At 39.6% G+C, this 143,505-nt stretch overlaps 11 protein-coding genes and 1 non-coding gene across 14 annotated transcripts in view; 6 read left to right on the top strand and 6 right to left on the bottom strand.

The window, feature by feature from the left end:
* LOC122638576 overlaps positions 1 to 6,058 on the top strand; it is an 18,558-nt gene extending 12,500 nt beyond the window's left edge. The window contains exon 2 of the mRNA XM_043831439.1: positions 5,682 to 6,058. Within this exon, the coding sequence (XP_043687374.1) occupies positions 5,682 to 5,870 (189 nt within the window). The 3' untranslated portion in view covers positions 5,871 to 6,058. The remainder of the gene's footprint in view (positions 1 to 5,681) is intronic.
* Positions 6,059 to 7,946: 1,888 nt separating this feature from the next.
* Positions 7,947 to 48,473, top strand: LOC122640960 (DDB1- and CUL4-associated factor 4). The gene is made up of 12 exons (XM_043834259.1): positions 7,947 to 8,271; positions 8,395 to 8,522; positions 15,635 to 15,787; positions 25,402 to 25,532; positions 25,924 to 26,133; positions 31,959 to 32,131; positions 38,952 to 39,052; positions 44,560 to 44,733; positions 45,228 to 45,283; positions 45,409 to 45,466; positions 47,854 to 47,974; positions 48,043 to 48,473. Exons 1-12 carry the CDS (start codon positions 8,262 to 8,264, stop codon positions 48,237 to 48,239), a joined length of 1,512 nt encoding a protein of 503 aa, XP_043690194.1. The 5' UTR covers positions 7,947 to 8,261; the 3' UTR covers positions 48,240 to 48,473.
* Positions 48,474 to 64,370: 15,897 nt separating this feature from the next.
* Positions 64,371 to 80,174, bottom strand: LOC122639264 (E3 ubiquitin-protein ligase RGLG4-like). Its single transcript, XM_043832081.1, has 15 exons — positions 80,036 to 80,174; positions 79,773 to 79,870; positions 79,236 to 79,448; positions 74,971 to 75,080; positions 74,799 to 74,877; positions 69,947 to 70,031; positions 69,109 to 69,249; positions 68,865 to 68,978; positions 68,279 to 68,376; positions 68,116 to 68,195; positions 65,214 to 65,319; positions 64,969 to 65,096; positions 64,746 to 64,869; positions 64,600 to 64,656; positions 64,371 to 64,486 (listed from the first exon to the last, which is right to left on the bottom strand). Exons 1-15 carry the CDS (start codon positions 80,172 to 80,174, stop codon positions 64,400 to 64,402), a joined length of 1,659 nt encoding a protein of 552 aa, XP_043688016.1. The 3' UTR covers positions 64,371 to 64,399.
* Positions 80,175 to 87,189: 7,015 nt separating this feature from the next.
* LOC122639948 (metacaspase-4-like) lies at positions 87,190 to 88,882 on the bottom strand. The gene is made up of 2 exons (XM_043833003.1): positions 88,497 to 88,882; positions 87,190 to 88,143 (listed from the first exon to the last, which is right to left on the bottom strand). Exons 1-2 carry the CDS (start codon positions 88,840 to 88,842, stop codon positions 87,218 to 87,220), a joined length of 1,272 nt encoding a protein of 423 aa, XP_043688938.1. The 5' UTR covers positions 88,843 to 88,882; the 3' UTR covers positions 87,190 to 87,217.
* A 7,705-nt stretch (positions 88,883 to 96,587) lies between these two features.
* LOC122639947 (metacaspase-4-like) lies at positions 96,588 to 98,282 on the bottom strand. The gene is made up of 2 exons (XM_043833002.1): positions 97,869 to 98,282; positions 96,588 to 97,523 (listed from the first exon to the last, which is right to left on the bottom strand). The coding sequence occupies exons 1-2, from the start codon at positions 98,212 to 98,214 to the stop codon at positions 96,589 to 96,591; spliced, it is 1,281 nt and encodes a 426-aa protein (XP_043688937.1). The 5' UTR covers positions 98,215 to 98,282; the 3' UTR covers position 96,588.
* A 112-nt stretch (positions 98,283 to 98,394) lies between these two features.
* On the top strand, positions 98,395 to 101,864 carry LOC122639263 (oxygen-evolving enhancer protein 1, chloroplastic-like). The gene is made up of 4 exons (XM_043832079.1): positions 98,395 to 98,530; positions 99,010 to 99,287; positions 99,438 to 99,761; positions 101,805 to 101,864. The coding sequence occupies exons 1-4, from the start codon at positions 98,395 to 98,397 to the stop codon at positions 101,862 to 101,864; spliced, it is 798 nt and encodes a 265-aa protein (XP_043688014.1).
* A 226-nt stretch (positions 101,865 to 102,090) lies between these two features.
* Positions 102,091 to 103,413, bottom strand: LOC122639262 (peroxidase 7-like). The gene is made up of 3 exons (XM_043832078.1): positions 103,246 to 103,413; positions 102,800 to 103,142; positions 102,091 to 102,536 (listed from the first exon to the last, which is right to left on the bottom strand). Exons 1-3 carry the CDS (start codon positions 103,405 to 103,407, stop codon positions 102,091 to 102,093), a joined length of 951 nt encoding a protein of 316 aa, XP_043688013.1. The 5' UTR covers positions 103,408 to 103,413.
* Positions 103,414 to 107,226: 3,813 nt separating this feature from the next.
* On the top strand, positions 107,227 to 108,372 carry LOC122639261. The gene is made up of 2 exons (XM_043832077.1): positions 107,227 to 107,350; positions 107,549 to 108,372. The coding sequence occupies exons 1-2, from the start codon at positions 107,227 to 107,229 to the stop codon at positions 108,370 to 108,372; spliced, it is 948 nt and encodes a 315-aa protein (XP_043688012.1).
* Positions 108,373 to 108,542: 170 nt separating this feature from the next.
* TRNAN-GUU lies at positions 108,543 to 108,616 on the bottom strand. Its single transcript has one exon. It is a non-coding gene; the product is annotated as a tRNA-Asn (tRNA).
* A 5,963-nt stretch (positions 108,617 to 114,579) lies between these two features.
* On the top strand, positions 114,580 to 118,537 carry LOC122639259 (LRR receptor-like serine/threonine-protein kinase GSO1). The gene is made up of 2 exons (XM_043832076.1): positions 114,580 to 118,003; positions 118,167 to 118,537. The coding sequence occupies exons 1-2, from the start codon at positions 114,580 to 114,582 to the stop codon at positions 118,535 to 118,537; spliced, it is 3,795 nt and encodes a 1,264-aa protein (XP_043688011.1).
* A 743-nt stretch (positions 118,538 to 119,280) lies between these two features.
* LOC122639923 lies at positions 119,281 to 142,876 on the bottom strand. 3 transcript variants are annotated; one of them, XM_043832965.1, is made up of 4 exons: positions 142,855 to 142,876; positions 132,202 to 132,314; positions 131,952 to 132,089; positions 119,281 to 119,516 (listed from the first exon to the last, which is right to left on the bottom strand). In XM_043832965.1, exons 2-4 carry the CDS (start codon positions 132,290 to 132,292, stop codon positions 119,500 to 119,502), a joined length of 246 nt encoding a protein of 81 aa, XP_043688900.1. In that variant the 5' UTR covers positions 132,293 to 132,314; positions 142,855 to 142,876; the 3' UTR covers positions 119,281 to 119,499. The 3 variants fall into 3 exon arrangements, with proteins under 3 accessions (XP_043688900.1, XP_043688901.1, XP_043688902.1); XM_043832966.1 differs by having other exon boundaries at positions 142,859 to 142,875; XM_043832967.1 differs by lacking the exon at positions 142,855 to 142,876 and adding an exon at positions 141,777 to 141,797.
* Positions 132,730 to 133,514, top strand: LOC122639922 (ylmG homolog protein 1-2, chloroplastic-like). The gene has a single exon (XM_043832963.1). The coding sequence runs from the start codon at positions 132,745 to 132,747 to the stop codon at positions 133,498 to 133,500; it is 756 nt and encodes a 251-aa protein (XP_043688898.1). The 5' UTR covers positions 132,730 to 132,744; the 3' UTR covers positions 133,501 to 133,514.
* Positions 142,877 to 143,505: the final 629 nt, after the last annotated feature.

Below are 143,505 nucleotides of genomic sequence, written 5' to 3'. Positions count from 1 at the left end.
GGCTGCGGTTGAGCACGGCGCGTGTAGACCTTTATTGCGGTGGAACCAGGATGTACAACTAATGGGACAGGAGGAGGGACAGGTTCAGCAATAATACCATCAACACCACCATTATCAACACTCAGATCAACATCAATGGAAGAACCAGCAAAATAAGGAGAGTTTTCGAAGAATGTAACATCAGCGGAAACAAATTGCTGGCGAGAGATGGGATCAAAACACATATTACCCTTCTGGATACGAGAATAGCCAAGAAACAAACACTTGACAGCCCTAGGAGATAGTTTATCAAGGCTAGGACGAAGCACATGAACAAAACATTGACAACCAAAGACACGAGGGGGAAGAGAGAAAACAGGCCGATCAGGAAAAACAATATTAAATGGGATTTGATTATTAAGAACAGTAGAAGGCATACGGTTAATCAAGAAACAAGCAGTTAATAGTGCATCAGCCCAATAAACCTTAGGGACATTCATATGAAACATCAATGACCTAGTAATATCTAACAAATGGCGATTTTTGCGCTCTGCCACACCATTTTGCTGTGGTGTGTAAGAGCAACTAGTTTGGTGAAGGATGCCATTGTCAGAACAAAAAGAAGAAACCTCACGTTGTATCATCTCTAGGGCATTGTCAGTACGCAGAATTTTTAAAGGAATACCAAATTGAACACGAATTTCATTATAAAATTGCTTGAAAATAGAAACAAATTCAGATCGATCCTTTAAGAGGTACAACCATGTCATACGAGAATGATCATCAATAAAACTAACAAAATAAGAAAAACCTAACCGACTCTTGACTCGACAAGGGCCCCAAATATCAGAATGAACTAACTGAAACAAAGAAGTACTCCTAGACTCTGGACTCAAAGGAAAAACAGTACGATGATGCTTGCCAAGCTCACAAGCTTCACACTCAATGCAGGAGACAGATTTGCAGCTAGGAACAAGATGGTGCAGCTTGGATAAGGAAGGATGTCCAAAACGATAGTGCCAATGTAACAGGGACATGCTAGTAGAGGTAGTAGCCGCTGCCGTAGTAGTAGATGCCAAATCAAAATAGTAGAGGCCACCCTTCTCATACCCGCCACCAACTGTCGTCTTTGTTGCAAGATCCTGTATGACACAATGAGAAGGATGAAAGGTTATAGAACAATTCAAAGTCTTAGTTAATTGACTAATAGAAAGAAGATTTAAAGGAAGCTTAGGTACATGAAGGACATTAGTCAAAGAAAAATCAGAAGTTAAGGGGATGTCCCCATGACCAATAACGGGTATAGAAGAGCCATCGGCAATAGAAATCCGAGATGGAACAGCGGACTGCGTAAAGGATGTAAATAAATTGGGCTTACCAGTCATGTGAGAAGAGGCACCGGAGTCAATGACCCACGGTGAAGATGAGGAGGCGAACCATGCAGTAGATGTACCTGAGTGGGCAAGGACAGCTGTAGACGAAGAGGATGATGTCTCAAGTTGCTGAACTCGTTGTAATAACTGAGAAACCAGGTCATTAGAGGAACTACCACCATCAGTAGAAGAACTATGAGTAGTGTCAGGAGGATGCATAGGATCAGCCACTCCATCAGAAACTGCAGTGTTTATAAATTGCTCTCGTGCCCATTGTGGTTTGCCATGTTTCAGCCAACATTTGTCAATAGTATGGTTAGGGCGACCACAATGAGAACACCACCGAGAGGCACCATCACCAGAAGATGAACCAGTAGAGTTGGAAACAGCCTCACGAGCACCAGAACCAGCCCCACGACTACGGCCAGATCCAGAACCACGACCTTGAGAAGAGGTACCACCACCACGACCACGTCCTCCAGTAGAAACAAAGAGAGCAGAATTATCCTTGGAGACAGGCGCTGGATCAGACTTCACCACTGAAGGAGAAACCACTCTTTGGATTCGATAATATGCTTCATTCATAGACAGGATCTTCTCACCAGCCAATAATTGGCCTTTGACGGATTGAAGATCAGGATCCAATCCAGAGAGAAACTTCGCAACCAAAAATTATGAACGTTGGGATTTGATCACAGAGGCATCAGTAGATATAGGCTGGTAGACATTGAGTTCTTCCCACATCCCCTTCAAAGCACTGTAATATTCGCCAAGAGACTTTCCTTCTTGCTTGAAAGAGAAAAACCTCTCATACAGGTCATAAATTCGAGATAAATTGGTGTCTTGAGAATAGCTCTCCTTGAGTTCTTCCCAAACTCCCTTGGCAGTTTTATGAAACATAACATTAGAGGCTATGGAAGGTTCCATGCTATTCCAAAGCCAACAAAGAAGAGTTGCATTTTCTGCCTTCCAATCATCATATTTGTCATCTGTAGAATCTGGTGGTGTCATGGTAAGATAAGTTATCTTCCGGTGAGCAGTAACGTAAACTTCAAAAGCTTGAGACCAAAGGAGGTAGTTGGAGGCACCATTCAGTTTGATGGTGGTAATCTGTACATTGAAGTTATCCGTAGGGGGCTTAGAATCAGCCATAAGATCAAATAAAAAATTGCCAAAGAACCCCTTGGATATAGATAGAGTAGAGGCAGCCAAAACCAGCAGATCAGGCAGAGATCGATTTCAGCCCAAAACCTTGACAAGGGCAAAATCGATGAAGTTGAGATGAAGGAGGCTGGACAGTCCAAACAGTAAATATTGAGGAATAAAAAAAACCCGAAACCAACAGTCGATGTTGAGAAGAAATCCCAAGAGCAAAAGGGAAAAAAAATCGATTTCACAGGGTATTGGAAAATCGATTTTTCAGATGCAAGCAGGCCTCACTTTGATCAGCAGAAAACTCTCAAGCAGCATCAGGCATAGGCACACATAAAAAATATCTTCAGCATATCAGGGAATCTTAGTCTTTCATTAGGATACGACTAAGATTCAGAACAAGAAGTACAGCATCTGGTTGCTGTGAACCACGATAAAGGAGCAAGGGGAAGGAGAGACCTTCAAAACAGCAATCAAAGGACAAACAATCGATCAGAATTAGTGCTCTGATACCATGTAACAGATTAGAGCCCTAAGTCTGATCAGCAGCAAAAGAATAACAGAGAAGAAGAAGAAGAAGAAGTAGAGAAGAGAAGAGAAGAGAAGAGAAGAAAAAGAGAGATCGATTGAGAGGGTCAAATCTCTCACGATTTGGTTAGAGGCAAATCGTGAGAGAGCAATCTTATTTATAAACACAGCACTTAAGTGATTACAAGTGAACTCCCCAAAATACCCTCACAATAGAATAAACCCAGAAAGAATAAACCAGAAATATAAATAAGACAAAAATACCCCCACAGCAACTAGTAAATATAAAACGACTACTCTTAACAAATCCATTGATCACATAACACTCTGGATACACCTCTCTACTTCATCCATTCTACTTTAATCCTCTGTGAGACATCCTCTTCTATATCACCTTCCTTACTGATGATTGATCCTAGATACCTAAAATGGTCACTTTGCGGAATCTCCATTTCTTCAACTTTCACCCCCTCATTATCATCTTGCCACTGCATGTAGATCAAACAGTGGTCATCTGTAGTGAAATAATATGTAGATAGATGATGGTTGAGAACAATCAATAATTATCTGTCCAGGTTCATTCCCATCAACCCAGCATATTTGGGAGATTTTTTTTTCTTCAGATTTAATGGGACCCATGCCAGCTTGAAATAGAAGAAAAATGCTTCCAAGAAGCCATATTGGGTGGGGATTACTCTAGAAGGCTGGAGTGTTGCGTGAGAGATCTTCTTGTGGGGACTGCTGCTTAGAGATGTGGTAGTTTCCCATAATCTAGGACCTTAGTTGTATTTCTTATCTAGTCCTTGCGTGGGGGACTTAGTAGCTTAAAGATAGTTTCTATTTTGGAGGGATTTCTTTCTTGTAATGGTAGTTACTGGTTTTAGGACTCTTTCTAGTTTGTTAATTAACTAGATTTACTTGTATTTAGTTTCTATTGGGATAATGACCAGGATCCCTTTCCATGCAAGGAAGAAACTCAGTTTGCTTTATTTAGTTGTTATTATAAATAAAACAGGGGTTATATTCAGCCTGCAAGGATTTGAATAAAAAAGTTGTTTATGCTGGTTTCAACCAAAAGCCTGTGTGATGCAGTTAGGTGAGATGCCTGGAGGTGGGATGGTTATGTGAGGGGAGAGACCTTGAGGTGAGATGCCTAGGAGAGAGTGAGAGGCCTTTCTATCTTCTTATCCTATTTCCTAAATCGATTCTCTGTTCTCAACTGCTATTCTGAGATTGCTTCTACCCAATTGAAGACCATTTGAAGGTACTGGGATGCTGTTAGAATCAGTATTTGGTGGTTACGAGGCTGATTGAGGCTTACTTCCACAGTTGCTGATTGAAGGATCCAAAACACCCCCTTGCGGTTCTGTTTTCCAAGAAGTTTTGCTGGAATGCTCAATTCCGTTTGATCTGTCTATCCAACTAACAGATACTGCTGATATTGTGAAGATTTGGTCAACTAATCATTCCCTTTATTCAATGGTGATTTAGTGTTAACTCAACATAATTTTAGTGGTTGACCTGCTGATTTGTGAGAAAATTAATCCTCTTGTAGAGTTCGGTTCTTAGTTGAATCCTTTCAACATTATAATAAGGGTTTCTATACATCAGCGGTGGAATACCCATCAAAATCCTTTAATGCAATTAACTCTAGCATAGGCTGCTCAGCAGTGGTTCGCACCAAGCAAGCAACATAGAGTTGAGTTATGAATATGAATTGTTTTTCCTTCCCCCCCCCCCCCCTCCTTTTTAGGGAAGGAAGAATTTAAAAAATAAAAAATAAAAAAAAATCCTTTAATCATTGTCAAATTGATTTTATGTTTTTCTGACCCTCCCCCGACCCTGCAGTGGCGGGAGCCTCATGCACTGGGTACGCACTTTATTTTACACTAAAACATGTAATTGAATCATTCTTTCTCGAGCCGTACGAGAAGAAAACCTTGATCTATATTAACTTTCCCTTTTAAAATGGCTAAGTACAGCATGAAGCTGTGGCGGCAATTGAATCTCTAAAACCATGAATGTCTCAGACCTGTTCCTTGATTGTCCCAGTGTTTTGTCCGAGGAGCTAATGTATACATGAAACTTGGTGTTTGTTTACATTCCTTTTTGGAAAAGATCTTAGTCCATTAGAAAGCAATTGATGACAGTTCAGGTTCTGTGGATTTATAATATCCAGTTATTTACCTCACATTTTATTGCAAACGCAATGAAATTATTTCCATAGATTATAAATATATTTCTGAATATTTTCCTCGGATGGTCTTGATATACATAGATTAATGGATAAAAGCATTGTGTGCTAGCTGTGAGTTATGTTAACAATTACAATTATTTTGTTGTAGTCAAGCAGAGCTTACAGTCTATACTATATATGAAAGCCTCTGTATTTTTTTTATTATTATTAAACGAGTCATCTAATATTATTTTATAAAATTTTAGTCATAAGATATTAAAATAAAAAGGAATATTTGGAAAAGTATCTGCCATCGTAACAGCCTTCATACCATTGTAACATTGAATAGCAGCCAAAGTTCCGGAACTGCTGTTCCCAATTATTATCATCATGTGAAACCTTGTTTTGAAGATGCACTTTCCTCTTACAAAGTACTAAAGCTTGTGGTTATTTTCTTGTGGCTCGTGAATCAGATGATGGGGCAAGTTAACAAGGAGAGGCTGGCTGAATTCCTTGGGGAGCTGCAGCGGAAAGAGGACACAAACGACCGATATGTAGCTGCTCTAAGAGGAGAGACATTGACTAGAAACCCTTATGTGAGGATTCAACCGATACCAAAGCCAAGCAGCACTGAAGCTGATAAAGATTCGAAGTCGAAGTAGTTGAACATGGTTGGAATGTGTCTTGGAAGTGTTTATCTATGTGACACCAGACTTTGAAGTTCGCTTTTGATACTAAATGTTATGCAACGAATTTGTTGGATTTAGGCTGTTGGAATTGTTCACAGTAGTTCTATAAACACTCTCATTTTTGTCTGGCAAGTTGAGCTTGCTTCATTGGGTTTCCTGTTTACAGAATGGATCGGAGTGACTCGGATATATAATTTTTTTCCTTTCAAAAACATTCTATTCATGTTGTCAATCATAAAACAATTATAGTAACACAATTATTTTACCACTGCATTGCAATTTGTAATCCTACTAAGTACTAATCCGAGTGCACTTAGAGGTATTTGAAGTACTTGGTGTAATGTCAATTAGATATTGTTGTTGTCCTTCAATCAGATATCTCATTTCTTCATTTTTATTCTTCATTCCTCTTACCTTACTTTCACTTTGTGAAGATCTCAGTTTTCCCTACTTTGGTTTTTAATGGATCCATAGTCGACCCCATTTAGTTGGGATAAGGTTGAGTTGTTGTTGTTGTCCTTCCTTGTTCACCCCTGCAGCCCTGCCCTTCTTGTTCTTTCATTGTAATGTTTATGTTTTTACCATTAGAGGCTAAAGGTGTTCAAGCCCTGGCCCATCTAGGAATTATGTTGGGTTGGCTGTATCAAAGGTCTGCTTGGTTGGCAAACCGGGTTGGTTTGATTTCTTTTTATGAAAATAGTTAATTTTTGTATTAAACTATTGAGTGCAACTTCTTGTCACCAAAGTGGTGAACTAAGAAGTTAGTAATATTTTTTAGTTGTCTCGTCTTATTCTCAAAAGTTTTATTAATATAATATTCAATGCAGGGTGAAAAACGAGCGTTTAAAAAATAAAAATTACATGCCTCATAAGGGTACATACTCTGGTAGCTACATCCTGGTTAGAGTTTCAGATTATTAGGATTGCCAAGTACCCAAACAATAGCAGTTTCACTTGTTGCTTTTCAAAAGGCTCCATCGCAGGCTATAATCTGGATAATTCGTAATCCTTCTCTGTTGAAATGAGTTTGAATCATTTAATTTGATTTGCATCTTGGTACTGATTATAGAAGGGGATGATCTAGAGTTGGATTGAGGGAGGGTTCCATTTGAGGAATTAAATGAAGTGATGCAAATAATATGGTTTGATTTGGAATGGTTTTATGAAAGATAAACATATATTTTCTTGTGGTCTGGATGAAAAAACCTAGCTTTTTCAAATTTAATGAAATTTTTGTTTGACCATAGACTAAAAATAAAGGAAGGAAGAGAAGTCCCATTGGATTGAGTTACCCCAATACCAAGAAAAGTAGAAAACTAGCCACCCGAAGTCTTTTGGTCCAATCACATAAATAGAACAGACACTCAGGTGTTTTGGTGTGTATTGCAAAACACATATGAGGTTGTCAGTTGTCACTATAAAATAAGGGTTGGAGCAGGCCAGAGAATTTGGAATTTCTTATATCCATAGTTGATGGAGGTGATTTTGTAGTTTTTCTTGCTGATTTTAATAATTTTCTACCCCCACCTTAGAAAAAAAAAAATTTCAGAAGTCAACAATTTATTTATTTTTTATGGGATGATATCACAAAAGAACTTCCACAAGAAATTACGTGATATAGAGGAGATATCAGATAAGTATTTGAGCCAGTTGAACTAGCGGAAGTCCATTAGGAGTGGTCGAAGGTATAAGGGCGAAATGGGACGAATTATTTATCAAATCGAAGATCTCGACGAGCTCTTCAAATAACTACTCATGTATGCGTTTTTTGGTCATTTGGGTGCATTTCGAAGGCAAAAAAGCCTGTCAGAAGTTTTGAAATTTAAATTTTAACGATATTTTTTTTTTTGAATTTCAAATTGTATTTGATCTATTATATACGGTCTCTTTCGAGATTTGTAATCTTCAGCTTAAAATCTATTGAAATTAATATTTGGCCCATAATGCATTTTTGTCCGAACTCCGGTTTTAAACAAGTTGCACATAATCTGGTCCACGAGGACACCCGGCCGTCGCGTGGGAAGTGCAAAATGTACAATTGAGACAAATTGTGTCGGGTTAATGATATATCGGCCGTTACAGAATACAGACGGATCCTGCGTCCCCTTAAAGCATCTTTTGTCGGCTGCCGCCGAGCGCGAAACTATAAACGCAGGTCGAGTTTTGACTGTAAGAAGGCACGCTGCGAGCGATGTTGACTATCTCTGTTTCGGGCACATCTGCGTGTTTAGGATTTTTCTGTCAAACCTGCATTTCTTTCCGTACCCTCTGTGTTTGTTTTGTGTGCTAAAGTTGCTGTTCGGCCCTCGCCTAAGTGACCTGCAAACTTAGAAAGGTTCTTTGGTTCTCATTACTCCTTGAAACATGCCACAAGGTTCTCTCTCTCTCTCTCTCTCTATTGAAACTGAGTCAATTTTTCTCAATCTGATTTTGGAAGAGTTTTATTTTGGGTTATCGGCTTAATTTGCTTCGTATAATCGATTTTGTTAATCTGCAGAGCTTCCGGGCTACTATTATGATCCGGAGAAGAACAGGTACTTTCTTCTCAAAGGTCCAATACCCGGCTCTACTCGTAATTCATCTGCTGCTACTGCCTCTTCATCAAATATTGATAAACCCAATCAGGTAAAACTCGCCTATTCTACTTCTTAATCCCTTTTAATCGCATATTTGATAAACAGAAAAAAAATAAGAATTATGTCGTTCTGTTCGTCTTGAAATTCCTGAGAAAAAGAATTAGTTGGGTTAGTTCTTGCAACTAGGTTTGAACAGATTGTGTATTGCTTATAGTTCAGGTTGGTGCTGCAACAGCTGCTTAATGTTCTATTCTATTGAAGAAGGAATAGTGATACGTTGATGAGAGTTTTCATGAGAAACTCATTTTAGTTGTTGCATTCGAGGACTTGAGATGCTAGATATGTTGGTCTTCCTGGTTGGTGTTCTAGTATTAGGAATATATATGATGTGATGCTAAGTATTGTAAGGCCCAGAATCTGTTTTGGGAATTCTATTCCCCTGTGATCTGTTTTCAATAGTTCAAATGTATTTGACTTTGCATCTTTGTTGGTGATTACTTAATCAGGGTTATCTCTAGGTATCTTATTTATCCAAGAATAAGAAAATGATGGGATTCTAGTGGCGCAAAGAAAAGGATGACCATATCTATATTAAGATTAAGAGTATACTCAACTCAGGTAAAACATTGTCCAGTTGTCCCAGCTACTTGGGTTCAGCCTCATGAATTTTTTCTTGTTCTTCTTTTGAGGGACAGGTATAAAGCAACAAACTTCATTTAAGATAATTTTAGAGGTTACAAAAGTTGACAAAAAAAGGTTAGTACATCATATACTGAATCCAAGATTGGAAAAAATTAAATTCAAGTCTCCTATATTACTGTGTATGCAGCTGTCTAATCCTGAGAAAACCATCAATCTTGAATACAACTTTGGAACATCTCATTCTCTTCCACTGATGCAGATAAATCAGCAGAGGTGGGCTTATTTTAATGGAAATAGGCGCTGGGTTGGGTCTTAATATTCGATTCGGTTTTTGTTATAGGCCACTTTAATAGGTCTAAAATATGGGTTGGAGCCAGGAGGAATGAACACAGGATTTACTTTATTAGTTAATCTAGTTAGAGTTCTATTTCTTTATTTTATTTGTTATTAAGTGTTTTAGTTAGGCTGAAATAGGTCTCTAAGAGTTCAGCTTTATATCAATCTCTTTACTTTATTATTTCAGTTTCCTAGATGGTTAAGTTTCTTTATTAGATAAGAATTGGTTTAGGCTTTTCCTTTTTGAGTTTGAGTCTTCTATATAAGTATATAAGGGGCTACAGCCTTGTACACAAATTTGAGCAATGAAAATCGGGTTTTTTTGCCTTTGGTTCTATGGTGATTCAGAATGTTCCCTGCTGTGGTAATTCTAGGAACTCTTGGAGGTGATTCCAAGGTTGGGGTACTGGTGATGATTCCAGTCCTACAGATTAGGAGGTGATTTCTGATTATATCTTTTCTTGTATTTTTTGTTTCAATTCTGTTCATCTCTATTAAACGTGATTTCAGATTTTGTTTTGAAAATCCTATCCTTCCAATCGAATTGTAGTTTTCCTATTTCAACTTGGATTTCTCCAAATCTCTTGTTTTGGAAATTGAAATTGATCTCTGAATTCTGATATCAGTTCTCTATTCTGCTATTAGTTCTGAATCTTGTGACGGTTTCAAATCTGAATTTTCCAATTTATACTGGAAACCCTGTTGCAACTAGGATTTTTTAAATCTCCAGTTTTCTGAATCTGTTTTGCTTGTTCTGTTCCTACTTTCCATTACTAGTTATTCAATTGTTAGAGTCATAACTGATCGCTGGTTTGAACCCCATTCTATCTTTGGATTCTACAAAACTTGAACTATCCTACTCCCCGAAGGATTGTGTCATGTCTGTCCGTCAGATTCAGACCAAACTTGACAGGATTACTTATCCAGTTAAGAACAGCTTTCAACCAGAATTTAAGCATAACCAGACTAGTCCTCTTTGAATTATTTAAATTTAGCCTAATGTTTTGTACTTTTTTTCCTGTGTTCCCATCACAAGCTGATTTTCCACTGGATCTCACTAGTTTGGGATTAGCACTGAATTAATACCATAGTAAATCTCTATTTCTTTCACCCTGAAATCTGAATAATATTGCATGAAGTATCATTCTCTGTAGATTACAATATCTACTCTTGAAAGCTATTTCTGCCAACATCCTGGTGTCCCTTGAAGTAAATCTGGCGGCACTGAACAAACGGGCTAAGAAGGATCATGCCACTCTTGGTACATCACCTAAGAGAATACTTTAAATAAAAGATCCACTGTTATAACTGTATCCAATACCACCACTCTAGAGTGTATTCTTTGGTGAGAGCTTCTGAACTTTGTATTGTCTATAGACTGCATTATTGTATTCAATGACACAGTTCAACTACAAAGACTCAGCAGCATCTAACAACAACTCAGCCTTATCCCAACTAAATGGGGTCGGCTAAATGGATCCTTACAAAACAAAGTAGGGAAAACAGAGTTCCTCACAAAGAGTAATAAAGTAAGAGGAATGAAGAATAAAAATGAAGAAATGAGATAAGAAAAGTGATAAATGGAAAAAATGAAAAATGAGAGTAAGAGGAAAGAGGCAAGCCCAAGAAATCAGGAAAGTTTTAGTTACCTGGTGTCGACAACGTGGATCCTTGCCCTCCAATAGGCTCTATGTAAGGTCATACTTGGCACAAGACCCAAACTCTGCATGTCATTCTTCACAACCTCACCTATGATCATTTTAGGCCTGCCTCCTAGTTCTTTTAGCTCCCTCAATCAGAATCAGGTCACTCCTCCTTACTGGGGTGTCCCCAGGCCTCCGTTGCACATGGCCAAACCATCTCAGACTACATTCTTTGAGCTTGTCACTGATCAGGGCAACTCCCACATCGGCTCTAATACTTTCGTTCCTCACTTTATCCTTCCTAGTTTTTCCGCACATCCATCTTAACATCCTCATCTCTGCAACACATAGCTTCGCCATATGGCACTTCTTAACTGCCCAACATTCTGCCCTATACATCATAGCAGGTCGGACCACAGTCCTGCAAAACTTTCCTTTAAGCTTTAAAGGAATGTGTCTGTCACACAGTACTCCGGTCGCCCCTCTCCACTTCATCCATCCCACTTTAATTCTTTGTGAAACATCATCATCTATATCACCTTCTTTGTGTATGATAGACCCTAGATATCTGAAATAGTCACTTGGTGGTAACTCTCTCTCCTCAATTTTCACCATGTCATCATCCATCATAGTGTGGCTAAAGTTACACATATATACTCCGTCTTCTCAGAATGCCCCATTTTCCCATTGAGTAAACAAGTGCCTAGCGCACTTGGTAGCTTGTGGTGCGTAAAGCCCATTACTAGCAGGAGGTCTTGGGTTCAAGCCTTCTGGTTCACATCTTCCCTCCTCCCCTACCTATAAAAATAAAAAAATCTTAAAGCCACTTGGATGTTCTTGGTTAATTTAGCCATGATAAGCGCAAACAAATAAGGGCTTAGGGTTGATCCGTGATGTAACCTAACCGTAATTGGGAATTCGTTGCCTTGGCCTCCCATAGATCTCACACTAGTCACCACACCCTCATACATATCTTTAATTACCTCTATATACCTACTCGACACCCCTCTGTTCATAAGAACATGCCGGATTAAATCTCTAGGTACTCTGTTATAGGCTTTCTCCAAGTCTATAAAGACCATATGGAGATCCTTCCTGCTAGCTCCACATCTTTCCATGAGCCTCCTTAGTAGGTAGATAGCTTTTGTCATGGATCTACCTGGCATAAAACCAAATTGATTCTTTGAAATATGAGTTTCTCTTGTCAAACGGGCTTCAATAAACTTGTCCCAAAGTTTCATAGTATGACTCATCAGTTTTATGCTTCTATTGTTATTGCTAGGGGTGAAACAGGGCCGGGTTTTTTAAAACCCTAGCCCAACCCTGAGTCCTCTTAGCTCAACCCAAATCCAACCCGACTTTAGGGGCGTGCTGAGATATCTTAGCCTAGGCCCAACTCTGCCGGGCTCAGCCCAGCCCAACCTGACATTGATTGACCCTGATCTAGTCGGGTTGGGCCGGTTGGCCCTGATTGACCCTGATTTTTGCTAGGACCTGGTTGGTCTTGACTTGCCCTGCTTTATGTGATTGGATATTGGTTTGTTTCATACTCAAGTGACTATTAGACTTTTCTTGGGTTAAAAACTTAGTCCAATCTTAAAATTGTTAATATTTTTCGTTCAATAGATAATTAACCCTTTTTTTTTGGTAAACCAATAGATAATTAGATACTAAACAAAAATTGTAAAATGTAAACAATAAATTGTAAAGCATAACTTAACATAAGGCCGGGCTGGGCTTAGCCCAAAGCCTCAACCCTAGCCCAGCTTGATCTTGACCTAGGGCCTGAAAATTTAAACCCCAACTTGTTCTCACGGTTGAAAAATCCAGCCCAGGCCCTGTTCGGGCTCAAGGCGGGCTCAGGCCGACAGGGCCAAACTTACACCCCTAGTTATTGTAGCTTTGGACATCACCTTTATTTTTGTAGACCGGAACTACAATGCTTCTCCTCCAATCATCTGGCATTTTCCTTGTGATCATAATCTTGTTAAATAACTTGGTTAACCAACATACCCCACATACTCCTAGTAATGTAATTCTAGATGGCTGGAATACCAACTAGAACCAATAACCAGGATCTGCTAAGGGTCGTGGGAATCAGCTAGGTCAGAATAGGTGAAATTCTGAAATTAGGGTTAGGGTTGTATGGGATCTAGGGTTTGAAGATAGGGTTAGGTTAAGTCGATAAAGGTAAGTCTTCCAGTGAAGGTCCTGTGATGTTTTATGGAGGTTGGATGTGTAAACAAGGATGATTATTAAATTAGGGTTTGGGTTTCTGGGTTTTGGGAAAATGGAATGTAGGAGGTTCTAGGGTTTAGAGTGATCACCTAAGGCTGGAACCAGAATCGAGTTTCCCTTAGGGTGTGGGAAGATCATCGAATCTGGAAAGATGGGATTTTGATGAGTGGTTTGGGCTGGGCAGGTTTTACCGTTTAGGTAATGAAGTTCGAATATGGTGGAATGCTAGGGTTAGGTTTGGAAGATTAGGAGAAGAGTTTGGGGTTTGGGATGTTTACTTACTTGTTAGGAGAAGGATCCTGGTACTTGCAACAAATTCCAGTAGCTATGCTTGAAGTCTTCAATACTCGGCTGTAGCAGAACTTGAACAAACTTGAGTGTATTCGAAGAAGAGAGACAGTGAAGGCTATCTCAGCCTCACCTTCACAGCCTATCTCAGGACAGTGGATGCATAAAAGCAATTTTCTTATTCATAAATCGTGGGAGGCTCTCAAGAGCTCTTACAAATATATAGCCTTATTATGGCTGGACAGAACTCAAACTCTAACTATGAATCAAAACTTAATTAGGACTCATAACTGAAATAGGAATACTAACTAGGACTTCTAACTAGGATTCAAATTTGCACTAGGAATCCTAATTAGAATTACAATTCAAATAAAGACTGACTTCAAAAATAACAAAATAAAATTCCTAACTCAGCCCACGATTATAACTGCTGGTGGAGGGATTCCCCTACACCTACCCGATGGCTACTCATGCTGGTGTAAGGAAGAATCACTACACCTGCGTCTGGTTCCCCCCTCTTACGCTTCTGTGCACTTAGGTACATGTCCAATACCACCAGTCTATGTTGGGTGGCTAGACTTCTACAGGAATAACCTTGCAATCTTTACACAACATTCTGTCTACCCTTCTGGTTAGGAAGAAATCTATTTGACTGGTATGAATGCCACTTTTGTAGGTAACCAAGTGTTCCTCTCTTTTTTCGAAGAGAGTGTTCACAATGGATAGATCATAAGCTACCGCAAAGTCTAGGATTGAGGCCCCCTCCTCATTCCTCTATCCTACTCCGAAGCCTCCATGGACACCATCATAGCCTCTACAGTCGCTCCCAACATGGCCGTTCAGGTCACCTCCAATATTAATCGTTTCTTCTTGGCCAAAACCTTGCACTAACTCACCCAAGTGGTCCCAAAATTGGCTCTTACTACTTTCAAAACAAATGAATTTTTTACCGCACTTTTGCTTTTTAGCAATGTTTTGCCATATTAAGATTTATGGAATTTTTTGATTTGAGAAAAACCCCAGCATTTAAAAGTTGAAAATTGCACCTACCATCGAAAATCCAGCTTTTGTTCTTGAATTAGGGGTTTACTTTTTATCCTTTTGGAATTTGATTTTTTAACTATTTTTATTGGATTCAAATAGGGGGTATTTGCTTATTTATGAATAATATCTTAAGTAAATGTTTAAAAACATTTACTTAAATGTTATTAGGCATAAATAAGTGCCTGTCCTGCTTTCTGGCATAAGTAAGTGTCTAACCTGCTTTTGGCATAAATAAGTGTCTATTTATCAAGGTTTCCCACCGAGATGACCGAGACCATCGAGATCTCGGCTGAGACACTGTACTTCTCCATTTCGCCTTCAATCTCGTCTTGGTTTTAAAAAAAACCGAGACATTACCTAGATCTCGGCGAGTTATTGAACTATGAGAATCACACCAAAAAAAAAAAAAAAAAACAGATTTCTCCAACTGGTAAACAACAGAAAGGGCAGGTAAACAACAAAAAGGTCAGACAATCTTTATTTTTTGGGTCGAGGATTGGGATCTTCTGGTCAAATAAACAGCATGAAAGCAATTTCTTTTTGTGGATCCAACCGATCATTTCGTTTAATAGTTTCTTTCTCTCAATCTCTAGCCAACCAAACACAGCCCAAGTGTCTGAGCTCTTCCCATTATTGCTATATTTCCTTCAAAACCAACCAAACAAAAGTACTCTCGTGGCTTCTTCCATTTTTCTACTTATAAAGCAAGTTTATTGGTAATTATGGGAGAATAATAGTACAGTCGACCAAATGGGGGATGCCCTTCTTATGTTTTGTGGAGATATTGTTATTGTAATAATGTTTGCTTAGAAAAATACTTTGTATTTTAATAGTTTCAATTGCACATGCTTCATAAGCTTTTCTGTTTCCTAAAATGTGTACATGATTCATGCACGATTGATAAACTCTAGCTCCCTCCCACGTATTATGGAAATTATGTTTCGATTTAATGAGTCTTATTTTATTTCAGGTGAGTGAAAAATTGAACATAGCTAGGAAAAAGGGAAAAACAACTGCAAAGCTGATTCATGCTAGGGAATTGTATGGTAAAGTACTCACTTTCAACAAGAGAAAGTGTAACTTTCAGCAGGAGTACGTAAAGATACAAGTGTCAAAACCTACGGTATGCCTTTTTATGTCGGGGTTTTGGCTTTAAATGCATATTCCTTTTATGGAGTATTTAGTAATGGATGGCATGGTCCATTGGTCTTTAAAGTTTTATATGATTCTATTTTCTCCTCCTCAGCCAAGGACTTTGATAATTCCTTTATGCTTACTTGTTAAAAATTGTTATGTATGTCTCGAATTCTTGGACCCGTTTCGAAGAATGACCCGCTCCCGACATTTTTGGTGGCGACCCGATGGAGGAGTATTTATGTTCTTTACCCGCTTTATTGTAAAGAAGAGTAAGATTTGGGGTTTTTCGTTTTAGGGTTTCTGGGAGAGAGCAGCAACGCCGTTTTGGGTGTTCTTGAGAGATTTCCATTGTAATTTTTCTCCGATTTGCATAGTGAATCATCTTCGCCTTTGCCCGTGGATGTAGCACACCATATTGGTGTGTGAACCACGTTATATCTCTGTGTCCTCTTGCTCTGTTCTTGTTTCTTTTCGTGTTTTTGGTTGGTGTTTGCTATAACAAAAACCAAGAACTTAAGATGCATTAATAAATTTGTGGAGGAGGAATACTTGATGGAAGTTGGTGATCATTGACAGATGGCAGCTGTATCTCTTTGTTCTGAGCCAGTTTGGTACTGATATGAGGTTTCCAGCTCTTGAGTTTTGCCTTCCTCAGGCCTTTCCGGTAATTTTGGTGGGCATTTTTGGTACCTAAGAGCCTTTGGCCCCCTATTTAATCTATTATGATGTGGAAAGATTTGGGTTTAGAAATATCCATTTCATGTCGATACCAAAGGTTAATAAAAATTGTGCACTCGAAAATCAAAATTAAAAGGAAAAGTCATCTAGCGACATGTCCATAAGAATACCCGACCTCATCTTTAACCTGTTTTCTGGCATGTCCGGCCTCCCTGGGGTGGCTCCTCCATCTTTGGGTTCCCCTCCTCTCCCTAACCCAACCTTTCTCTCTGATCCCAACCTCCCCTCTAACCCGGCCTCCCTCCTGACCCTCTCCCTTCTTCTATAACCTGTCCCCGTCCCTCCCTCCTCTTCCTCCCAACCCTCCCTCCCTCTGGAAATAAAATCTCATAATTACTCCTTAGTTCTCCCATGTCCCCTTCAATGTGTTAATGTACTCTTCCAGCTATTGCTTTTGATGGGGGAAAATAACATTCATCAATTTCCATGGAGTGGGCCCCTTCACTCCTGGGCTAGCCTTCCCCACAGTGTCAAACATGGCCTGGTAGTATGGTCTCTGAGCAACATTAGCTGGGATGCTGTTAAAGAATAGGAACTTTGAAACAACATCACCAAGTTTCCTTTCATATCACCCTAGATATTCTTTATAGTTCTCTGTTTGGTATCCTCAGTCTCGTATATCAAAAGATTCTGCTGAAGCACCTCAATGGGATCATCGTCATCTGGTACTAATACTCGTGGTGGGGGTGCCCTCGCATTTGTGATCTCCTGAAAGGCAAATCCCCCTGCCTTTGCTTCTTTCTCCTCTCCCTTGTGAGCCTTGCCTTTGGTGTTGCTACTCTAGAGCTAAAGGAAACAACTCCTTTCCCCATTTCTTTTCTCCTAACCCTATGCACCTAATGTGAGACTCAGCTCGCTGCCTGAGCCTGTTGGAACTGTTTCCTCTCTGCCTTTGTCTCGAAATCAGTAGGCATGTAATCTCTATCAGAGGCAGCCCATGCTGTTGGTGGGTGTCTCTCTAGCATTGCTCCTCAAGCTCCTCTCTTGCCCTTTGCATTTCGGTCCTCTTCTGTCTTCCTCCCTTCAAGAGCTTAGCCATGGCCTGTTATACCTCATAAGGAACATCGGTGCATTTGGCCACATCCATGTAGCCACTACCGAGATGCTACTTTAGTCTAGTGGCCCCCTTAACTTATTTTCTTCTTACAATAATTGCACTGTGATTTTTTCTTATCATTTCGTATAGGGATTCCATGCCTTCATGCTATATCTCTATTTCCACCCCATGGTTCGGGAACTAGGTTTCGGACCTGGTTTCAGTTAGGCCAACAACCAACTCGGGCCGAGATCTTGACGAGTTGGTGCACTTTTTTTTTGAACTCGTTTGATGGTTTCGGTCGGTTTTTGACCTAGTTTGGTCATTAAACTTGGTATAAAACCTATTTTGGGCTGTTTAAACACAATGACACTATCAGATTTTCCAAAATCAAAGTCCAAGACTCCAAATAGGAGTTTGACTTGGTGGGAAACTAGGACAAACAGTTATTTATGCCAGAAGCCAGGACATACACTTATTTATGCCTAATATCATTTAAGTAAATGTGTCATTTACTTAAGATATTATTCATTTACTTAAATGATATTAGGCATAACTAAGCAAATACCCCCTATGTGCATCCAATAAAAATAGTTAAAAAATAAATTCCAAAAGGATTAAAAGTCAACCCCCAGTTCAAGAACAAAAACTGGATTTTCGTTGGTAGGAGCAATTCTCAATTTAATTGCCGAGGTTTTTCTTAAATCTAAAAGTTTTATAAATCTTAATATGGTAAAACATTGCTAAAAACCAAAAGTGCAGTAAAATATTCATTTGTTTTGTGTCGAAAAAAATATTTTCATTCAGAGCGATTTTGACAGCATTCGAGGACACCAAATAAGGTTTGACCAAAACATAACTACTTGAATATAAATCAGATTTAAGCAATCTTGGATTTGTTGGAAAGCTCTACGAAAATAGGGCAATTGAAGGAAAAAAGCGGAGAATCGGACTAGTCAAGGAAAAGAGGGGAAAAAACGGAGAATCAGATGATCGGACAATTTTTCGAAAAATTGCATATAGAAAGAAAAAAACAAAAACATGAAAGGACACGGCTGATCGGCCGATTTTTGCCGCGTCTCCTACCGGGTCTAGGGAGACGTACGCCTCCTCAAGGGAGAGAAGCGAATATGCACACTTTCAAACTCTGGTGCTACAAAAAGGAAAATAAGAAAGAACTTAGTAGTTACCATGCATGCACAGGGAAGAAGCTCTAGTGGCTTTCAAGGTGAAAGTCGGTTCTTTCAAAGCTAGCTATTTGTAGCCGCCCTATTGAAAGGGCTATAAGAGGTATTTTTTACCCTCCTTGCGAAGTACTAATGTGAACTCCTTCTTAGTGAACTAAAAGGTAAGAAAATTCTTTCACAAATGACACATGGGGGAGATCAAAAAAGGGCAATGCATCTTGTATGACAGTCCTCTTTTTGAATGGAAAAGAGATTTGAATTGGCAATGGCGGGCAGATTAGCTTCAGGGCTTGTTGTAGTCGGAATATCGGGGCTAGACAAAAAGTTTTCCGATTGTACGGTACACTAAACACCAAAGCTTTCCAACAAATCCAAGATTGCTTAAATCTGATTTATATTGAAGGAATTTTGTTTCGGTTAAACCTTATTTGGTGTGCGAGGATGCTGTAAAATTGTTTTGAATGACATTATTTTTTTAGACATCAAACAAATAAATATTTTACCGCCCTTTTGGTTTTTAGCAATGTTATACCATATTAAGATTTATGGAATTTTTAGATTTAAGAAAAGACCCCAGCATTTAAAAGTTGAAAATTGCAACTACCGAAAATCCAGTTTTTGTTCTTGAACTGGAGGTTTGATTTTTTATCCTTTTGGAATTTGATTTTTAACTATTTTTATTGGATTCAAATAGGGGGTATTTGCTTATTTATGAATAATATCTTAAGTAAATGTTGATATTAGGCATAAATAAGTGTGTCCTGGTTTCTGGCATAAATAACTGTCTGTCCTGGTTTCTGGCATAAATAAGTATCTGTATACCAAGGTTTCCCACTGAGATGATTGAGACCACCGAGATCTCGGCTAGACAATGCATTGTTCTCATTTCGCCTAGCATCTCATCTCGGTTTTTCAAAAATCTGAGATATTACCGCGATCTCGGCAAGTTCTTGTTCCATGTTCCACCCTCAGCCATTGTGCACTTTTCTTAATTCTTACACTGTTACATTTAAAAAAAAAATAAAAATTCATTATTAGCTATACTACATTATTTAAGACTCCTAAAACAATCCTATAACTATTTCTTATTTTTTTTACAAATAATAATACCATAATTTATGAAAATAATAATGGAATAAGACATGAATCATTATTTCAGTTGTAAATATAGCAACAATAATTTCATCAATGTTAAACAATTTTCAAACCAAAACAAAAAAGTTTCCCTTTTTTTTTTTTGTAATTTTTCAAAATAAAATTTCAAATACTAAAATTAAAATAATTAATTTTTCAAACAGAAAACAATGGCTCTGTGCAAGGTATAAAATTTCGTGATATATCGGTATCTCAGGCCTACCGAGATATTCGAAATATCCAAAATATGTCGAAATTTTGTTGAAATATTGCATTTTTCCTGCAATATTTTGGCAGTCCATCTCGGTGGGTTTTTGGCCATAACTAGGCCTGATACTTCATGGACACCCTTATTTAAGCCAAATGAACACATTTAAACATTCATATTGCAAAAAAATGAACTCAAAGTGGTGTTTTGGGCTTGCACCCTTGATTGACAGTATACGGTTGCTAACCCTAATGTATAAATAGTTAAATACACATTGATTAGGCAGTCAAAGACATAAAAGAAATTTAAACAAACTAATTAAAACTCATAAGACATTATTCAAAAATCATATTCTCATAAACTCCAAATAGTCAATGACTCAATACACAATAGCTCAATACTTTAATAGGCAATACACAAAGTCACAATTCACAAGTTGACAAATCACAACTTACAACTTACACGAGTGCAAGACTCACAAGATCACAAGACTCACAAGTCACAAGTGCTAATAATAGTTGTTGTGCCTTCCAGGATCAACCCCACTCATGGCTCGCTGGAGTCGACATCCATTGTTCTCTGTTTGAAGGACATATGTGGACCATAGTATAGTTTCGGAGAAGAACCGAGTGTAGTCATCCCCAAAAACAAAGAAAAAACCCCAAAAACAGCCTCTGCCCAGCTCTCAGTCGATATTTCGACCGTTAGCTGGCGAAATATGGTATTTATAAGGCCTCTTTAATGAGTCAAGTGAGGTGCCGTATATCGCCGAAATGTGCCGAAATGTTACGAAATATTGTCGAAATTTTGTCCTTTTTGGTTTCGCCTTCACATCTCGTCTCTGTGAGGCTGTAGATTGGCCAACGGTGTCAGACATATCTAAAATTGAGCTCCAAATACTAAGTATTAACCCTTTTTTTCACAATTTTGTTGCAAGAAAATCAAAAATTTTTTTTCAGAAAATTTAAAAAATATTTTTAAAACAGAAAATGAAATCTGGCTCCGTGAAGTCATAGATCGGGCAACAGTGTGTAACATATAAAAAATTGAATGCCAACAACCAAGGATTTATCCTATTTTTTTTTTTGCAAAAAAATAGTTTTATTAAAAGTGATTATACCTCCAACTTTGGATCTTGCACAAATCTTCCAACAATGCAACAAATTGTGGCTTCCACTGCCCAGGCACTGGTTCCAACATTGTACGATAGTGATTTGGCAAAGAAAAAGAAAACTGAGTTTTTGAAAGTTCTTTATCGAAACCAGGCAATGTGCACTAAATGGGTCAAAATTTTGACCCATTTCGTGCAAAACATGGTATTTATATTAAAGGCCTGGAACAGTTTCGAACAAAATGTTTTGCGAAACCTTGTACCATGGCTGAGAGATGGGACCAATAAACAGGAGGAAGAAGAAAGTGCTTGACCAACCTGGTTGCACACAACTCCACAGCCGTGAGGCCAATCCAATTCAAATTTTCAGTTCAATATTCCACTGACTAATTCGTTGCATTACAAGCATGTATATAAAAAGAAATTGCACTCAAGCAAGGAATCTCTGAAGTAGACTAAACAATGAAACTGGAAAACTGAAAAATCTTAAGTATATTAACTCCTAATATCAAATAAAATAATATTATAAGATTGCAAACTACAAGAACAACCCTACCAACTCCTATTGGATAAAAAAACTGGTTTGGTTCTGGTTTGTCTCAGTCTGGGTTTCCAGATCGGGTAATGTCAGTCCAGCCATGTACAGGCAACTGCACCATCCCCTCCTTTGTTGTGGTTGATTGATGCACTTTCGTCAATTTCACCACCCTCTCAACTTCCCAGTCGTTCAAATTCTTTATAAATTTACAGTTTATTTTACCTTTGATGAGCATATTCCATGTGTTTACCTTCTTATAGGCCAGCTCCCACCTGAGGGTCCTTTATTGAAAGAAGCTGGAAGTTTCTGTAAAGCTTTATAAGGGAAGAAGCCACCATCACAAAGGCAAGGAAATGTAGATTTGGATGACAATTGGTGATTCAAATCAACAATACATGGCCAATCAAGGGATTGTATATACGTTTGAGGAGGTTTATGAGGGAAAGAACATCACCCACCTCAAGCACCAACGAGCTTAATTAACCCAAGCTATGTCTTAATGTGCTAGCAACTAAGTCCACGGTAGGGGCATAGGGTCCTTTTTCCTAAATAAGGAAAAAAAAGGGGTGAAAAAGATCTATTTTGTAGAGGAGTATTCCTACCACAACAATGTATATCAACACAACACCCCCTCCCCCCACACGTGCAGGCCAACATACACACACACACACACACACACACACACACACACACACACACGGCTCTGCACGTGACACCATCACTTGGCACCAAGGGGCACAAAAGCGTAGGGGACAACACACAAAACCCTTCACACATAGAAGGGATCAAACACCCGACCTCCTAGCTCTGACACCATGTTACAACCTCTCATCCCAAATCTTGAGCTGTTTAGTAAGGACTATAACTATGTATATCAATAATCAACACAACAGTAATGGGAAAGTCAGTCGTTGCCCTTCCATGGACAGAAAAGAGTAACTATGTTAGCGACACCCCCACACCCCACCCATTAAGTTGTGAGCTGTTCTTGGACTGGGCTGCTGAGTGTGACAAACTGTTTGGTTTCCTTTGGAATCCCCAAACAACCCCTTAGCTTATAGCTAAGACTGTGATGTTCGGTTCCTTTAATATGCCAAGTCCCAAGCCCTCTCTCTCTTGGAAGAGAATCCATCTCCCATGTAATCGGATGCTCCTTTTCTGCTCCTCTGCCACATAGAACTTCAGTATTTGCAGTTAGAGTTAACACTTAATAATGCTACTTGGAGCCTTAAAGATGGACTTATGGAAAACTGGTGCGTTTTAAATCTTAATAATGCTACTTGGAGCCTTAAAGATGGACTTGTGGTAAACTGGTGCGTTTTAAATTGAACTCGGGGGGTAATTATGCTGTCCAGAGATTACCAACCATGGATCTCTTTAAAATATTACGTGGCTCTTTTTTTTTTGGGTTTTTTACACGTACCTCCCCTGAGGTATCTGGTATCTACAAAAACACCCGTGAGGTTTGGATATTTACTCATGCCACCCCTTCTTTCCAAAATCATTGATAAATACACCCATGCCGTTAACCTGGGACTAAAAACATTAGAGTATGTCATATGTTGACCAAATTGCCCTTCCTGCTAAAATAAACCTCTTCTTCCATTATTTTCCTTATTTCTACTCTTTAAGAATCCTAATGGCAGAGAACCATCCATGGCCGCACCATCTCTCCCATCTCTGGTACGCCCCCATCTCCCTTCACTAAAACCTAATCGAATCATTCATTATCCCTTTCTCTTCCATTCTCATTCTTCACAAAACTGAACCGACATCTCAGTTCTCATCTTTCCAACTGTTGAAATGATCAACAGGTACTGTCATGTGGTAAAGTGAACTGTTGGTGTGGAATAAAAGACCCATTCTTCACAAAACTGAATCGACATCTCTGTTCTCATCTTTCCAACTGTTGAAATGACCAACAGGTACTGTCATGTGGCAAAGTGAACTGTTGGTGTGGAATAAAAGGCCTGATTTTGTGATTTCACAACATGTGTGTGTGAGAGAGAGAGAGACACACACGAAGGGGAGGCTGGCGCTGGAGTTTCAGGTGCTCAATTCCCCAAAGTTGCAGATCATCAATTTTCACATTTTTGCTGTCTCTGAGTTCTACTCTCAGATTAGTATCAGAGCCCTGATACACCATGGACAACCCTCCTCCCATCTGCCCGTTACCCATCTCTTCTTTCCAACCTTGCCCATCTGTACGATATCCATTTTCGCCATCGGCTTCCCATGTTCCCTCGCTGGACACTCACTGCAAGCATCACCACCATTCTTCTGCAATCGCCAGACCCTCACTGCAATCACGACCATGTTGTTTGTGCCTTCTCCTTCACCCTCGCCTACCCAGCTTGACAGCAAGCATCTCCACAAAGACCAGTTCACCCTCGCACCTGCAGCCTTTCTGCTCATCTCCAAATCATTATGAGTGGTCTGAGAAGGAGGAGGTTTAGGCTCCTCGACAAGTTCTGTGTTTCTCTTGCTGCCCTCTGAATTTCCTAATCTTTTCTCTCAGACTACTTAAAGAATTCCGAAACAGAAAAATACCAGAATCCTGTAGAAGATTCAGTAAGTATTTAAGGAAGAAACACGGAAGCTATGAAAATCAGAGACTAAGCCTTTGAAGATGAAGTTGGTAGTATTAGAACTCATCGGGGTCTAGATGGTAACTTTCCAATAATTCTTTATTGTCGTCACTCACCATTTCATTCCTCAAATCTGAAACAGAGAAAAAAACTCTGCAAATAAGAGGAAGAGCGGATTGCCATTTCATTTAAACTAGTGGTAGCAGACAAGTGAAATTACACGGATAGACTTGTACCTATAGGAGAAATGAAGAATGGTGCAAGAAAAGACGAACCGTAACTGCTGTTGTCGATTCCGCAAGGAGATGACACCCAAGGCAGAGGAAATGACGGAGCTGCGGCCATATTCCTTATTCGATGGTCGATCCTACACCAAGTCACTCCACAACGAGTTGAGTGTTGACAGAGTAGCTCTTAACCAAATTAGACTGTGAATTTCTGATCTGGCAAACAGAGAAATGGGTGTGAAAGAGGGGGGGGGGGGAGTTGCAGGCGAGGGCAGTGTTGGGCAAGCGAGATGCAACTCCAATGGATTTTTCTGATTAGGTCGATTGTGTTTTAGAAGTAAGTATGAGGACAAGGGTATATTGGTCATAATACGTCTAAAAAACTCCTATTGTTCACAATTAACGGGAACCACTAACGGTGTGGGTGTATTTATCAATTATTTTGGAAAGTAGGGTGGCATGCGTAAATATCCAATCCTCATGGGTGTTTTTGTAGATACCCGATACCTCAGGGGAGGTACGTGTAAAAAACATTTTTTTTGGGCTAAATGTAGCATGCAAACTGTCTGAATCTTGAGTTAAACAAATGATACTGGTAGATTCTTTTGACAGGGCTACTCTTTCATTAGAAGCCACTACTCGCTTAGAGTTGGTACTACTGTACTAGGTCTTTTTTGCTGAAAGTACCATGCAAACTGTCTGTATCTTGAGTTAAACAAATGACACCGGTAGAGTTTCTTTTGACAGGTAGAATTTTTTTAATGATTGTTCCTTTTTCTTTTTACTACTATTATTAATATTTTGTCTTTAATGATTTTCTTTATGAATTATAGGTTTGGAAATACCAGAACACAGATAGGATTGCCGATGGTGCTTTGGAGCAGTTGCATATTAACTTACAAACACTGGAAGGAGAAAATGAAGCAGATGTGTTAGTGACGGGAAGTATGAATGGCTGCTTGAGGTGAGTTGGGATGAGGTTGCACTCATGCCGTTGGTCCTTTTGACAATTGACATAAACATCAGAGTTAGTCCATACTACAGTTTAGTTATCCATAGAGCATAAATTTGCTCTTGACTAGAGACATTTAGCTGTTGATATAAAATAGCAGTGATCAATAAATTTTTCTTTCTGATTGGCGACTGGAAAAAGTTGAGACACAACTATACTATTATTTTATTTTTTATTTTTTCTTTTCTTTTTTACTGTATTTATATTGTCACTTTCAATTGGCATATGGGATAATGTGTGCAAAAAGATCTTTTATCCTCTGCCTTCATTATGAACTCATCAGTAACACTTTTATTTGAGAAGTGCATTTCAAGTTATCGCTTTTAAGTCTATGCTCTCGCAGTCTTTTTGAAGTAGGAAAAGTTGGACAACATTCTGATTACGGGGTGAAATGCATGCCAGATCGTGTCTGGCCTCTCACCACAGAAAACCAAGCAGAATGCAGTAAAGTACAAGGAGACATTTGGAGGCCCACAGGAGCTTCAGCACTTCTTGATGGCATATCCTGCATAAAGAGAATTGGAAAGCACTCTTCACCCATACAGCATGTGTTGTATCCTTATATAATTTCAGTTTTTTAATTTGCTGGTCTTACAGATGTTTGAGTTATTATATAAGCAAGCCTCTATGCTTCACTATGCCAAGTGAAGTTTAAGGCTTCCCGACCTGCCATGGCGGATACATGGGTGAACCATGTTGTTAGTAACAGAGAAATAAAAGAAGAGGAAGAAGAGAAAGAAGAAAGAAGAGAGGAGAAGAGAGTATGGGAGGAGCTGAACTCTTGATCAATAAGAATCCAGAAAAATATGTCATATATATGGGATTCTTTACAGGGGCAGAAAGGGAAATCATAAAACAGAAAAAGAGAAGAGAGGGAACCCTTCTTGGTATTAGCACCAGATTCCCTGACGCTAATCCCAAGACGGGCATTACCCTTTCTACCCTTCTAACACTCCCCCTCAAGCTGGAGCATATATATCAATCCTGCCCAGCTTGTTACAAATGTAGTCAACCCTCCCACTCACTAGAGACTTAGTAAAAATATCAGCAAGTTGTTCTCCAGTCTTGACATACTTTGTAGAGACTACGCCCTGTTGGAGTTTTTCTCTTACAAAGTGACAATCCACCTCAATATGTTTAGTTCTCTCATGCAATACTGGGTTTGAGGCAATATGTATAATTGCATTGGTGTAGAATTCTCAAACCCAAGTTCAGTCAACAACATCTTCAACCAAACCAACTCACAAGTGGCATGTGTCATGTCTCGATATTTTGACTCTGCACTTGATCTAGCCACTACACTTTGTTTCTTACTCTTCCATGAGACAAGGTTACCTCCAACGTATATACAGTAACTTATAGTTGATCTCCGATCAATCGGTGATCCGGCCCAATCTGCATAAGAAAATCCCTCAACTCGTGTATGTCCATGATCAGTATACACTAACCCACGTCCTGGAGCCTTCTTGAGATACCTCAAAATCCTAATGACAACATCCCAATGAGGAGTCCTAGGAGATGACATGAATTGACTTACAACATTGACTGGAAATGAGGTATCAGGTCGAGTGAATGTGAAGTAATTCAGTTTTCCAACCAACCTTCTATGTCTTTTTGGATCATCAAGAGCATCTCCTTCATCTTCAACAAGTTTGACATTGGGATCCATTGGATTATCAAGAGGTTTGTATCTAGCATCCCAATCTCCGTAAGCAAATTAAGGGTATACTTCCGTTGTGAGAGAGTTATTCCCTTCCTGGATTGAGCCACTTCAACTCCTAGGAAATAATTCAATTTTCCCAAATCTTTAGTTTGAAATCTCTGTTGTAGATGAGTTTTCAAACCAATTCTTGTAGAATCGTCACCAGTAATCACGATGTCATCGACATATACAATTAGAAAAATCCTACTGGTATTGATCTGACGATAGAAAAGAGAGTAGTCACTATTGCATCGTGACAAACCAAACTCAAGTACTACTTCTGTAAAGCGGCCAAACCAGGCTCTCGGAGATTGTTTCAGTCCATACAATGATTTCTTCAATCTACAAACCAACCCAGACTCCCCCTGAGCAACAAACCCAGGAGGTTGCTCCATATAGACCTCCTCTTGCAGATCACCATGGAGGAAAGCATTCTTAACATTTAGTTGATGCATAGGCCATTAATGAGAGGCGGTAAGAGAGATCAAGACACGAACAAAGGATAGCTTGGCAATCGGGGAAAAGGTATCTAAGTAATCAACACCATACACTTGTGCATAGCCTTTGGCCACTAAGTGAGCTTTTAGGAGAGTAAGAGAGCCATCGGCATTAACCTTGACTACATAAACCCAACGAGAACCAATGGTAGACTTCCCAGGGGGCAATGGAACAAGATCCCAATTGTGGTTATGCTCCAAAGCTTGTAATTCTTCTTCCATAGCTATCCTCCAACTAGAAATAAATAATGCCTTTGCAGTTGTCTTAGGAACAGGATGAGATGTAACAGTGGAAAGACAAGTTTGAAAGGAAGAAGATAAACCAGAGTAAGAGACATGAGAAGATAAAGGGTGCTGAACACACCGATGGGTACCTTTCCGATGAGCATTGGGCTGGTCCAAATCAGAAAAAATAGGAGCATGGGTAGGATCCGCAGACGACAAAGACATGACAGCAGGCGTATCATCAATGGGGGCAGCAACTTCTTCCCTTGGATGACAGCGATAAACATTAATAACTGGAGACCGAATAATAGGAGGCTGCAAAGGGGTCTGAACAACAGGAGGCTGCAAAGAAGGCTGAATAACACAGAGGAATATCCTCATCCAAGGAAGGATCCACAACAGGCTCAGTCACATAGGGCTGAGACTTAAAGAAAGAAACATCAGCAGTAATAAAATACTTGCAAAAAACAGGAGAATAACATCAATACCCCTTTTGAACACGAGAATAACCCATAAAAATGCATTTAATAGCTTTGGGATCTAACTTAGATTACCCTGGAGTATGATCTCGAATAAAGTAGACACACCCAAAGACACGTGGTGGCAATGGAAATAAAGATTCCGAAGGGAAAAGTAAAGCATGAGAAATACCACCACCTAAAAGAGAAGAGGGCATACGATTAATAAGATAGCAAGCAGTTAATACTGTATCAGCCCAGAAAGACTTGTCACTTTCATTTCAAAAAGAAGGGACCGAGTCACTTCCATCAAGTGACGGTTCTTTTGTTTGGCCAAACCATTTTGTTGGGGTGTGTCAGAACAGAAAGACTGATGAATGATCCCACGAGAGGTCATAAAGTCGGAAAAAGGGGCAGAGAAATACTCCCGTGCATTATCACTACGCAAAATTTTAACATAAGATCCAACTTGATTCTTAATTTAAGCAATAAATAAGGAAAAGATGGAAAACAATTCAGACCGACATTTCATTAAATATAAAAAAGTAACACGAGAATAGTCATCAACAAAGTAACAAAATATCTAAAGCCTAGTTGGGAGGTTACACGACAAGGACCCCACACATTTGAGTGAACTAAAGAAAAGGGATGTAAGGCTCGTTTGTTGACACGAGGGGGATAACTCACACGATGGAGCTTCCCAAATTGACACGACTCACAATCTAAAACTGAAAGGGAACGAAAACTAGGAAAAAGTTTTTGCAAACTCTGCGGGGATGGGTGACCAAGCCGGCAATGGATCTGATGAGGGGATGCTGTGCTCGAACAAGCAACCGAAGATGTATCCTCAAGAAGATATAGCCCCCCAGAGACCCTGCCTCTACCAATCGTCCTCTTCGTCTGCAAATCCTAGAAGACACAAGAATTAGGGAAAAAGGTTATGGAACAATTGTAGGCATTGGTGAGTTGACTAGCAGACAAGAGATTGAAAGGAAATTTAGGTAAATACAATATGGAAGATAATGACAAGGAAGAAGTGGGCCGAATAGTACCAGTGCCTCTGACTGTTGCAAAGGAACCATCAGCTAAAGTAACACTTGAATTAGAGCTTTGTAAAGAGGAAAAGGTACCTGAGGTTCCAGACATATGGTCTGAGGCCCCTGAATCGATGATCCAGGGCCTAGAGGTGGAGAGACACGTAGTGACATTACCTATCTGAACAAAAGTAGTAGTGGAAGAAATCTCCTGAGAAGCCTTTCCCTGGCTGTATCGAGCATATTCCTCCTCAGTCATAGTCAAGGTCACACGACGGTCTTCCATAGGCACAAATGTAGCTGCTGGTTCAACACTAGCAGTTTTGGCTGTCTTGGACTGTGAAGGTTGGCCATGTAATTTCCTACAAAATCGCTGAATATGGCCAGGTTTGCCACAATGATGGCAAGTCCTCATAGGACCAGACTTCTCAAACTTATCAGATGAATCATGAGTACTAATAGGAGTTGCAGATGGGGGAATTTTAGTAGGCTAACGACCCCCACTGCAGCCACTACTCACAAGAGCGGTACTATCACCAAAAGAGACTCGAGTGGTGTCACGAGACACACGAAGAACCCAAGAAAAAGTATCTGCGCAGTACTATCACCAGAAGAGACTTGAGTGGTGTCACGAGACACGAAAAACCCAAGAAAAAGTATCTGCAAGAGATGGCACTGTAACACCTCCAAGAATTTGAGATCGAACAGATTCGAACTCTGAGCCCAAGCTGCCCAAGAAACCCATAACCGCCAATTGCTCATGTTGTTGTTGTATTTGTGTCACATCAGATGTAATGGCCAGCAAGGCATTCAGTTCTTCATACATTTTTTTGAAATCTGCAAAATGCTGGGTTAGAGGACGACCCTTCCGATCAACCCGATAAAACTCTTGGAACAATTCATAAATCTTGGAGGGATTGTTGTGTCCAGAATACAAGACAGCCAGATAATCCCATAGATCTTTAACAGTATTAATGTGAGTCACAAGATCTACGATGTTACTATCCATAGAGTTCCATCTGGCCCAAGATACGAGCATCAGTAACCTCCCAAGTAGTAGCATCCATGCTATCAGGTTTCTGCCCAGTTAAATGATGCTTCTCATCTCTACCAGTGAGAACTAGGGACACAATCTTGTGCCATTGCTGAAAATTCTGACTAACTTCCAACTTCTTGGAAGTCAGAAAGTTTGGTGTTGAGGATACTACCTCGGTCACAAGCTTTGCATCCTTCGATGTCTCTCCCATAAATGCCACCAGAAAATATCAACCAACAGTACCAGCCCTCAAACAATCACCAGAAAGCTCAAACAGCAAGTCAACTGAGCATAAACAGTCCATAATATTCACCAAAGAACCACCCAAAAGTATATAACAGATCCACCAAACAGTACTCAGCCCAGAAAAAATCGAGAATCAATGTCTTAAGCATACAGAAAACACCAGCAGCAGCATATCAGTTCAATAAAAAACAATCCAGCAGCAGAACAGCAACATAATAGCCCAATAACAGCCCCAAACATCAATTCAACAGCCCAAAAATCGATTCAAAAATCGATATCAATCCCAATAACAATCCAGCAGCATAGTAGTCCCCAAAAATCGATTCACGTCAATGTGAAAGCACCAAAACAGTCCAGAAATTCAACCCAATCAACCATAAACTAATGTAAAAGACATTGAACCTGAGATTAAGTATGAACCGATGTCTTTAAATCATCGTAACAGCCTTCAAGCACCTTCAAGAGTTCAGAAATGGGGTAAAATACCCCCTACGGCAGAGAAGAACCCTAAAGAGGCTTCAAAATCTGATGGAGTCTATCCCATCTTCTTCTTTCGATTGTAGAGATAAGAAAGGGACTGAGATAAAGGAGTGGAAGCGCGTCCTTCTTGATCAGATGTGCTCTGATACCATGTTAGTAACAGAGAAATAAAAGAAGAGGAAGAAGAGAAAGAAGAAGAAAAGAGAGGAGAAGAGAGTATGGGAGGAGCTGAACTCTCGATCAATAAGAGTCCAGAAAAATATCTCATATAACACGAGAAGGGCATTGCCCTTTCTACCCTTCTAACATGTGTCATAGAACCCTTCATCTATCTCACAGGTAAAGTTTCAGCTGTAAATGTTTGAAGAAAGTGGATCAAAGTTTAACCCAATGTCTAGAAAGTCTGCCACTATGGGAAATAAATGTAAAAATTTCAAAATTGCATCTTGTAATTCTAAGTGGTTGAAATTTTACCAAGGGGGTGGTTGCAGGGTTGTCTGTCGCATGCACCCACCCATGTACTGCTACGTGGCAGCTTGTGAAGCACTGAAATTAACTATGCATAACAAAGTGTAGTTTTACTCTACAAGATATTCGAACAATGTATGCATTTTAGTACTTTTTATATTCCTTATTCTTCTTTTGCCATGCTAGCTTCTCTCCTGTTGTTGCTCTTGCAAGACTTGACTTCAGAAAACAGGATAGCCACTCTGGGGTCAGAAACGTTGGGGGGAGCTTTGTACGATCTGAACCTTGAGACATTGGATTTCAATCCAAGAACATCAATTCTCAGGAGGATTTCTTTGGTTGCTCCATTGAATTGTACAATATGGACTGCTGATTGCAACTCAAGTGGGACCCAAGCCATAGTTGGCAAGTTCTGCATATAATACCTGTGTTTGATTATGTAGCATTTACCTTGAAATTAATCTTCATGTATTCTTTCTAACACTGAATTTTTCAATCTCAACCCCCCCCCCCCCCCAAAAAAAAAAATCAATCGCTAATTTTTGCACCCTTGTCATGTGGGAAAAAGTTACATCCCAACCTCAAACAGGCTCCCTAATGGAGCAGAGGGGGAGATATAAATGAATGATTAGCATAATATGCTGATGACTTTTAGACATTACATGTTCTCGGTCTGAAATTTGTTTTACTCGACTTATTAAAGCTCTACTTCCAAGTTGATTGGCTTTCATCCATAAGGTTCCATTGAAATTATGTGCTTTAACCCTAGTAGCATCTTATTTTACTTTGCAAATTGTTGCATCTAGCCCATATTAATAAAAGCATATCTTTTGAGTTATATCTTCTTTTTTATCGAATCAGAGATTATTTCTACTTCCACGTCCAGTTATGAATTAATGCTTTCTTGCCTTCTACTGTTCAGCTTGGTACTTTGTATTGGTTCTTGAGTGTTTTTAATATGTACATCCTGAAAGTAAAGCTTCCCTAAAACTTAGGTGTTATGACAGCTTGACAATGGAAGGAGATACTTGTCATGTCCTTCCATGGCTTTACATTCCCCTAACATTGGCATACATTCTTTGCCATATTTTTAGACCTACTCTTTCCCCCCTTTTCTGATTGCAACTAACAGTAACTTTTATTAATAATGTATACATGTACATGTACAGATTTCCTTCATATTATTTTTATGTGTACATATACACAATCTTACAATAAGATTATAATCTCACCCCTCCTGACCAGAAAAGATTTAATCAAAGAAGAGAAACAACCACGCAAAGAAGAAGAGATCCATCCCATCCCCTCTCCCCCTGTCCCACCCCGCCCCTCTTCAATAGATAAGAAGTTCATCCCTTATAAATTGATTGTGGTTGAACTTGAAAGTAGCTCTAGCACACCCTAAAATTGAACTTTTTGCATATATTGATCCCTCTCTGAGAAGACTCAACATTAGCATCTGGGCAGCCATATGAACCTCTCTCTCTCTGTTTGCAAATAAGATTTGAGTTGTTGTAGTGGATTTGTGATCGGTACTTAGCCTTTTTTTTTTAATCTTTGTTGGATAAAGGGTATTACCGTATGAGTGGGGATTTGTTGGTCAGTTGTTTGTTTTTGTTCTAAGCTCCGTCTGGTGGGTTGAGGATGTTCTTTATGGATCTTCTCCTTCTTTGATCTTTTTATCCTTTCCCATTCCAGTCTCTTTTCCTTCTACAACTTTATTGCTTTGATGCATTCTTAATATCTTATCGTTTGCTTCATTCATAGCAGCACTCCAACCAGGACTAGATAATGCCTCTGCAACAAACTTAGGAATATGGTGATTTTCAATGGTATGCAAACATGAATGGAAGGTGGAAGACAAACCAGAATAGGAAACAAAGTTAGAAATGGGGTGTTGGGTACAACTCCGAACACCTTTACGATGAGCAATAGGAATATCAAGATCAGAAGGAGGTTCCAAAGAAGAAGAAGAAGTACCTATTGCAGGATCAGCAGGCAAAGAAGTAGATGGAGCAGGCAACCAGAACAGGTGGGGCCCATACTTTCCATTAGTGACGTTGGAACACAATAAGTGGTGCCGGTGATGAGGCAGCCTGTGGAACAGGATAAACAAGGGACTGAACAACATAAACTGGAAGATCATCATCCAACTCAGACACAGTAAAAGAGGAACCATCATAGGGGGTGGATTCAAAGAAAGAAACATCAGCTGTAACAAAGTATTTCTGCAACTCAAAAGAATAACAACGATAACCCTTTTGAGTACTGGAATAACCAACAAACGTGCACTTAAGAGCTTTGGGATCTAGCTTTGAAAACCAGGACGATGATCACGAATAATGCAAACACTGCCAAACACCCGTGGTGGTAAAACAAACAATGGCATAGAAGGAAATAACAAAGAAAAGGGAATACCACCATGCAAGACAGAGGAAGGCATGCGGTAAATGAGGTAACACGCAATCAAAATAGTATCAGCCCAAAAAGGTTTAGCCACTTTCATCTCAAATAAAAGAGACCGAGTGACTTCAATTAAATGTCTATTCATCCTCTCGGCTACACCATTTTGTTGTGGGGTGTCAGCATAAGAGGATTGGTGAATAATCCCACGTTGCACCATAAAATCAGCAAAAGGGGCAGAAAAATACTCCTTAGCATTATCACTACGGAGAATATGCAAAGGAGTCTGAAATTGAGTATTAATTTCATTCACAAAAGCACAAAAGATGGAAAATAATTCAGAACAATTTTTCATTAAATAAAGCCAGGTAATCCTGGAGTAGTCATCAACAAAGGTAACAAAATAGTGAAAACACAACTTGGAAGTGACTAGACAAGGACCCCATACATCAGAATGAACTAAAGAAAAAGGCTGGTCAGCCCGTTTATTGACTCTAGGAGAATAACTTACACGGTGAAGTTTCCCAAACTGACAAGACTCACAATTTAAACTAGAAAGAGACCTAAAACGAGAATCTAAAATTTTCAAACTCTCCAAAGAAGGGTGACTCAAACGACAATGAATCTGGTGGGGTGACGCCATGCTGGAAAACGCCATAGATGAAGTGCCCTCAAGTATATAAAGCCCCCCCTGATGCACGACCTCTACCAATCATCTTCTTCGTCGTAAGATCCTGAAATACACAAAAGTCCGAGAAAAAGGTTACTGAACAATTATGAGTTGTGATGAACGTATTAACAGATAGGAGATTGGAAGGAAAATCGGGTAAGTAAAGAACTGAAGACAAAGACAAAGAAGATGTGACATTAACAGTGCCAGTACCAGTCAATTTAGCTAAGGAACCATCAGCTAAAGTAACACTTGATGAAGATTTATGGAAGGAAGAGAATATACCTGAGACACCAGTCATATGATCTGAAGCCCTTGAATCAATGATCCAGGGACGAGAAGTAGCAGTCAAAAGACATGTAGTGGCATTACTTGTCTGAAAAAAGTGGCAGTTGAAGGCTGGGATGACTGAGAAATCTGAAATTGTGTAAAGCGAGTATACTCCTCATCAGCCATCTTCACGGTCTTACCCTCAGATTGTGTAGATGAAGTAATAACACCCTCAGTAGTGGCAGCAGAATTGGCAAACTGTTACTGAGATGGTTTGCCATGAAGTTTCCAACAAATTAGTCCCTGAATTAGGTGGTTTACTAGAACCAGCCCCACGGCCACGACCACCACTACCAGCCCCACTATTATGCCCACGGTTAGATGGAAAAGAAGCCAAAGTAGATGGATCAGCTGAAACACAACTCTCACGAGAAACACAAAGTACTCGGGAAAAAGTTTCTAAAAGTGTGGCTACCTTGTCAGCACCCAAAATTTGAGAACGGATCGAATCAAACTCTTTCTTAAGTCCTCCCAAAAATCTCATAACAGCAAGCTGCTCCCGCTGATTTTGCATTTGCTCCGCATTAGAAGTGATAGGAAGTAGAGAATTCAGCTCTTCATACATCCTCTTGAAATCAGCAAAATATTGGGTCAAAGGGCAACCCTTTCGATCAGACCTATAGAACTCCTGGGACAGATCATAGATGCGAGAAAGATGATTCTGACCAGAATATAAAATATCAAAGTACTCCCACAGCTCCTTGACAGTGTCAATGTGAGTCACCAGGTCAACAATTTGGTGCTCCATAGAGTTCAGCATCTGTCTCAAGATTCTCGCATCAATAGTATCCCACAATGGGTCATCCTCAGATTTCAATTTGAACAAGTGATCCTGCTGATCACAGCCGGTCAGAACCAAATTAACAATTTTTCTCCATTGTTGAAAGTTGGTGGTCCCTTCCAATTTCTTTTCAGTAATACGATTGGATGATGAAGATAGAACTTCAGTCACCACACTTTTTGATTGATCAGCCATTGTTTACAGCCAATAGATGGAGTAAAGATGCAAATAAAATCTAGAAAAATCGATTTCCAATAAATACTGACCACTATCGATTTTGTCAGAAAACCTTGACAAAAACAAGGTACTAAAACTCGGGTCTCGGGACCAACTCGACTATTGGAAAAACCGAGACGAGTCGAGATCTCGCCGAGTTGGTGCATTTTTTTTTTTCCAACTTGAAACCTGAACTTTGGGTCAACCCGAGATCTGGACCCGAGATCTCGCCGAGATATGTCGAGTTTTGTCCAATTAGGTAAGTTATTTAAGTGGTAGGTGGGTTAAAATAATGGGTCGAAACCGAGATCCGAGATCTCGCCAAGATATTGCACTTTTCAGTTTCGGATGCCATCTCGACTCGGTATTACAAAAAACCGAGAATCTGACCGAGATTTCGGACTATGGACAAAAAATCGATCCAAAAGGGGAGGAATCTCCAACAAGTTCCAAAAATCTGCAATTCTGTCTTCACAGGAACATCCGAAATCTTTAACAAGTTCCAAATATCTGCAATTCTGTCTTCACAGGGACATCCAATCTCCAACAAGTTCCAAAAAACCAGCAAACTTCTAACAACAGAGAGGTCTAATAGTCCAACAAAAATTCGATGCTCACCCTGGGAGAAATCGATCTCAAAAAAAAAGGTTGAACAAATCAGAGAGTAACCTCAAGAGTAGCTTCCGAAAAATCCAGTCAGCTCCTAAAAATTCAGCACACTCAAAACTGAGTCTAAAAACTCCACCAAAAAATCGATCACCCTCCCTGGAAAAATCGATCTCAAAAAACCTTGATAGGGTGCTGCCAATATTTTTCTGCAATCCTCAACTCAATCTTCACTCCATCAATCACCAAAAAAAGAAAGAAGACCTAGTTCTTAATTTAGAAAATGAACTGGTCTCTTAAATCATCCCAAAACACAGCATAGGGTGCTGCACCCCTTCAACCGAAAGAAAAAACGAGATGCAAAACCTCAACAGATCACGATCTCTTCGATCTCAGTAGAAGACTTAAGAAAGGAGAAGAAGATGATCAGAAAGAGCTGTAACAGAACCTAGAGCTCTGATACCATGTCAATAATGAGTAAAAAAGATAGAGAAGAGAAGGAGAAAACGAGAGAGAACGTAAGAGAGCAGGTTCTGCAACTTGGGAGTTGTAACTTGTGTTAGACCTCCCGCAACTCTTCAATAAATAAATAATAACAGGGGTAAAACAGGAAATCAACAAAAGAAATAAAAATAACATAAAAACACCCATTCTACCCTCTTCTAATCTCGGTATTAGCTTGCACTAATACTGAGAGCAAACACATTGCCTAACATATCTCATCCAAACAATGTCATCAGCACAAAAACATACACCAAGGAACCTCATCTTGAATGCCTCTGGTTAAATCATCCATGGTAAGCACAAGCAAATAAGGGCTTAAAGCTGATCCTTGATGAACCCTATTGCATCACATATTTCTTTCCCCTGATTTAATCTCATTTTCATAATGTGTTAAGAGAGTCTTGGGGTTTGAAAGTTGCACGAGTTAACAGTGGCTTCATTTTGGCCCCCCCTCCCTTCCTTTTATTGCCTTGTAGAAAAAAATTTATTGACAAGTAATGAGGAGAGAAAAGAAGAGTGAAAATACTGAAACATGATGACAAGTAAAATGAGTAGGAAAAAATGCAGAGACATGATGTCTCTTATGGAGAAGGAGAGAGTCCTTATAGTGATCAATCCTCTTGTTTCTGCATCTGCTAGTAATGTCCAAAATGTCATTGCACTGTTCTGAACCCTTGTTGACAATTGTAGTGGCCATGAATGATCTCCATGAAATCCGCCCAAAGAAAAAGCATGATAAAGAATGAAGAATCAGAAGAGGGGAGATGAGGAAAAGGTGTAGAGGTGGGGCGCAACAATGATAGGCTGCATGGTGGACAGTTGTTAAAGAGGTCGCTGTTGTATTCACATTCATGCTTCTTTGAGCTGTCTCTTCTTCTTGGTCTTCTCTCTTTACTTTTTCTTTCTGTTGAATTGGAGGGGAACGGAAGAACAAGCATTTTGTTCCCTCAATAACATGAGTTGTCATCCTATTAGGTGGTCAGCTGGGTACCTAACCTGGCGGTCCTCCCAACGCTGCTCGTACATAAACAGTTTCGTTAAAACAAAACTGCGCACAAACTTTAAATTTGCCTCATGCATTTCTTGGATACTGGGTAGCTAAAACATGCTTAATTAACCCATATCCGCACTAGTGTAGAGTATTGTCTGCAACACCAGATACCCATGTATGCTTTTAAGTTCCTCATCCACAATTGTATTATATGTTTTTCTTTTAACCTGTAGTTTTTTTTTGGTTTATTTTGTCAACAGATTAATAAGTAGTAAATTTTAAATATGTTCTAAGTTCTAAATTGACTGACTGAATCTTTGTTAGTATTTTAAGTTCCACAAATTTGGTGGAATATGGAAATGTGAAATATAAAAATGGGTAACATGATAGGAAGCTCGGACCATTATTCCTGGGCTGAAATTTGAACCACATTTTCCTCTATCAGTGACTGCTAATTTATATCATCGTTCATATAATTTTAGATCTTTTATGTCTGTACGAAATTGTAACCTTTATGGTATTTTTGTTAATTCTTTTATGAGATCCGGTTCTGTGTGTGAAACCCCCACATCTAGCATTTTTCTTATTCTTAAAGCAGGACAGACAGCATCTGACTTTACCTTTTCCTTTTATTCTTAAAAGAATCTAGTCTGCACACACCATCAGACCACAGACAAGAGATTTTATTTGTTTTATTTATTTGGTAATTTACTTTCGTATATAGGAACCAACTTGGGAGCTGCCTTGGTGAATCTAGAAACTGGAGTGCAATCCTGGGTGTGCCGTAGTAAGAGTGATGTCCTTTCACAACAATTTGATCATTCGGTAACATTATATGGAATCGCACTTACCTGTTTTTTCATTTGATTTGTGGTAGCTAGCCTCTCTCTCTTCCAATTTTCTATTAGTCTCTGTATATAATGGTGTATTTGGTTTCATTTTTACGAAGTGCATCTATGAAAATAAAAAATAAAAAAAGGATTCCAAATTGCTTTAAACCTTATAAGCATTCCCTTATGGCCATTAGGACTTTATTTTGCTCACTTGAAAGTTGAGACTTTACTATAAGTTGCACAATAACATCTGAACTTCGTTCCCAGAAGCAAAATGGTAGCACAAGATTGTTTAATTTGAACATTTCAATTAACTACTTCCACCAATTGGTGGTTTGGGAGAATATAAGAACTTATGAAGGGAAGAACTCTTGAGTAGTAGAGTATTTAGGATTGGGGATGGACCCAGGGTAATATTTTGGGAGGATGAGCTAATGTAGGTGATTAGGTTGAGTAATTTATGCCTAAGATTATATTTTTCAATGGTGGGCAAGGATTTATCCTTTAAATCTAGATTTAAGGTGGTTAATGGAGTGGTCAACCTTATGAAGAAGGAATTTAAAAGATGAGACGGAGACCTGCTCCATAGGTTCAATGAACAACCTTGGAGCCATCTAGTTCTATGTAACCTTTCTTAACCATAATTGTCAAGGTGTCACATAGGCACACACCTTGTTGTTGGCACGTTTTTTTTTATTTTTTATTTTTTATTATTGTTTGTTTGTTATATGAGATTCTTTTCTAACATTTTGATTAGGTTGTGTATATTGTCTACTATTGCAATATATGGTGTAATATTGGGTACAGGGGTAGTTTAGTCTTTTGATGCTTTAATGTGTAACCCTACTGTAACCCTCTTCTCTCTATTATAAATAAAGGGGCTAGTGTCATTATGGACACAAGTCATATTTTTACAAATCCCAACATGGTATCAGAGTTGAGATCCACCTTGGGATCACCGATGCCCTAATCTCTTCTCCCCTTTCTCTGCCATACCCTAATCACCGCTGCCACTAACCCCTCTCTCTCTCTCACCACCTCAACACAGCACCGCCACCACCTCTTGCCGCCGGAAAGCACCACCACCACCACCCTTCTGCCTCCTCTCGCTGGCAGCACCACACTCCCTTCCTCCTCTCTCTTTCCCTTTTCTCGCGGTTCCTGTCATGAGATCAAGGAAAAAAAAAGTTCTAATACTCATCAGGTGGAGATGACCTTGAATCCTACCCAGATGCGGATTGGGCTTGTTGTCCAGACGACAGACAATCCACTACAAGGGCGCAACGGTCTTTCTGGGGAAGAACCTGAAACAATGGAGCGGCAAAAAGCAAAGAACGGTTTCCAGATCGAGCGCAGAAGCAGAGTATAGAGCCATGGTGGCAATAGGAGCGGAGGTTACTTGGTTGAGATATTTCCTAAATGATCTTGGTATCAAAAAAAGTCCCCCACACAGCATCACCACCACCTCTCGCCGCCGGAAAGCACCACCACCACCACCACCACCCTTCCGCCTCCTCTCACCAGCAGCACCACACCACCTTCCGCCTCTCTCTTTCCCTTTTCTCGCGGTTCCTCTCTTCGAACCGTGAGTTGTTTTTCACCCTTGGTGGTGACTTTCTCCTTCCCACCAAGGGTTCCTTTTGTTTGATCCCTATGATTTAATCTCGATCTGATGGCTTATTATCAGATCTGATTTTTTTGGTTGTCCATGCCAATTTCCTTCCTTGTGGCCTTTGGTGATTTCTTCTGGTGACCCTTTTTTGCTCACACAATTATCTTTGAGATTATCTATCTTAGATGGAGGGAACAGATATGTCAACGACTTCAACCCTATCTCCTGCTTTGGATGGAGGAAACGGCCATCATGATTTTCCTACCATTCATGTGTACTTTGTCAAGCTTGATGGGAGTAACTATTTGATGTGGTCTAAGTCTTGCCTCCTTTCTATTCATTCCTGTGGATTTTCTAAATATCTCACAGGAGATTTGGAGGAGCCTCCAACTGGTGATGCTGCCCAGGAGAAGTGGTGTTCTGACAATTCTCTTGTTATGGCCTTTCTGTTGAATTCAATGCAACCCCAAATTGCTAGGGGTACCTGTTACTTGATACTGCTACCCAGATCTGGCAGGCTACGAAGGAAACCTATTCCTAGGTTGGGAATGCTGCCCAGGTGTATGAATTGAAGCATACAATTAGTGGTACCAAGCAGAAGGAGATAACTCTCTCCCAGTACTATCCTGAGTTACGAGGTATGTGGCAAGAGCTTATTTTTATGAAGACTATCATCCCATTTGTCCTAGAGATGCTTCTGCTTTTAAGAAACGGGAAGATCGACATTGTGTATATGAGTTCCTGGCTGGCCTAAATGTTGAGTTCAATCCAATTAGGGCTCATGTTTTGAATCGTGAATCATTTCCTACATTGACCCAAGACTATTCTCTGGTTCAGTCTGAAGACAGTCGTCGTGTTGCCATGTTACAGCCGACTTCTCAAGAGAGGTCTGCCCTGTTCTCTGGTTCTCAACCTCATGGAGGAAGCTCTTCCAAAAGTACCCACCTATGAAGGAAGTCTTGAAGTGTGATTATTATGGTAAGGAGCATCACACCAAAGAGCATTGTTGGAAGCTTCATGGGGGTCCTGAGTTTGGTACTGGTGGTGGCCACAGGCGTCGTGGCTCTAAAGGTGGTCGTGGCAATGGGACTCCATCTCTGGCTCACCACACGGAGACCACTACTACTTAGAGTTCTACTGGTTCTACTAACTCTCCTTTTTCCCAGGAACAGCTCATTATGCTTTGCAACATGATGACCCAACTTTCTACTCCATCTGTTGCACCGGCTGCCACTTTGCCAATTCACTCTGAATCTCATTCTTTTCCAGAAATAGAAGAAAGGGAGCCACCTGCGATGCGAACTTTATCTTTACCTGACGAGGGAGAATACTGGAAAAAATTATGAGAACCAGTCATATGGTCTGTAGCACCTGAATCGGTGATCCAAGGAATGGATACCATCAAGGCACTAGGATGATTAAAATAAATACTTGAGTGGGCACCTCTTCAGGGGGAGTCTGCTTCTTTACGTGAAGATGTGCCCCTGGTTACTCCACTTGAGGCTGGGCGGTCCTTGGTTGAGATGGGGATGACAGATGGTGTGCCTAGTATTGTTCCTGAACCTCCCATTCAGGGGGAGCCCAGATTGTTAAGAGTATTCTCAAGGAAGAACTTGAAAAAGATCACACCCGCTACTCAAGTTGACACCACTACTACCATTACACCATGTCAATTGTTGCCTTTTGATCCAGCGTCCACATCCTTGCATAGTAACGATCTATCTCTTCCTTCTATTTCTCATGATTTTTCTCCTACTCATGATGTTTCTTGTAGTACTGATGCATCTCTAGATCTACCTATTGCCCTTCGTAAGGGGACTAAGACTTGCACACAACATCTCATTTCTCATGTAGTGTCGTTTGATTCCTTGTCTCCATCATACCAGCCCTTTATCTCCTCTCTGTCCTCTGTTTATATTCCTGCAAATTAGCAGGAGGCTTTTGCAGACTCTAGGTGGAAAGATACTATGCTCGAAGAAATGTGAGCTCTTGGGAAAAATGGCTCTTGGGATCGGGTTCCTCTTCTTCCCACAAAGATACCTGTTGGCTGCAAATGGGTATTTACTGTTAAGTAACGGGCTGATGGCATTGTTGATCGGTACAAGGTAAGATTGGTCGCCAAAGGCTTCACCAAGACATACGGTATTGCTTATGGAGACCTTTGCTCCTGTTGCCAAGATGAACACCATTCTTGTTATTATTTCATGTGCAGTAAATTTTGGATGGGAGATGTAGAACTTGACGTTAAGAATGTCTTCCTCCATGGGGAACTGCAAGAAGAAGTGTATATGGATGTTCCCCCTGGGTTCTCTTCTCCACCGACTCAAGGGAAGGTGTGTAAGCTAAAGAAGGCGTTATATGGCCTGAAGCAATCGCCACGGGCTTGGTTTGGCCGGTTTCATAGGGCTATGGTGTCAGTGGGATACAAGCAGAGCAATGCTGATCACACCTTATTTATTAAGTGGGTTGGTGATCACCTTACCATTCTCTTAGGCCTGATTTGGTATGATTTCTATTTCAATTTTGGATTGATTTCTTGAAATAGTCAACAAATAGAATTTTGGTCAAAAAATTGAAATTGTTTTGGTTGTATCAATATGAAATATTTCAGGAATAAAAAAAATCCATTTGATAATTTAAATTCTGAGAATAGATTCTCTATATTTCTTTGGGAAGGATGGTGGTGGTGGTGGTGGTGGCAGGGTAGTGGCGGTGGTGGTGGTGGTGGTGGTGAAGGGGTAGCGGTGGCGGTGGTGGTGGTGGTTGTGGAAGTAGTGGTGGTGGTGGTGGTGGCAATGGCAATGGTGGTGGCGGTGGAGGTGGAGGTGGAGGTGGTGTTGGTGGAGGTAGCAGTGGCAGCGGCAATGGTGGCGGTGGTGGTGATGGCAGGGTCAGGGTAGTAGTGGTGGTGGTGGTGGTGGTAACGGGGTAGTAGTGGTGGTGGTGGTGGTGGTAACGGGGTAGTAGTGGTGGTGGTGGCGGTGGCAATGGTGGGAATGGGGTGGCGGTGGTGAGACCATTAAGAGAAGAAGGGTGGTGTTTTATTTTTAACATGAAATTAACCATGTGCTCATTCAAGAGCAAGAGTGTTAAATCAAATGAAATAGAAATTCTGAAACAGCTCCTTACCTATTTCAGAATTTCTATTCCACTTGATTTCTATTTCACTGAAATAAGGTGCAAAAATCAAACCAAACAATTTCAGAAATAGAAATTACCCCCTGAAATTGAAATAGGAATCATACCAAAACAGGCCTTATTGTATATGTGGATGACATTGTTGTCAGACCAGAATCGTATTTCTTTGTTTGGTCATACCAGACCAGATTTAGATTCGGAAAATCAATTTTGATTAGACCTCTAAAAGACCCAATCTAGTCCTTTTTTAGTTTTAGTTGTTGAGCTCTAGATCTTTGTTTCTTTGTTAATTGGGACAAGTATGCCCCTGTTTACTGGGATCATGTAGGGTATTTTAGTCTATTGGTTATCTTTTAATTACGTTTGCTGTAATGGGCAAATGTGTCCCAGTTTTAAGGGGTTAAGTTATGACATTTATGTTTTTTAATTTAATTGGGGTTTTAAGTTAGAATGGGGTTTAGAGCCTTATATGTTTTCTCTTCATTGTAAAAGCAATATTCATATTTTTATTATTAGAGTCTAGAGATCCAACTCATCCAAGTTTGATCCATGTTATTAACAGCCTTGTGTGAATTCTTCATATTTTCCCAGCTGGATGGGCTGCCAATCAGCTATATATGAAACCTTGCAATTGTAAAGTGTTTCATGATCAATATACATATGCAATTTCACTGGTTCTTGTTTCAGCTCTTTCTTAATCCTTAATTGAACTATCTATAATATATATAATTATATATTTATTGTTGCAGGGAAATGTTGTTTTATGCGGACTAAGGAATGGAGCAATTGTAACAGTAGATGTTCGCCAGAGACAGCAGGGGTTGTCAGCTAGACTTCCTAAACATCGAGTTCCTTACCCTTCATATAAAACTCAACAGTCTTCAAGAAAAAATGTCAAGAATCTGACTCATCAATGTTTCGAGGTACTAGGACCTTAAATTCTTGTTTTTCTGTTAATAATAGAGGTATTATCTTTGAACTAAACTCTCAATAAGTTTTCATGATATTGAAAGAACATACTAATCTGGGAGAGAGTTGAGCAGTTACTCTTATCAATCATCATGGAAGGCATGTAAAACCTGGAATTATTGTCCATGAATTTAACATTTTTGTTTGTTGGCCAATCCGACCTAGCATGCTTCGTTCTTCTTCCATCTTATCTACTTTCTGAAAACTCTACAATCAAGTGAGCAGTCACCTACTAATCACTTCGGTTACCACCATGAGTGCCCTATTTTGGCTACATTTTGAGATATCACATAGTCCATCTCTACACATTTAATATGCTTGTCTTGTGCTTTCGGAAACTTTGTAATCCGGTGCATATAGAATATTTGTATCTCTACTTGCTTGGAACTGTACCTATTCATGGACATATAGATGTTTGAATCTGAATGTGTATTATTGTACTGTGCAGCTTAAAGGAAACATAGATCCCTCTTGTACCATCTTTATGCCGTCGTCTATTTCCAGGTTGGTAAGAGATCAGACACTCCCCAGACCCTGCAGTGGCGGGAGCCTCTTGCACTGGGTGCGCCCTTTTTTTTCTTGTAGTATCTAGTAGGCTGGGGTCTTTATTTACTCCTATGACTTTGCAGTTTGGTTTATCTTCAATCCTATGATCAGTACTTCTTGGCAAGCTCCATGGATGGATTGGTGAGTTTTCTTCAATTTATTTTAGGGCTATTTTATGTAATATATATGTGTGTGTATATATATTCATTTATAACCAAATGCTGCTGATTTATTGTTTCATTGTTTATTCTACTTGTTTAATGCTATTATCATCCCATATACCCCCCCCCCACAAATTATGTTTGATGCATTTAATCCTGTCTAGACCCCATTGATTAGGGAAGATCATCTACGAATTTGTATTGATGTTCCTGCTTCCTCGCATTCAGACAATTCTTTGTGCAAGTATGTTGTGATGCTGATGTAATGCCAATCAAATTCCATCTTCAAATGCTTGGAGAGCCCTTTCACAATTATTTGGTTATCTGTACAACTAGGCTTTTTTTTTTTACCCAAACTTTCTTTGGGACCCGGGCCGGCCCCTAGCATTTTATTAAAACCAATAAAAGAATAGGAGCATACATGGGGGGGGGGGGGAAATTCCACCTTACCCCAACCCAAGGAGCTGCCCACACCAGGCCTCTCAAACAGAAAGCCTAACCCAAAGAGAAAGAGCGAAACAAGCCCTACTTCCTGAGAACCGGAAGACCCGCCTTGTCCTCCCGAAGAATAACCTGAAGGCCGCCTGTAGGCAAGCCGCCCTGCTGGAATGTGATAGAAGTCCCAGAGTCGCAGGCAAGATTGGCTAACCAATCAGCCGCCCTGTTACTTTCACGAAAGGCAAAGGAGACACAAGCTCAGGTTGACGAGACCAACGCCAAAATCTCATGGAACCAGTACTAGCCTTTCCATAAGTTACAACTCTTCTGACTAACCATCTTGGCCATGGATGCCGAATCCACGTTAACCATCAAGTCCAAGAACCCAAGCTCATGGCACAGAACTAACCCATCCTTCAAGGCTCGAAGCTCGGCGATCGAGTTGGTGCATGCCCCATAGTAATTAGAGAAAGCCGCCAGGACCAAACCATTCGGATCCCTTATGACCCGTCCACCTCCTCCAAACCCCGGATTACCCCTACAAGCACCATCCACATTAAGTTTTACATAGGCAAAAGGGGGGCACCAATAAATTGGTAGGGGGCGTTTCAGCTTGGGGGCCGCAGGCATGAGGCCAAAACACTGCAGGATTAGGCCATCCCTCAGGGACCCTGACCGGCCAATTTTGGGGGGAATCCGAATGTCTTTCACCCGGGCTTTAATGCTTGCAATAATTGAACCAGCAGTGCACCTACTTTCTCCATGCCTTCTATTATTTCTCTCCTTCCACAGCTCCCAAACCACCAAGGACGGCAGTAGACCTGTGATGTAAGGACTAAAGCTACTGCAACTTGCCGCATTCTGCCATAGACCAATTCGGCTTCTGACATCCTGAAAAGGGAGAGAAGGGATGTCGAAGATACGCTCAAAATATCTCCACACCTTGGAAGCCGTACCCCCATGTAGCAGACAGTGGTCAGTCGTCTCATTCTGCAGTCACCCACAACAGTCACATTTTGAGGCCAAGGGTATGCCAACCGACATAAGTGCCTCGTCCGTGGGGACCCTTCCGTTGAGAAGCTGCCACGAGAAGAAGGCTATTTTCACCGGAACCGAAAGATTCCACACCCACTTCGCATAAGGAACCACAGGCGAGACACTCCGCACCTCGTTCCAAGCTTATAGTCTCATTTATAGTATTTTAAACTAATAGAAAGCTAGACTTCACACTTATTTTTATTTTCCCCTCTCAAACTACTTCTAAGCAACCCTTCTTATTTATTTTTTCATTTTTTTCCTCCTTTGGAGGTAAGGGTTGTGGTTGAGGGATGGGGGAAATTGCCAGGTGATAGTTCCCCATCTAACTGTAGGAACCTTCTTGAGGTCATACCTTTGTCAAAGCATGTGAACTGATAAAATGTCCTGTCCTTTTTTTTAATGAATAACAAATTTATTAGGAAGGAATCAAGGTTGTGTGTAAAAATGGGCAACAAAAGCCCTAAAACAAACAAAAAACTCAAGAAGAAAATCTCCTCCAACCACCATATGAGGTCTCCCAATACCTTGCCTAGTGAACTCATCTGACATGGAATTCTCCAATCTGGGCTTCCAAAAGAATGATACATTAACTGAAGCAGCCAAATAGTGAATGTGCGGCATGCCTGATAAGATTGGAAAAATCCCTCAAGGGCCCTGTCCATTCTCTCACTGTCACCAATTCACCCTTCAACCATGATGTTGCTGAAACGCTCCTTATATGCAGATCCAGACTGGTACTCCTTTAAGTTGGATGGATCACTTCTCTATTTCTTTGTCCTTCTGTGTTGTTAGAAGATATATGGCCCATTCTGGTGGTACCAGAATTTTAAGTGTCTATGGGAGGGAAGTGGTTACATGTATCTTGGATTATTTTCTTAGTTGTTTGTGCAGATAAAACTCTATGATCATCGCATGATCCAAAGAGGAGCTGTCCAATTGTATGAAGGGCATGTAAATTCCCACAGCCGTATACAGCTTGGAGTTGATCCATCCGAGAGCTTTGTTATTTCAGGTTTATTCCTTTTCATTACATCTGTCTGCTTACAGTTTTCAAGGAGCTGATTTTGTTCCTTACGTCAGGTGGAGAAAATGGCAATGTATGCATTTGGAGCATCAAGAGTGGTCAACTTCTCTTTGGGACTAAAATATCAAATTCTGTTCCCTCAACAGTATGCTGTGCAGAACTGCATGGACTACCTGATGGAAGAAACAACTCTTGGGGGACATGGCTTGGTTCACATGAAGGACTATATTTCATGGGGCTTAATTTGTCTTGAGGTAAAAATGTTTGAAAGTGGATAAACAGTGTGATGTCTTTCCATTCCTGGGCAAGATCCTTATAAACAGGTGTGGCTCCTAGCCTGTTAAATGAATGAAAGCAAAATGCAAGTAGCAGTATTTACAGTGCAGGACGTCCAATTTTGAATCAATCAACTAGGTAATGTCCAGCTCCCCGTGCCTGTTTGTAAGAGGCAATGTCATGTGTTACATTTGAATTTTATGCATCTTTTTCATCATCTTAGTGCCTTTACCACTATGTGAGTCTGTATAGTCTAGGACTGGGGCACATGTTTATTAGTGTTCTAGATCTTAGTGGGCTACTAAAGCCTCTCCTCTCTCATCATGATTATTTTAACTTGAATTTTTCATTTTGATGTCACTGTTAATGGTGTAATCAATTCAGTTTTATCTTAAACTGCCAAAAGTTGAAAAAAAATAAATTTGGTTGTGTAATCCACTGTTTACAAATCAGGTGACAAATTTTTCCTTTACAAAATTGTTGGAATTTTTTATCCTTGTTTCAACTGATATTTCAACTTCTAGAAATCGCATGAAAGGACTAACAAAAAGCAAGGTCCTAAATAGTGAATAAAATCAAGATAACAGTACTTGACCTTGGCACACTTTCACCGTTATACGACCTGCTTCTATCCTTTGTTCCCCTTGCCTCTATATTTTACTGTTAAATTATAACCAGGTATGTCATATTAATTTGACATGATAAATGAAATATTAAAAAGTAATGACGTTCAGAAATGATGTATATTTTTATTTGTATTATCGAAAGACAATAAATTTATTTTCCGGGGAAGAAACTAAACGTCACATCTGGTTAGGAGCGACAGTGGAAGTAAATTTATTTATTGGTTTTACTTTGTTCTGTCTTAGGAACTGTGATCTGCTAACACATTAGGTGATAGTCTAAGGAAAGCATGGACAGGAACATTCCACGTGTAGGGTTGTCTCCTATTCTGTAGTCCTCTTGAGGGTGTCCTAGGGTTTTTTTTCTCTTTAGTGCTGCTGTTGTACACTAAGATTTTTCTTTTTGCTGCCTCAAAGTAAAATTCCTTTGCTACTTGTTATCAAAAAGAGAAAAAGAAAAGCATAAACCATTCTTTTATTGGATTTTATTATATTTTAGTTTGCAAGTTGCTCATGTTGAAGAATGTTGCTACTTTTGTTGAATTCGGTTGTTGCTCTTATGGACTTGAGCTCTAATTTTTTTTATTCGACTTTCATATACCTTTGTGTGAATCTAGTCGTAGATAAAGCGGTGCAACATGTGACTAGTTGACAATGGTTAGTGCTTTTGTTGAAACTTGTTCAGTTGTATTGGATTTAACTCAGCTGTATATTGTGTTGGTCCAGCTTTTGGTTTATATTCAACAATATCTTGCTTATGTTGAATATGGTACCAACTTATTCCGAACTACGTTTTCAAATGGATCTTCCATCTCGTTTCTCATATGAAAACATAATTTATGATGTGCTGCTTATGCTATATTGTGGTCTTGCGGTGTTGTTTCTGTTGAATTCTGAGGCTTGAGTTGCAATGTATTGGATTACGTTATATATTTGTGGTTGGTTTATGCTGTAGACCTATAGCTTCTATCAAAGTAATGTGTCTAATGTTGCGCAATGTTTTATTTTATGTTGTAGTTCTCACCCAGAAATTTGGGCATATAACAATACAAGGATGAATTGTGTGAAATTACATGTGTTAAGTTTTGGCTATATGTGTAACCACAATAGAGGGAATCCCTCCATCGTCGATTCCTTCTTTCCTCTTTCTTTCTTATCCTATTTAGTTTTCTTAGTTATGTTGTGATAGGATTCTAGGTATTAGGAGTCTTATTCTCCTTCTATCTTCTTTGCCTTGTACTTTCCTTGTCTGAATAGGAAAGCTCTTTGTAATGTGTTGGCTATCTATAAATAAGATTGGAAAGGAGGAGGCTGCCATCGGTTGTTTTGTTGAACTCCCTAGCAGCCTCCTTTCTCCTCTCCTCAGTCTCTCTTCTCTGGTTTGCTGGTTCTCTTATTCTGATATTGTCACAACATGGTTTAACCTTCCTATTCAAAAACATTCTCTTTTGAGTGGAGGGTAAAGTTGACTATGTCAGTGCAAACTTCACCACACATCAATTAGTCAATTTCTTGTTATTTTTAGGATGCTCATTTCCTGAATCATTGTAATTCCATTATTGACCATCATACAACAACGAACAAACTCAGCCATTATTGACCATCATAATGGGTGTTAAAACCATGATGAAAAGGACAGGGCAGGGGAAACAGAATGTTGAAAACTTATATAGAAGTGAAATTCAATGTAGTGTTTTCTGAAATCAGTCATTAACCATTTCTTTTTGGCTTCTATTGCTTCTTTCAGTTGGATGCGGATTGGGTTGGGGGGGGGGGGGATTGGTAGTTTTTCTCATCACAAGTGATCAAATTGGCACTTTTTTTGCGTCGAAAGTCTGGGAATTTTATTAGAGGAAATCAGCAGTTAGCCTCTGCACCATCCTTTTTTAACAATATCATCCCCATTTACTAAGAAATTACCAACCAATCACCAAGACTTACCCAATGACAAGAAAACACAAAAATGCATGTTCAAAATGAAACCATCAATGATTGCATTGTATTGGAGGTCGGCCCATTGACCTTCCCTCTGTCAACTCCTTCAATGATTGCATTGAAGATCTTGGTCTTGAAGAGCTTCGGTGGTCTGGATCTCCTCTTACTTGGCACAACAGACGGATTGGCCCTGAGCGGGTTGCCTGTAAGCTAGACCGCCTCCTCATTAATGACTTTTGGCTCACTACCTTTCCTCATTTTCATGCTACTTTCCACCCTCAGGGCTTATCAGATCATTGTCCTTGCCTCCTTCTTATCCAGCCCTATTCATCTTTTGGCCCTAAGCCATTCAAATTCTTCGACATGTGGTCCTCCCATGCTGACTTTCAAACCACTTTTCTCCAAGCTTGGCGCCCTACTGTCCATTTCCCCTCCCTTCCCCTCCTCGCCTTCGCCTCCAAGCTCCGTCGTACCAAAGCGGCCCTCAAGAGATGGAATCTCTCCACTTTTGGCAACCTCACGTCCCGCCTCTCCTCTTGCCGTTCAGATCGGGCCCGTGTTCAATCTTCCGTCCAACAAGATCTCTCCCTTTAGGATCTAGCTTTGGAGGAGAGAAAGCTCTCCGATGAGCTTTCATCTCTCTCCCTCCTCGAAGAAAGTTTTTTGCGCCAAAAATCCAGAATCAAGTGGCTCGAGTTGGGTGATTCGAACACAACCTTTTTCCATCGCTCTTTCCGTGCCAGGCTTAGTTCTAACTCCATCACCCAGCTCATCTCTTTGGATGGGACCCCTATTTCCTCCGTCTCTGGGATCAAGGCGGAAGCTGCCTCCTTCTCTTCTCTCTTCAACCCCTCTCCTCACTCCGTATCCACACTTCCCCCTAATCTCATCAATAAATTTGTTCCCCCTTCTCTTTCTGACTTCCTCCTGTCTATCCCCTCGGATGATGAAATCTCCCAAGCAATTCTCTCCCACAAAACCAATAAAGCCCCAGGTCACGATGGCTTTAGTATGGGTTTCTTCCTCAATTGCTAGGACTCGATCAAAGGCGAGCTCTTTAAAGCCATCCGTGGCTTTTTCTTTAAACCCAGTCAACTTGCCCAGATCAATCAAACCTTCCTCTGTCTCATTCCCAAACTGGATGGCGCATCCTCCTTGTCTGATTTCAGACCCATCTCGCTATGTAACCTCCTCTACAAGTTCATTGCTAAGATCCTCGCCAATCGGATCCAACGAGTCATCCCTGATCTGGTCAGCCCCAATCAATCTGCCTTTATCTCGGGCCGAAGTATTGCGGACAATATCATCCTCTGCTCTGAGATTGTTTGTGGCTTCGACCGTCAATCCCATTCCCCTGCTGCTCTCATGAAGATTGACTTGCACAAAGCTTTTGATTCTATCCGAAGGGACTTCATCTGTAACGTGCTCATCCAGATGGGCTTTCCCAATGCTTTTGTGCGCTGGATTCACACCTGCATCTCCTCCCCGTCCTATTCTGTTCTTGTTAATGGCTCCCCGGCGGGCTTCTTCAAGTCTTCGGTTGGTATTCGCCAAGGATGCCCCCTCTCCCCCTTCCTTTTCTCCCTTGCTCTTAAAGTCCTCTCCAGGAGCCTCCAATCCAAAATCGATCTCCATCTCATCTCCCCCATCCCCAAATGCAAGCACATCAACCTTACCCACCTGGCCTTTGCTGATGACTTGATGATTTTCTCCAAGGCCTCCCCCTCCTCCATTGCTTCCATCATGTCCTCCCTCCGCCTATTCGAAGACCTTTCTGGGCTCTGAATAAATCTCCTCAAATCCAAACTCTTCCTTGCTGGGATCCCTGAGTCTGACAAGGAATCCCTCCTCCGTTTGACTGGCTTCTCCCTTGGCTCCCTTCCGATCAAATATCTTGGCTTGCCTCTCATCCCCGCCAGGCTGACCAGCCATCATTGCTCCCCCATGCTTGATAATATCCGTAAGCGCCTTCAGCTCTGGAAAGGCAAACTTTTATCCTATGCAGGTAGGCTTGAATGTATCAGATCGGTCCTCCAATTATCTTACATTTATTGGTGTGGCATTTTCGCCATCCCTAAAGCCACCATCAAAGCCATTGAGAACCTCTTCTGTGCTTTCCTTTAGAAAGGCAAAGAAACCTCAAAATTCCTGCATCCAATCAGTTGGAAATCTGTCTGTCTCCCCAAGGCTGAAGGAGGATTTGGCATTCGCCGCATTCAGGACTCCAACAAAGCCGGGATCCTTAAGCTCATCTGGAAAATCTCTTCCAGGCACGATTCCATCTAGGTCAACTGGGTCTACTCCCACCTTCTCAAGAATGATTCCATTTGGACTGCTCCTTTACGCCCAGACGCGTCTTGGGTTTGGCGTAAGATTCTTCTTCTCCGGCCTCTTGCCCTGACGGCCACCTCCACCGCCACTGTTAATGGCTCCTCTACCTCCCTTTGGCTTGACCCCTGGCATCCTTTAGGCATTCTTTATAATGTCTTTGGCCCTCGAGCTGTCTACTCTTCTGGCATCCCCAAATCTGCCCCCTTATCTCTCATCATCTCCCTTGGTTCCTGGTCCCCTCCTTCCCTTCCCTTTGTCCTATCCCAAATCTGGCCTACCCTCCCCCCCTTACACCTTCCCTCTCCTTCCATTGTGGATCAGCCAATTTGGCTTCCAGCCCCTTCTGGCAGTTTCACCACTAGATCAGCTTGGAACTTCATCCGCAACCCTTCCGCCCTCGTCCCGTGGCACAACTTAGTCTGGTTCAAAGGCTCCATTCCTCACCATAGCCTTACAGCATGGAGATCGCTTCACCTTTGCCTTCCCACTCAAGCTTTTCTCTTGCATCGCCACATCCTTGTTCACCCCTCTTGCACCTTTTGCTGGAATGGTTTCGAGGACACTGCCCATCTCTTCTTTGCTTGCCCTTTTTCTTCTAACATCTGGAAAAAAGCCCTCTCTTCCATCTGGTATCGAAGCAGGAGACACCTTCCTTTTGACCGAGAATGCATCTGCTTGACCAATGCTTTTAAAGGCAGCTCCATCTGTGACAGTATTGGCAAGCTTGTTTTTGGCTCTGTTGTCTATCATATTTGGATGGAGAGGAATCTTAGGAGATGGACTTCCAAATCTAGATCTTTCAACTTGATTTGGAAAAACATCTCCTTTGATGTTTCCTCTAAGATCAGCACTATTCCTCACCGGTCCCTCATGGATACCCCAAGGAATAGGCACATTGTTGTTACCTGGGGTCTGGATGGTAGTATGTTGCAGTCCCCTTCTAGTTTAAGGAGAACTTGACTCTGGTTTTCTTTCTCCCCCCCCCCCCCTCTTTTCTCCTTCCGGCCCCCTCCTGGGGTTTGGTAATACTTATTTATTCACCAAAAAAAAAAATGAAACCATCAAATTACCTGTTTTGTTTCGTATAATCTGATGATCAAAGTGGTAATTTGATGGTTTCATTGTACATGCATTTTATGTGTTCTTGAGATTGGGGATGTCTTGGAGATTGGTTGGTATTTTCATAGTAAATGGGGATGATATTGTTAAAAAGGATGGTGCTGAGGCTTACTGTTATAGAGGGAGTATCTACACTATTACATTAAGAAGCGGGGTTCCTATTTTCCTGCCTGGTACCCTTTATTGCAATAGAATAGATCTATTTTCAAAAGGGTTTTAATGTAATTCTATCATTTCTCAAATGGTTCCAACTTCTTCCCCTACTTGTGAGTAACTCCCTTATCCATGTAACTCTCTCTATTCCCCACCCCACCTTCAGTACTGCACGTGCATCCATATAGATTATTATTCGCAAAGAAATTTCCCCCCTTTGTGCCATCAGAGCCTTTCCATTTGCATTCTATGAAATATTTATTTGTACAACTAATAGACGCATGAACTTTTGCCTAATCAGGGTGTCAATCGGTTTGGTTTCAATGTTTTTTTGTTCAGATTTGATTCGGTTCAAGAAATAAAATGTACAAATCGAGACCGAATTGAATTGAAGTTCGATTTTATTCAGTTCATATTCGGTCCAAGTAGAATAACCTGCCGAAACAAATAAGTTGGGAAGGAAATTATAACACCTCACTAATCCAGAATCTTTCAACCTCTTCTACATACCAAGTTTCAATGAAGTACATTACATAATTACTTTCACTAAAACTATAAATATCAAATATCTGTAAAATATTTATTAGCTGATCAACATGTAATAAATCATTTAAGCCCTAGTGTGGGGAGTTGACAGTCGAAGATAGAGGTGGAAGAGATGAAAATGAAAACTAAAATTTTTGTAGTTCGAGTTTAGTCTTTTAGGGTTAAGTATGGTTTAGGTTAGTCCAAGTTCATTTTATGTGGGTTACACATTCATTCGGTTTTATTCAAACCGTGGGGTTTTTAGCCTAAAATTGGAACTGAATCCAATGAAATTTTAATTTCCAAAACCGAAAAATCGAATGTTTCTGATTCGATTTGGCTTAAATGGTTGGTTTCGGTTTTGGTTTGGTCTCCTCTATTTTTCCCATGGCCTGGCACTATTCCAGCTTAACTTGGTTGAATCTTGACTCAACATGTTGGGCAGTAAACCAATAAACTCACACTTCCAGTGTTCAGGTGGTATCTGCAGAAAATCTCTTTACTGCAGCGCGAGAAGATATTTGTTTGTGGGACTACACCCAGTGCTGGTAAACTTCCCTCCCAAAAGCAATTTCATGTCAGGCCTACCTAGATTTTGTTGATCTTATCTCTACGTTTTAAATTTTTTTTGAGTCACTGTCCCTCATTTGGTTATGCTTAGAAACCAAACTAAAAGAGGTAGGGTTTGCTTTTGCTAATGAAGCATCATTTGGTTCTCGCTTTTGTTCAGTCAGTGAGTACAACCTTTAAAAAGTTAATTGTAACCAATTATCAAACCTACAAAAGCTTTGATTATCAATCAAAGATGGCACCATTAGCAGGTCTAAGTCATTCAATAACTGCCAAAGTTGTTTCAAATTCTTTGATAAAAATAAAGATAATCTTCTTTATGGCTTTCCCACCGGACCATCCAAATTCAATTCTATCTTTTATTGATCCTCCTCAAACCCAAAGTGAGTTCTCAAGTCTATATGTTTAGGTTTCTTTTACCCATCATTTTCTATATTTAGAAAACCATAAAAGACTTTTAAAAGGTTTGGGTGTGATTGCAGAGTCTCTTATTATTATTATTATTATTTTTTTATTTTTTTTTTTTAATCAAGATTTAGTCCTTTTGAGTATAGTATTAGGTAGGAAATTGGATCTATACAAGGATGAAATTATGTACGTTAGCCATATGGCCTACAACATTCAGTGTCAAATGACTAGATTTGCTTTAATCTTTAGAAAAGGTAGATTCTGTTTTTCTTTCTTTTTTTGCTTTAGAAAATGATGGAACTGCATCATCATCATCCCTTGGTATGTTATTCATTGATCAATTAAAGGATGGAAGAAGTCTGATTGATCTTCAAATCATATAGGATTTAACCACTGATTTAAGAATCGGATCGGATCAGATGATTTCGGGTTGATCCCAATTCCAGTTCCAATTCCAATTGAATCAATTGGGATTCTAGGGTTTTACAGGCATCTCAAATCCAGGTTTTTAAACCTTTGATTGCTTTTTTTTTTTCCCTCCCTGTACACTGCGATAAACCCTAGAACCATTTGATAGGTTCATCTCCTATGATCTTATTATGGAAGGATCAGGGCCAATGAGTGAACAGGTCCTGCTTGAGCTGTATTCATGTGTATGAGATTCTGATAAGGTTGTCAATCTTTTGGAGGGGCGAGGCTTCCCACATTGGAAACCCTTGTCAATCAGAAGAGTGTAAATAATTTCCTCTCTCTCTCTCTCTCTCTCTCCCCCCCCCCAAGTTTGAATTGAATGAGAAGCTCTTTCTCTTACCCAAAAAAGGAGGAGATTCAATTTGATTGTTACATCCAGAGGTGTGGTGTGAGTCTCTAGTACAACTGGTAATTGGCTGCATGCATGTATTCTCGCTCGGGGACCACTTTGCAGATGATGGTTTCGTCTGTGAATTGACTGAATTCAGAAATTTATAAAACTTTTTTCTTTTCCCATCAGGTTCTCATGAGAGTGATACTTCGGGGCCAAGAAAAAACAATAGAGCTTGTACATTACCTTTAATGAATAATGATAGCTACCCATCATCCTCCTCCTCCATGGTCCCTACGTCTCTTTGTCATCCCCAATATGTCTGGCCCACCATTAGACGCTGACCCATCCAGCCCTTCTTTCTATTCCTATTAATGGGTTCTGCTGTCTCAGTATGAAACGGCAAACTGCATCAGTTTTGGATTAACTCCATAGATTAAGGTTATAGGCATATGGGTTATGAGTATTGAAGTATTGGATTGGTATTGAGCCGTATCAGTCCAGTATCGAACCAAAATTTCCTCAACAAATTTTTTTTTTTTTGTTTTTTTTTGGCTTATACAATTCATCTGTTTCGTCTCTGGTAATAGTAATACTGAAATACTGATACGTATTGACCGATATGATACCGATACTTCATTCATGCCATAGAATAGATGCAACAGCAAAATGCTGGTTCTCTAGAGCCCAGATTCAAGTCACAACCAAATATCTGCAGGACCTTTGGATGTGATGGTCTCGTGCTACTTGATATTTCCTCTTTCTCTTCCTAATTTGAGAGAGAGAGAGAGAGAGAGAGGAGAGTATCAAACCTTTTGCATCTCTTCATTTTTAAGGCTTTTGTATATTCTATTTTAAAAGGAACATAAATACAATTTCTTTTTTATGAATCATAAATGATTGAACCAAAAAAAAAAAAAAAAAACCAAAAACCATTAATTATTATTATGTAATATTATATGGTTTTGTATTTGTATAATCATTAAAGAAATCCATGGTTCATTCCAGATTAAAGAACCATAGATTTTAGTATAGGTAATATCCAAAAATACACTTCCCAATTCCCATACATTATGGGTTTTCTAGCATGAAAAACTGAAGATTTAGGAAAGTACCCCTACTTTTGGAATTGTACTCCAAGATCATTGGGTTATGAATTCTGCACCCCTTTTCGACCTATTGTCTCTCCAAATCTAAATACCCAAAACCCCAAACCAACCCCAAATAAAAAATAAAAAAAAAGTTAATGCAATTAATCAAGGGATATTTTATTGACATTTTTAAGGTGATAAACAATTTCTAACCTTTTTTTTTTTTTTTTTTGTTCTTTTAATACAATATAATTTGTAACTTTATTTGTTTGTCCTTCAAATGCAACATATTTTTTTCTTGAAATCTTTTCACATGAAATGTGTATTTGAAAAATGTGATAGCTCTCAAGAATTAGGACCAAGTTTCTCTTAAGCCGCAGTGAATGAGACCATAGGGCTTCACATGCACGGGGAAGGTATTGGATGGGTATTTTGGGAAACATATTAAAACCCTATAGGGGTTTGTGAACCCTATGATGGTGTGGTGAATCTTCACTGACGCAAGGTGAAAGAAAACTTTATCCTAGAAATTATATGTAGCAAGTCACTTTCAAATTATTTTAAAAATTCTTTTTTATTCTCAATTTAAAGAATTTTTTTATACAAATTTTGATAACAAGACAAGGAAGCAATGCAATCAAAAATAGTTTACATATTCTAAATACAGTGGAAGTGTTATTTCAGACAGTCCCATTTAATGAAACACCATATAACTAGATTGGCCCAGCAACAAAACACCAGATTTATAGAGTATATTAAAGAAGAGATCCAACCATGTGGATTTGACAGAGATTGTCTATTTAATGGGGGGATGAAGGTCCTCTTTCATACAACAATGTATAAATCAGTGTAGGTCCAGTCAGGTGTGGTGGGTGATAAAAGTGTATCTTTTGGTTGTTGTCTTAGTAGAGATAAATAAACCTAAAAACACACCCTCTAATGCCTTTTCTTTTAACCTTAGTTTTGGGCCACACCCACCACTACCATCTGATTAAAATGATAACATAACCATTTTGAATGCATGAGCAGTGCCTAAGACTAATTAATGGATGGATGGTGATACGTAAACTGGGAAATGATTTAATATAAAACTCTATGGATTTTGAAAGCAAGTGGCAGCTTTGTCCAGAAATAAGAGATGATAATAATAATAAGGCCAAAGCAACCCTGCTTACTGGAGTACAGACTACAGAACTGGACCAGAACTCCAAGAAAGAAGATGAAGACGAGGAGCGCCCTTTTGTAACCTTTCAACTTAAAAAGGAAAGCAAAAATATAAGATTGGAACTGTAAAACTGTAATTCCAAGTAACTGAACAGGGTTACAATGGGAATTAAGGAAAAGGAAATGTGACACTTCACCTCCTCCTCTTCAGTCTCATTTCACGTTTACCATTGGATGCTTTGGGTCCGTAAATACTTTTTCACGCAAAACTAGGGTTTTCCTTTTGCCCCTGCTTTCATGATTGCATGCGGTCTCGTCTTGAACGAAAGGCCCAAAATCCAAAATGATGATTTCAATTTAATTAATATTCTCTCTCTCTCTCTCTCTCCCCCTTTAATCCTAAGTTCTTAACTGATTTATTAGTCCTTCTCTTTACAGTTATGAGGGAGGAGCTACCAGCCCTGACATTCAAACTCAAATAATATGAATATGAATATGAAAGAAAAGAAAATAAACTCACTCACTTTTCAAAAGCTTCAATCAGCCAAAACAATATCATACACACACTCTCATCAAAGACAAATCACAACAAACCCAGAAAAAAAAAGAAAAAGTAAAATCATGATCATTTACCTGAATCTCATATACATTCTCAATATTACATGATTGGTTGATAGAAGATTGTGTTTGATGAAAGAGGATAACAAGAAGAATATAAACTAATAACTTAAAAAAAAAAAAAAAAAAAAAAAAAAAAGAACAAAGGGGGTTGTGCTACAATGTTCTACTGGGGTGTAAGTAACACTGTAACCATTTTATACTATAGTGGGAGGAGACAGAAAAGTCATAACCATCGAAGAAGCTTACATTTTTTTTTTTTTTGGTTTCTGGTTTAGCTACCTGTTTGAGATGGGATTTGGGCCACTTGGGACTTCATGGGCACCTGCATTGAAGACTCTTTTACGCCATAACCGGTTATTCCAACTCCTCTTAGGACTATCAGCAGCATTTTTCCTGGTTTCAGATGATGATGATGATGATGCTGTGGAGAGGTCTTGGCCGCCTCTCTCAGCTTTGCTTGGAATCACAATGAGAAGGAGGAAGATAAGGAGGGTCAGAAGCAGCAAAATAGGATGAGGAAAGACCGAGGTCTTCTTGCCATTCTTTGTTTCACCATCCCCAGCCATACACAGTGAGCTAAACAAACCATCCAAGAGCTAGTCACCCTTGAAAGATGAGCCTTCATCAACTTAAAACCATTCAGGCCTTATGTGGTGGCTTTGGAGCTTAGAACCCAGAAAACCAGAGAAGAAATAAGTGTTTTAAGGCAGAACAAAAGATAGCTTGTAGAGATGACCATAAGATAACAAAGAGAGAGAGAGAATCTTGAAAGGTAAAGTGAGGAAAGAGGAGATGTAGTTGCTTTAAGTATGCATGGTGATTGGGGTGGTGATGGTGGTGGGAAACTGGGAATAGAAGGGGACTCAGATGAAATACTAAAAAAGAAAGGAAGAGAGTGAGAAAGAAGAGAAATGGTGTCTTTTCTCTCTTTTTCTTTGACCTTTGACAGAAGGAAGAAAGAAAGAAATGGGATATTAGGAGGAGGGAGGGGGGGAAGTGCTTCTCTAAGGAGAGGGGAGGGACCAAGTGGGGTCCACGAATGACTTGTCTAAGAGTAATGGACATATAGAAGGAGTCAAAGAGAATTTGGATCATTCAAACTTGCGAATCTACAGTGATGTTAGACGATACAGGGAAATAGACACCAAGAATTTTAATGTTTTGCGGAACTATATAAATGCTAAATGTCACAAATCTCCCATCAATAAATCTTTGTTATCTTTTTCTGGTTTCAAAATTTGGGACCAAAGCATCATCTCATGTCATTCCTGTTGTGAATCTTTCTTCATATTTGTCACAAATCTCGGTGAATGGAATGGGGTTGTCCTTTGATAATCTTTTGTTTTGGAAAAAATTCTTAAAATTTGTTTGTGGAGATGGATCCATATGTTTATATTGACCACATTTTATATGTCAAGTTAATAGTTAAAAATATAAAACAATTTATTTAATAAAAAAAAAAAATGAGATTCACATAATAAAAATGAGGATTTAGTTCTGATATGATCCACAGATGAAATTTTCTTACACGATCCAAGTATATCTTGGTTTCTATCTAGTGTGGTTCACATTGTTTGTAATTTTTTTTTTAATGAATTACTGATGAAGCTTTTTAAGTGTTCGTTCCTATTACCTAGGGGTGTCAACGGGCCGGTTCGGGTTGGTTTCGGTTCGGGTTTTTCGGTTTCGGTGTGACTTTTATAGAAATCGAAACCAAACCATTAAGAAATATTCGGTTTTGGTGCAGTTTGGTTTCGTGTCGATTTCGGTTTATGATAACGGGTTGATATCGATTTGGTACCGGTTTTATATAACTAGTAAGGTCCGGTTAGTGCTATTTTTTCTTCTCTTTTTCTTTTAAATACATAAAATATTTCAAATACAATGCATCTTTGTATCCTATGTCCTATGGCCTATGGATACAATTGGTTGGGTAATCACTAACAAAGGATATGAGATAAAGTGAGAAATTATCACAACATATTTAGGGGGCAATGGTGCATTAGGCATTTACTGATGTACTCATTTATCGGGTTAGATCGGTTCGGTTTGGGTTTGGACTATCGATGCACCGTCGAGCTAGCCCAAACCAAACCAAATCGTTTGCCTTTCTAGATCCACAAATCGAATCGAACCATTAAGAGTTCGGTCCGATGTGATCTGGGCTCGTTCGGGCTGGTTCGGGCCGATTTCATCAATTCGGATTAGGTATTGACACCCCTACTATTACCGGTCATGTGACAGCTAAGTGATGAGCCAAATTTTGAAGAGTTGATCAAATGATGGTTTTCCATTTATTGGAGTTTGTCCATTTTGTGAAATAAAGCTTTTGAAAATTCATTAAGAACATCAAAACTTTCGTTTTACCTCAAAACTCCGGTGAGTACCAACCTAGGGTTGTAGGAGATGCAGGCTATGAGAGCCTATGAACATGGGGACTCCAGATTCCAGAGCTGTTTGGTAGCGTGGGTACAGGAAGGAGGTTTTGAAGTGGAGAATGCAAAGCAACACGGCTGATGCCTGATGATGGGTCATATCAACTGATTTGGCAACACACCTTCCCAATTCAATTTGCCCAAAACAACGTGTTTGATAGACGGGAAACAACCATTTCCCCATTCATGAGAGGCAGATCATATCTATCTTCCAGAGTCCAGAGCAGACAGGGTACGTAGAAATCAGAACTACTCAGAAGAAGATAATCAAAGATGGGTTATACAGAATATTCTGTGCTAACCATCCAGACGGCCACACCCCAATAAGCCTTGTCAATATTGTCATATATAAGGGAATACTTACAGTATAGACCTTCCTCTCGTCTAGGCCTCTAGGCTTCTAGGCCCAAAGGTTTCTTCGTATCAGACTCATAATTGGTGTCTACTCATAATAAGCATTATACACTCAATCTATAACTTAGTAGCAGTAGTACTGTAGTAGTAGTAGTAGTAGTAGTAGTAGTACATAGTGAACGATATGTCTATTAGGCAAATAAGATATCTATTCTACACTCCATGAACCCTACACACTAGGTTTTGCCTCAATCCACTCGTGTTCGACTCCCACAAGGTACCGATATCGATATCAAAAATGCCAATCTTAGTACCGTTCCATTTAGTTAACGGAATCAAACCTAGATCTCAATCTCAATTATTAACGGAATAGGACGGTACTGCTTCTGAAATGATTCTAGGCACTAGAAAAAAGGAGAAGAAGTTAATTGCTTCTAACGAGATGGGTTTATTAGTGTTGTGGAATTTTTTCACTATCATGAAATCTAAGTTATCTATTGTTTTTTATAAAACAATTTAAATTATGAAATCCTAGTTTTACTTCTTCAAACTCCCTAAGATCACATGTAATAATAAGCTTATCATTTTTTTAAATCTAGAGAAGTCCTACAAAATGGAAGAATCCCGTTGTGCAAAAAGGAAGAACATGGTAGATGTAGTTGGTCGAGAGAGTAGCACTGTAGCAGGTTCTGTGAGGAAAGACTTCAAGCTACGGCTGTTGACTTGTTGTTCTTCTTCGTATTCAAAAGGCAATTAGTGAAACCCTAATGAGCTGTAATTCTTATACCCTTTTTTTTTTTTTTTTTTTTTTTAAAAAAAGATCTTATATACTCTTTTTTTTTTAAACGGTACTAGTAGTTTCGGTACCATCCGGTACCTAATTGATATTTCGGTACTGGTACCATTGGGAATCCCATCCCAGAACCGTAAGTCCCATTTATCATTCGACACCAAAATCAGATACCAGTACCATCTTATTTACTAATAGGACGGTCCGATACCGAATTTTAACGGGACGGTATTGGGACTGTTCCCGATTCCGATCCCAAATTGATGCCCTTACCACAAGCTAAGAATTTTGAAACTTGAGAGAATTGAGATCACATGTCACTATCAGGCCACGTCGATCTGATTCATCTGAGTTTGCAAAGATCCCTAATGAAATTTTTTTTTCTTTTTCTCCTTTGGTAAATAACCTCTAATTAATGATCCAGTATATGAATAGCTGAGGATCCAATAAATCCTGGGTTGATTATTTCTAAGCAAATACACTCATACAGATTATGGTGTCTTCCTCATACTGACCAGCCGAAGATGGATATTTGGTATCCGAAAACTAGCGTAAATGAAACTTTATTTTTTGGTGGTTAATAGAATTATACATGACTTAACAACTACCTTCCCTCACAATCAATCCTTCTTCATTCATCAACAATCCTCCTTATTTAGGAATGTGTTTTTTAGATTACTTTTCAACATGATTATGGTGTCATCTTCAATCCTCAAACGGATGGATTCACTGCTGGTTAAAATCAAGGTTCTAGGAATTGATATCAGATCAATCATATCGACTACTCCATTTCATATATGATCGATATAGATCGGTCCAATAGTATGAACAAAATGTAAAATAGTCAAAAAAAAATTGATATCAATATTTTTTATGACAAAAACATCCGATACTAGCCAATATGGCCGAGATATCTTTAGGTATCCAAATTTATTCATATCAACGTCTTCCCATAAATTTTTCTTTAAAAGGTTGTTAAGTTGAATATCTTAGAAAGTCTCTAGCTACAATGCAGCAAGGAGATATCCAATTTACTACATTCTCGTGAATTGGCAAAAAAAAAAAAACTATTTACAGATTTTATTGCAATTACTTTGAACACCCACACCCAGAAATTACTTTGAACATCCACACCCACACACAGAAATCAGAAGTTATGTACCTGTCACCCATATTAGAAAATTAAAAAAAAGGTTAATCCCGTCTCTCACCCTGATCAACCAGTATATACTCTGAGACGAGACCTAATTGGCGCACGGCATATGGGACAATTAGACAAACTTTGACCGCAATCTCTACAAGTCTGCAATCAAATAGTTTATTCTTTTTTTTCCAAGTTATTAGAAGAACAGTTTAAGAGGGAAGAAAACATTCATTTTTTCATAACCAAGTCAATGGTATCCACAGGAAACTTACCAGATGCCCACACCCAAACGCTAAATTCTTTTCATTAGTAAGGCAGATTGGGCACACCTGCATCTACAAAAGAACTAATTTAGAGACAACGTGGAACCTGAAAATTTACAATTTCCCTCTCAAACTACCAATGCAATCTTCCTTACTTGATTTGGTTCACCACTACTAACAACCGGGGCGTTGCTTGGTTCCGAAACTGGCTGTTGTCGGCGCATGAAAGGAACAGGAGGCGGGCGAGGAACTATCTTCTTTGCTCTCCCTGTTTTGTGACTTTTGAATAACACCATATGCATATGTATTAGTATAGATAGACCAACATAAGGTATTATATAACCAACAGTTTGAAAGTAATTAATTCTTTCTGCCCACCCATGGATTCCAAGTTCCATTGTTGCTTTATATTGGATAGGGATCTCCATCAGTGCAGCTAGAGCAAATGCTGTTTCTTTCTCGGAGGGGTTCATGTTTTTTGACATGATATCAGTGAAGTTAACAAACTGCAAGAAGAGACATGATTAATATTGCAATGATACCAAAGAATTAAAACATCATTGATTTGTATCCCAGATAGGATATCCTCTCATAGGTATGGCCCGAAGAAAGTGGAATAATACCTGAAAATTGTCAAATTTGCGTGCAGGGAGCCGATCATCAAACCTCCTCATTTCATCCCAAGGTCCATCACCAACTCCAACAAGCACAATTGCAAGTGCATATGAACTGGTTACAAATTAAGGCAGAAATTTTCTAAATTCGTGTACATTGTCAACTGTGTTGCAGACAAACAATCAGTCCTGTCCTTTCATCAAACAGAACTGTTTGATGTGTCACATGGCTATTGAACCAAAGTGCTTCAAGGTCCAGAAAGAACCATTTAAATCATCTGGTTTAAGGCTAACCACTTCGCCCAGATAAGGTCATGATAACTGCTAGATGACTTGGTTTGAAACTTTTTTAAACAAGGGAAAGATATCCTTTACAGTTTTCCCTATTTGATTGGTAGGCAGTAATTGATCCCTTATCAACAGATAATTACAGTTTCAAAGTTCTAAAGCTTATCTCAACACACTGTATTATAAATTTAGCAGTTTCTAAATTTTGAAACTTTAGATTCTGTTGTCTGAATTAAGATCTATATTCAACAAGAGGCAACTGGTAAGTAACTTACTATTATGAGAATAGCATATTATTTTTCTAATAAAAAATGTAAAAGCTTGTTATAAATTGGATTCCTATAAATAACATAAACAACAAGAAAAAATTTTTGCCAATATAATTCATCAGACAAACCCAGGACCTTTTTTCAGTTCTATTCCCAAGTCAGATTTTAAAACATTGCTTCAGAAGGTAGTTGTCGAAGAAATTATCTGATTAAAGATTATGTCCTGCCACAATATTTACAATTCAAAGAATTGTTCTTCAAGCATTACAAAAAAGAATGCCTATGACCATGTCTAGAGACTCCTTTTTTTTTTTTGGTAAAAAGAGTTTTATTATGAAAACGGGAAAGCTAATGTCTAGAGACTTTTTCGAGTACATATTATTGAGGATGAGAGGATCTGCTTTGAGGTTCAAGGGCTGGATTGGATGAAAGCATGCCATCTCCCTCCGCATTTCAATTTATCCCAACTAGCCTTTAAGAGAAGAAGAATTTAAAGCTTCAAGCAAGCTTGATCTTAAGAGGAGTAGAGAAACATGATTGAGGGGCTTGATAAAGGCAAAGACCGACTGTTACGCACCTCATTGCTAACTCCACCTTCTTTGGCGCATTTTGACATGTGAAGTTTGGTAATTTCTCTTGTGCTATTCAGTCCTGCCTTGGGAGCAAACCAGAAGGAACCATTCATTTAAGAATCAGTTTTGACGAGGTTCAGAATATAATTTGACCATATGGAAGGCCATTGTACTTGCACAGAAGTCAAAGCTTGAGTATTATCAAATCCCCTTGAGATAATCTCCCCACTTATTTTCCTTTTGTCAAGCCTAATCATATGGCATAGAGAATGTTCAAATCATGAAGATGTCTCTTATGGAACAATGGCAAGAGGGTTCAGAATTTCATTTGGTCATATGGGATATAATCTAGAAAGGGTCACTGATATTGGTTTAAGGTCTCCCAAACTCGTGCAAAACTACACTCTGCATGTGCTTATGGAAATTCACAGAAGAAAGTTATAGTTTGTGGGGAAAGAGTTACTGCTGCTAAAATTAAGTTGAACAGTGATTGAAAGAGCAGGCAGTTATCCTCATTGTTGACCACCTCATCACCAAAGGAGCTTCTTCATTCTCATTTCTCAGTGTTAGCCTGCTTTGCCTAAACCCTTAATGTCAGCAAAATAACAGATCATCTGCCTACTCATTATCTATTTTTCCTTCTGAGGTTCAGCAGAAGTCCTTTATGAGTTTCAGGAACACCTGGGTGAATCCACCAGAGGCTTGCAGAAGCATAAGCCTGTTTGTTGAAGAATGTTAGGGGCCAAGAGGGTGCATTCATTACAGGCTTCTGTTGGAGCATCTGAAGTGTGAGAAATCGTTGACCAATGCCAATACTTCTAACCAGCTTATATGGTAGCTACAGAGTTGAGCTTATCACTTTTGAACCGCAGATTATCAGGGGATTGTAGATATTGCAAGTGCCAATTTCATAAACAGACAAGGCACGCAATTACAAAGGCTTCAAGCTAGGCCCATATGTTCGGTTTTCACTGTTTTTGTATTACATGACTACGTGAGTTATAAATGGCTACGTAAAGTACAGCATGGCTGCTCTACTGTGGAGATTGCCCACTGCCTAACCTTTATGTAAATCTTTTTCCCTTGTCATGAAAATAAAAATAGCCATGCCATTGTTCTTCGTCACCTTTTTACTCCATCGTCCTTCATCATTTATTTAATTTTTTTTGGTCTACGCATTTGTTTAAGTTTGCAATGATATAACAATCAAATCTAGAGTTATGAGTGGTGAAATTTCATAAATATTTCTTTTTCTGAGAAGTATTTGAAATAAAAAGTAACAATTTTTTAGTTAATTATGTTTTTTCTATGCCAGTAAAGAATTACCTAAGAACACAAGCATGCCCCTCCCAAAATTGGGAGACCTCTACCAAAAAGGATTACCATGGACTAGCCAACTTGGATACAGGTGCCCCTCTGTATACGAATATGAAATCCCCTACCAAGAAACTAAAAGCCATACTCTCTTATCTCATATAGCTGACATAATACTATACAATATACACTAGAAATTAAAATTCTAACAGCTCACAGTCCCGAAAGTCCAATCCTGTAGCAGACATGCATGTGCATGCATCACATGCAGGAATATACCTAAACCTATACACTGCAAATTAGAATGTAAAAGCTCAGCAGATTGAAAGTCCCAGCTGTGGGAACCACATGGCATGGTTATTATAACATGAATAATTTTCTTGGCATCATAACATTAGTTATACAATATATAGGCAATGGATCAGAACTCCCAAACAGGTCTAATATCCAATATTTGAAACACCCTACCTTGCAGTGCAAATTGAGTTAATTGTACTCTCTTCCTGTGGGCTGCGAGCTCCTTCCTTCGTATCAACACTTCTTGTTACCTTCACAATACAGAACCATAATATTGATTGCAGGAATGGACCATAAAAGAAAAAAAAAAGAAGAAGAAGGCTATAGTCATTACCTGGCCATCAGCAATGATAACCAAAACATGAAATTGTCCGCCACTTTTCTCCACAATGTCAATTGCAGCCTCAACTACAGGTCCAAAAGATGTTGGCCCTTGAAACAACAGAAACATGCATACTAGCTTGAGATCAGAAAGATATAAAACACATAATGAACCAAGAAGTGCGACAATTTGGTAGCACTGAAACTATAACTATCACAGAACAGGTAAAACACAACCAATCCATGGGGTGAACATATGAGCAAATTGTATTAACCAAATGGAAATTAAAAACAAAGAAAGTCAACCACTGACTTCACAGAACTTCATGTTTCATTTGGGAGTCTCCCCCCCCCCCCCTCCCTCTTCCACTTCACAGAGGGTCAGAAAGGGCATTAATTACAAATTATTTTGTTTTGTGACACAAGCTTATTTAGTATAATTAAACACCCCTCTATAACTATAAAAAGTTGCTCTAGAATTACCGCACAACAAAGAAATGGAATTATGGAAATAAGAAAATTAAGGTTTTGTCAATGTCACATAAACAAGCATTGAATTAATTGAATTAAAAAAAAAAAAAAAACAAAACGATACTAACCTGACAATCGCAAGTTTGGAACAATCTGTTTATAGCACGTTAAAACCTCTTCAAAGCCATGACAAGGAGTATGATCACTGTGAAAACTGAACACCTCTTGATCATGGGTGGTGGCTGTAAATGATCAGAACAAGCAAGTGATGTAGTGAATCGAAATGATTTGGACACTTAAAGCATTACAAATTTACTTGAACAAGAAAGAATGAAAACAAAGATTCGAGAACTAAATAGGAAAATGACTGACCATCACCAAACCCATAACAGGGAATCAAGTTGTCTTCATCAAAGGGGGCCAAAGTCTTGCCAATGATAGAAATAGCTTGCTCATATGGATTAGGTATATTGCCAATCGCATGCAGGCTCCGGTTATTGAATGAGTGTTTGCCTTCAAAACAACATAAGTTCATTGGACAATTGAGGAAGAAATCAAAATAGTGAAAAACATATCAAGATGCATGTGCACTATGTATGTGGTGAACATAGAAATTGGATTTGCTCATCCTAGAGGAAGGGAGGTTCAAAAATTAAAAAGCTGATGTGGTGGGAGGAGAGAATTATTTTCCACAATGGGCGATACAAGAAGCTCAGTTGGCTGTTTCACTGTTTTAATCGGGTTTTGAGCTGATAAAGTTTGTTTTCATGAAGGGTTGTAGGAGTGTAGGAGGGTTCTTGGTAGATGGTTGGTCTCTGAGAGGAATATTTTTTGGTCTTGGGGGTTTTATCAGTTGTTCTTTTCATGGAACCACCTGTATTTTACTTCTTACACTCTTCCTTTCAAAAAATAACCAGAAAATATCCAAATTCAGAAAACCTCATGGAAAAAATACTTTCGGTATTCCTTATCCACGATTTTAAACATCCAAGAATTTTTTTGAAAAAGTTGTCTACAGTTCAGATAAGCATTTGGATCAACATCATCCACCAGAGTTGAATTTCAGAAGAACTGTTCACTGGTAGAACACTCAAATGATATATATCAATTTCCAACTTTCCAGCTACAGACAAAGAATGCCCATGACAAATAAGCATACAATTTTATGATATACTGTGAAGTCATGTAGTTGGCTCTCTCTTCAACAAACCTGTCCATTCATTGCTTTTTGTGAAGTCAATCCCAAGAATAAGGTTTGATGATTCAAGACCTGATTCCCTCAAAGCAGCTGTAACCTGTAAAAGACAAAGGCCAATTCAGGACTCCAACGTCTTTCTTTGAAAGCAAAAGAAATGAAGAAATTTTATACTCATAACTTGTGAAAGAAAACTTCTATTGCAACAAATCAATGAGAGAATATGTCAACAGGAAACATGAAGTAGGATCAATGGCTTGGAGAAAATAGGAGCAGAAAATCAAAAATGGAAAATTTTTAAATAGCTCGGCAATGTGCCTATGCAGCTATATGCCCATGGGCAAAGATAACGAGAAAGAGACTCCATTGGAAAAATATTATAATGATGAAACCAATCATCCATTGGTTCATCAACCAGATTTGGAGATAATCTCAAAGAATCTCACCATGATCACATGCAAGACAATATTCCAAGACAATATTCCATCCATGCAAAGTTCAATACAGAAGTATATGCTATTCTCTCATAATCTTCAAAATGGAGGAGGGTATGTAGTTTTTCTGTTAAATATAAAACTATCATCACTAAGATCTTTGGCTCTTTATTCATTTATTATTCTCTTTCTAAGGCTGAATACCACATAAATCATGTGTCATTGCTTTACTTATTTAATAGCAAGGATATCTCTCCTCTCTCATTGAGGTCGAGATCTCAAATTTGCTATCTCCTTTTTTCTTTGAAATTATAGCATCTGAGAGGAGAAAGTCGACCTCAATGGCGTCTTATGGTTGAATTATTTGATTTGGAGAACCCACATGCTTGGGGCCATTAAGAGTCAAGACGTGCAAGGGGTCATCCATGGCAACACCTATGCCACCCAGAGCACTTCTGGTCCTGTAAATTTCAATTGCAGGGAAATCAAATGCAACCAATCCTGATTTTACATCGTGGGCTCTCATAGAAGAGATCCTATCGTTTTCATTGGCTGGGAGATATTTGCAGAATTTGAAAGGTCCCAGAAGAGGCCCTTTCTCAGTTGTCGTAAGAGAAGGAGCTTCAACTGCGTCAACATTCATTTTACCTGTGTGAGAATCAAGTTTTTAAAATTCGAAATCGGGAAACTAAGCTATTTTATGGTGAAGATTGAATCAGTTCAGGAATCGGGAATCGGGAATTGAGAATTGGCCCATGAATCGATCTGATTCAAGATAGATTATAAAGAAAATGACTAGGAATCGATCAATCCGATTCCGATTCAAGATGCAACGATTAGAAGAGTGGGAATCGAGATCAGTTTCAGCCGATTCCGACCCGATTTTCGATTTTTAAAACCATTATGTCCTTCTATATTGGTCACTGATCATCTAAGTCAATTCAAGTTCATATGATACTTGTTGAGTCCACCCTCCTTCAGGTAGTCAGCATTTGAATGATGATGGCTCTTTTAGGGAAAACCAGGTTTCAGCGGTGGTGGTGGAATGGTTAGAGACTGCTCTGGCTACTAACATGGTCGCTTGGTTGTGGAATCTGATTTGCGCATGGCTGTTCAGAGTAGTAAAGGGAAGATTAAACCTCATTGGGAGGTTTGCTTATTTAAGATGTATAAAACTATCCTCATATCATGGCTTGTTTGTCACCAAAAACCAGTGAAGCAACAATGCAAAAAAGGGAAGGAAAAAAAGTCTTCTTAACAGGGGATAAAACATTGGGGGTACTGGTTTTTACTTCAGCAAGAGAGGTTAGTTTCCCTCAGACAATCAAACAAGAGGAGAGAGCTCTAATCAAGAAGAGCCTAAGGAAAAAGGGGAAAAGAAGAAAAGTAATGGAGATAGCTCAACTCCGTATACTATCGAATCTGTTTAAAAGGAAAAACAAAAAACCCAAATCATATGGCCTTCAAATGGTGAAGAAATTTTAACTATTCTTTACCAGGCTGATGATATCCTTCGTGCTTTGGCAACAGCTGCTATAGCTGATGGACCAAGAGTACAAGACTCAAAACGGTGAACTGACACTGGCGCTACCACAACCATGATGGAAGATTCTGGTGGCCTACACAACTTAAACCCCAATGGTAGAAGGGACAGCTTTATGGCTGCCATGGTTAATTTCTTAATTAATATCACTCGTTCGTTTGAGAAAGTGACCCTTTTGATTTAGTAGGCAGAGGAAAAGATCTGGCACCAACAGTTAGAACAATAAAGGGATGATAATATAGAATTCAAATGAAGAGTCATTTTCTGAAAGTTGCTAACATGGCGAAATAATGTTTCCTTCTGAGCCAAGTTTGATATAGAACGATGGACCCCTTGAAAAGAAACACTGAGAGACCTTCAAAGTCCTGGCCATCATTTGCTTTCAGAAATTTAATAATCCTTCACACCTACTTGGTATTTTCCTCCCTATCTGATCTGGGTTTTACAATACATCAAAAAAAAAAATTTCTGGGTTTTACAACGTCTACTATTGTTCGGGAGTCTGTTCACAACCAGAATCTTCTTCCATCATGGGTTTTACACCGGTGAATACTTTCGTCCAAACTATAGAGATCATGCAGGACCACCCCATGTTGTTGAGCTTGCAGGGCCTCTGCTTCTCCTGTGTTGTGAGCATGAGAGAAAATTAAGAAAAAGGAAGCAAGGAGCTTCTTATGGACGAAAGTATTCCTCACTTCTACAACCTCAATTCGAACCCATCTTCTTCTGCTTCTTCGATCTTCCTCCATCCCAGCCCAACTGAGTTGCTTCAGAGCCCCTAGTAATCTGAAAAGGAACCATAATTATAGGTTTGTACTGAAGCCATCGATGATGTAGAACTCCCGCACGTCTTCAATCTACCTTCCCTCTCTCCCCTCCCTTCCTTTGATCTCCCCCTCTCCCTCTCTTTGCACAGTGCAATCATCTATAATGGGGTTCAACCATCCCCAAGTTGCAAGTTTAGATTCAATTGTTTAAGGTTAGTGTTTAATGAAGTCAGGGACTTTCTCTCTCTCTCTCAAATAGTTTGAAAGTGATTTATCATTATCTTAAATATATTTTTTTTCTAATATACATGTGACTTCCTTATGTTCAATATAAAAGATAAATTATAATTTCTTTGAATCCTTGAGAGTTGTCAATAAAAAAATCCCTTTAAATTATAAAGTTTATGATTTGAGATTTAAATGCTAAACATTCAGATTTTAAGGTTTCATGGTAACTTTTTACAAGATCAGAAGAAAAGGTAGTTCTAAACGATTGTGAGTCTCGGTTGTCTCACAAACGATTGTGTCGATAATAACATTCATACTGAAACGAGTATAAGGTTTGGTTGTGTGTTTAAAATGGTTTAAAATCTGAACAAGATGATTAAAAATCCAATCAATATACACATAAAAATTGAGAAATTATTACCATACCTACATCCAAAGTTAAAAGCACCATATAAAATCTTTAAAAAATACTTATAATATTCCTAACTCATTCCACATTGCACAGCCCATTCAAAAAAAAAACTCATTATGCTTTTCATTAATAAAGGTCTTAACGGTTAAATTATGTTGTGTTGAGGCCCATTCCAAACTCATTACGGTTTTCAGTGATGCCAAAGTTTTCCTTCACCAGTCCACTAGTAACTACCCCTCTCTCTCCCTAACTAATATAATTGGATGGTGTTAATATGAGAAGTGTAGAGATTTCTCATCATAGGTGTAACAAAACTTTTGTCTTGATCTAATGATTTTGTACCGTACATCATGCATAACTACTGTACATTAGCTGGTTTAATTTTGGCGAACCAGCCCCACTGGTTATAGTTTGATTTATTAATTCGCTTTCAGTGCATAGTCCCGCCCTCACCGGCCCATTACAAAGCATAATAGTGCAACTCAACGGGCGCACCACGGTAGGTAGCTTTGTTGCCAGGGATTATTGTCATACGCACCCACGCGTTGCACGAGTCTGGCGCACGTAGAATAGGGATTCTCTAAAGTCCCCCCCTGCGTTGCACGAGCCCGTGCAGCCTGGCGCATTATAAAAGTCAGAAACCATGTACGAAAACGCGTTTTTCACTCCTTTTTATGGGACTCACGAATCATATCACTCCTCTTCTATATACCCCGAATTTCTCGTGGGCCACTGAGAAACGGAAGGTATTCATTGAATGGATTATGGAATACACTGGATCTTGATCGGGAAGGAATAAATGAGCTTTTGAATAGAAAACTTATAGAGACAGAATTCTACTTTTCTGAACAATCTTAAACGTAGTAGAGCCATGGTTGAAGGAAGTTTTCTATATGATGAAAGAAACTCAGAAAAACAGGATTGATCGTTTTTCTTCTTTGAGTGGAGTCTGATTTCATTTAGCACTGACAGAGAGAGAGAGAGAGAGTCTGGGATCCACAAACCATAATAATGTAACCATTTCAGTCACTGAATAGCCTTGGGACCCAGAAACCGCGTAGTAGTAGTTCAAATATAATCATGAGTCAAGAATCACAATTTACAACCCCCAACTTGCAAGAAAAGTTTAAATTTTAATTAAAGATTGACCGCGACACAACACTCAACCCTGATGTGGATTACTGGATTTTACAGATCCACAAATTAATTTTTTCAATCTCTTTCGTCTTTGCAGCTTCGACAAGAAAAAAAAAGAAGATAAGGTAGATAGCAGCACGGGCCTCACGTGTGATCTCTTCTCACCTAAGTCAGTCATGGAGTAATGGAGTCAAGTCATTCATCACAAGTGAAGCTAAGCTTGAGCTTTCCTTCAAATCGTGACGTTCTAAAATACCATGACCGACTCCAACAAGAGCCAAATAGACGGGGGTAAAAATCAAATAAAGCATCGTTGCAAGCCAATAAGGAAGAGAGAGAGAGTGACCTGTTCGAGAGTCTTGAAATTGTCGGGTATGAACGCATATTTGTTGCTCGAGGTTTTGCCACTGTGAGGAACAGGAAGAGGAGGAGGAGGAGGAGGAGGAGGTGGGCTGAGAGGCGTGACTGACGGCACAGCTTCAGACATCGTGGACCCTGAAAAAGTTCTTGAGACAAAGCTGCGTGGGGTGACCGACGGCGAGGCTTCAGAAATAGTACTAGACCCTGACAAAGCTCTCGATGCAACCTTTCTACTACTTCCAGTATTACTCCGGCGAAGCTTTCGAAACTGATTTCCCATTTAATTGCAGCAATTGTAACCCACCGAAGCCACAATCCATCAATAGAAAAGAAGAGGAGTATAGGAGTCGTAGCGAATAGATTAGTTTCATATGGGGCCTCTCTCTCTCTCCTTGAAATCTCCGATGACGTGTAACACCAAGGGAATAGGATTCTCTTACCTTTTTTCGTTTGTTTTTGGGATTTCTGTTGTGGATCCGGATTCCGGAGAAGGGGGGAAACAAATAAAATCCCAACAGCACAAAGGATTAAAAAGGAGATAAAGATTTAAGAGAGGGAGATCTAACTAGTTTATTTAGGAAACAAAAAAGAAAAGCCATATCGACAGAATCTGAGGGCGACTTTATCTTCAAAATGGAGGCGAGAAACCTCCGGGTCCGGGAGACTTCGACCTTGTTGGCTTTGGTTGATTCCCAGTTCTACGCTCCTCTATCTACTCTTACTATTGTCCCCCTATTATTCCTTGCTTTGCTTCGCTAACTCGCTTGGCTCTGTGATGATGGAGTTTAAATGTACCACCCCAATTTATAAAGAAATATGCGCTGGGGCCTGCGGGTGTGGGCTCTAGCTGGCCCCGGCCATCTCACTTTATTATAGTTGTTCCCATGAGCCCGTGCAGGGGAACCCTGCTGTAAACTGATTGCGGTTGACCTTTAGTCTTCAGATATGGGTCTCAAAAAGAGGAGACTGAATCGATTCAATCGTCCAAAACTTCTGATGGATTGACCTTTTAAATTTCGCTAATACATCGTAACCGTATAGACTGGCCAATAAGACCAATCGTTTGGATCAAACCAAAAAAACTTCATAATGAATAGAAAAAATAAAAATAAAAATTCAATTTTTTTTAATATTTTTTTCCTTTTATTTACATACATACAAAATTAAAACAAATCGGATCCTAAGAGACCATTAAATGAATACAATAATATTCCTGATGGGACAAAGGCCCAGGCATAGCGAGAACGAGCTAGTGAAGTCGCAAGTCTAGGATGAGGTCGCACAGCTGGCCAAGCGCGAACTGGCATGCTCACCCTGTTCGTAGAAAGGACCAAGTTTTGAATAACGCACTGAGCTGGGCGACATGTCACACCCAAGCCCGCACCACTAGGGCCAAAGCGCTCACCCATAAACGACAACAGTCTGGCCATAGCCAGGCATATAAGGAACGACCTCTATAACTTGCATAGACAACACCAAGTTAGCATGGACCAACGAGGTCCGAGATTCTCACCCACGTCACGCCTAATCAGGCGCGTGGGAAGCAACGGATAAACATTATCCCACGATTCACTTTGCAACGATCTCACTCCACTCCGAGATTCTACCTTACCTATTTAGGCACGATTCTACCTCTCAACCACCTTAAGTAAGGGAAGTAACACACATACAAACTATCTAAATTCTCTTTAAATTAACTGCTGCTCAAAGATCTAACTTAAGCATCGGAGTGAGATCACCGGCGATGCCCGGTCCTCTCTGCTAATTCTTGTCTTGTAGGCAGAGTTTACTCCAACAGGATTTCTAACGCAACAACTCCAAAATCTTCCTAACTAATAGGTATTGATTTTGGTTTGACTTGTGTAGACTGAATTCCTTTTCCAATCCGAACCAAACCGAATTATTATATAAAAAAATCCAACTAAAACCAGACCAAATTGGCGGTATGACAGCTGGATTCAGCTCGTCTCCTTGGAGGGCATCGTCCAATGAATGTCCAATGAGGCATCCAAACATTGGGTTGTACTGCACACATCTCAATGGCTAGCTGGTCCACGATGTGTGCGACCCAGCCCAGCCCAACCATTGGATGCCTCATTGGGTGATGCCCTTCAAGGAGAGGAGCCCAATACGTGACAACTTTACCTCCAAGCCACATAGGTATACGGCTATGTTTAGGTAATCAATCCAAAGCAAGGATTGCAATAAGTTAGGTTTGGATTAGGTTTCGCTTATACCAAACACAACCATATCAAGCAATAATCAACCATAAGCTTTGGGGTGAAGGAGCTGGGGAGGGGAGTAGCCAACAATCTTAACCTACACTTTATGTTGGCCACATGACAACATCATCTATTACAGATTTTAGCAAGAAATGCTATATCGAACAAGGGGGGAAAAATGCTGCTTGGTCGCATGGAATTTGCACCCAGAAATAGGAGAGCTCAAAATTATCACCCCTCCCTCATGAAATAAAAAATCTCAACCATGTTTGTTATACTAGGCATATACTGTAAGACAAATCAGGTATGCAGAAATAGAGAAATACCTGTTATCGCACAACAGTTGCAGAGTGAAACGGACCAGAAAGGAAGAAGCATGGACGACCGAGTTGAGTCATATCTGAAAGATACTTTCCTTAAGGATTTAGATGCCCCCTCTTCTGCAACGGGGTTGACCTTGCACCTTACCCTCCAAGATAAATACAACTCCTAAACGTATAGGTTGCAGAACCTAATACGAGTACCAAGGATACCAAACGGCTATACAACCCTCTTATTACTTAAACGAAAATACAGTAAGTATCTGTCTCTGGAACGGACTGTTGCAGAGACAATACGTTTCTATTGTACCTTCAAAGGCAAGCATGTCTTGGTGAATATATAGAGCTGGAATACCCTTTCATGAAGGGATATATCCATACAGATACAGAGGATGTACGTACAGATAGTACGTATTTCCTTCACATACAGGGAGGGGGTGTATCTATCCGTATACGTGTACAAATAGGTGTGTATGGTTCATCCGTATAGTGAACCATGGGTGAACCAAACCGAGTTTTAATATGAAAACTAAAACTCTAAGTGCAAAACTTATCCTATATAAAAAATAAGGTTTTGCCACACCCACACCCCGACCCCGACTTCGGCCTCGGCCTTGGCCATAGCCTGACCTAACTCGGCTCGGCTTTGGGTGCGCGCGCGCGCGTATTTTTCAAAAGCACCCCAAGGACCCCCCACACACTAGAGGGTAGGGTTACTACCTCCCCAAAGGGCTCACACCTTAAGGAGACAATCCTATATATATACCCCTTAAGTAACTCTCCCACAACCAATGTGGGACTATTCTTGAGCTCAATTCTAGCCTCTTGCACACAAAAGAGTACAACCAATTTCAAACAAAATAGAAGAGGGAAACAAAAGAGGAGGGAATGAAACAAAACACAATTTTGAAACTTTGACACACTTGAAAAAGTGTTTTTTGAAACAAGTGCTTTGACTCAAAAAGTGCTTCTATAAAATAATAATACAACAATTCCCCCACAAGTTTCAAAATAGTGATACATATCGAGTGATAAGTATATTAGACATAGTAGGACACATCGTTGCAGGTGTCTTCAGGACTTGAACCTATACTAGGTCTGATGAACTACGCCACAGAGTACAGGTGAAGTCAGACTTCTTGAACCTTTCCTCATCGGTGTAGCCGACTAGTTCACCAGCCACATCCTACTAGTACAAAGTTTGTGATATCCCTTTTATAAAGATGGACATTTTTTTAACTGGCCTTGTCCCCTATCCTGGTCTCATAGATGTTTAGAGAATTCGTCTCTAAAATTCTCATTGGTAGGCGGCCTCACCTCCTACATCTATTTAGGTCAGTCCATAGTGTACACCACAGTTAACACACCCCCACTTTACATGAGATCCGACTAGATTAAGAGTCTATAAGACTCATCCTCCTTCCATTGTGGTGGTACTACTTTTCCTATCTACCTAGAATGAGCAAAAAATGTAGTAGTACTAGACAAATCATCTAGTGACTTCGTTTGTACCCTTTGAACCTAATTCAGGAATTTACCTCTTCACATAGGTTGGGTGTCCATCACATGACCTATGTCACAGGCCTTAAGGTCATTCCCTTAGATGAATCATGAATTATTTTTGTAGGCAACGGTTTTGTGAAAACATCAGCTAAGTTGCTTTAAGATTTCACAAAATCAATAGCTATTGTTCCTTCATTAATATACTACCGTACAAAATTATGTCTTAGGCGGATGTGACGCTTCTTTCCATTGTATATTTTATTCTTAGCTTTAGTTATTGCCGCTTGATTATCACAATGAAGTGATATCGAAGGCAATGGTTTTGGCCACAATGCAATATCTGCCCTCAAAGTTCTGAGCCACTCTGCTTCAGTTTACCATCTTTTCCAAAGCTATAAACTCAGCTTCCATGGTGGATCCTGTAACACAGGATTGCTTTATCGATTTCCACGAAATCGCTCCACCTCCTAATGTGAAAACATATCCACTAATTGCTAATGTTTCCTTGGTATCTGAAATCCAGTTAGCATCACAATAGCCCTCTAACACGGCTGGTTTTCCACTATAGTGAAGGCCATAGGCTATTGTTCCCTTTAAATATCGCAATAATCTTGTCATGGCATGCCAATGCTCTATACTTGGATTATGAGTGTATTGACTTAATTTCCCAACTTCTAAAGCGATATCTGGTCTGGTGCAGTTCATTAGATATGTAACTGAACCAATGATTTGTGAGTATTTCTTTTGGGAGACAGGTTCCCCCAAATTCTTTTGTAAAAAATAATTAATGTCCAAAGGTGTTTTAACCGATGATAAATCATTATAACCATACTTCTTTAGTATGGTTTCAACATAATGGGATTGGGATAATATAATCTCTTTTTCTTTTCTGATGATCTTAATTCCAAGAATTACATTAGCATCCCCCATGTCCTTTGTATCAAACTTAGACATTAAGAAACCTTTAGTTTGCTTTATAATGTCTAAACTTGTTCCCATTATCAACATGTCATCTACATAAAGTACGATAAACACACATTTGCCTTTATAGAACTTACTATACAAGCACCTATCAGCATCATTTATGAGAAAACCATTCGATACAAGTACCGAATCAAGTTTTTCATGCCACTGTTTTGGAGTTTGTTTGAGTCCATAAAGTGATCTAACCAACTTACACACCTTGTGTTCTTGTCCAGGCACAACATAACCTTCAGGTTGCTTAATGTATATTTCTTCTACCAAGTCGCCATTTAGAAACGCTGTTTTCACGTTCATTTGGTGTATAACCAAATTATACATAGACGCAACAGCCATCATTACTCGTATAGTAGTTATTCTTACTACTGGAGCAAATGTGTCAAAGTAATCTATATTCTTCTTTTGTCTAAAGCCTTTTACTACTAATCGGGCTTTAAACTTATCTAATGATCCATCTAGTTTCAATTTCTTTCGAAATATCCACTTAGTGTCCAACACTTTGGAACCTTTAGGTAAGTCAACTAATATCCATGTGTGATTGGCTAGAATGGAATCTAGTTCACTTTTGATGGCCTCTTTTCAAAATAAGGCATCTAAAGATGTCACCGCTTCTTTATACGATAAATGATCATTGTCTAAAAGATAGACAACCTAATCACCATCCGAAAAAGTAGCTTTCTTTTGCCTTTTACTTTTTCGTAATTGACTTGAATCACTAGATATGGGTTCAATTTTCTTTGACACTTCTTGTCCAAAAGATGATACACTACTATCAACCTTACTTTCTAATAGGTTAGACTTAAGAGGAAATACATTCTCAAAGAATTCTGCATCCCTTGACTCAATGATGTCATTTTCTTCAAACACATCATCTATGGTTTTAATAACTATAAATCGATATGCAGTACTGTGAGCTGCATATCCAACAAAAACACAATCACATGTCTTTGGTACTAGTTTCCTTTTCTTTGGTTCTGGTATAGCCACTTTGGCTAGACAACCCCCTACCCTTAAATGCTTTATAGTAGGTTTTCTTCCATACCATAATTCAAAGGGTAACAATCCGGTTTTCTTGTGCGGAACTCTATTTAAAATATAACATGCCGATAACATGGCATCCCCCCACATGTCTAAGGGTAACCCTGAGCTTATGAGCATTGAATTCATCATTTCCTTCAATGTTCGATTCTTCCTTTCTGCCACCCCATTAGACTCAGGTCGATAAGGGCGGTGGTCTCATGAATAATACCATGGTCCTCACAAAATTGAGACAAATTAGAGTATTCAGTACCTCTATCAGTTCTAAGCCTTTTTCACTTTCCTCCCTAATTGATTTTCCACCTCTGCCTTATCGGATATAAAAGCATTACTTGCTTCATCCTTGGACTTAAGAAGGTAAACCATGGTAAATCTAGAGTGGTCATCTATGAATGTAACAACATATTTTTTACCTCCTCTAGATTCAAGTGACTTATAGTCACAAAGATCACTATGCACCAAATCAAGAAGGCCACTTTGTCGTTCCATTGACCTATAGTTGTCTTTTAGTGAATTTTGCCTCCACACATGTGGGGCACTTTGTCAATGGTTGCTTAATATGATTGTCTATTAAGCCTTTCTTATGCATATAAGAAATATAAGATGCATTGCAGTGATCTAATCTACCATGCCATAAATCATAATAATCAATAAAGTAAGCAGAAGAAGCACAAGGCTTTTCTTTTATTATCTCATAAACACTTAGTACAAATAAACCATCACTAAGATACCCTTTGCCCACAAATACATCATTTTTCAGAACTACAAGCTTGTCAGACTCAAAATGTAACTTCATTCCTGCCTTGTTGAGAAGCGGCCCTGAAATAAGATTGCATCTTATTTCCAGCACATGCAACACATTGTCCAAAACAAGTGTCTTTCCTGAAGAGAGCTTCAAAGTAATTTTTCCTTTGCCGATAACCTTGGTTGACTGAGAGTTGCCCATATAGACCTTATCATTTAAAATAGAATAACTCAAAAAAGAGTTTCGGTCCCCACAGATGTGCCTCGTAGCACCTGTGTTTATTATCCAGTCATTTGGTTTTTCAACCGAAAATACTTCGGTTATCATCGCTGCAAAGACTTCCTCTTCAACAAGATTGACTTTTGCCTTATCTGGCAAAACCTTCTTCTTGTTCCTGCAGTCTTTCTTGAAGTGACCTGGCTTGCCGCATATGAAGCAATTTCCTTTCTTCCTCTTTGAGTTTGAATTTTTCTGAACAGGATTGCCTTTCCTCTTGAGATTTGGTTTCTTCTCTGTTTCCACCAGATTGGCATTGGATCGAATATATCCAATGGGCTTTTCACCTTTATCTTTAATGCGGTTCCGTTCCTCTATTTTGATGCGAACTACCACCTGATCAAAAGACCAGTCCTTCCTCTTGTGTTTCATAGTAGTTTTGAAATCCTTCCAAGAGTCAGGTAGTTTATCAATTAAAGAACTTGTGACAAACAGATCCGGTAAAATCATGTTCTCTTTAGCCAAATTCCCAACCATAACCTGGAATCTGTCTACTTGAGAAGAGATGGTTTCACCTTCAGTCATCTAGAAGTTCAGAAAATTTGACACCACATACTTCTTTAAGCCAGCATCTTCCAGAGTATATTTGTTGACCAAAGCATTCCAAATCATGTAGGCTTGATCAAAGGAATTGTAAACATTATACAATTCATTCGACAGAGCATTCAAAATCCTGTTTTTGCATTGAAAGTCTGCTTCGATCCAAGCAACCCTCTTCATATCGAGATCAATATCCTCACTGTCCGGAGGCTTGGGATCAGTCAATGCAAACGCCACCCCTATTTGCGTTAATGCAAATAGCATCATCTGCTTCCACCGTTTAAAATTCTGCCCGGTGAACTGTGCTATCTTATCAAACTCTGAGACTATTCTCAGTTTCTCCATACTCAGTTGTATGGTAGCAGCAGTACTTTGGGCAGCGGCAGCAGTAGGTGGAAGGTCCATAATAGCAGTAGTATCCACATTATTATTCCCAACCATAGTCTTACACAGAAAATAAGCCAAATAAGATATAAATCCTTAAGATTGTTATACTAGGCAAATACTGTAAGACAAATCAGGTATACAAAAATAGAGAAATACCTGTTATCGCACAACAGTTGCAGAGTGAAACAGTCCAGAAAGGAAGAAGCACGGATGATCGAGTTGAGTTGTATCTGAAAGATACTTTCCTTAAGGATTTAGATGCCCCCTCTTCTGCAATGGGGTTGACCTTGCACCTTACCCTCCAAAATAAATACAACTCCTAAACGTATAGGTTGCAGAACCTAATACGAGTACCAAGGATACCAAACGGCTATACAACCCTCTTATTACTTAAACGAAAATACAGTAAGTATCTGTCTCTGGAACGGACTGTTGCAGAGACAATATGTTTCTATTGCACCTTCAAAGGCAAGCATGTCTTGGTGAATATATAGAGCTGGAATACCCTTTCATGAAGGGATATATCCATACAGATACAGAGGATGTACGTACAGATAGTACGTATTTCCTTCACGTATAGGGAGGGGGTGTATCTATCGGTATACGTGTACAAATAGGTGTGTATGGTTCATCCGTATAGTGAACCATGGGTGAACCAAACTGAGTTTTAATATGAAAACTAAAACTCTAAGTGCAAAACTTATCCTATATAAAAAATAAGGTTTTGCCACACCCACACCTCGACCTCGACCCCGACTTCGGCCTCGGCCTGGCCTGACTCGGCTCGACTTTGTGTACGCGCGCGTTTTTCAAAAGCACCCCAAGGACCCCCCACACACTAGAGGGTAGGGTTACTACCTCTCCAAAGGGCTCACACCTTAAGGAGACAATCCTATATATATACCCCTCAAGTAACTCTCCCACAACCAATGTGGGACTATTCTTGAGCTCAATTCTAGCCTCTTGCACACAACAGAGTACAACCAATTTCAAACAAAATAGAAGAGGGAAACAAAAGAGGAGGGAATGAAACAAAACACAATTTTGAAACTTTGACACACTTGAAAAAGTGCTTCTTGAAACAAGTGCTTTGACTCAAAAAGTGCTTCTATAAAATAATAATACAACAATGTTAATGCAAAGGCCACGCAACCAGGCAGTGATCTCTTCTCCATAAAATAATAAATGTTGCATCTTGTGTAACCGAAGTGGTGAATCGAAAAATTGTAAACTGTAACCTCTTTTTATTTACCTTTCAATAACACTTGAAAATATGGGCAAGAGAGTAATTTGAACAAAAAGATAAGTTTGCTCTCATTATGGATCCATTTGTGGATCCAACTCCTCTCCAGCGCACATCGTGCGGCTAAGGAGCTCCAATTCACACGGCCGCACACATCCTGGTGCACTGGCATGTGGATCGAGGCCTCCCCAGCCACACGATGTGCGCTGCACACCGTGCCATGCGGGAGAGGAGCTCAATCCTCCATTTGTCCCATTGAAGGGTAAATTTATAAAATGTTAAACAGAACCCAAGCTTAACCTATGTTGCATTGCGCATTTTCTAGCGATTCCCCACTGGAGCTTCCTTGTAGTATAAGAACATATTCATCAGCTAAGTAAGAGAAGAAACCATTCATCTGTGTTTTGGCACTAGAGGACGAGACTAGAGATGGATAGGATTCAGAACAAAGGAGGGGGAGAGAGAAATGAGTTTCAGAGTCCATAACCAGGATGGAGGGATCCCTGGAAGCCCTTCCTGCACATGGGGAGCTAGTATGAATTGGTTCGAGGCAATCAAGTGTAAAAACAACAAACTATTCCCTTATGGGAAAAATCTTTCTCTTGGGTGAGAAGGGATTTGTTTTTTTTTTTTTTTTTTTGGGGGGTGTGAATGAGAAGGGATTTGTTTGACAGTAGCAAATGTTTGCAGTCCAACAAAGCCACTGAAGTGTCCATGTAAAAACGGGAAGAGGAAAAGAAGGAAGCTTTATGCTTTCTACAATGCTAAAGTGTCCATGCAGTCTCCATTGTTAATTGACTTTTTTTGTGCGTGTATGGTTCTATTTATTCATTTTTTTTGTGTGGATAAAAAATTCATTACCAAAGAGAATAAGGAGTACAATAGGCCCCGAAGAAGGGGAAAGACGAAACAAATGCACACATACATACAACGATCAGCATCTCAAACAGAGGAGGCAGAGGACTGAAGAGAGGAGGAATGAAGGCCCCAGGATACAACAATATGTCTGTTCCTTGGGGTGTCAATACCGGATAGACTTCTCTACTTCCAAGGCAGGCTGTACTTCCGTGCGCCCAACTTTGCCCCACATACAAGGCGGCGGAAAGTACCGCCTTGCCCCTGCCCGAGCGCCCTACCCGAGCAGGGGTAAGGCGGTACTTTCCGCCCGCCTTGTATGCTGGGCAAACCTGGGCGCACGGAAGTACTGCCCGCCTTGGAAGTAGAGGAGTCGGATCCGTATCAATACAGCCAAGAGCTTGGCTTTAATGTCAATTTTTTGTGAATAGCTATTTGTCTGTATCTTTTAAATGAATGTAAGATAAAAAGAACACAGCTGTACTGATTTCGGTGCTGCCTTAACTGACTTGTAAATTGTAATTGATAGCCTCTCATCCAAATTCAAGATTTACAGAAAGTTCTGCTTTTACTCCTTTTTTTCTCCCTGCAAAGGTTACTGTCCATTCAAGCTTCTTATTCAAACAAATAACCAGACAAAGACCAGGTTTGCCCTCTTAGTCTTTTTTTTTTTTTTGTTCATCATTGCTAAGGAGGGCCTTTTTAGATTAATTAAGGTTAATACTTAATAGAGATATGAGTTCATTTAGGGGGATTCAGATAGGTTTAGCCCTGAAATTACATGCCGTGGATGATACGTTTTTTTGTTTTGTCGTGCTTCTAAGGAAGATGTGATGACACTGTTGACTATTTATTATTAATCTATTTTAGGACCTATCGAGATTCTAGACAACAGATCAATTTTATCAAAAGTGAGATAATGTTTAGTCAGTCGATTTCCTTAGCTAAGAAGAGTTTTGTTTTTCAAGCTTGGGGTTGAATACCTTAAAGGTTGATTGCTGTGAATTTTGGTGACTCCTCTGTTCTTCCCAAGAGCTAAGTCGGTTGTTTGTAGTCAACTTATTAGAAGGGCAAAGCTATGTTTGTGGAAATTTCCTTTGTTGTTCCAAGCGGGCTGGTTTGTCTTGATTAAAACTGTGATGAGTTCTATTTCCACACATTGGATGTGTTTTTTAATTTAAAATTCCTCAAAAAGTTAGACTTTTAACAGAACATGATATGCTTTGTGGGCTAAGGTTAATAAAAACAGATATTATCCCCATATCTCCTTGTTCAATGAGTCTAATAGTAGGAAGACTGGATACACATGCCAATCTGGAATAGTATTTGTCAAGATTCTGCCCTTCTTAAGAACTATGGCATTTCAAAGAATTGGGGATGATAAGGAGACCTCAATTTGGTTAAATCCATGGATTTCAGACTAGAAAATTTTTTGGGTGCCTAAACTCAGTTGTTAATGTTCCTTCCTTTTCTGAACTAGGTATTTCTCTACGGAAGTTGGGAGCAAGATTGCTATTAAAAGATTCCTCTGCCTCTCGGTGTAATGCTGAGAAATAGATGCCTGTTTTCTGGATCTAAACCCAATGCATCTTCCTTGCTCCATACGATCTATCGTTGGAAATCAAGAGTTTATTTGAACCCTCTCTCTTTAATTCTGAGGAGTGACGTATGACCTTAATTGAATATCAGGGACGTCATGTTGTTAAGTACTGTTTCATTGTCATTTGAGATGGAGGAATGGACCAAGTTACTGGAGATGCTGGTTGGACACATTTGTTTTACTTCATAATTCCACCTTTCTCGTTCCTTCTACGAAATTTTGGTATTGCAGGATGCACATAGGAGGAATCAGAAGCCATGGGTCTTCTTCAATGACACTACAAGATGCCAAAGAAAAAGAATGTGAAGATATAGAAGTTTGGGTTGATTGTGAATCATTGATTTTTTAGTTTAAGGATGGAGGTCTATTCTACACTCTTCAGAACAATTTTTCCAGTATATATAATCTTTTGCTAACTTCAACATTTAAGTCTGGTTGAGAAGGATAGAGAGATAGTTTCAGTGATACATCCCCTTGGTAAGCAAGGTTGTCTAAGGATAGTAGGACTTTATGTACCGATTATGTAATTAGTTTCTTATTTAACTGAGAGCTTTTTCTATTCATTAGAAAAAGAAGAAAAAAAACACCAGTAAAAGACACAAGCAGTTCTGGAAATCAACCAAAAGTAAACAAAACCCATCTAGATAGAAACTCATTCTTTTAAAGGAAGGAGATCTTCTAATGAAGTATCATCATCAAGCAACAAAAGGAGCATCGACATGATAATCACTGCAGTAGAGGCCGGGTCGTTGAGTGAATCCCTGGCTCTTGAGAATTTTTCTAGCCTTGGACACAAGCTCCTGGTTGGTAATTGCTCCATCGGATTCAGCAATTATAGACTGGATTGCATTGCTGAGAGCACCATATGCTTCTTTAGGATTTCCTGAAGGGGTTGCATCCGCAGATGTTTGGTCAGTCTGGCAGCCACTAATCAGAATTCCACTATCAGGAAGCGACCGCTTTTTTGTTCCTGCGTAAGCTTCGTGTGTGCTAGACACCTTCGTTTTCAGCGCAGGTTTCACGTAATCCTCATCGTTTTCCTCCAGCTTCTGCTTCAGGAACTCCTGCGCCAGACTCCCAACCATACCCAGGATCCCACCGCCGCTCCCATTTCCACCTTCTCCTTCACCGTGTTTCAGCTTGTTCATGATGACATTCATGAACTTCTTCACCTTAGGACTTGAATCCTCGCCGAAGATGTCGAACAAGGTCGGCCGCAACTTCCCTACATCGATGTCTTCCTTGCCCGTCTTCTGCTTCAGTATCTCTATCAGAGTCGACAGTGGCAGAGATCGGTTCTTGATACGGTGACCACTCTCTGTGTATTGGAGCTCTGCTTCACGATCCACATCTTCATCGGGACCATGGTGGTGGCGGCGATGGTGATCTCCTGAAGGGAGATGAATTCCACGGGACTCGAATGCGTCTTCAACCGACCGTTGCAAGAACTTTTTGAACCCAAAGCCACCACTAGACTCTGATTCATGGGAGGCATCCTTGGTGCTCTCCCCAATCTGTTCCTTGGCCTCATCTATTAGGCCACCGCTGTGGCACGAATCTGACACAATTGTTATGCGACATCCTTCTGGAACTTTGTCCACTAAATCCCTGAAATCGTCATCTGTAACCCACCAACAACAACAACAACAAAAAAAAAGCAGAGCAGAGAGTTTTATTTAGTTCTTTGTTATTTGACGCAGTGTGTGTGTGTCCCAACAGATCAAAAATTCACAAACGACATAAAAATTGAAGTCATGAAAACACCAGAGTCGATCCCCGAACTCCCAATAAGACTCGGCAAGTCGGGCGATTTATGGAGCCTGGAGTCTTATCACTTTGCGGAAGATTGATAGGCAAAGCCATCAATTCTCCTTAGATTCAGAGGCAGATAAGTAGTAGAAACACAGATCGATGGAGAATCGGAGATGGGATGTTGAAGCAGAGAGAGAGAGAGAGAGATGAGATGTTATTTACCTGTAATGAGATTCATATCGGAAGGAACAATGCATTCATCGTAGCCGGTGTCATCGTCCTCCCCTGTCTCGGCAGGGAGACGTGTGCCATGACCGCTGTAGTGAACGAAGAGGAAATCTCCAGGCTCGGCGGAGCGGACGAGATCTGCAAGAGCACGTCGGATGTTTTTGCCGGTGGGCTCAGCGTAGGAGTCATCGGTGTCGATCAAGACGGTGATGTCATCTTCGGCGAATCCATAACGTTCAATGAGGCATCTGTACATACGTCGGACGTCGTTGATGCATCCCTTCAGCTCCGCCTTCGTTCCCGGGTAATTGCATCCAATCAGAACCGCCTTCTTAGCCATCTGCTCTGCACTACACACTATTTTACTGATCAGATCACTGCTCTGATTCTGAATTTCTGACTCCCCTCTTCTCCTCCTCCTCCTCTCTTTTCAAACAGATAAAATGGACTTTACCAATTGTGGACCCAAAAAGCTAACACAGAGGATTCCAGAGACCAAGAGGAGCGTCGGCAAATAAGGTTTGACAGTTCCGGACATTAAATGGTGGGTGGTTTTAGTAATTATGTGCGAGTGAGTGGTGGAACGTGGAAAGCTATCATGTAGCCTTCATCCAATGCATCAATCTTTGGGTCTGGGCCCTGGGGGTACTAAAATTATGAATAATAGTCCACCGTTGGATGAGATCCATTATACAGTTTTTTGGATGACTTTTGGATGGAAAGGATTGTGGGAAACTGTAGAATTTTTTTCGTCTACGGTTCCCTAGTAACTCTCACAAGAGGTTGGGTAGGGTCGAGCTAGGCTCAGCCTAAGGTCACAACCCTTGCCCAATCCGACCCGGACTCAAGGTTAGAAATTTTCAACCTGGCCTACCCTTAGGGCCAAGATATCTCAGCCCAGACTCTATTCAGGTTCAAGGCGGGCCAAGGCGAGTTAAGGCCGACAGTGCCAAACTTGCACCCCTAGTTATTATGTCCAATAATGGATGGGCTATGACACCCCTTTAGAGTTAGAATTTTCCCTAAAAAACATTCTTTTCTCTGGTAGTGCACCTGATGGATCATTATCTCTTTTTCTAGCATTATATTTAATTGAGAAAATATCATCCCCCTCTTCTTTAAGTTTGTCTAATATCAATCCAGTACCCAAGTTTTGAAAAATATCTTCTCCCTCTCCTACTTTATAAAGATTATATCAATCGTACCCTAACCGTTAGAAAATGCCATTAAGTGATATCCAATTTTTCAAAACCCCAGATTACCCTTAGTAATTTTATTCCAATTTTACCCTCTTCAACCCAAAACCCCATTTCCTCTTCTTCCTCTCTATGTTTGTTCTTCTTCTTCTGCCAGCACCACCATCATTGCCACCGCTGCCGCCACAGATCCTCTTCCACCACCACCGCCGTCGAACCCCATTTCCATCTTTTAACCCAACTCCTCCATCCTTCTCTTGGACTGGATAATCTCTTTCTCCACACGAAACTGAAACTCAAGCCCACATCTCCATCTCCAATCTTTTTCCCGCCTTTCTTCTTCTTCTTCTCCAAACACCCTAACCGAATCCATCTCTCTTTTCCTTCAATTAACCAAATTTATCATCACACCATGACCCACTCCCTTTCCAAAACCCAAAAAAACGATACCCAAAATTCTAGAATCCAAAATTTGCAGGTTTCGGGTGATTTCAGAAAGCAGCCAAGATATTGATCTGATGCCCACCAAACTAAGGTCGAAGGTTACCTTGGAGATGCACTTTGATGTCCCAAAAGTTGGGGCTGAACAGGTTACAAAATCAAATTTAAGTAACAAATCAAATCATACTGAAATAAATAGAAAAACAGAGAATCCGTGGTTTGTTAAAACTGAAATTAAGCTTTGGAGATTTGATTTCTGTTATCTTTTATCATTCAACCATCCACAATCACCCCAACTTCCGTCTTTCACCTTCCACCCTCCACCCTCCACCCTCCACCCAATTTCTATTTGGCCTCTCATTTCCATCTCCTTACCTTATCTCTTCCCTACCTTCTTCCTTATTTTCTTTCAACCCGGACCCTTGTACATATCAGTATGTCACTTTAACAGAATTAGGATTTGAACTCAGGATTCAAGAGATTTACTTTAACACACTCAAAGAGACATGAATGAGCTTAAGAATCCCATCGAGTGGAGATAATATATCAAGGGATAAATTCTAAAAACTTCAAGTTAAAGAGATGAATATATTCTAAGATATGCCAATTCTTGATATAGGGATCAGATGTAGAGATTTATCAGCATAGACCAAACCTAATCTCAGACCAGCCTTCAACTACTATCAAATAGCCCTTCTAATTTGATCTCCAAAATAGCAACAGCAGTTGTCGTTCACCCATGATTTTGGAGGCTGTCGGCCCTCCTTTTGGCCACCACAAGGGGCGGCGGTGGGTGAATTGAAACCCTAATAGGGTTTTTTCCCTATTTGTCGATTTGGGGAAGACAATGGGGAATATTCTCCGTCTGATTCTCTCAATATAATTAAAAGAAAAAGGTTTTCTTTAAGTTAAGTAATTGGAATTTACTAACGTGCACTGCTGAGAAGGTGCTAATGTGTGCCAGGGTCGGGTTGGTGGATCCACCCATTAACTCTAATTTAAAAAGGGTAATATTGACTTTTCATATGCTATTTTAATAGAGTTAGTCATTTAGGATACGGTTGATAGTAACTTTATAAAGTAGGGGAGGGAGAAGATATTTTTCATAACTTGGGCACTGGATTGATATTAGGCAAACTTAGAGGGGAGGGGGATGATATTTTCCCTATTTAATTTCATTTATCCATCATTTTATTTGTACTTCTACTAAGCTTGGTTTTTCAGTGGGTAAGGAGTCAAGGTCTTTCTCTACGAGAGACTTGATCTGAATGAGAGAGGGTAGGGCAGGGGAAGTTTACAAGTTACGAAAATTTTCATGTACCTCTCTGGAGATATCACATAATTATGAAAACACCCATCAATGTTGGAAAATTATGCATACCCTTTACTTTTGTAAAAAGTTAACAAATGCATCTATCCTGTTAACTTGGGACTAACAATGTTAGAATTAAAAGGAAAATTGATCAAATTGCCTTCATCTTTCCCAAATAGTTTAGGATTTGAAAAAAAAAAATTTTGTTAAGAAAGAATAATTCTGCAACAAAAGAAGAAAACCAGAAAATTTCTTGGAACTGGATTGTATAGTTAATAATCCTTGGGGCGAGGAGGTATAGTTAATAAAGAACCATCAGCATCTATGTCAAGAAAACCAGACTGTGGTGGGAATGGCAACATAGTACGTTACGGAGCACAACTACCTGCAACAAAAGAAGACAGTACTTGAAAGAATTATTTTGTAAATCTCCTCTTGGTAAAACTAAAGAAGGAACTGAAATGGTCTAATTGGGAGTCCAAAAAGGAGGTGATAATGTGATATATATAGGATTATGCAGGTGTCCGACAAATTACTCTTGACACAGATACAATGCATATAAGAGAATTGCAGGGTAGAGACTAGGGACTGAAGAATTGTGGGATTAGGGAAGAAATTGCATTTTGGTTTTTTACTTGATATTTTTGTGCATTGGGAACCAAAATGGAGTTGTGTCGTTCAGCTTTTGAAAGTTCTTTCTTAATCAAATTCCATTTTTGATGGAAGTTATTGCCAATTATTCAATCGTTCTATGGGGAATTTCTCATGGCTACTGCTATAGATTCATTCTAATATCTATCCTCAAAGTGATGAAACTTGAAAAGGGAAACAATAATACCTGAGTGTTGAGTGTGGAAATCTCCGATGCTTGGTTCGCCCACGGATGAACCTGCAAAGACCAAGTGATGAGCACAGGGGAGCCGGTGCGGCTCCGGCCTAGGACTCTCCGATGCTCAAGTTAGATCACCAGTGCAACAGCGTAACAGCTAGTAAAAAGCAAGATGAGGAATGGTGCTCCATACTTGGGTATTTATAGAGTGAGGATGAGATGAGGCAGTTGGGAGAGTCCTAGTATGGTAGGAGTCCTTCTTTCGGAAGGTTCTCTCGCGTAGAACGGAGTGGAGAGCTATTTTCGGGGTCGGGCTCTTATTAAGGTAAGAGTCCATGTAGAGTGTGATTCCATGTTGCGCTAGGATTGTGGCTCGATCCTTATCCCGTGATTCTCGGGATGCGCTGACTTGGCCCGGAGATCCCCGGTGGGGCGCTATGGCAGCTTCAGTGGAGGAGGGCTCGGCCTCGGAGGTCGGCTTAGGAGGGCGACATGGTAGGTCGGCCTTGGCCGTCACCTCGGCCTGGGAGGTCGGCTTAGGAGGGCGACATGGTAGGTCGGCCTTGGCCGTCACCTCGGCCTGGGAGGTCGGCCCGAGAGGTTGGTCTCGACAGTAAGCTCGGCCAGGAGTTTATGGCTGACCTGTATGAGCTCGGCCTCAGACACCGGCTAGCTTGAGCGAGTCTGGCTCTGTCAGGTGACTTATCGGAGACGGGGTCGCCTTGGTTTCCTGCTCGGCTCAATTCGGTTTTCGGACTGAGATCAGGTCGGCCATGTGGCAGCCTCTGATAGGTGGGGTGTTTTATGCCTCATCATTGAGGAACACTCTGTGCGAAGATTACTCTTAAACGAGTAATATTCTCAACAGATTCCTCCTTGGGACGAAGAGGTATAGATAATATAGAACTATCAGCATCTATGTTGAAGGGGTCTGGAAATTCGAAGAATTCTCTGGATTGTATAAATAATAATCCTTGGGACGAGGACGTTTCACCAACCCAGTTCAGTTCAGATCCTCTATTCCTTGTGTTATATCAGGATTTGCTTCCAGGGGTTAAAAAAACCATGAATTTGTAATTCAATAACCCAGTTATGAATTTCATCCCAATAAGGGAATTTGTTTTTTCAAACCCTAAACGATTTGGGGAAGATGAGGGCAATTTGGTCAATTTTCCTTTTAATTCTAACATTGTTAGTCCCAAGTTAAGAATCGATGCATTTGTTAACTTTTTATAAAAGTAAGGGAGTATGCATAATTTTTCAAAATTGATGGGTGTTTTTGTAATTACATGATACCTTAGGGAGATATGTAAAAATTTCCCTAACGTTTAAGGGTTGGGATGCAACCGGGCAGGCTAGATTGGGCTTGGAATCTACCGATCCGGTCAGGCCAAGCTTTAACTGGGTGGGCTCGTTCGGGCCTATCAGGCCAGGCCTAGAATTAACACCCTAACAAAAATGGAGTCCTATGGGCAATCATAGGGATGCAAGTTAATACACGAGAGTAAATTTAATTGAGTTAAGCTCTAAATATAGATTATATGAGTTTACGTACTCTACTAAATAAATAGCTTGTGTTTCTAAGGGTGTGATTGGTTGTGTAAACTGTTTGATTATAATGATTCTGTGATGTGAATCTTCCTAAAAAAATGTTTGGTTGTGCTGAGTCTATCAATTGGATTCACCTTGTATTTGTCTGAAAAACTGTTTGGTTACCTTGAGTCTATCAATTGGATCATCCAAAATCTATGTGAAAAATTGTTTGGTTACCCTGAGTCTGTCAATTACAAAACCTTAAATTTTCAAGTACAATGCATTTTAATCAATAATTAAAAAAAAAAAATGCAATTACCATATTAATGTTTTCAAATAATCAATTATATCCAATTACCACTCAACCTAATATAACCTAAAATTACGAATATACCATTGCTATGTGTAAAAATATTAACTTGATTTATTGTGTTTGACCTATAAACTACAAGAATGCTTTGGTTTTGTGTTGATGTGAAAAGGCTAATTTTTATCTATTATCCTATACTTTGGTTTAAAAAATCTGGTTTTAAAAGTCAAGTAAATGATTTTTACCATTTTACCCCTTAGAGGGACATATTAATCCTTTATGTTTAAAAATACAAAATAAAAAGTATCCGAAAGATCCTGGAAAAATATATGATATGTATTTTTATGTTTTTCAATGATTTGATGTTGTACCTCTATTTTATGTATATATGCATGTATATGCCCTATAGAGGCATTTTAGCTTTTTGGCCATTTTAACTCTTAAAAATGTTTGAAAATAAATTTTGAATTGCTTATTGTGTAAAACCATGTAAGATCATATCTCACTACATTAATTATAACATTTATTTTAATGGCATTATAAATTTTTTATTTAATTGTGATTCGAGCGTCGATTTTCTTACTCCGATTCTAGAGATCTAGTGATTTGATTTCAAGTTCCAAGTGTTGTTGGAAAGGTCTTGAGATAAATTATCCATTGATGTAAAAATTGAATGATACTTTGGCCAAAAATTGATTCATATATAGGCTCGTGGTTTGAGGTACTTCCTCAAGGGAATTTTTGTCAAAAGTGACGAAATCAAATCAATTTACACCAAACTTTGTGAAACACTTTAAAATAATGAAACACATTGGAATACAAAATTTAAGATAATGTATGAAATTATCTCAAGACAAAGGGTCAAAACCTCACTTCACTTTCTTTCATATCCAATGTCAAAACTAAAATTCTTCCATTCATCAGCAAATCCTTCAATAGTTGTTTCATTAATAAAGTTACACAAAGTAAGGGTACTAATTTAGTTATTCATGAATTATAATTTAAGAACCAAATCAGAGTTGATCATCCTACAAATTCAGAAATTTGGAGCATAAATAGAGTTCCAATCACTATATAAGTCGAATTAGTTGCAGATCGTAATGTATTGGGTTTCAATTCTGAGGACAAATTTCAGATTTTAACAAATTTACAAAGGCCACAATACCTAAATTAAATTTCAGTTTAACAGAGAAAACTATTCCTCACTTGGCTGAAAAATTTTCATTCTCCTTGCTTATCTACTCTCCTTTAATGGAATAGTTTGACAATCGAAATGCATATCGAGTAAGAATGTGGGACAGGAGGGGGAGGGAAGAGGAAAAAGTAAACGAATGTTGGCAATCATATCTTCTAGAGCCATCATACTTCCTAGCTAATCAACACAAAAACCTTGCACCTTTGATGGAAAACCTTCCCAGCTAATCAGATGTTCTAGAGCCATGTACTTTCTGATCCAAGTGATTTTAATTCAAGTTTGAGGCCAGTAAATTAGCAAACATAGATCAACAACCCAGTAGGAACAAAATAAAATAACAAATGATTGAACCATATCCCAAATCCCAACTCAGTTTCTGATAATACAAAAAAACCCACAATGCTAAAAGTATTACCATCACAGAGTATACAATGACCAATCTGGCATGCACGAAATAGACAGAGCTTTTCTGGCTAGAGAATCAGCTAAAGCATTAGCATCTATAGAGATATGGGAGAAAGTACAAACTTCAAAACAACTCGTGAAATAAACAATATCATCGATAATTGGCTGGATAAGTAGAGGCCTTGGGCCTTGAGGGGTTTGAAATAAGATGGAAATCCTCTCACAGTCCAACTCTACCCAGATTTTGTCGATATAGAGACTGATAGAATGAGCAAACAATCGACTCTGCGTGCAAGAAATCACATCTCCATGATCATGAATCACAAACCCCAATCCTCCTTTCGCCTGATCTGAGGATAATGATGCGTCACAATTAGGTTTCAACGAAGGATGACAGAGAGGAGAGCACAGATCATTATCCTCTCCGGTTCCCTACTCGGAACAGTTGTTTGGTTTCTCTTATAGGGGGCTGGAAATGACGACCTAACCCCCTGCTAGAATACACTGTCCGGATGAGGTTAAGTCGTCATTTCCGCTTCCCTATGAGAAGACCTGGACAACTGTACCGAGAAGGAACCGGAGAGGATAAAAATTCGGAGAGCCTTCCCTAGGTTTGGTTAGATGTCGTTTTTTTTTTTTTTTTGAAATAACTTTTGTGATTGGAGGGCACTTTAAAGAAAGTTCCAAGTTTATTTTTACTGTTCTTTTCCCGGCAAAAGTTCTTGTCCATTCAAGCTTAATTCTTATTCAAAAAGATAAGTAGTCCCAAAAATCCAGCAAAAGCACCACCACACCCACACACACACACAGCTATGAACTATCTTTCTTTTTAAGGAAGGAGATCTTCTAATGAAAGAATCAAGCATCAAGCAACGAAAGGAACATGGACATGATAATCACTGCAGTAGAGGCCTGGTCGTTGAGTGAATCCCTGGCTCTTGAGCATTCTTCTAGCCTTCAACACTAGCTCCTGGTTGGTAATTGCTCCATCGGATTCAGCAATTATAGTCTGGATTGCATTGCTGAAAGCACCATATGCTTCTTTAGAATTGCCTGAAGGGGTTGCATCCGCAGATGTTTCGTCACTCTGGCACCCACTAAGTAGAATTCCATTATCAGGAAGCAACCTTGTTTTGGCTCCTGCGTAAGCTTCGTGTTTGCTAGACACCTCCGTTTGCATTGCAGGTTTCACGTAATCCTCATCGTTTTCCTCCAGTTTCTGCTTCAGGAACTCCTGCGCCAGATTCCCAACCATACCCAGGAACCCACCCCCGCTGCCATTTCCACCTTCTCCTTCACCGTGTTTCAGCTTGTCCATGATTACCTTCATGAACTTCTTCACCTTAGGACTTGCATCGTCACCGAAGATGTCGAACAGAGTTGGCCTTAGCTTCCCTACATCGATGTCTTCTTTGCCGGTCTTCTGCTTCAGTATCTCTATAAGAGTCGACAGTGGCAGAGACCGATTCTTGATGCGGTGGCCACTATCACTCTCTGTGGATCGATCAACATCTTCTTCATCGGGAACATGGTTGTGGTGGTGATGTTGGTGGTGTTGGCGATGGTGGTCCCCTGAAGGGAGATGAATTCCACGGGACTCGAATGCGTCTTCAACGGTTTGTTGCAAGAAGTGTCTGAACCCAAATCCACCAGAGTCTGATACATGGGAGCCATTCTTGCTGCTCTCCCCAATCTGTTCTTTTTCCTTAACTATTAGGCCACCGCTGTGGCACGAATCTGAAACAATTGTTATCCGACACCCTTCAGGGACTTTGTCTACTAAATCCCTGAAATCGACGTCTGCAACCCCACCACAAAGAATAAGCAAAGAGTTCAAATTTATTTCCTTCTTATTAATTTATCTGTGTGTGTGTCTCCCAAAAGACGGGGAATTCAAAAACGACATAGAAATTGAAGTCATGAAAACACTACCGGAGCCAACCCCACCGAATTCCCCAATGAGACTCGGCAAGACGGGCGATCTATGGAGCCTAGATTGATAGGTAAAGCGATCAATTCTCCTTAGAAATTAGAATCAGGGGCAGATGAGTAGTAGAAAGTGGGAGGTTAATCGATTGACTCATATGGTGATGAAACAGAGACGAAAGAGTGGAGAATGAGAGGGAGATAGAGATGTCGATTTACCTGTGATGAGATTCATATCGCAAGGGACAATGCATTCGTCGTAGCCGGTGTCATCTTCCTCCCCTGTCTCGGCAGGGAGACGGGTTCCATGGCCGCTGTAGTGGACGAAGAGGTAATCTCCAGGATCGGCGGAGCCGACGAGATCGTCGAGGGTACGTCGGATGTTCTTGCCGGTGGGCTTAGTGTAGGAGGAATCAGTGTCGATCAAGACGGTGATATCATCTTCGGCGAATCCATAACGTTCGATGAGGCATCTGTACATACGTCGTACGTCGTTGATGCATCCCTTCAGCTCCGCCTTCGTTCCCGGGTAATTGCATCCAATCAGAACTGCCTTCTTCGCCATTGATCGATTTCAACTTCTTCTCCGATTCCGACTCCCCCTCTCGTCTCCTCTCTTCGTCTCTTCTGGTCTCCTCTCTCGTACGCCTTCACCAGATAACCAATACTACTACTTTTTTATATTGAGAAAAGTTGTACAGCCCACGCCCAGGCACAGTATAAACGTCATGACCGTTCCACCCCTATGAAAGGTGGAAATCCCATCCTTCAAGATGCTTTCACGATCCGTTTCATTGGCCCTACTCATGCACAAGGCCCACACTCTCCCACAGAAAATCCTCGCCATATATTTTTATATTCACTTGACTTCAATGTTACAGGTATTCTACTCCCAAAAAAAAGAGTTACATACGCATCCCCTAAAATGCACCCAATATTCTTCATGCCTCCCCCCTTAAGATTCTGACTAATTCACACGCATCCCCTGAAAATTCCACGTACCATCTCTAATTTTTCATTTAAAACCATTTAAGTTCACGACAGGCGTTAGCATCCCCTGAAAATTCCACGTATCACCTCTATTTTTTCATCTAAAATCATTTAAGTTCACGTTAGGCGTTAAATGCTAAAAAATGACCAAATTACCCTTTATTTTATCTTTTTTATAATTTGAAAAGACTTAATTATCTTGACTTATTTGCTAAAATTTGAAAAGACCAAAATGCCCTCATCTTATTTTACACTGTAGATACCCAATACTACCACTACCACCACCACCACTGCCGCAGTGAAGCCCCGTCTCTCTCCTTCACTGTCGTCCATATAACCCCTTCTTCCACTGTAAAGAGGAGATAAAGAGCGCAAGTGAAGAAGGAATATACGCTAAACCCAATCACACTCCCGGAAACTATAGCAGCTTCTCTCCAAGCGGCGGCTACACTCATGCAACGGACCCAGGTCAGGGCATCAGCTCGGGTTAGATCCTCACAGAGCGTTAGCAAGACTTTCGGCTACGAGCTAGCCGTCGCCAGACTGACATGCTCTCTGCAGAGCGACTTCAAAGACCTAGCCCTAAAGTACGTCGATGCCACCAAGATCGCTGGTTTCGCCCTCGCTACCTCAACCCTTGTCGTTTTGGTATGCCGCCTTCTCCTTTCTCAATTTGGGTTCAGGGAAGTTTAGATCGTTCTTTCTCAAATTGGGTTCAATGAAGAAAAAATCTGTTCAAAATTTCTATTCGAACTTCGATATTAATGACCTTTGCAAGCATAAAATTTCTTCTTACAGGGAGCCGATGCAGAAGGAGTGCCCAAAAGACTAACCTACGATGAAATCCAGAGCAAGACGTACATGGAAGTGAAGGGAACGGGAACTGCAAACCAGTGCCCAACCATTGAAGGTGGTGTAGAAACCTTTGCCTTCAAGCCAGGCAAGTACAGTATGAAGAAGTTCTGCTTGGAGCCAACGTCGTTCACTGTCAAGGCCGAGGGTGTGAGAAAGAACGCCCCAGCTGAATTCCAGAAGACGAAGCTTATGACCCGTTTGACCTACACTTTGGACGAGATTGAACGACCCTTCGAGGTTGTCCCCGACGGTACAATGGTGCTAGAGGTGGGGCTTCACGGTGGTGATGGTGTTAATGGTGGGTGGCGGTGGTGGTGGTGGGGTAGTATTGGGTATCTATATTGTAAAAGAGATGATTTGGGGAAGATGAGGGCATTTTGGTCTTTTCAAATTTTATCAAATAGGTCAGGGCAATTAGGTTTTTTTAAATTTTAGAAAAGATAGAAGAAAATGTGTGGACTTAAATGGCTTTAGGTGGAAAAGTAGAGGTGGTACATGGAATTTTCAAGGGGTACGTGTGGACTTGTCAGAACTTTCGGGGGGCATGAGGAATATTGGGTGCATTTTAGGGGTATGCGTATTTAACCTCAAAAACAAAAAATTGTTATAGGTATTGGTTTCGAAGACCATATTTGGACTCCGGTGATACCAATATTGACACATCCTGTGTGGGTCTGTTACTGATCCAAGACCGGACAGGTTTTGGCCAAACCATTAGTATTGGTCTAGTATCAATATCGGTATTGGGCGTTATCGTTACGGATTGATCTCCCCAGAACAAAAGACCGATACCAATTAAGTACCGGCCAATAAGACCAATGCAATAGGGATACCTTGATTCATGCTTGACTTAGCTGTGCTATGGCCTATGGTTATTAAAGAGAGAAGTTCTTTGTGGGTGGAGTGTATTTCCCACGCCCCGATAGAGCCGGGAGTTGAAATGACTCCCTCTCTCCCATGAAAGGTGGATAATTCGCTCCAATGATGCCAATATGCGCTCTCAATGTCCCACTGTGCGTAGGGGTCACACTCTCCCATAGAGAACGCTCTCCCTCTTATTATTTATGTGGAGTGGTATATTAATGGGATTAAAATACTCTGCAATGCGCCCAATCTGGCAGTGCACTACAGTGCAACCCTGAGAGCTCGACACGTGAGAGAAGCTTCATCCAATGGTGCAAGCTTGATGGTGCATGTTTTAATTTCTGGTTTAGATTTGTGGATCTGATCCAATACTTTAGCATACGGTATCAGTCTCAATTGATATCAATACCGTCACAGATGAGATCAGTCATATCGAATCGGATTGGACTATTTTACCCTAAAAAATATCAATACACCAGTTTTTGGACCATTTTACCTTCTCACAATATACGTATGATTTGATACCGATACCTAATTAATCCATGATTCGTATATCCCTCCTATTCCAGTACCACCTCGATCGTTTCTAAATTTTAATCTTTCCGGGAGAGGTGTCTAGCTCAATTGAAAATTAGTCAACCAATTAGCCTGAATGATCGAATTGTTTAGTCATTAATTTAGATCCGATGACCATTACAACAACCAAGATTGACAATTCAATATCGATCTAGGCCGTTCTTAAAAACAATGTTAATTTGTATCTAATAAGTACTTAAGTTTCATAGAAAATTGGTAAGTTATTGGATGAACCACCGCCCCATTGCCATGATCCCTACATTATTAACATTAACAATATAGTTAGTAAGTAAGCCCATTAAAAAAATAAGTAAGATCATGCCAATTCAAACTTAATTTCTAATTAGGAAACAAAGAATACTGTTTTACAACTAGAAAAATTCGATCCATCATCCCTTGGCCAATTCTATTGGAAATGGATTACGGAAAAATAATTATCCATGTAAAAGGAATAAAATGTTTGTGGAAACCACGATGTAAATCTGAATCATTCATTTTTATGAATTTTATAATTTATATTGTTTGTTCTCACTCAAAATTTGGAAAGTGCACAATATTATTTAGAGTACCGGTATGCATGCATGGTGTTAGGTATTTCACTGATACGTTAAAAACTCCAGAGCTGATGAAACGCATTAAATCAAGTCATTTAACCTATCCCATACTAGGCTGACCTAATCTAACACCAGAGTGAGCCCCATTAAGCACATAACACATGGTCATACAAAAGAGATTGAGAGTGTTTCATTGAATTGATCTCTACAATTTGACATATGGTTAATCTAGATTATGTTCTCTTTATCCATGGAACAGTAAAAATTAAAGGAAAATTTGTCACAAATATTAACGAAAATTTTATCAAATTTGAAGGCAACACCATTGATATTGATATTAATAATCATTCGAGCTCTCTACTTTGCTATTACATAAGAAATATTAAAATCTTTTAGAAAGTTAATTGAGGAGGTAGCCAAAGAAAAGAAGAAGAAGAAGAGTCGGTTGTTCTTAATCTTTAAACCTCAAAGCTCTTATAGTTGTCCTTACCTTTTCAATGCCCTTATGAGCAATTAATTAATGTATATATAAAATGGAAAACAAAATACATATATATTATGGCCGAAAAGGAGCAACTTAAGCAGCAACTTAGTGAAGCTAATTAAGGAATGTGGAGGCCATGAGGATGAGGAAGAGAAGGAAGAGGAGGATTGACCCAATTGCAATTCTGTCTGATTTCTCCTTCATGAATGCCTGTGAGAACTTGGACATTTCCGAGGTTGACCATTGACACAGCAAACTGAGAGGTGAACATATAGGGTTGACCAGCCAATGCGGTAACAAGAGGTGCAGTCCTTGCATCCTCGGCTAGCTCTTGATCTGTGGCTAGCAATCCCATCTTCTTCTCAAGATTAGTGTAGTAAATCGCATCGAATTTCATTGGGGTTGTCCCGTCAAGCTCTACATATTCTGATGCCCATCTGCATTTTCTTCTCAAGAAATTGAGATACTTCCAGTCAATGGATGGATCAGGTTTTTTAGTTCCATTGAAGTTATAGAGCCTGAACTGTAGGGAATCACAGGTACTCCTTCCAATGGTGTGTGCCCCTGAAAATCGAAGAAGAAGAAAGAAGAAGCCCATTTCAGTCACATGACAAATGTCAAATGATGATGATAAATAATGGGTTAATATATATTTTGTTGGGATATCCACGTATAAGGCAAAAAAGAATAGTTAGTTCCACATCGGATATGAAAGGGAATTTGGATGGATTAATAAGTACTTGATTGAGCACCCTCTCCTTAAAAGTTGAGTTTTTATTTTGAGGATGAGACCCAAATTCCTAACATATTTAGGATTAATTAATTACCTGAGAGAACAACCAAATCAACAATATTCAAGCCACGAGCTTGACAAAATTCAATGAGTTGAGTGACAGTTTCATGGCCCATAGGAACCATATCGGCTTCCTTAGCAATGGAAACAAAACCATCCTTCCTTCCCAAGGGAACCTCCCAGAATGGACCACCAAGCTTGACAGTAGCATCCCTAGCTGCAGCTGTGAGAATATCAGCACAAGACACGGTCTTGGGGCAACTCTTCTCAAGCTCTGCTTTGATGTCATCTATCAATTCAAATCCTCTGAGAGTCTTGCTATTTGGTGCCTGTCTCTCACTCCCTACATGGTTTAGTAGAATGGAAGCATCACATCCCTGCATAACAACAGATCACAAATTAAATGTACAATTATTAATATACACCATTAATCAAGCTAGTCTTATTACCATATAGATATAATTAAATTTAATTAATTACCCTAATGGCACAGTCGTGGAAGTGGAGCCTGAGAATCGCAGCCGCAAGTGTGTAATCACTGTTAACCCATTGATTCACTTTTCTATAGATAATGGCCTCTGCTTCAGGGCAACTATTTTGATAATAAGAGATAGCCAATGACTCTGCTGGCGGTACAACCATCCGTCCCCAGACTGACACCACGGCCGCCAAATGAATGACAAAAACAAGAAAGAGATGAAGGGAAAGAGAGGGCTTCATCTTCTTTCTTCTTTCTTCTTCTTCTTTTTCTTCAGGAGAAGCCCAAATTACAGAACAAGAGAGAAGGGGAATGCACGTTTGAACGTACTTTGAAGTCCTCTTCTTCTTCTGTGGCTTGTCTTTATATATATGAAAATACTTTGAGGAATCAGAGAAGAGATACGTGGGACGCATATCAGTAGCAAAGCAAAGTTGACATGCCCACCTCTAATCACTTCTTTTTTTTCCTCTTTAAAAGAATAGAATATTAATAATAGTAATGTGTTAGGATTTATGAAGGCACGTCTTGCTTTATAATTGGATTTGGGAATACTACCTACTACTCTTGTATGAGATTAATTTATCCAATAATTTAAACTTGCAACCAAAAAATAAAAACAATATAGAGGGAGGTCCCACATAAGAGATTTCATGCACCAAATCATCATTTATAAGATTGTTTTGACTGAAATATTATCATTCTCTATGTAATTATTTTTAGAGTAAATTACTCCCCCTTCCCCTCGATTATGCTCTAATGACAAACCCTTTCCCTGGATATTGAGTAATGACTCTCCCCTCCCCTGTATTAACAAGATTCTATCAACCGTACCCATTCTATTAAAAATGACTGTTAAGTGATGACATCACCTTAAAAATATTCATTTAAATCCCAAAATGCCCTTATTTTTGTGATATTTCAATAATACCCCTAACCATATCAAAACCCTAAAAACATCTCTAGACCGTTTCTCCAGTGTGGGTAATGGTCACCACCGCCGCCGCCGCCGCCCTCACAATGTCCATAACCATTGTCGCATCCACCGTAGAGCAAGAAAACCATCCAATATTAAAGAACGGTTGGTATTTTATTTTTTTTTGGTTGAACAGTTGGTGCTTTCAAGGTTGGGTACTGGAGGTGATGGCAACCTTTTAGATAAGATGGTGATTCCTGATCATATCCTTTTTTCATTGTTTCTCGTTCTTCTTATCTTTTCTTCTCAGTACTCAGGTCAGATCATAATCTCTCTATCCTGCGCATAACTTCCTAATTTGTTCTTTGCAGTTATTAATCTATTGGTTGTGTTTCTTGTTCTATAATTTTAGCTTTTAACTCTGTTTTCAAAATCAATCGTCAAAACCCAATCTTTTCACTGTTTTCCAAGAATGCTTCTTCAAGTAGGAATTCTAAATTTCTCAATCTTAGAATCTAACTTTTTTAATTATGTTTTCAAATCTAGGTATCACTTTGGAATCTTAATTTATCATTGTTTTCAAAACCAGATTTTTCTACTGATTTCATGGAATCCTAATTCCAACCTGTTTTCTTAAATCTCCATGTTTTGAATCGAATATTGAGTTTTGAGTTAAACCTCAGAGAGTTGAATGTTGCCTGGTTGAACAGCATGTGGACTGTGGGACTGTTGGTATCTTCCCTAGCTTCCTCCTTTCCCCCAGTAAGCCTTCTAATCTCCCTTTTCTCTTTCTGTTCCTTCCTCCTTTTCTTTCTTTTCCTCCTCCTTCCTGTACCTCGTATCATCTCTATTCTGTTCTGGCGCTAGTGCTGGTACAGCAAGAGAGGCATCAATCTCCCTACAATTTCCTCCTTTTAATCTCAAGTTTTGGGACTTCATTATCTAGTAGTGGGCGATCCCTTTCTTCTGAAGCTCTGTTCAAGATCCTACTAGACTAGGAAGTTTCATTTGAATTTCAGGTCTAGTTCTTCATTCTACCGCCAGATCTAGTTTCAGTCTCCTTCGGTTCCTTTGTTGTTGGTTGTTCCGACATTATAACTGTTCTATTTGGGAGGACTAGTAGTGGGGATCTCTCACCTCATATTCAACCTTGACCATATGACAGTTTGAACATCTGAATTCTTGCTGGACTTCGGTCTGGAATTATTTTGTTGGGATTTTCTAAAAAGTGTCCTTATCTCTTATTAGACGTGTGGATTTGATGTTCAGGGTCGTGACTTTCGAATCGATACCTGTTTTGGCATATGTTCATTTTTTGTTTAAACCAGACCGGGTGGATCGTTTGGGGTTATATTGGGGCATTTCTGTACTTTTTGGGCTTTGGATTTTTTAAAAAGTTTCCTTATCTCTTATTAGACGTGTGGATGCGATGTTGAGGGTCGTGACCTTCGAATTGATACCGACTTCGGCATATGTTCATTTTCAATTTAAACTAGACCGAGTGGGTCGTTTGGGGTTATTTGGAGGCATTTCTGTACTTTTTTGGGCTTGGGATTTTCTAAAAAGTGTCCTTATCTCTTATTAGATGTGTGGATTTTATGTTGAGGGTCGTGACTTTCGAATCGAGACCCATTTCGACATATGTTCATTTTCGATTTAAACTAGACCGAGTTGGTCAATTGGGGTTATATTGAGGCATTTCTGTATTTTTTTTGGCTTTGGATTTTCTAAAAAGTGTCCTTATCTCTTCATAGACATGTGGATTTGATGTTGAGGGTCGTGACTTTCGAATCGATACCTATTTTGGCATATGTTCATTTTTTGTTTAAACCCGACCGGGTGGGTCGTTTGGGGTTATATTGGGGCATTTCTGTACTTTTTTGGGCTCTGGATTTTCTGAGTTATCATCTCCTCACCGTGGACACCCTTTGCATTAGTGCGGCAGGAAAAGGGCAAGGAGAGAGCATGAGTGAGGACGGTGAGAGGGGTTGCGTTGGCAGCAGGGTGGGGGTAGAGTTGCAAGAAAGGGATTGTAGGAGGAGGAAGAAGAAGAAAATTCAGAAGAAGGAGGGGGTAATATAGTCTTTTCTTATCACTTAACAGTCCTTTTTAATGGAATGGGTACGGTTGATAGAATCTTGTTAATACAGGGGAGGGGAGAGTCATTACTCAATACCCAGGGGAGGGGTTTGTCATTAGAGCATAATCAAGGGGAGGGGGGAGTAATTTACTCTTATTTTTATTTTATTGTTGTGAAAATTTTTCTATGAGAGATGTCCAAACATAAACTGGGCGAGATGACACCCCACCCCATGAGAAGTGGAAATCTCATCCATGCGATTCCAACCTACACTCGGACTCTTCATGCACAGAAACCACGCTACCCCACAGAAAATGCGTTCTGTAGAATTTTTCTTCGATGTGCATTAAAGAAACACCTACGAATCTACTAAGTATTTTTGTTTTTTTTTGGTAAAAAATCTACTGGGGTTGTTATAACTCCTTTTATTTGTTGAAGGTTCGATATACCTTTTATTATTTTCTAACATCCACTAAAGTCAATGATGACCATCCATTCTAGGTGAATGAAAAGACTGGTCTTGTTTTTTTTTCTAACCATTCAAATGAATTGAAGGGAAAAAGATACAAGGATGCAACCATCTCTCCAAGATGAGTTTTTCTTTACTCCAAGGATAGGTAAGGTTGGGCCTAGGGGTGCAATAGGGCCGGGCTGGCCCAGTATTGAAAACACAAACCCAGCCCAGTCCATCATTGGGCTGGAATATCTCACCTAGACCTGGTCCCATTGGACTTGGGGCCATCCGGGCTTGGTCTTTTTTTTTTTTTTTACACAAAAATGAAAAAAAATATTTTTAATATATACGAGACATGATTGAGCTCAACCTAAGGCCTCAGCCTAGGTCTGATGTGGACAAAACTTTAAAATCCCAACCTTTATCCAGCCCGTAGGCTAAAAGCCCAACCCAAGCCCTGCCAGACAGAGTAAATTTTGGGTGGGCACGGGTTTGTTGGGCTAAATTGCACCTTCAGTTGGCCCAATCTAACAATGTTGGAAAAGAGGGAACTTCTTGATCTCTATTCTTTTCCGGTTGATGTGGAAAAGATTTTGAAGATTAAACTTCGCCTTTTTCCTAGTAGTGATAAGTTGGTGTGGGTAGCAGCAAGGAATGGTATTTATTCTATGAAGAGTGTTTATCATCTTTTAACTAATCTTAGAGCATATGAGGAGAGACAACAAGCATTTACTTCTTCATTATCATCCCGAATCAGAATTTTAGATGCTGTTTGGAAGAGTATTTGATCTTGTAAAACAATTCCTAAAATCCAACTGTTCTTATGGAGATGTTGTGCTAATGGGCTTGCTGTAGGAGATGCATTAAGGCGTCGATCGTGCAACATTGATTCACTATGCATTGGTTGTGGAGGTGAGGAAACCATTTTCCATATTCTTGTTGGGTGTAGTTTTGCGAAGGCAATTTGGTTTGGAAGTGGTTTGGGATATATTTCCCCTTCATCTGGAGATCATTATAAATCTGGTTTTTTGTCAAATTGGAGTTCCTTTTCTACTCTAGGCAAGGAGCGAAGGCACCAACTCACTTCTCTTTGCTCTTTTTTACTATGGTGTTTATGGATTGCTCGATGTGATAATATTTTTGGGAGGAAAGATTGGCGGCCTAAGGAGGTAATTCGTGTGGCAACTAATGCTCATCCGGAATTCCTAAATGGTAATATGCTACCAACTTCCACTTCAAATTCTGTTTTGGATTATAATGCTCTTTCACATGATTCAAAAAAGACTCCACCACCTCAACGGTATGTCAAGGTGAATTGTGATGCTAGCTTCTACCAAGGAACAACCAGCAGTGGTCTTGTATTTATATTTAGGAATTCTGCAGGGGCTTCTCTTCATGCTGTTTCTATACCAAGTTCGTTCACATCAGTACTTGTTGGTGAAGCTGTGTCTATTCGTTCGGCCTTGTTAGAAGGTATTTCTGAAGGATATGAGCTTTTGCTGGTGGAGACGGATCATAGAGATTTGGTGTCTTATCTTCAACGTGGGTTATTTAGCCCATCATTAGAAGTAAAACCTCTAGTGATTGATAGTCCTATTTTACTTCTTGTTTATTTTCATACATTCCAAGGGAGGTCAATAGTGTTGCTAACTCCCTGGCGAGGAAGGCGTTGTTGGTAACGTAATCAACAGTTTGGCCAAATTTTAATCCATGGATCCTAGAGTTATGTTCTAAAATTTGAAATCCAAAATGTTACACAATATGAAAATAAAATAAGGGAGAGAACGCGGCAAAGTCATGACCTCCTAAAAAAGTAAAAGACAGAAAAAGTCTTTTTAAAAAATCTTATCGCTAGAGGAAGGGCTTGAACCTTCGACCTTGTGGTTAACAGCCACACGCTCTAACCAACTGAGCTACTCCAGCAATGAATGAGTAAAATAATATTATTTAATTTAATAAACTAAAATTTTAAATTCACACATTTGGCATCCAACCTAGAAGAATCTCCTTTCAAAAACTAATATGGTTTGTATGACGTCAAGTGTGGAATTATAGAAGAGCACTGAGCACCCAACATCCTTATCCTTTTTCTTTTTTTTTTTAAATCAATTCTTTCAACCTCTCCCAATAGCTTATGGCCTTGTGCATTGAAATTTGAACATCTAATACAAAAATATATGTAGGGAACTCTTGATATTTAGACATTCTAGAACATGGCATCACAAGAAATACCTACTTTTTCAGCTTTCGTTTGTTGCTGGGTAATGGACAAATTTTCTATGTATTAGTGAATCCTGATTATGTGTTAGAGAATAGTCAAACTGAATTAAAGTCCTGTTTGGTTAGAGGTGAAGCCAAGTAAAATGCAAATTAAAATAACCATAAAATGAAAGTTCGTAATCTTAGCGCAGAATAATCGTATGACTAATTCATATATTAAACATATTAAGTATGTATTTTTAATTCACCTTTCAACCAAAATCTCACTATTACTTTAGTTTTGTTTTACTTCACTTCTAACCAAATGAGGATTTGGCTCAGCCTGTTCCTTATGAATTCCAACCAACCATTCAATGGATAAATTTCCCTCCTGAAGGGCCGTATCTAAGTTTCATGGTTCAACTCGATCAAATCTTCTGGCCTATTCTTGCATCTGTATTTCTTATCTAATGTATTTTCAACTGTTTTATGTATGAGATCATCTAAATGACACCTCTACTGGTTTATGTAGAACTTGTAACATTCTATTGATTGACAAAACTTCCTTAAGATAGGAGTAAAAAAGAATTTACAAAATATTTTTGAAGTGACTTATCATTATGTCATTATCAATAGCTATCATTATTTTGTATATTTTTTTGAATATGAATGTGAAATGATAGAATTTACCTTCGCTGAAGAAAAATATATATATATTATATTAATATGGTAAAAAAGTAAGAGTACAAATTATTTGACACCCTAAGTGATGTATAAAATAATATATGCATTGATTATTCAACAATATTTCAAAATTTTAATGTGCCTCATGGTGAATCAATCTAATTTGAACGGAAAAAAAAGTTGTTTCCACCTAAATCAACAATGCCATAAGCATTGGGCATTTGCAGTATTGGTCGCTTCTCTTTGTCATATTTCCATATCATATATCGGAAAAGAAGATGCTAAATGGCTAATGCAACTTCTATGTATTGTAACTGCACGTTGTTATATCACTCCTCAAAAGAGGAAAGAAAAAATTTCAGACTCTTGAAATCATAAATCCTTATTGAATCATATGGATCATTGGAGAAGCTTGAAAACAAAGAAATTTTTTAACACCTTGCACAAAATTATTAATTATTGTGCTTGTATGAGTAAATTAATTAAGGGATTTTCTTATTGGCACCCTTCAAAGTGTCAAATAATTTGTAACCTTTGAGTATTACATATAAGGGAAGCAGTTTTCTATACGGGAGTATGGCTTAAGCCAGCACTCCCATGTGTCTATCTCTCTCCTCCTTAAAACAAGGGGGGTAGAGGTGTCTTTTCACATGGGGGAGGAGAGAGATAGACACATGGGAGTGCTGGCGTAGGCCACACTCCCGGGTAGAGATCTTTTTCCCTACATATAATTTTTTCTTTTTCAATTAGTTAAGACAGACAATTTTTCTAGTGTCGATAAATATTGTCATTTCACATGTATATTTCAATATGTGCATGACAATGTGACAATGACAGTCTTTTGATGTTTAATTACCATAATAAAGACAATGACATCTTTTGATAATGACAAAATGACATATCATTTTAAATTTTTTGAAAACCCTTTCATACCCTTAATTTAAAGAACTTTTAAAATAAGACAAAGGACAATTAAAAGAAAATGTGTCAAATTCTAAATACATCTATAGAGATGTTATTTAGACATTCCTACTATTAATTAGCATCATAAAATAGGACACAGATCCTCTCCGACGATTGGATGGACAAATTTAGGGCGAGAGAACGAAAAACAAAGAGGATAACAGATCCAATCACTATAAGATCGAGTATCCATAAACCATACAATAAGGACAATTTAATTTTGTATGCTCATGATCTTGCTATTTGTGTAGGATTCTTAAGTTGCATTAGAAGAAAGAGAGGCTCTCCTTCTTGGCTACCACACTGACTCTAAAATTATTTTTGCCATATATATGAATGGTGATTTTTGTGAGAAAGGCTTTTTTCCTCCTTGGTTGATGGAGCTTATGACGCTTTGTGATTCTAGTTTTGTTTATTGATGAATTAATATCGTTTAATTAGAAAAGGAAAATGGTCAAGTAGTGAAATCAATAAATTAAGATCATTAAATGATTAAAATGGAAACATTGCATTTTTTTTTCTTTTCTTTTTTTGGGATCAATGAAAGGTGGAGAAATGCCTTGACCAAGTGATCTTATTCAAAAAGCAAAGAAAAACAAGAGTATGATCCCCTGCCAGAGAGGATGAACGGATTTAGAATGAAATTAAGTTGGTGGTTAATTGAAACTACCACATGAACCTTAGACAAACTAAGAACAACAGCCCACTTAGCAAAAATTTGGGTCTCGTGTTCTAAATTTGGGATTAACAGTCCAGAGTCTTTACTGACATGCCAAGTTCTTTCTTTGTCAAAGTTAAATGACTAGTTCATCCTTTTCAATATCAGCTCTCTTGAAGATGAGGCAGTAGTACTGCTCCCGGCCAGTATCATCGATCAAGTCAGCCACCAAGCTGGGCCGGGTTCAATAACCATGCATGCCGCCCTAGCTTTGAACAAGTATTATACGCACTACTACTTAACAAACCCACATCATATATATCCCTTCAAAAAAAAATGTTACTTGTATTACCACGTACATGTCACTAAGGCAAATGTTTTTTGAACCAATTAATGCTAGAGTGGAATATTATTTAATACATTCTAATATTCTATATATGCAATTAAATAAGAACTCAAAAGCATTAATTACTTAGCTAATCAACTAAGCATATGGCTCTTAATTGATTGCCCTTTTGTTAGGAATAAAATTAAAACACTTGTCCTGTAGGGATCTAGCTAGGGATGTAAATGAATAGTCGAAATCCGTTTCCGTATCCGTGTTCGTATCTGTTTAGCACTATCCGAATCCGTCCGAAAGCTAAACGGATAAGAATACGGATAGACTATAGCTATCCGAAAAGCTATATTTACATGTAAACGGATAAAATATCCGATCCGTTTAGTACTATTCATATCCGTCCGAAAGCTAATCGGATGCAGATGTGGATATAACACTATCCGAGCCAAATCCGATCCATTTACATCCCTAATATTCCTAGCTAGCTAGGAGATGGTAGGCCTGACTCTCGTGCTTCACCGGGTAGGACTTAGGAGGCAAATGTGGCCCCTTAATTGTTTTCTCAACGGAGAACTGCACTGTGAAGTACTTTTTAATTATGTATTAATTAGCAGTAGTAGTTAGTCAAGTGTCTGTGGGTCAAGGTATGGTCCTACCACGAATAGTGGATTTGATACTTAATCTTAATTGGTATATGATACACCGTATTATATCCATCCAATCCCAAGGTGACACCTAGAAGCTTGAAGCCTAAGAAGCACGTTCCGCCCAAGATTCGCATATCACGTGCAGGGCGGTTAAATCGGTATAGCCATGTCAGCATAGGCGGTTAAGGAAAGTCCTAAAGGCGTTCTGAATGGTAACCGTAATTCACGTATGGAAAGATTCTTAACCGAGAACGACTCAATCTTTGGATGAAGAAGAAACTTGTATAAATAGAGGTCATTGAGCCTCAATTAAGGGAGATCAATCAATTAAGAAATCAAGATTGTTTCAAGAGAGTTTCAGTTCGAGTTCTTTGTTTCTTTTATTAATTAGTTTCAGTGTTGCAGAGAGAAAACCTCATAGCGAGGCAAGCATTATTTTTTGTGCAACAGTATATAATAAGATTTTGTTTTAAGTGCCCTAAGACCTGAGTTATATATTCCCGTCAACATGGGCAATGGATCCAGGCATATATGCACCCTTGTTCATAGAAATTAATCCATGCATGTTCAAATTAAAATGCATACCAATCATAACACTAATATTTTATGTTAATTATAAATATAGAGATCCAATCAGCTGTTTTCTTACAGCCTAGAAATTAAGGATATGTTAACTTTTAATTTTCTATTTCTATTTTAAAAATATTTGCCCTTTAACTTCAAAGAACAGTCTAATCATGCATATTGAAATAACGAGATGTTACATACATAGTAGTACAGCAAAGTACCCAATACCTAATTAATCCAAATTGGATCCAGTCATTCATAATATAACTACCCAATCCAAATTGAAGTCATGTTGAAGATTATCCTAACCTAATTAACAAGAAAAACTGGTCAGCAGGGTAAGGGATGGAGAGAAAGGATAATGGATAATTTTTAATTAGTACGCAATACAAAGTCAATAAGTTGAAGAATATCCAATCCAGTGTTAATTAACATGAAATTAATTAAGGTGGTCAACAGGTTAAGGAGTGGAGAATAGGGAAAAAGGTAGTGTCCAAACTAGATTTAATTGGAAAATGTTCAAACCAGCTAGTTGGATTAGTGTAGAGCTTGTGAGCAAAATGAGCTCCATAATTAATGAGGAACATGTTTATATTGGCTTGGCTGCCTGGTTGTTATAATTCAATGAAATTGATGTTGAGCACAAGAGATTCCCTTTAGAGATTCCCTTTATATGCATTCTTGTTGGTTCTGATCATCAACTCCACCCCTGTTTATTTGTGTGATTTGTACATAATCGATCCCTGCTGTCAACCATTTTTTTTTTTTTTTTGCCCAAATTGAGTTGGTTTTGTTTCACACACAAAAACACAAACACCTGATGAAGAGGTTGAAGCGCTGACTTGGGAGATACTGGTTACATACAAACCACTTTTAAAAAAAGAACAAAAAGACACAAGTGTTTGGTGGCTGAACCCAATAAGAACCAAAGCGTATAGATTAGTTTTGATGAAATGAGAAGAACACGTACCAAACATATAAAATAAAATAAAAAGAAGCATTCTTATAGAGTAAGTTGCGAGTCTGGTTTATACGAACAGTTTTCAGTGGGGACTCCGGACTCTATTTGACTTTGTAACCCTCATTCATCATTTCAAAAATCCAAACCACAAAACCATTACACCAAAAAAAAATAAATAAATAAAATTCAACCGCTCCCTCAATTTTCAATTTTCCAACTCCATCTAAATTGAAGAGTAAGTCCCACACCAGTCTTGCCTTGTTCTGATCTTTTTGGTGTTTCAAGTTTCAACCCAAAAAAGGTTTCAACCGAACCAATGTATGTATCATTGCGTATCTATTGTGCGTATTCCAAAAGCACTCTGTGGTGTGCTAGCAAAGCACTTCCATATACTATGAAATTTTAATGTGGAAATTAAAAAAAACAGAGTAGTTCGGTGGTTATTAAGGACATTAATTTAGGAGAATGTTATAGATTATATAATTGTCTCCATTTCTCTGTCTCCAAGCTTCTCGTTTCTTCAACCCCATCAAAACCTTTGCAAATACCGAGTCTTAACTACACTAGTAGTTGCGTACTAGTGTCTACATGCACTCGCCCGCCCACAATTCTGGCCTCCCCAACTTGCACGTCTTCATCATGCCCACCAGAAGAAGAAATTCAATTCAACAGTTAAATCCATTCTAGCAGCAGTGGTAGTAGAGCAGGGTAACATGGTGGAGGCAATGGGCTTACAATTAGAAAAAGAATTAGAAGCCATCTTCATTAAATCACTTCTCTTGATCTCTCTAGCCTCTTTAACTGTCGTATCAGCCTTGTTCACACGAGAAACACGTTGACATCCAGATTCTTTCAGCTGTTGCAGAGATGGCAACAAAGTCAAGGAAGGTTGTTTTATCTGTTCTTGTTCTTCTTCTGTTCATGTTGATGGGTTTCGAGTCTCTGCTGGTAGTTTCTGGCCAGGACTCGCCGACTCTAAGAGTGCTTTTGGAGGTAAAGGAATCGTTCGTTAATGACCCATTAAATGTTTTGGAAGGATGGACTGCAGACAACCCAGATTTCTGTAGTTGGAGCGGAGTTTTTTGTGGGTTCAACTCGGTTGATGGCTCGTCTCAAGTGTTAGGCCTTAACCTGTCCGACTCGTCCCTTGCCGGTTCACTTTCACCCTCACTCGGTCTCTTGCCTTACCTGCTCCACCTCGACCTCTCCTCCAACCTACTCACAGGGCCCATTCCACTTCACCTTGCTAACCTCACATCACTTGTCTCTTTGCTGCTCTTCTCCAACCAACTCACCGGCCCGATTCCAACCCAACTCGGATCCCTCACTAGTCTCCAAGTCCTTAGGATCGGTGACAACGGTCTCACAGGACCAATTCCCAGCTCTTTCGGTGATCTCTCCAACTTGATCACTCTTGGTTTAGCCTCTTGCAGCCTCACTGGTTGGATTCCACCAGAATTAGGGCGGCTCGAACGAGTTGAGAACCTGATTTTGCAACAGAACCAACTCAAAGGCCCGATTCCAGCTGAGCTTGGGAACTGCTCGAGCGTCGTCGTCATCACCGCTGCTCTTAACAATCTCACAGGGACAATACCGAGCGAATTGGGTCGGCTCAGCAACCTTCAAATTCTCAACCTCGCCAACAATACTCTCTCCGGCGAAATTCCGGCCGAGCTAGGTGAGTTAAGTCAACTCGTTTATCTCAATTTTGTAGGGAACCGTCTTGAGGGTACCATTCCCAAATCTCTGTCCAAGTTGGGAAGTCTTCAGAATCTGGATTTGTCCATGAACAAGCTCACAGGAGGAATCCCTGAAGAATTTGGCGACTTGGGTGAGCTCATTTACATGTTGCTCTCAATGAACGAACTTTCTGGTGCTCTCTCTGGAAAAATCTGTTCAAACACAACCAGTTTAGAATATCTGGTTTTGTCTGGCAATGGGTTTGTCGGGAACATTCCAACTGGGTTCAGGGATTGCAAGTCGTTGCAAAGATTAGATCTTTCTGATAATACGCTTGAGGGATCAATACCCATGGAACTGTTTGAGCTGCTGAATCTGACTGATCTTTTATTGAACAACAACAGCTTGGTGGGCTCAATTCCTCCATTCATTGGAAACCTCAGTAATCTTCAAACACTGTCTCTGTACCATAATAATTTATATGGTAGTCTGCCTCCGGAGATTGGGAAGCTCGGAAACCTCGAAATCCTCTATCTCTATGAGAATCAGTTATCGGGGGAGATCCCTATGGAGATAGGTAACTGTTCCAGCCTGCAAATGGTTGATTTTTATGGAAATCAGTTCACAGGGAGCATTCCAATCACCATTGGAAAGCTGAAGGAATTGAATTTTCTTCATATCAGACAGAATGACCTCACTGGCGAAATCCCTGCCACCTTGGGTAACTGTCAACAACTAACTGTCATAGATTTGGCAGATAATAATCTTACCGGTGGCATCCCGGCAACCTTCGGATTGCTTGAATCCTTGCAGCTGTTCATGCTTTACAACAATTCTCTTGAAGGTAGTCTTCCAGAGGAACTAGTGAATATTGCCAACCTGACAAGGGTGAATCTTTCCAATAATAGATTGAATGGTAGCATTACAGCACTGTGTGGCTCGCGTTCTCTTCTTTCTTTTGATCTCACTAACAATTCTTTTAACCATGAAATTCCTCCCCAGTTGGGCCATTCGCCTGCTCTTGGAAGGCTTCGGTTGGGCAGCAACCAATTTAGCGGAAAAATTCCTTTGACCTTGGGTGAGATCAGTGAGCTCTCACTCCTAGACCTTTCTTATAATTTTCTCAGTGGAGTGATACCTGTAGAACTCTCACTATGCAAGAAACTCACCCACATTGATCTGAACAATAACCTTCTTACCGGACCAATCCCAACGTGGCTGGGAAGCTTGCCTCAGTTGGGTGAGCTAAAGCTCTCCTCGAATTCATTTGCTGGCCCTCTCCCTCGAGAATTATTCAAATGCTCCAATCTCCTAGTACTTTCTCTCGACAACAATTCACTATATGGGACCATTCCTCCTGAAATTGGAGATCTTGTATCCCTCAATGCCCTCGACCTCAGCCACAACCGATTCTCCGGGCTTATCCCTCCAGCCATCGGCAATTTGAGCAAACTATATGAGCTCTGGCTCTCATGGAATAGCTTCAGTGGCGGAATACCGATTGAGCTTTCAGAACTCCAAAATCTGCAGAGTGTGTTGGATCTCAGCTACAACAATCTTACTGGTGACATCCCACCTTCTATTGGGACATTGTCTAAACTTGAAGTGCTTGATCTATCTCACAATGAGCTTGTTGGGGAAGTCCCTCTCCAAATTGGTGAATTGAGCAGCTTGGTCAAGCTTGACCTTTCTTACAACAGTCTCAGTGGCCAATTGGACAATCAGTTCTTGCATTGGCCAGCCGAAACCTTTGCTGGGAACCTTGGCTTGTGTGGAATCCCACTTCAGCCCTGTGACAACTCAGAATCCAGCAGGCATCACTCTGGTCCCAGAACAGCATCAGTGGTGGCAATCACGGTTGCCTCAACTGCAGCTGCTGTTGCTCTACTAATACTAATGCTTGTTCATCTGTTGAATAAGCACTACCGATCTCTCAGACGAGCACACGAAGTGAACTGTGCGTCCTCTTCGAGCTCCTCACGAGCACAGCGGCGACTGTTCTTCCAAGGTGGCACCACCAGGCAAGAATTCACATGGGAAGACATCATGGAAGCCACCAACAATCTAAGCGAGGAGTACATGGTTGGATCAGGTGGGTCAGGGAAGATATATAAGGCAGATTTACCCAATGGAGAGGTAGTTGCAGTCAAGAACATATTGAGAAAAGACGATCTCCTACTGGATAAGAGCTTTGCCAGGGAGGTTCGGACCCTTGGCAGGATAAGGCACAGGCATATAGTGAAGTTGATGGGGTACTGCAGTAACAAAGGAACAGAAATAAATCTGCTGATATACGAATACATGGAGAATGGAAGTGTGTGGGATTGGTTGCACAAGCCATTTCTCAGTGGTAAGAAGAAGAATACCTTTGATTGGGAAGTGCGATTGAAGATAGCAGAAGGGTTAGCACAGGGCATAGAATATCTCCACCATGATTGCATCCCACCGATCGTTCACAGAGACATTAAGTCAAGCAATGTGCTACTTGATACCAATATGGAAGCACATTTGGGTGATTTTGGGCTGGCAAAAGCACTTACAGAAAGCCATGACTCGTCAAACACCGAGTCAAATTTCTGGTTCGCTGGCTCTTACGGTTACATAGCTCCAGGTACTACTCTTTAACTGCTATATGTATATGTTCTTTTCTTCAAAATATTCAAAACTGTTGCCCTACTAAATATTTAGATTGATTGAATGGTTAAAATTACCACATCAACAGCTTTTTTGGGTTACCCAATCAATGCTGATTCTCTTACCTTGGTGCCTCACAGAGTACGCGTACTCATTGACGGCGACGGAGAAGAGTGATGTGTATAGCATGGGTATTGTGTTAATAGAACTCGTGAGTGGACGGATGCCCACTGATGGGATCTTCGGAGTTGATATGGACATGGTGAGGTGGGTTGAATCACATTTTGACATGCCGGGACCTGCTCGAGAGGAATTAATCGATCCTTCTTTGAAACCGCTATTGCCCAATGAAGAATGTGCAGTGTTCCAAGTGCTCGATGTTGCACTGCAGTGCACAAGAACCGTCCCAGCAGAGAGACCATCATCTCGGCAAGTATGTGACCTCTTAAGACACATATCTAACACAAGGAGGTTTCATTGTGAGAAGAAGATTACAACCCATAAACATTAGAAAAAACACATGAGTGTCCTTTTCATTTTCACTGTTTCAGTTTTTGCCACCCCCCCCCCCTGCAAATCTTCTTGTTATTTCCTCGCTGGTGCAATCCAATACTTGCACAGTTTGCGTAAATTGTAATTTTACCATTCACTTGTTTCTACAATTTATTCATTAAATATGAACAGTGATAAGTATAAAGGGAGAGAATGCTGGGTACCCACCCTCCACTAACTCTGGAAAACTTTCCCCGTACCAATCTCAACTTAAGTTATTTCAGTAATCTTCTTTGAGAACTTGAGGTCAAGCTCATCCGGTCATCCAGGGAAGAAGAAGAGACTGGCCTCAAACTTTCGACCATTGAACCACAGCGTGCTTCATAAGGTGGGAAGGTAGTCATAATATCAAGACCAAGAAGATTCTTCGTATCACTAGTTTACACCAACTCTCATACTCGCTGTTACTATTAGGACTTCCAAATCACACACCAAGCAAGGCTTATAGGCCTCGTGTTTTACCCTAATTGATCAATGCAAGAGGGTCTTCTTCCTGCTGCTGTTGCTATATCAGTCCAGACTCCTTGGTTTTACAGGCTCATGACCTTGGGATTTTCCATTTATTCATGACCTTGGTAGTTTCCATGTATTTATTCAAACTGTTATAAACATGACATCTACTTGAAATGAGTAGTATTTGAAGAGTGCAATTAAAGAATAGTAAATTGCTCTTACCATTGCTTTTATTTTTTCTGACTCAACCCTATTTTTCTCCATTAGCATTTCAATGCATTGCAGAGTGTTGCACAGGGCTTAAGCAAATTCAGTACCCTGGGGGGAGGGGTGGACAAGATTACAAACAGCAAGCCAACAGATGAGATAAAGTGAATTGTCTGTGTCTATAACCCAAAAGGATGAACCAGCATAGAGGTTCCACGCACATGCAACTAAACTGTCCAGCAAACACAGGCCACAGAGGTGCTAATCTTCATCTGCATCTGCAAAAGCAGAAACAAGATTAATGAATGAGTTGGAGGAATACTCCACAAATTTAATATAATAGCTCCTTTCCTCTAATAAATGAAATTCCCAATACCTGGGATTGAGCCATATTAGTGTGCCAAAGCACTCTCCAATTAGGGTTCATTAACAATCTTTCCTCAAGGGAAATATGTGACCAAATTTCGACTACTAGAAAAGGCAGAAAAATTTTGAATTACAAAATCGGTGTACATCAATAATGATCATTTAACTTGATTACCGAAAAGAAAATGGTCATCGAACTTAATGGGATCCTAAATACCAGACCCCACCTTCCCCCCTCCCCCAACCCCCCCCCCCCCAAAAAAAAAAGAAGACACCTGATGCAGATCAAAAGGGGGATCTGCCGGTGGTGGGTTTGATGGAAGAAAAGTTAAAGAAGAGGATGAAGAGAGGAGATCATGGATGAGAGAGAGCAAGGGAGGCAACAGACTCAAAATTACTAAATCAATTAAATCCCATTCATCAAATCGTGGGCTGTAGTGTAGCATTCAAATCTTTTTTTTTTGGGTAACTACATTCAAATCTTGTTTAAAGACTACTAAATTGAACAATATTGGGTGTGGAAAAACAATCAACCAATAAGATTCTTTCTAAATAAAGCATAAAAGAAAAAACATATATAGACAAGGGACTTTCCTATAAGCAAGCTAGAAAAGGGGAGTTTCCTATCCCATTATAACTCTAATTAAAAAGGAAAAAACAGCTGGAATTTAAGAATAATATGCATCATCTCTTAATGACATGAAAATTAATAAAAGAAGAGAAATATCTTCCTAAAACTAACCACAACTTTTGGTAGAGAGAACTTCTGAAATTCAGCTCTCTTCCCACGGCTAGCACAATGACACTTAAAACAAAAGACTTACAACTCAATTCAACTCAACTCAACTGCCCTGATCCCAACTAAATGGGGTCGGTTACATGGATCCTTTTTCTCTAATCTATCAGCTATATTCAAAGCCATGCTTGTTACTAGTCCTAAGCTACACATGTCTTTATTCTCCATAGTTGTCAAGACAACACAAGGCGTTGGCGGGGGCTTGAAAGCAAAGTGAAACCAACAAGGCGATCAAGGCGTCCAAAACGCCCACCTAAGCATCCAAGGCGCCTAGACACGCGCCTTGACAACTATAATCCTCTCCACTTCTCCTAAAGTCATTTTAGGCCTACCCTTTGGTCTTTTAACTCCTTCAATCTAAATCAAATCACCCTCTATACTGGAGTATTCAAAGGCCTCCATTGCACAAGTCCATACCACCTCAAACAAACAACTTTTTCACAACTTATCATCTATCGAAGCTACTCCTAAATTAGCTCTAATTTGCTCATTCTTTATTTTATATTTTCTAGTTTTATTAACTCATCCATCTCAACATCCTCATTTCAGCTACACTAAGTTTATTTATATGTTGTTAATTCACTGCCCAACATTCAGCTCCATAGTCCATACATCTTTGCAGGTCGGATAATTGTCCTATAAAATCTTCCTTTGAGTTTTAAAGGAATAAGACGATCACACAATACTCCGGACGCACTCCTCCAATTCATCCACCTTATTTTAATTCTTTGTGCAACATCATCCTCCATTATCCTTCTTTCTTTATGATTGGACCTAAGTATCTAAAATTTTCCCTTTGCAATATCTCCCTATCATCAATAATCACCACCTCACTTTCAGTCCTACTGCTACAAAAGTTACACAGTATACTCCGTTTTTGTCCTACATATCTTAAGATCTTTTGATTCCAAGGTTGGTCTCCATAATTCCAACGTTGCATTTATCTCTACTTTTGTTTCACCCACCAAAACAACATCATCAGCAAAAAGCATACACCAAGGGATTTGATCTTGAATGTCTCTAGTCAACTCGTCTATTATTAAAACTAATCCTAATGTAATCCAATTGTAATTGGAAATTTGCTACCCTACCTCCCCACCCCCAGTTCTTACACTAGTCACTACACCATTATACAGATCTTTTATAAAGCCCACATATTTACCCAAAGCCCTTTTCTTCTCTAGTATTTGCAAATTTAAGTCTCTAGGGGCTAATTTAACAAAGACCATATGGAAATCCTTCTTACATTCTTTAAATCTTTCCAGAGTCTCCTAAGCAAATAAATAGCTTCTACGATTGATCTTCCTAGCATAAAACCAAATTGGTTATCTGAAATATTTTTCAATTACTCTCTTCCATAATTTCCTAATATGACTTGGAAGTTCTATTCCTCTACAGTTATTACAGCTTTGAATATCACTTATATTTTTGATAAATTGGAACCACAATGCTTCTCCATTCATCTAGCATTTTTCTTGTGCTCATAATCTTATTAAACAACTTAGTTAACCAAGTTATTCCATAGATTCCCAAGGTCTTCCAAACCTCTATTGGAATACCATCTTGACCTATTGCTTCACCTATTTTCATCTTCTTGGAGGCTACCTTAACTTCAGACACCCTAATTTTCCGTATATATTTAACATTTGTGGTTTCTTGACGTTTATTGCAACCTTCCAAAGCACTATTACTTATATTGTTTTCATTAAAAAAAGGGAAATTTAGGTTTACCACCTCTGTGGTTTCAAACTATTACGTTTACCACCCTTGAAATTTCATCTATTTCATAAACCTCTCCTGTATTTTGAAAGATTCTTACAAATGTACCCCTACTGTTAGATGAGAACAGTTAAGTGATGATGTCATCACCCAAATATAATCTAAATGCCCAGACTACCCCTGGGTCCATGTAACACGACCTTTTTACCCTCCTTTTTCATCTTCCTCCTCCAACTCCCTAAAACACCCATAACACACTCATAACAGAAGAAACGAAGGTCTGGCCTTCATCTCCAGCGAGATTCATAAAAATAAACTGACCTGTTAATCAGTAGCAGAAAAACTTTTCAGTGTTGTTTCAGAGAATTCTAGACAGCAGAATAGCCTACCAACAATAACCCAACAGAAAAGAGGAAGAACAGGCTTTCACAGGGGAGAATAGAAAAGGAAAAGAAGATGGAGAAAATGGAAGGATTCTGTCAGTAGTATCAACCGCAGGGATGAGAAAGAAAGGAAGAGAGTAGAAATAGTGGGGAAGAAAGGGGGAAAAAATCTCACAATCGATCGATTCCCTGAATAGAACCACAAAAGGGTCTTACTTAAATGGTAGGACCAGACTGAAAGCTGTTCTCTTACAATTTCGGTAAAACATCCTTAGGGTTACAATGCCAAAACATTCCCGTCTTGCACTTCACTTTATCTTTTCACAGTTTTTACCATCCTCTCCCCTGCTTCGCTTTTTTCTCTCTCTTCTCTCTTCTCTTGTCTCACTTGCTGGCTTACGGAACTCCAATGCATGGCAACACTTCTACCCACCTGCTCATATCGCAAGAGGAAGCAGAAAAAGGGTCTGATGTGCAAAGTACTGAAATAGAGCAACAACCAAAACCAAAAGAGCCATGGAGAGGAGAATGTGTGAAAAGCATTGTGTATGCGGGCCTTGACGCCTTCATCGCCTGCTTCGCCCTCATCTCTTCCATCTCCGCCAGTCGCCTCTCTTCTGATCAGCCTTCACTGCACTTTTTCCTCTTCCAATCGTATCACATAAGAAGAAGATATCACAAAATGATAACTTGATTGCTCTGTTGTTATGTGTTTTTTAATTTCTTTGCTCCTATGTGTACCAAATCCAGTGGATGTGTTAGTGCTGGGTTTTGAGAATTTTGTGGTGGATGGGATATCAATGGGGTTTGGGGATATTGTGTCGAGTAGCGCAAAGAGGGATATGGCCACAAAGGAGAGGATGGTCACAGAGTGGGAGATCACTAACCAACATGGACACCCACGGCAGCAGGAAGACGACTTAATCCAGAAAGAAGAAGAGGACAAGGGCAAAATTATCATTTCCTTCCAAAACTAACAGGGTTAGCACTCAGGGGTACAGACATAATTTGAAAAATTTACAGGGGTGGTAGACATAATAGTTTGAAACCACAGGGGTGGTAAACGTAAATTTCCCTAAAAAAAAAAGACTTAAAGCAACTTAAAAAACTATCCTATTTTTCTAACCTACATTATTACAATACATCCAAGTTACAAATCAAAGGCCCAAAATAAAATATCAAACCACATCCAATGGTGGCGATCATGCTCATGCATTAACACCCAACATCATGATGATAGTAGAAGCAACACTTAGCTTTCCATTATGCCATTCAGTAAGTGTTAACCATACGAAAGTATTAGGCATGATGCCACCACCACAACCACATTAGAGCATGTGGTGTTGCATTACGACATGAATCTTTGGCTACAAACACAGAATGCAAAAGTTGAAGTATTCCAACTCTGTCAATTAAAACAACTACTAAAGGAGATATTCCCACTTTGTTAAGGTCCAAAAATACATATATATATATATATATTGGGCGGCGGGGGGGGGGGGGGGGGGGGGGGGGGGGGGGGGGGGGGGGGGGGGGGGGGGGGGGGGGGGGGGGGGGGGGGGGGGGGGGGGGGGGGGGGGGGGGGGGGGGGGGGGGGGGGGGGGGGGGGGGGGGGGGGGGGGGGGGGGGGGGGGGGGGGGGGGGGGGGGGGGGGGGGGGGGGGGGGGGGGGGGGGGGGGGGGGGGGGGGGGGGGGGGGGGGGGGGGGGGGATGGGGGGGGGGTGGGGGGGGGGGGGGGGGGGGGGGGGGGGGGGGGGGGGGGGGGGGGGGGGGGGGGGGGGGGGGGGGGGGTGTGGGGGGGGGGGGGGGGGGGGGGGGGAGGGGGGGGGGGGGGGGGGGGGGGGGGGGGGGGGGGGGGGGGGGGGGGGGGGGGGGGGGGGGGGGGGGGGGGGGGGGGGGGGGGGGGGGGGGGGGGGGGGGGGGGGTCCCTTTTATCATATATATATATATATATATAATTATATATATTAGTGTCTTCCACATATAAGAAGTGATGCAGTGGCTCTCGAGTGGTTGGACCGATACGACCGGCTTTGGAAACCCAAACCCAAACGGAACCAAACCAATTTGGCTTTTTGGTCTAATAAAGGCTTGTAGAGGTTGAGTATAACTTGTACTCTTTTATTTCTTTTATTTTATTATGTTTTACTTTGGGTAGGCTACTAGTGGTAGAGTTCCATTTTATTTCAGTTTTAGGATATGAATAGAAATCTTTGTTGTTTTTTTGCCTCCTCTTTAAATACTTGCATGTACCCAACGATAAAACGATTTGGAAAAGAAAGTTGATTGGGTTTGCTCAACGTGAGTGTGGCATGATTGTGATTTTGTGATTCCCTTTCTCCCCAACAACTCTGAGTTTCTATCTCAGTTATCTTCCCATTCTCTCATTGGGTCTCCACCAATTTGGTATCAGAGTCGAAAAATTCCTCCATCTTCCTCTCCATCAATCTCCCTCTTTCCTCGGCTAAGGTACGATATTTGTTTCTCCCTCCCTGTTCTTCCTTTTCCCTTCTTCCTTCTTTCTTTTTCTCTTCTTTTTTTTCAGTTACTGTTCTGCCCTAAAGACACCAGCAGTACTCTTTTGCTGGACATTTATCTCTATTTCTTCTCTCTTTCTCTCTCAAACTTGGGTTGAAGGTAGCCCTTTCATGGGCAACCAAACCCTTTGAACCTCAACCCTTAAGCACTGTCCTGTTGTGAGAACCAGGCTTTGCATCACTGCTGAAACTGCAATTGTCGCCTGGTGGTAGTTTCAGATCTTCGATTTGACCTCCTCCCCTTCAGTCTGGGCTAAAGATAATGTCTAATCACTAGTCCTCTTCAGTATTGACCCCTTCCCCAAACCATAGGACCAGCCGAAGCATATTGAGGGAGTTTCTCTCCTTTGAAGGTTGTTGGTCGCAGCCTCCGGTTCGTCGATAGGTATGAGACGGATCAGTTTTCTCCCCCCTCCTCTCTCGATAGTCCCTCTTATTTCTTTTTTCTTGTGTTTCCTTTATTCCCATATGTCCCTTATTTTAACTGTGATTCCAAGATGGCCCTTCCTCTTTAATTTATAATTCCCTTTTTATCCTTTTTTCATTATCTTCCTAAGTTACCTTTTAAGATTCTATTTAAATTACCAAAGTGACATCCCCTTGTAAACTTGGAATTACTTACGAGATTGCCATTATCCTACTATTTGCCATTTCCTTATAAACTTCAGTTTATTTACTGTTTTTCCACCAACCCTTTGATTTGAGTCTCCTATTATTTGGGTGGGCCCATAGCGAACCTGAATAAGGTTTCTGAAGTCCGAACCCCAGGATCGCCACCAATTTGGAGATTCTAACCATATCCAACCATGGTGACCAATAGTGAGATTCTCCAACAGCTTAATTCCTACAAAGACGAAAGCAAGATGGAGATTGCCAACCTCACAAATCGTGTTGATACCCTCAACACAGCGTCAATTCCACCCAAACAATGATGGCATCCATGCAAGCTTCTATTGACCAGCTGGGATAAAGGTAAAGAGTCCCATGCAATCTAGGGATTCTTCCAACTCGATCCCACAAGGCCCGTCTCATGTTACACCACCGCCACATCATACACCAACACCACCACCATATGGAGTTGGTCAATATGATGATAACAAAGCTAGACGCCCTTGATTTTTATGGGATAACAACCCAAAGCAGTATCTTGATTTGATTCACCATTTGGAGATATTTATCAGATGGTACAAATTGAGTGAGGCACGAAAGATTTTATTTGCAGAGGCTAAGTTGAAGGACATGGCTCGAGTCTGATGGATCAAACACCAGCAACATAATCGGACTTGAGGCATCGGGGTAGTCACTAGTTGAGCTGAGATGAATGAAGCCATGAACCGGAGATTCCTATCATAGTCGTCACAGCGTCTAGGCAACTCAAGGCATTGGCACCTGCACGCCTATGCGATGCCTTGACAACTATGATTCCTGCGTACCGACTACAAGCAGCACATGCACCTTAGGTTTGCACAGTTTAGATAGGAAAGCATGATAGTTGAGGAGTATGCAGCCAAGTTTTACCATTTAGCCACTCGATCTGATTTTGAGTGGGATGAGGAGGTATTGGTTGCACAGTTCCGTAATGGATTACACCCTCAGATCAGTACTAAACTAGCATCCAATTGACTGCCTACGATACAGAATGTTGTACAGGTGGGCATATCAAGTAGAAGAAAGTCTAAAGCGGTCATACACTCGAAAGACTTTTACAGATACTTTTCCTAGGCGTGATAATTCCAGTCAGCAACAGCCTTCTCCCCAAGAAAATTCATTCAGCAAACCACAGGCTAGTGGTTCATTTATGGCATCTTCATGACCTAACCGGCCATATTCTCCACCTCTGAGTGGTTCCGACACCTCCTAGGATGCCAAAGGCTGCTATTCAATGTTTTACATGCAAAGGGTTCGGGCATATAGTGCTCAATGTCCCAACCATTTGGTGGTTTATATTGATAAGAATTCCTTTATACCTTTGGTCCCAGAAGAGCAACTGAATCTTGAAACAGTTAATTTGGAGGCAGAACATGAGTTGAGTGAAGTCAATGGCAATGACAGAGATGAGGAGCGACAATCTTGTCACATTCTTTGTCCCGTTTTGACCACTCACAAGGTCTCTGAAGATGAAGATCGGAGCCTTAAATTCATGACATCCTTTTATCCCCTTCCTTGATAATGATTATGCAATGAGCCATAATTCCTCTCCCAATGATAGCATCTTACAAAGGAATTCACCAACAACAACTCATCCTTATCCCAACGAAACGGGGTCGGGTACATGGATCTTTGCTCTCCAATCAACTCTATTCGAGGTCATACTTGATACAAGGCCTAAGCTATGCATGTTGTTCCTCACCACATTTCCTAGGGCCATTTTAGGTTTACCCCTAGCTCTTTTAGTTCCTTCAATTTGAATTAAACGACTCCTCCATATTGGAGCATCCAAAGGCCTTTGTTGAACATGGCCATACCACCTCAAACGACTTTCTCATAACTTATCATGTATCGGAGTTACACCCAAATCAGTTCTAATATGATCATTCCTTACTTTATCCTTCCTAGTTTTGCCACACATCCATCTCAACATCCTCATCTCTGCTACACTGAGTGTATCTACATGATGTTTCTTAACTGGCCAACACTCTGCACCATACATTTCAGCAGGTCGTATGGCTGTCCAATAAAATTTTCCTTTAAGTTTTAAAGGAATACATCTATCACACAACATTCCAAAGGAAATCACCGAAATGATAAAAAAGGGTAGTAGAGTAGATTCCCTCATGAACTCTAAAACAAATAATAAAGCTACCACTTATAGTAGCCAAGTTGTCTAAGGAAATGCATCCCTCAACATAATTTTATTTTCAAACAAAGCCTATAAATTCTTGCATCTCCATTGTAGATGATCATATGCCTTTCGAAGAATAATCTTACAAATGTCTCAGCCACCCTCTCAAGCTTGAAAAGTACTCATTTGCTATTAGTACACCATCTAGTATGTAGCTTACTCTTGATAAAGCCTCTGCATATAGTTCGAGATCTCGCCGAGATCTCGGCGAGTTTCTCGGTTTTTTGAGAAACCGAGACGAGTTGCAAAAGTGCAACAACTCGACCGAGAACTCGAGATCTCGCCGAGACCTCGAGAATCTCGACCCAAACTCCTTTACATGAGTGCCAGATGTCGAGATCTTGGTGGAAAATCTTGGTATACAGACACCTATCTATGCAAACTTTGGTATACAGACACTTATTTAGACCAGGAACTAAGACAGACACTTATTTATACCTTAATATCATTTAAGTAAATGTTTTTGTATTTTTATTTCATTTACTTAAGATATTATTCATAAATAAGCAAATACCCCCCTATTTGAATCCAATAAAAATAGTTAAAAAATCAAATTCCAAAAGTAAAAAAAGTTAACCCCCCAGTTCAAGAACAAAAACTGAATTTTCGGCGGTAGGTGCAATTTTCAACTTTCTAATGCTTGGGTTTTTCTCAGATCTAAAAATTCTATAAATCTTAATATGGTAAAACATTGCTAAAAACCAAAAGTGCGGTAAAATATTCATTTGTTTTGATGTCCAAGAAAATATTTTCAATCAGAGCGATTTTGACAGCATTCGTGCACACCAAATTAAGTTTGACCGGTACATAACTCCTATATGGACTTTGTTTTTGCAAAATCTGATAGTGCCATTGTGTTTAAATGGCCTAAAATAGGCTGAATACCAAGTTTCAGACCCAAACTAGGTCTAAAACCCACCGAGTTGAGGCTTCGAGTCGGAAAAAAAAATGCACCAACTCGGCGAGATTTCACCTAGATCTCGACTCGACTCGGTTTTTCAAGGGACCGAGTTCCGAGTTTTAGTACCTTGTCTGCATTAGTACATATTAGAAAGGGGGTTGGTGAGTCCCAACCACTAACCCCATCAACTCCTTTATCAAATATCATTGTCATTCTCAAAGCCCTCTCATTTTGCATCTGAAAAGCATTCTTGCAATAGAATAAAAATTTAACTAAACAAAGGAGTATCCCAATTGAATGGAGTCAACTACAATGTTTCACCATTATCATATTTGTTATTGGAAAAGGTTCTCTGAGCCGCCAGGGGAGGGTACGGTAGCACCATCTCTCTCTATCTCTCTCCTCACATGAAATGACCTTGCTGCCCTCCTATGCACAAAATTGTTTTTTCACTCATCATTTGTGCACTCCACTATACCACTTGCTCAGAGAACCCTCTCCCATCTGTTGTTTGGCTCAAAGCCATTCATATCTTTTCTAATCATATCTCCCTGAGTCCACTTTGTTCTACCATTTGAAAGGCCTGGTTATGGAACTATACTAAATCTAAAGAGACAGAACAACTGCCAGAGCTTCCATTAATAGATAAATAAATACATAAATTTAGGGTCCGTCTTCTTGTAATCCTGACTGATTAAAATTAGCCACCAACCAGACATTTTTGGCCTTCAGTACTGTATTGACGGCAAATCCTGTAATTTTCCTTTCATTACGTTCACCACTTGATTAATGAAATAGGTTGGAATGGAGGGCATTCTGGTAACTTCCATTCCAAGTCAGCTCCACTTCCTCCTTCCAATCAGGGAGATAAATTTGGGGATTGAGTTTCTGTAGGAGTGTTGGGTTGCCATCTCATTTGCCTAATCTAAAACATCAATGATTTCTACGCTGTTCATGACTGGAATCTCAAAAGATTCCAGAAAACGACCTCATCCCAACTGGAGGTTGGTATCTGATCTACATAGCCCAAACTTGTCCTGTTTTTTTAGCACTCTTAATCTCATCAACTCTGCTCATTCACATCATCCAGTTTTTTGTTTTTCCCAAGCATAATGTGAAACAGACATCCTCTGCTCATACCAGTGAAATAGCCCACTCTAGTTCTGGTTTCTCCCTTGTGATCATATAAAACCATTCTACAGCCTACAGCTTGGTAACCTAGCCTACATCCTTTACTTTCTTCCTCCCTTATTCCTCCCTTCAAATAGGTGATCATGAAATTGCATTGGACAAGAGCACGTCAACTATACATTAAAATAACAAAAACAATTCCCAAAAATCCCTCTCAGAATTATGAATTCATCTAGTGTGATCAGGTAAGTCCAGCCACAATAACTGATTCATTCAATAAGACAAACTTTAAAAGCTACAGTATACATCAATGAGATTTAAGTGGTTTACTAAGAGTAGTAGTAATGCAGTGCTAATCCCGAACCAGTGAAATCCAGTGGGAGATCAACTTGTGACAGGATCGCAGGGTGGGAAAAGGACAAACATGATTTGAACAGAAAGCTAATAACAGAATACCAGTAGGTCTGATTTGGCCAATAAAAATGTCAAAGGGTTTAGTGTAGAAGATCTCTGCGAAGAGTAGTCAAAATCTAATTGTCAGATTCAAACTTATGGAGTAATCCTACTTGGTTAAGGACAACTCAACGACTGCAGAATCGATAGACAGAATTGGGGCTCTAAAAAGCAATCAACAAAGGCTCTAATAGCTGATTGAACGGTAACAGAATATTAAAACAAATTTTCCAGAACAGAACCAAAAATCTGAAAATTGAATGAATCCTTGTTGCAGTAGGATTGCAGATTTTAATTGGAAAGTTCAGCTTTTGAAACCATCACAAGACTCAGAAATAATAGCAGAACAGAAAACTGAAACCAAAATTTAGAAATCAATTTTAAAACATGAGATTTGGAGAAATCCGAGTTGAAATCGAAAACTAGAATTTGATGGGAAAGATAGGACTTTTTTTGGCTTTTGAAACTGATTCTGAAATAGAATAGAAATAAACAAAAGATATAAACAGCAATCACCACCTAATCTGCAGGGTTGGAATCGCCACCAGTACCCCAACCTTGGAGTCACGACCAATGGTTCTTGGAGTCACCACCAGGGTACCTACTAAGTCACCACAGTAGGGAGCATTCTGAATCACAACAGAACCAAAGGAAACAAGCCAAATTAATTACTTAAATTCGTGTACAAGGCTATTGCCCCTTACAAATTTATATAGAAGATTCAAAAACAGACTCAAACTCAAAAAAAAAAAAAAAAAAAAAGAAAGGCCTAAACCAATCCTGTACTGATAAGATAATATAAACTGACCCAAATATCTAACTAAACTAGTTAAGTAAAAATTGTATTCCTACCTTCTACCCATATTTTAGGCCCATTAAAGTGGTCTATTACACAGAGAACCCATTTGACCAAAGGCCCAACATGTATAGAACCCAACCCAAGACTAAAATAAGGGCACATCTGTGATTTATCTGCATTAAGTAGCCGATCAATTTTTGGAGTCTGAATATAGAGAAGGCACTGCAGGTGTTGTTTGTGAAACCAATCTGAATACAGCGCATGTTCATGCGTTTCTAAAGTTTGTTCAGTACTTGATTGACATGTGGTTCTAAAATCATTTGGTGAGTGGATGTCAAGTTGTTTCTCTATAGCTAGCAACTCTATTTTTGGCGGATAGTTCGCCAGCTGATTTTTTTAGTAGCTCGTGAGACCTTGTTTTTTTAGTAGCTCATGAGGCCTTCGCCAAAGAAAATCATTCAAAATCCAAATAATGAGCTGAAAAACTCAAAAGTCCTCTCCATGGTGAATGAGAAACAAAAAATTTGCAAGGGGACGCAAAACTAAATCCAGTATTTGAGAAGTCTCTCTTCCAAACCATTGCTAGGTCTGTTCAGGGGTTTCTATAAGCTTCAGAGAGCAATGGAGGGACCAATTTAATTATAGGATTCAATACAGCAAGTAAAACACGACACTTGTTATTTATTCATTTAAATTCACAGAACAACAGACCGGTTTGAAACCACATCAACTGAAAGAGAACGAAAAAGGGGGGGAAAAAAAAATCAGGGAAGAATTGTGACGGACCAAGATAACGGCGCTCGTTGGCTGCCTTGGCCTTCTCGAGCATCTTGTCAAGATCCTCCTGAAGCTTGACATCCCATTTGACGAGCTGGTTCGCAAAGATTGCGCCGAGGCCCATCCCTAAAACATGCTCCCACGGATCTGAAACCCAATCCAATAAAGCAAACAACAACATAAGAGAGAGGACAAGAATTTGAAATGATTTACATTAGGGATCTTCATAGTTTTTCTTTCAAAAATCTTAATAACTTACGCCTCATTAGAGGAAGTTTACGGAGGCCGTTTGAGTACACCTGGGTGCCGAAACCCAGGAGAGCTCCGATCAGTGTTGCGCTAGCCGGCATGTCTTCTTAAAAGCTTTGCTCTGTCTCACACACACACACACACACACACAGGCCTAGGCGTCAGTTCCTAATCTATTGCGTTCCCCACGACATGCCGAAATGAAGGACATGTAAAAAAGTTAAGGGTCCGTTTGTGTGCCGGATAAAAGTGAGAATGACAAAAAAACAAATGGAAAAATTGTATTATTTTCATACCAAGGATGTAACTGTTGGATACGTGGGATGGAAAACTCATACATTTATTCTTATCGGATGAGTAAGAAAAATAAGTTACTTTTGAATCTATCGAGCGATACGTATCCAAATCTTCTCCACCGTTGGATGGGTCTGGAACTCTCCAACCTAATTAATAACTCCTCTTTTTAACAGACATTAATCTGAAACCCCAATCCTCCATTCCTCTTATTGACAAGTTTTACGGTACTTAATTTGTTCTCCGAGTTGGAGGCAAAATGGCGTCTCTCATGGCCTCTGAAGCTCTCCTTCGAAACCCAAACCCAAACCCAAACCCTAGTTTGCCTCCTCGGCCGAGATTAGCACAACATCATCCATCCACCCTAGGCTTCTCTCCTCTCCCTTCCCTAAAACCCCTCGGTTTAACGCTCCAGAGAATCAAACCCTATAACCTGCTTAGGGTTTCTGCCTCTTCCTCTGCTCCTGTAACTTCTACCGAGCCATCAACAGAATCAAACCCTATTTCGACGCTTCTATCCGATTCAACACGCAGAGTCACGACCGTTGTTGCAGTCGCTTTCTCTTTGTCGAAATTATTTACTGATATGATTCGGGGGATTTCAATCAAAATTAAGAGAGGTTGCATGAGTCCCACACCGGAAGAGCTGGCGACAATTCAACGCCTTCGGGGAAATCTAGTTTGCACTGTGGGACCGTTGTTCTTTGCTGCTCTCCGTGACCGTCCGAGTGGTTATTTGAACACTCCATTAACTGTCGTTGCGGCTGGCATGTCGAAATGGCTCGACATCTATAGTGGAGTATTGATGGTGAGGGTGTTGCTTAGTTGGTTCCCTAACATTCCATGGGACCGCCAGCCTTTGTCTGCAATTCGGGACTTGTGTGATCCTTACTTGAATCTCTTCCGCAACATCATTCCGCCGGTATTTGATACCTTGGATGTCAGCCCGCTTCTAGCTTTTGCCGTTTTGGGAACACTTGGTTCAATCTTGAACAACAGCCGGGGATCGTATTGAGGCTTTCTGTTGAAGACCAATTATTCTTTTTTATCTATTCGATCGTAATCAGTTGATAGATGGAAAAATCTTGGCAGTTGTAGTAGCTGCTAATTGAGCTATATAGTCCGAGTAAGAAGTGATAATCTTTCCCCCACCCCCCCCCCCCCCTTTCTCTTTTTCAGTAGGTTTATTTTATTCTTCTGTAACTGTACGTTTGAATCCCATAAATTATATAATATCTAGAAACTTTTGGATGCAATCTTTTCGGTATCAATAAGTATCTGATTCCTATGATGGTGTATTACCATTGAAATGTTAAACATCTGCATATTTTTTGTCTGACATCTAAAATTTCTGGCTCTACTATATGTTATTTATAAATGTTGAACACTTCGTTTGGTAGCTTTTGATAAATGTTGTTACATGATGCGAAGAATATGTCAGCAAGCACTGGTTAGAGATTGGGCAACATCCTTTTTGTGGTATTTATTTTTTGATGTATATTCTTTGGGGGGGATTATTTTGGTTCATAACTGAGATTGATGAAGTATATTACTAGGAAACTGGAATGCTAGTGCGGGGAAAAGAATAAAGGGGCAAAAAAAAAAAAGAAGCAGCTTGACGTAACAATTTAGCATATATTTTTTAACAATTTGCTCTTGTGCTCAGGTTCAATAGTGCTCTTATAACCATTATACAAGTTTCGCTTAATTGTTGGTATTTAGATTAGAGGAAAGTAGTATTCGTGAAATTAATCTCTCTTGTTAATTCTATAACATCCAATGTGAATCAATGAGAACTATGAATTATGAAGTTTGGAAATAGAAAAAACGCTAAATCCATCTGAATGAAATATTGCTCCACATCGATATTTGTATTTGTTAAATAAAATGAAACAGCTAACAGAATTTGTATGAATAATGGTTTTATTATTAAAGATGAAAGGCACAAACTGGTAGTGTGGGTACAGCCAAAGCAAAGGCAGCTCACTTTGGGAGTGAAACATGCAAGCTACAGCTTTCTCATGTGTGGGCAACCTTCCATTGTCGCTGGTGAACTGTATGTCATAATGGTTGTTTGTGTGATGGGCATAGAAGCCACATGTTTCTCTCAATCATCATTGCATACTTCTGAATATCCACTTGGAAGAAGTTCTTACCAGCATGGTCCTTGAATTTCATAGAAATGGCATTGACAAGTCGGCAGACCATTGAGGGCCATTGTAAGTACAATCTTAACAGCTGGTCTTGGGAATAGGGTACTTGACTATAACCTGATACAACCCTTAATCAATTGCATACGATATTCTGGACAGAGTGTATGATCTGAATAGCTTCCATCACAGAAATATTCAAGAGTTCCAGAACAGGGCAGTATTGGGAGATTTGAACGACTTTCAGACTGCAAATCAGGTCTGAAATCGGTGGTGTGATAAACAAGGGATGGTTGTTGTTTTGGCGTGAATATGGGTCTGAAACTGAAGTTCGATGGTGGGATCTAAGAGGGACTTATACCAGAAGGTTGAGGGTTAAAGTTGAGATGAATCGGAGGATGTTTGAGAGAAGAAATGAGTCAAACAAGCGGACTTAAAAGTATGCCTAGAACAGGGATGCCGCATGGTAGGAGAAGGCCTGATAAACTGACTTGAGAGGAGAATTAAGTTGTAAAAGATGATCAAGCAAACTGCAGAAGAAACCAAGTTACCAATCAGTTGCCAATGTAATCCATCCTAATACTGTGACGAGTCCACCTCAATAATTTCATTGTGAATCCAGATAACAACTGAGAACAAACTAAGCAACAATAGTAAATTTTATTGGTGAAAAACTTGTGGTACAAGGGTGGGTGCTCGAACTCTATTTATTGGCTGAAAGGATAAGCCCTGTTGCTTGGTTTAGATGTAACTAAAATAGAAATAAAAATTGAAACTAACTTAAAACTGAAATTAGAAACTATTGCTCAGTCTAAGAACTTCAAGTGAGTTTCTACAAGACTTATAGAAACTAAAACAGAATATAAACAAAATTTAAGTTGCAAAGAAAATACAAAAAACTAGGCTGCTAATAATTCTTTGGAAAACTGCTGAAGCTACTGGAAAGAGGTTGCAAACAGATCAACGCTTCTGGAAAGGCCTAGAAAGTGCTGGCCGATTGAGGCTTTTTGTGACCTTTTCTCTTTGCTGCTGCATCAAGTCCATCTGTTGTTTTGAAATCAAAGCAGGCTCCTTTTAGGCTGCAGGAGTGGGATGATGTCCTAGAAGATCACTTTAACACCTCTCTCTTGGCTAGCTGATCTACTAGCGAATATCTAGGTATTCACTTCCAAGACAACAAAATACAAAATCTCTTGGCTTTAGCCTTTGACACAAAATGGGTGCTTCTTATGTTGTTACGACCGACCAATGGCAATAGAATTCTCTGATACAGGAACATCTGTAGCTACAAACGATAATAATTCTGTGTGTTGTCCTCCATAAAAAAGAGCATCTCAGTGCATGCGACTCCCACTATTGCAGGGGAGAGGCAAATGTATGCAGCCTTACCCCTGCTTCACAGAAGTGGCTGTTTCCAAGAAATAAAAAGAGCTCTCTATTGCTGCTAGATTTCTTGATGCAGATAAATCACAGATGAGGGCTTATTTTATTAGAAATAAGTCTTGGGTTGGGTTATATATGTGTTAGACCTTTAGTTCAATGGGTTTTCTTTGTAATGGGCCACTTTAATAGGCCTATAATATGGATAGAGGTTAAGCATACGGGATTAGTTAAGTGACAATATTTCTTTATGTTAATTGTTATTAATTGTTTTAATTAGGCTGATTAGGATTCTATAAGTCCAGTCCAGTTTTGTGTCAGTTTCTTTTATTATTTCAGTTTCCTAGTCTCAGTTTAGGTTACCTTATTATTAGTTAAGGATTTGGATTAGGCCTTTCCTTTTTAGTATAGAAGTCAGTTTTAAGTCTTCTATATAAGTTTGTAAGGGAGGCCAGCACGGTACACAAATTTTGATTAATGAAAAGCTTTGTCTTTGCTGCTCTATTTCATTGGTGAAGATGCTTGTATCTGATCAAGGAAACCTTGTGTTCGATCAAGGCTGGTTGGTGTTCGATCCATCCCAAGTGTTTCTCTATCTCTGTACTATTCTCCCGTCCTCCTTCCTCTCCATTGACAAGTAAGTTCATGTTTTAACCGAAATTCATATGCAAGGCTTTTGTTTTGTGAATTCTGATTAGAGCAATCCGACTGTTAGAATCATTCCATATTTTGACCTAATGTTCATCAACCCTAATCATGAATTCGATCCAAGTTTGGTGCAATTCTGACCTGCAGATCCATTCCTACTTTGAATTTCCTATTCTACCCTTATTACTGTTAATCTGAGATTGCAATCGACATTACTATTCTGCTGATGTACTGTTGCTGATTCTTAGTATATATCAATAATCGATTGTTCATCATAATCCTACTTTCTGTTTTATGTTTTGACCTGTGAATATACTGTTTTATCCTTCTCCTAGGACAGCTAAGGATTGGTTCATTGTTTTCTGATCTAAAACCATTGGATCAATCTCAGATTTTCAGCAAACAGTCTGTCTCTTATTTATTGAACCTGATTTGAATATCAGTCTGTTCTGACCTGTTGATTTGCTGCTATTACAGATCTCTAACGGAATTATTCTTCGAGTAAAGATCTTGTCTTTTGGTACTGTTTTGACTACCCAAATTCAGTATTACCTAAAGGTTTCAGTTTGCTAATTTTGTGGAAGAGCGATGTGGCTACTCTAATTGTTGTATATCTAGGAAATGGTGAGAACAAGTCACGTGTAAAATTTTAGGCTGAAAATCAGTCATTTACCTTCCCATATATTCATTCCAGTGTATGTCCATGGACCCGTCGTAGTCTTTGTGCAACTCTTGCTAGTTCTGGATTTTTCCATGCTTTATTTTGCCAAATGTGAACAGCGAACTTTGGGATCTATCTGATGCCCATAATATTTCAGGATCAGGATCGTCTTCAAGGAGCAGGGAACACCTAGGGTGTTGTCAGCCGTTGGGCTGTGCCGCACACATCCCTAGGCATGCACCGAGATGTGTACAGCACAGCTCAGTTGCTGGATGCCCCCGGGCAGAACCTGGGTGCACGCCTCCCTGGAGACGAGCTCAATTCAAAATTTCAGCCCCACATGATTTGCCAAGTGGCAGATCTAAGCTATCACCCATCATTTTTGCCCATGGGGTTGCCTACCACTAAAATCGCTCTCCTTATTTATTTGTGTTTATTCTTTCAGGGTGAGATGAGTTGGATTGTGGGGTTTATTTACATACATTTTTTGGACACTCCTAGATCATGGAGGAATCCACTAGATTCGAAAGCAAGGTTAAATTGAACAGAGTTGGGGTAAGTGGGATCTTATGAAATATGACTTCTACCAGTGGGACAAAGAAATGGAGTTTGGAGGAGTAAAATCCCGACAAGCCAAACCTGGTTTGGAGATGGGTTGACTCATTGTTAAGGGCAAGGCAAGGGTTGAGAAGTGGTGGCAGGCGAAGGGTTTTGGGTGGGGGGAAATATGCCGGAGAGAGGGTGCAGGGAGTGGGCTGATGTAAACGGATCGGATTTGGATCGAATTTGATCGGAGCTGGATATTCTCTGGCCGAATACGGATAGCTTTAAACGGATTCGGATGTGGATTTTCAACCATCTGGTTACATCTCTGCCTTGTATAACCTAGACCTTCCTCCCCCTAGCGGATACAATTCACTCTCAATTCATCTCTTAGATCATGATTCTCTTTTCATCATATTCTAGAATCCGTTGAATTTTCAAAAATCCTTAAAATCGTTATTTATTTAAATTTTTATTATTAGGTATTACGGATTTTAATCGGAGTATTCGGATTATTTTTCGGATACCTCTAAACGAATACGGATGCCCCTAAATGGATTTAGATTTAGATTTTGATTATCCATTTACATCCCTAGAGTGGGATGCCACTGGAAGGGGTTATGGGAGGGAAAGGTTGAAGAGTTAGTTCAAAGATTTGGAATTTGCAGGGGAGAAAGGTGAATTTGCTTTTTCAGGAAGATCAGCAAAGAAAATGAATAAGGGAGTTGGCATAAATATAGGTAAGTATAGAGGAATGATAGAAAATTTCCCATGATAATATGGTGAGGTCATGTTTTTTCTGATACTCATGGGAGCCACTTAAACAACCCTTACTCTAAGTAAAGGGCATTGGGTACACAAAATCTTTTTGGCGATTCTAACTCTACTTATAAAGTTATAATCATATTTTGATATTTAACCAAGAACCATCCATGACCCCTCCTCATGTCTATGTTTCTTAATCATTCTTCCACCACCATTGAGGAATTAAATAAATTGATTCGAAATTTCTAATAGAATGACAATAAAAGCCGAGGGGTGTTTTGGCGTAAGTGGGATGTTCTTGCTCTAGTAAAATGAGGGGTGGATTGGGGTTTTGCGAGTTGGGGTGTTTTAATCCTGCCCTCTTGGCTAGGCAAGGTTCTTGTATTTTCCATAACCCAAATACTTTTATGGTTTTGGATTAACAAAGAAAAATACTTCCCTAGATCCTCGTTTCAGGGCGCGGTACCCCATCACAACTGGTAATGGGCTTGGTGAAGCCTTATTAAAGGTAAGTCGTTCCTTTAGTTAAATGGGTGATTTTTAGTTAAATCTGCCTCACTTTGCTTTTTCTCAAAAAAATCAATCTGCATTTCCATCTCTCAACTTATTTTGTCTATGGGGTGACGGATGGTTCTTTCTACTCATAGTGCGGGCAGAGAAGTGGTTTTCAGAGATTATTTGTATCGCTTTCTTGGAGATAGGTGCAAAGCTTCTTTTGGCTTCTCAATCTCAGCTTCGTCAGTAGAGGCCGATGCAATCCAAGATGCTGTTCTCATCACTCAGTTTTCGATTATCATCTCTTGTGATCATATTGTTTGTTTGTTTTTGTTCATGTTTCTAGAGAGACTGTTAGAGAGGCCCACACACTTGCCAAATGTCCCTCTATGTTTACTATATTTCATGTTTGGTGGTTGAAGCCTCCCCTCGTCTTGTAAACCCCTTTGCTGATCGGAGCTTCTCCAATACCAGCTTTTTGTAATAAATCTAGTCTTTTGGCCCAAAAAAGAAATTTATCATAAAAAGCCCGAGAAAAATAACCTTGGTATTCAATAATGATAGTTCTAATAATTAAAAGGCACATTGTCCTTTACCAATACCAACTCTACACCCCCAAGAAAAAAAAGTCTAAAATTTTGAACTTTTAAGTAGTTGGAAATGGAAACTATATTATGCAATACTATGCATAAAATGATTTACCATGTTGCATATTTGTGTCTATCTTTTTCTATGTGTATTTGTTTGTGTTTCTGTTATATATATGCATAGTAGTTATACGTCGTAGGTTGTTTATTCATGTGGGTATGGTATAGTTATTATCATATGGTAGTAGGGAGGGGGTATTTAGTAATTTCTATGAGTGGTTGTTATCACATGCACGTAGCAGCATTATCTTTATAGGTAGGAGTATATTGTGAGTGAAGATAGTTATGGGAATGAGGGAAGTTAGTAGGAAGTGGCATGGGGTGAGGAAGTTGTGAGAAGTGGAGTAATCGTATGTGGTGGTGTATTGGTCTATTTAGTATTTGAAATTGAATGGAGAAGCACCTGATTATCTACCCACAAACATCTCTAACGAGATTGAGGCAAGGTTTCCTCAATAGAGCCTACAATACCTGTTAAATTTTCATTTTCTCTTCTTCAATCTTAGTTCTCTTCTTCATCAAGATAGGTAACCAGCGAGCGTATGTACGTACCAGCTTCTGTCACCTAACATTATTTGATAATTACATGGGAGAGGGATACCCCAAGTGGATGGCTCAATTGTTAATGACCAATATCTCACAATTTTACCAAAACAAAAACATAAAACCAACATCTCACAATTTAGAGGGCACGAGTTCCAACTCTCTCTAGGATCCACATACCCAAAAAAAATTAAAAGGGAGAATTTGTGGGGGCTGGGTTAGAGGAGGAAGGATCTACGTGTTAGCCACTTATATTGACATTTATACCCAAAGTCAATAATGGATGGCAAAATGAGTCCTACACTTTCTCTGTAGGACTCCTTTTCATTAATAATAGAGAAGAGAAGAGAAGAGAAGAGAAGAGAGGAAAGTGTAATTCCTTTTCCTTAATTAAATTCATCATATCAAGGTGGTCATTTAACATTTGAAAAGTGAAAGGAATTTAAGGTTGCATGTTTATGTGTAACATATTGGAAAGAGAAAGTGTAGCACTCCTTTTTGTTTTATTTACTTTTTGGGTATTATGTTAGGGATGCATTTTGGCTAGGCTAAAAGTACCTGGAGAGCTTCTAAGCTATCATAAGTGATAAACTTTTGCCTTTGATAAACAATGGAAAAGCGCTCAATAATATCTTAGTAAAGATAAGCTACAGTAACCCAAGAAGGAGAGGCCCTTGCATGTCTCCTGTTTGTGGCAATTTCAAGGTTTTAAAGTTTATGAAGTCTTTGTTGTTCTTTCTTCTTAAGATCCAGAGCCACTGTAGAAGGAAGGAAACTCATATGATAAAGTAAGTCTATTAACCACAAAATGAGAGATTAACTTCTTTGGATGGGGGGCCGGGATCACTGCTCTGCATTCAGTAGAGAAATATTCGTGAATGAACACATTACCTAGGAGGTATATCCATTGAATTTGAACCTAAAATTTAACATATTTACTTATTCTAAAAATTTTCTACATATCCAATGAACTGAATTTTTATATCACCCTTCCTTGTGGTGCAAGTAGATAGATGTGCAGAATGCTGTGTTTGGTATGTATTTTAGGTTGATCTTGCATTCTCGGGACATAAAAATATTATTTTTATCATCCAAAAATGCAAAATCGACTTGGAATGCATTCTCAGAATGCAGATCAAACACTGCACACAAACTGGAAAATCTTTTACCTAAATTATTTGAATGTTTTTTTGTTCGGGGACGGGGATGGAGGTGGGGGTGGAATTCGGATCACCTACCCACATGGGGACGGGTGTGGGTAACTTATCAAATAAATAAACTCTTATTTTACATTTTTTTTTCTTAATAGTCCAATAAACGATTTTATATGATATCTCCCCTCAAAAAAAAAAAAAAAAAAAAAAAGTCTTGATATATATATTATTCATTCCTCCTCTTCCTCTGCCGGTGACAGATACAGACAACTTAACCCCATATTTTTATCACTCTCTCTCTCTCTCTCTCTCTCTCTCTCTTGCGGAAAAAAAAAAAGGAATTCTTGATTACTAAATTTTTATTTTTTTTTTGTTAATAAAAAATGGCTATTTTCATGCCTTCGGTGTTTCGTTCAAATATTTTTAGGGTGATTCTGTTTGAATTAGATGTTGTTTAGGAATCTCCTAGCTAGCTTGGAACGACTAGTAGTTAACAAAAAAAAATTAAAAAGAGGTAGAAGAAATAATTAACCAATCTCATTTTGATAGTATAATTTTAATTTAATAATACCCAAAGACCAATTAACTAATTAAAATTACAAAGAAAAAGGAAGTTTGGTGCTGAGGAGCATGCAAGTACAGTAAGTTAGCTGGAGATGTTCAAGTCCTTTCCTATTGAAACTTCTAAAGGCAAAGAACAATTCGTTTTAATCTAAGATTTTTCCTCTAAAGAACTTGCCGATTAATAACATTTCCTCTTAGGATCAAGGTTATAGGTATTGGTATCGGTGACCACATCGGTCATTGCCGACACCAATATGAATCGGATTGTATCAGCCCGAATCGGGTCCAAATTAAGATACTTTGATCCATACCTAGTTATATAACCATATTAGAGATAATTTAAGAATTACCCTTGTATATGATAAGTTGAGGGAACATTGTTTGAGGTGTTATATAAATAGGAGAAAGTTTTTCTTCGGAAACACCCACAAATTTATTATAATTATTATTTTCCTCCTATTTGTTGGAGGTCCAAAATGTCCTTCATTATTTCTTAAACATCCATCCAAATGCAACGATGATCATTGGTTCATCCTTGGCTTGAGGAAAACTCGGTCTTCAAAAATGTGTAACAAATATACTAACACTTAAGGAGGGATGATATAATTTAGATTGGAAGAGATTTTATTTAGAACATGCCAAAATTGGTTTTGGGAGAAGTTCGTGTGAAAATTGTGTATATTTGAAGGTTGCTAACAAGAATGACTTTGAATAGAATTGAAAGACTAAAACATGATCCGTGCGACTAACCTTACATAGTTGGGATAAAATATAAGGACTCATAATTGAGTTGAGTTGAATCATAGGAAAACTCTCTCTCTCTCTCTCTCTCTCTCTCTCCTTGTAATAATTTTCATACATCTGTTTCACTTTTTGGGTTAAAATCAATCACTTTGTTTTTTTGTTTTAGTTTAATTTTTTTAATAATAAAATTATTATGCTTCCTCCATCACCTGAACCCACTTAAAATAGATGTAAACAATTCATGGAAGACCCTAATTAAGTTTAACCATTGTCCCTTTGCTTTATTTGTTTTTTGTTTTTTTTTTTTTTTTGGAGGGGGTGGTGGTGGTAAATCAAGGTGAATCTTTTTATGGACCAATCAAAATAAATAAATAAATAAATAAATAATGAGAAAGTCAAAAGCTATTGATTAAATACTATTGAGGTTTAAATTAAAAAAAGATAAATTACATTTGGGGTATTCGATGTTTGGTGAAACTACAGCTAGGGTATTCAATGTTTGAATTATTACGTAGACCATTTTTTAAGTTTCTAATTATATCTCAACCACAGTGATACCTCATCATAGCCACCACTGCCACCACCGTTGCCGCACCACCAACACCACCACCATCTCCACCCACCCCGTCAACCCCAAAGAACCTCTTCTCATAATTAGTAAATAATGTTGAGTTCAAAAATAAATAAAGAAACCCCTAATTGGTGATGTTTGTAGAGTGAAAGAAA

Source organism: Telopea speciosissima, chromosome 9 (genome assembly GCF_018873765.1).
Source record: "Telopea speciosissima isolate NSW1024214 ecotype Mountain lineage chromosome 9, Tspe_v1, whole genome shotgun sequence".
NCBI classification, from domain to species: Eukaryota; Viridiplantae; Streptophyta; class Magnoliopsida; order Proteales; family Proteaceae; genus Telopea; species Telopea speciosissima.
This window is presented reverse-complemented; position numbering and strand designations above follow the sequence as displayed.

Excerpts from the sequence above, each read along its gene's own strand:
- LOC122640960 (XM_043834259.1), top strand. Across the intron at positions 25,533-25,923 it reads AGTATGAATGGCTGCTTGAG|TCTTTTTGAAGTAGGAAAAG; the intron begins GTGAGTTGGGAT and ends ATGCTCTCGCAG. Across the intron at positions 45,467-47,853 it reads CAAGCTCCATGGATGGATTG|ATAAAACTCTATGATCATCG; the intron begins GTGAGTTTTCTT and ends TTGTTTGTGCAG.
- LOC122639948 (XM_043833003.1), bottom strand. The coding sequence starts at position 88,842 with ATGGCTAAGAAGGCGGTTCTGATTGGATGCAATTACCCGGGAACGAAG. Across the intron at positions 88,144-88,496 it reads CGATATGAATCTCATTACAG|ATGACGATTTCAGGGATTTA; the intron begins GTAAATAACATC and ends GGTGGGTTACAG.
- LOC122639263 (XM_043832079.1), top strand. The coding sequence starts at position 98,395 with ATGAAAGGTGGAAATCCCATCCTTCAAGATGCTTTCACGATCCGTTTC. Across the intron at positions 98,531-99,009 it reads ACTTGACTTCAATGTTACAG|CGCAAGTGAAGAAGGAATAT; the intron begins GTATTCTACTCC and ends GGAGATAAAGAG. Across the intron at positions 99,288-99,437 it reads CCTCAACCCTTGTCGTTTTG|GGAGCCGATGCAGAAGGAGT; the intron begins GTATGCCGCCTT and ends TTCTTCTTACAG.
- LOC122639922 (XM_043832963.1), top strand. The coding sequence starts at position 132,745 with ATGGCGTCTCTCATGGCCTCTGAAGCTCTCCTTCGAAACCCAAACCCA.
- LOC122639264 (XM_043832081.1), bottom strand. The coding sequence starts at position 80,174 with ATGGCTGTTGCGTCTATGTATAATTTGGTTATACACCAAATGAACGTG. Across the intron at positions 79,871-80,035 it reads TGGACAAGAACACAAGGTGT|ATGACATGTTGATAATGGGA; the intron begins GTAAGTTGGTTA and ends TACTTTATGTAG. Across the intron at positions 68,196-68,278 it reads TTATCATTGCTGATGGCCAG|GTAACAAGAAGTGTTGATAC; the intron begins GTAATGACTATA and ends TGTATTGTGAAG.
- LOC122639261 (XM_043832077.1), top strand. The coding sequence starts at position 107,227 with ATGTTGGAAAAGAGGGAACTTCTTGATCTCTATTCTTTTCCGGTTGAT. Across the intron at positions 107,351-107,548 it reads GTGGGTAGCAGCAAGGAATG|GAGATGCATTAAGGCGTCGA; the intron begins GTATTTATTCTA and ends GGCTTGCTGTAG.
- LOC122639947 (XM_043833002.1), bottom strand. The coding sequence starts at position 98,214 with ATGGCGAAGAAGGCAGTTCTGATTGGATGCAATTACCCGGGAACGAAG. Across the intron at positions 97,524-97,868 it reads CGATATGAATCTCATCACAG|ACGTCGATTTCAGGGATTTA; the intron begins GTAAATCGACAT and ends GTGGGGTTGCAG.
- LOC122639262 (XM_043832078.1), bottom strand. The coding sequence starts at position 103,407 with ATGGTTGTACCGCCAGCAGAGTCATTGGCTATCTCTTATTATCAAAAT. Across the intron at positions 103,143-103,245 it reads TCCACGACTGTGCCATTAGG|GGATGTGATGCTTCCATTCT; the intron begins GTAATTAATTAA and ends GTTGTTATGCAG. Across the intron at positions 102,537-102,799 it reads TGATTTGGTTGTTCTCTCAG|GGGCACACACCATTGGAAGG; the intron begins GTAATTAATTAA and ends TTCGATTTTCAG.
- LOC122639923 (XM_043832965.1), bottom strand. The coding sequence starts at position 132,292 with ATGCCGGCTAGCGCAACACTGATCGGAGCTCTCCTGGGTTTCGGCACC. Across the intron at positions 132,090-132,201 it reads TAAACTTCCTCTAATGAGGC|ATCCGTGGGAGCATGTTTTA; the intron begins GTAAGTTATTAA and ends ATTGGGTTTCAG.
- LOC122639259 (XM_043832076.1), top strand. The coding sequence starts at position 114,580 with ATGGCAACAAAGTCAAGGAAGGTTGTTTTATCTGTTCTTGTTCTTCTT. Across the intron at positions 118,004-118,166 it reads TTACGGTTACATAGCTCCAG|AGTACGCGTACTCATTGACG; the intron begins GTACTACTCTTT and ends GGTGCCTCACAG.